The sequence below is a fragment of the Parambassis ranga genome, chromosome 19 (assembly GCF_900634625.1).
Source record: "Parambassis ranga chromosome 19, fParRan2.1, whole genome shotgun sequence".
In the NCBI taxonomy this organism is placed as follows: Eukaryota; Metazoa; Chordata; class Actinopteri; family Ambassidae; genus Parambassis; species Parambassis ranga.
Genome location: NC_041039.1, coordinates 145,697 through 289,875, shown reverse-complemented (window position 1 = coordinate 289,875; position 144,179 = coordinate 145,697). Strand labels below are relative to the sequence as shown.

General features: G+C 42.1%; 1 protein-coding gene across 5 annotated transcripts; it reads left to right on the top strand.

The window, feature by feature from the left end:
* Positions 1-48,668: 48,668 nt before the first annotated feature.
* ano1b (anoctamin 1, calcium activated chloride channel b) lies at positions 48,669-135,925 on the top strand. Of its 5 annotated transcripts, XM_028430656.1 has the most exons (25): positions 48,669-48,959; positions 57,881-58,273; positions 58,954-59,052; positions 59,446-59,597; positions 60,158-60,212; positions 60,713-60,761; positions 61,616-61,671; positions 64,755-64,796; positions 79,740-79,804; positions 82,296-82,430; positions 84,007-84,167; positions 85,824-85,906; positions 87,456-87,467; positions 88,993-89,067; positions 89,627-89,695; positions 89,791-89,992; positions 90,063-90,174; positions 90,256-90,313; positions 95,507-95,607; positions 96,150-96,292; positions 110,006-110,158; positions 110,251-110,303; positions 131,746-131,930; positions 134,499-134,604; positions 135,333-135,925. In XM_028430656.1, exons 1-25 carry the CDS (start codon positions 48,855-48,857, stop codon positions 135,603-135,605), a joined length of 2,937 nt encoding a protein of 978 aa, XP_028286457.1. In that variant the 5' UTR covers positions 48,669-48,854; the 3' UTR covers positions 135,606-135,925. The 5 variants fall into 5 exon arrangements, with proteins under 5 accessions (XP_028286457.1, XP_028286458.1, XP_028286460.1 ...); XM_028430657.1 differs by lacking the exon at positions 87,456-87,467; XM_028430659.1 differs by lacking the exons at positions 134,499-134,604; positions 135,333-135,925 and adding an exon at positions 133,409-133,671.
* Positions 135,926-144,179: the final 8,254 nt, after the last annotated feature.

Below are 144,179 nucleotides of genomic sequence, written 5' to 3'. Positions count from 1 at the left end.
CTCTTGGAGTCAAATCATTATTTGTTCTTGCTTCACCATTTTTTGGAAACTGTGACATCATTTGAATACTTGTATGTACTGTGTTTTTTTCTAAAACTAATTACTAATTTAGTAATAAGTAATCATTAGTGATCATTATAAGAAAAAAAGAAAAGATATAAGAAGAATAGGACCTGCCAGTATGCCACTTCTAAACATTACCACCGGATTGTCACATGACAAGTAGAAAAGGCAGCATCACTGTCACAAGAGAGCAGATCAGTAGCCCTGCAATTACTGCTGCTGTCAGGGGTCTGCTACATCTCTGCAAATGAGGGGGAGATTAATTCACCAGTAGTGTCTGATGGACAGTATATGAAAGAAGAGACAGTAAATGCTTGACCCTGCATGACAGAAACACATGTCAACACTCAGCTCCTCCTCCACCACATCTACTTTTTCTCCCCCATTTCCTTTTACCACTATCCCCTCCTCTTTTTTAATCACTTGCTCTTCTTTGTCCTCCTACTTCTGTCACCTTCATTTCTACCACCTCTGCTCCTTTCAACTTTTTCTCCAATTCTGTCCTCCTTTTTCTGCATGTCCTCCCCCTTCTACTCTTCATGTCTCAGAAGCTGAGTTTCTGTCTGATGCTGACAGCTAACAAGTAATTATAGGTAATCATCTAAATGGACAGTAATTATTTAAAGGAGGGGGGATTGGAGTTTGTCTTTACAATATTGTGAGTTAGTGCTTAGCCTTTGACTCGTTTTTCTGTAAGAGCTTAATCCAGCAGCAGCATACATATAGTCCTACCCACCCACTGATTTGGTTATTTCACTCTTGGCAGTCCTTTGGCACTCAGTCAATCATTCAAAGAATGTTAAAAAAGCCAGAAGTTCTCCTCTCTTCTTTTTCTAGCACTGTGTCTGGAAACAGGTTCCTGCCATATTTAGCAAGAAATGGTCTTCCTCTGATATTAGGAATAGTTTAAAAATTGAGACATACAAACCTTTCAAAGTATGAGCAGAGTATGATATGTCCTGTTCCATACTGGAGAATGCATCACTGCCTCACTGAGTGTCATGTCACTACAGTGTTCAGAGAAGGCTTGTAATATCAGTTTACATTCCATGAGCAATGCAAAATTGTAGACATTGATTGCAGAAACAGATTGCAGTTTGAGCATTGCAACTTGCCAGATTTCTTTTTAGCACTGCTTAAACTGGAAAGTGCATCACATTTACAAATTAGAGGGCTTAAACATTAAGGCAATGACACTGAAATGTTTCCATAGATGTATGTACGTCTTGACATCCTCACTATGAAGCCACTCTGGCTCTGATTTGTATGTAATATAAGTATTCAGACCCTTTGCTCAGTATTTAGTAGAAGCACCCTTTTGATCTAATACAGCCATGAGTCTTTTTTTGGGAAAGATGCACAAGTTTTTTACACCTGGATTTGGTAACAGCCATTTTTAGGTCTCTCCAGAGATGCTCAATTGGGTTTAAGTCAGGGCTCTGGCTGGGCCATTCAAGAACAGTCACAGAGTTGTTGTGAGGCCACTCCTTTGTTATGTTAGCTCGTGCTTAGGGTCATTGCCTTGTTGAAAGGTAAACCTTTATTCCAGTCTGAGGTCCTGAGCACTCTGGTGAAGGTTTTCGTCCAGGATATCCCTACTTGGCCGCTTTCATCTTTCCTTAGATTGCAACCAGTCGTCCTGTCCCTGCAGCTGAAAAACACCCCCACAGCATGATGCTGCCACCACCATGCTTCACTGTTGGGACTGTACTGGACAGGTGATCAGCAGTGCCTGGTTTTCTCCACACATACACACACATACCCTTCACAATAAAGCTGCCAACTGCTTAGCAGCAGGAGCAAGTCCCTTCAGCTGTGGTTCTGGCTCGTCACAGGGAAAATACCTATTCCACAAATTAATGTGACACACATTACTATTGCATTTTCTTTCAGGAAGGTCAATCACATGAGTGTCACTAAGACACAAATATTGTAAGGGCCAGAAAAGTTAGTGGTGAGTGTAGAATTTGAAGCAGGCAGCAAACTGTCACATTTTTGAAAGCTGCGAAGGACAGCAGTGCGATCATAGTGATGCTTTATTACAGATTGACTGGCTCTCCTGTGAAATGGCATTGGCCTAATGCAAGTGCTCACAGAACTGACTGACAAAGATTAGTACTTTCCCTCTTGGAGTGGGACCTGACAACAAAAATCTGTCCTGCAAGGATTGTAATAGACCGCAGGGCATATGGCTGAAAATAAGCTCAGCTGGACTGAAACCTAAAGATTCCTGAATGGCTTCTCTGGCTGCAAACAGCATGAAAGGAATACCTTCATCCCAGCTTTTCCCTGTTTTAAGACAATATTTGTGTAGCATGGACTTGTTCGCTACCTTTAAGTACACCTTGAGACTCTGGATGATAGGTGCTGGACACAACATGGTGCATGTCTAACATCTTAGGGACATCTCTGAAAACTTTGGATTAAAAGTTTGTCCCCTGGTCTGTTTGGATCTCACATGGGAGTCCAAATGTGGAAAAGAACTTTGTCACACCTTTTACTATGGGTTTAGCTGTGATTTTACGCATTGGAATAGCCTCGGGAAAATGAGTGGCAGAACACATGATGGTGAGTATAGATACTTATTTCAATGTTTCGTTCGGGGCAGAGGCCCTCAAGTGGTTCTTCAAATGAGGAATAGGCTGATGTGGTTTGTCAACTACTTGACACACATGACAGTACCAACAATACTTAGTGACATCACTTTTCATTCCTGGCCAGAGCCAATTGAGAGCATAAACGGTGCATCAGAGCTGCTGGAATGCACTGGCTTTTTAGTGCCTTCAGACACACAGCATGAACAGACATAGACAAAGGGGAGCACAAGACTTAAATACACAAGGGTAACAAGACATAGATGAAGACAATCAGGCAGGCAGGTAGCTAATTAAAATGGAAGGAAAACATGAGGCAGTAAAACATACAGAGATTCACAAGGAAAGCAGATTTATCATGGTGTTTTCACACTTGGTCTTTTTTTAAAAGAACCAAAATCAGTCCTCTTGGAGCAAAAAAAGGACCAACAGAAAAAGAACTATTTTGTTTTAAAGGTGTCCCAGACATAGTTGGAGTATTTACATATGCGCAAAAAATGCCGAGTCATCTACCATTATATTTGTAATAGACATCAGGTGTGTGTTACACTAACAGGGAAAAACTGATGTAGATAGGGTAATAAGAAAATACATGTGACTGAAGTGTGCTGTTACTGTTACAAGGTTGTGATCCTGTCATCATCTTTACTAGTTTATGCTTACGTCATTATGAGGATTTTGGGGGCTTTGTGTTTCTAATCTGTTTAATCTGATCTGTTTTGTGTAGTCTTTTCTCTGTCATTTGAAAGTCCAGATGATGGTGTAATTGGAAATACAGTCAAATGTAATTTGTGTGTGGTTAAAATTATGATGAGACAGATAGTAATAGATATAAATTATTTTGTTATAATGGGTGTTAGGTGTTTAACAACCTGTTAAAAAAAACGCCACAATGCAGGAAGTGGCATCTACTTTTTAAATACTTTTAAAATTTTTCCCCAGGGGGTCCCCCCCAACATTTTTGACACTTCTACTGCCCCTGAGGGACAGAATAATCACCACTGTTCAAGGGGCCCATACAAGACCAATGCACTGTTTGTCATTTGTGATTTTTGTAGAAATAAAACAATATAAGTGATATAGCATAATACATACTGTATGTACGTATGTATGTATGAGTGAGTACCTATGTATATGTCTGAAACAAGATGTATGTGCAACTGAGGTACTCAGGTATAGCCTAAACAACCTGTTATAGCTGCTGGACATGTAGTGCATGTGTATGATTGTATAGGTAGCCATATACTGTAGGAATGCAGCCACTATTTGCTGTGGGGAAAAAGGTACTAAAATGTATAAAAGTACGTGTCATAAATTTTGCACATTGAACATATGACAAATGTAACAAAAAAACAAAAAACCATGCTATGAAAACCTTACAAGGCAGTGCCATACTGCTTGGAGATAAAGACATATGAGCCAAAGACTGGCAGTTCAAGGGCCTGAGCCACTACAACAAGGCATGCTATTTAAAGACTGGTATGTACCACTGCAACAAATGAATAACACATACCACTTTTTGATTTTGACACTGCTGGGACAAGCTGGAGATTCTTTTCTCTGTTATTAGGGCCCGAGCACGAAATGTGCGAGAGCCCTATTGAAATGCAAGCGTTTCTTATTATTATGATACGTCATTCTTGTTCCGCCCACAGTATCGCGAATTTGACCCCCTGAACATGCTCAAAAACTCACTAAATTTGGCACAAAATTGTCCTCCGACAAAAAACGCGACTTGACGCTGTCGCCATTGGCGGGTGTGGCCGCATGGCTCTGCAGCGCCCCCTAAAGTGTGAAAATATTCACCGCAAGTACTACAGACTTCAGACTTGGTACACTGATGTATTGCCTTGTGACAAGAAAAAAGGCCTCTTGGATGAAAATTCCACAACGTACAGGAAGTCCGCCATTTTAAAAAAAAACAATTTACTCACCCCGCACTTTTGCGCACTCCTCCTAGGGGAATTGCTTGATATGGCAGAAAATTGGTGTCAGGGACCAAAAGTTATCAAAAACACAGCACTTCATCACACGGTCTGGCCGTGGGGCCGCCACAAAGTTGACCCTTCGCCAACGCACAGGAAATAGATGTATATTTGGATGTGTCTCCCACATACTTCATCCTATGTGGATTAAACTTTACAGTCATGCTGAACATCGGACGTTGCACAGATTGACATGCTGATATGCTACAGTCACTGCGCCACCTACTGGCCGGAGAACCTGTCTTTTGTACATGTATGTTTTGCTGTACTCTTCTGCTCTGCAGAACACAGCTCATGCCGGTACAGCTGGGAGAGAAGTCGTGGGACGATAGGAGAGACGGCGGCTGCTGGTCCCGCGGACCGCAAGGGCTGCGAGGGCCCGTCATCGCTGCTTGCAGCTTTAATTAGGGCCCGGTGGTGTGAAGGCCCTGTTGTAATTGCTGTGTTTATTAGGGCCCCAGCACCGAGTGGTGCGAAGGCCCTATTGTAATTGTAATGTTTATTATTATTTAGGGCCCGAGCACCGAGTGGTGCGAAGGCCCTATTGTAATTGCTGTGTTTATTAGGGCCCGAGCACCGAGTGGTGCGAAGGCCCTATTGTAATTGCTGTGTTTATTATTAGGGCCCGAGCACCGAATGGTGCAAGAGCCCTATTGAAATGCAAGCGTTTATTATTCTCTTTTTTTCTTCCGCGTCATTCGACGCAAATTTGACCCCCTGAACGTGCTCAAAAACTCACCAAATTTGGCACACAGGTCTGGTTCGCGAAAAATGGCAATCTGAAACTGTCGCCACGACAGTGACTTGCAAAATGGCTCTTCAGCGCCCCCTGGAATTTGAAAATATTCAGCGTAACAGCTACAACCATGAAAATTGGTACGCTGATGTATCGCCTCATGCCAGGAAACATGCCTTTGGAAATAAAATTCCACCCCCTACATGGCGTCGGCCATCTTGGAAAAACCACGCCATGTTCCAATTTGCACACCCCGCATTTTCGCGAACTCCTCCTAGGGGAATTGCTTGATACGGCTGAAAATTGGTGTGCTTGCCGTTAAGGGGTCAGGGACCAAAAGTTATCAAAAACGCAGCACTTCCTCACACGGTCTGACCGTGGCGCCACCAGGAAGTTGACCCTTCGCCAACGCACACGAAATGGATGTGTTTGTGGCTGTATCTCCCACATACTTCATCCAATGTGGATGAGAAAAATCAGGCATGCTGAGCCTGTCAATCTGAACAGATTGATATGCTAATGACCAGAAACTCTCATAGCGCCACCTACTGGCGGTATGAATTGTGTTCAGTCTGATTTCCATTTTCCACACCTCGTATTTGAACGAACTCCTCCTAGGGAAATACTCTGACAGACCTGAGATTTTGTCACCTGGTTTTAAAGACATGGCTGAACAAAAGTTATCAAAAACGCAGCTCGATGTTACACCGTGTGGGCGGGGCCTTGCCACAAAGGTGACCCTTCACCACCATAGAGAAAGCTGCTGTGTTTCTTGATTTGTTCATCCTTCCTGCCTCTTACTCTATCATGACATCAGCCCCTGTAAACCTTTTCATATCACCTCATCGTCATATTTGGGCGTGGCCACATGGCTCAGTAGCGCCCCCTTGAATGAGATCTACTTCCCCATTTGACCTACAGACATGAAAATTGGTACGCATATGTATCACCTCTAGACAAGAAAAAAAAGTCTCTTGGAGGTATCCTCTAAAACGCACAGGAAGTCTGGCATTTTACAATACCTGCACCATTTTGCATTTTTCACTCCCCGCACTTTTACGAACTCCTCCTAGAGGATTTCTCCAATCCGCCTGAAACTTGGTCTGCTTACTCTTAAGGCATTAGGGACCAAAAGTTATCAAAAACGCAGCACTTCCTCACACGGTCTGACCGTGGCGAAACCAGGAAGTTGACCCTTCGCCAACACACACGAAATGGATGTGTTTGTGGCTGTATCTACCACATACTTCATCCAATGTGGATGAGAAAACTCAGGCATGCTGAGCCTGTCATTCTGAACAGATTGATATGCTAATGACCAGAAACTCTCATAGCGCCACCTACTGGCGGTATGAATTGTGTTCAGTCTGATTTCCATTTTCCACACCTCGTATTTGAACGAACTCCTCCTAGGGAAATACTCTGACAGACCTGAGATTTTGTCACCTGGTTTTGAAGACATGGCTGAGCAAAAGTTATCAAAAACGCAGCTCGATGTTACACTGTGTGGGCGGGGCCTCGCCACAAAGGTGACCCTTCGCCACCATAGAGAAAGCTGCTGTGTTTCTTGATTTGTTCATCCTACCTGCCTCTTACTCTATCATGACATCAGCCCCTGTACACCTTTTCATATCACCTCATCGTCATATTTGGGCGTGGCCACATGGCTCAGTAGCGCCCCCTTGAATGAGATCTGCTTTCCCGTTTGACCTACAGACATGAAAATTGGTACGCATATGTATCACCTCTAGACAAGAAAAAAAGTTTCTTGGAGGTATCCTCTAAAACGCACAGGAAGTCCGCCATTTTACAATTCCTGCGCCATTTTGCATTTTCACTTTCACTTCACGCACTTTTACGAACTCCTCCTAGAGGATTTCTCCAATCCGCCTGAAACTTGGTCTGCTTACTCTTAAGGCATTAGGGACCAAAAGTTATCAAAAACGCAGCGCTTCGTCACACGGTCTGGCCGTGGTGCCGCCACAAAGTTGACCCTTCGCCAACGCACAGGAAATACATGTATTTTTGGCTGTATCTCCCTCATACTTCATCCTATGTGGATGAAACTTTACAGTCATGCTTAACATCGGACGCTGCACAGATTGACATGCTGACATGCTACGGTCACCTACTGACCGGAGGACCTGTCTTTTGTACATGTGTGTTTTGCTGTACTCTTCTGCTCTGCAGACCACAGCTCGTGCCGGTACAGCTGGGAGAGAGGTCGTGGGATGATAGGGGAGGCGACAGCTGCTGGTCCCGCAGTTTGCAAGGGCTGCGAGGGCCCGTCAACGCTGCTTGCAGCTTTAATTAGGGCCCGAGCACCGAGTGGTGCGAAGGCCCTATTGTAATTGCTGTGTTTATTATTATTATTTGCCTGCCTGTTTAACTGCATTTTTCACCCCTTTGCCATGCACGAAAACTCACGAAACTTTGCACACTCATCAGGGGTGGCGAAAAATTTGATATTTTGTGGTCGCTGCAAAGGGGCGGGGCAAAATGGCTCTACAGCGCCCCCTTGAAATTTTCAAAACACCCCTCGCATTTGGCTTAGTTTGGAGTAGGTGCACAAAAATCGGTACACATGTTTATCATACCAAGACGCACCAAAAAGTCTCTTGACACCATGACCTTAACCCAACAGGAAGTCCGCCATCTTGGATGGAATATGGCGATTTTGGCGATTTACACCATTGGTATGTGAGCGAACTCCTCCTAGAGCTGTAGCCCGATTGACCTGAAATTTGCTGGAGGTCACCTAAAGGACCTGCTGATCAAAAGTTATCAAAAGCTTTTCTCTAACTTAAAGGGCGTGGCCTCTGTGGCTCGCCAAAGTCTGGCGACGATTCATGATTTCACCATGTAACTCTGAACGGCTCTCACGCCTGCATACTTTATCCAAACGTCTTCAAACTTTATGAGCATGACGAGGGCTCCGCCCTGAACACCTCCATATGTTGAAATGCTTACTTACTCGTGGCGCCCCCTGCTGGTAACAGGAAATGGCCTCTTTTTACTCTGACGTGTACTGCTCCTACATAGTTGACAGCATCAACTTCATTTCACCTCTAGAACCTTCCCAACTAGTTGGTGAAGCTACTCTATGAAGGCCGTGAAGCTGCGTGCAATGGTGTCCGTGTGGCGGGGCGCCAACTGTCGATCCTTCGCCGTGAGATTACGTTTGAGTATTTAATGACCTTAATGACCTTCTATGATCATGAAAATTCATACACACATTCTCGGGGGCATGTACTAGCAACTGATGGGGGTCTCGTAAGTGGGCGGGGCAAAATGGCTCAATGGCGCCCCCTTGAATTTTTAAAATACCCCTCTCCATAGGGGTTTTTTTGGAGTAGGAAGACAAAAATCGGCACACACACAGAACACGTCCAGGCGCACATAAAAGTCTCTTGCACCATTGATCTAGACCACACAGGACGTCAGCCATTTTGATTTAGGCGGTCAAATTTCAGCGATATCCACCTTTGGTATGCGGACGAACTCCTCCTAGGGATTTCGACCGATTGACTTCATATTCGGTCGCTGTCACCTAGAGACCATGCTGATCAAAAGTTATCAAAAGCTTTTCTCTAAGTTAAAGGGCGTGGCCGCTGTGGCGTCACTTCGCCATTCATACACGAACAGCTCTCTCTCCTACATACTTGCTCCAAACGGCTTCAAACTTTCTGCACGTGGTCAGAGCCCCTCCCTGAACGTCTCTATGTCATCATGATCTATGGCGCTCCCTTGTGGTGGAGACAGGAAGTGCCATGTTCTTCACTGACATGCACTCTGTTTAATCCTTCTCTGTCATTACACAGCGAAATGAGGATCACAGATTTGACGTCCCACAGAGACACCTGTGTGGTTTTCTGTATCATGCTGCCCGTGGCGGTGGCGACTGTTGAACATTCGCCATGAAACATCAACTGCTTATAACTTCGCCGTGCATCGTCCTAGCGTCCTCAAATTTTTTTCATGTCCTAACGGTCCGTCCCCCCACACGTCTGCATGCTCATGAGTCACCTGCACGGCGCCACCTACAGGAAACCGGAAGTAACTGCTTCTGGACATTTTTCATGTATGAATCAAATGTTTTTTGAGGTTTGATGCACAGACGGGTCTCCACTATTCTCATGGTGTCTGGCTCCACCCAGTGGACACATAGGGTACTGCAGCTGGTATAACTCTACCGCAAAATCGCCGCAGTTCGTGGGGGGAGCGGGGGAGAGAAGGAACGGCGTGACGATCATCGCTGCTTGCAGCTTTAATTATTCTTATCCTGATTATTAATTGTGCCACTTTACGCTGCATTTTCTCCCCTTTGCCAAAATGGCGATTTTGGCAATTTACACCATTGGTATGCGGACGAACTCCTCCTAGAAATTTCGCCCGATTGACTTGAAATTTACTGGAGGTCACCTAAAGGACCTGCTGATCAAAAGTTATCAAAAGCTTTTCTCTAACTTAAAGGGCGTGGCCTCTGTGGCTCGCCAAAATCTGGCGATGATCTATGATTTCGCCATGATGACGGCTCCACCCTGAACGCCTCCATATGTTGAAACCCTGACTTACTCATGGCGCCCCCTGCTGGTAACAGGAAATGACCTGTTTTTACTTTGATGTGTACTGCTCCTACATATTTCACAACATTACAATTACAATAGGGCCTTCACACCACTCGGTGCTCGGGCCCTAAAAAAACACTACAATTACAGTAATAGATATCTATCTATAGATATCTATATATCGCCAGTCCATAAGTAGTAATAGTAATTTGATATCAAAGATGAGCAGCAGGGGCTAGTGAAGTCGATAAGCACAGGAGAGATCAGGGGCCAGACTGCAGGTCAGTATGCAGGTCTTGAGACCTGCAAAGAGAGAGAGCGAGAGCGAGGCACAGAACTACGAGGAACACAGTAAACACAGATTATGAGACGATATTACCAGTATGAGCCAGACTAAGGAGAGTAGAGGAGAGGTCAGAGGGTGAGTTGGAAACTGCTCAATGGGTCATGTTTGTGCCCCCCGACAACGTAGGCCTAGAGAGAGGTCAGGGGCCGGACTGCAGGTCAGCATGGTCAGCATGGGTGTTGAGACCTGTAAAGAGACAGAGAGAGAGCGAGAGCGAGGCATAGAACTACGAGGAAGACAGTAAACACAGATTATGAGATGATATTACCCAGTGTAACCCGCGTAACATAGAGCATCTCACTTCCGGTCACCACTTTATTGTGGCAGGGTGTGTTTCCTATAAGTTCTGGGGCACAACCCTGCACTTCCGCATTTCCTCTTGCTCCATGGCTGCTGCTGTCTCTGTGGTTGGCGTGCTCCGGTTAGCATTCTGGAAAAATTAATGATTAAACTGCTTCATAACCCAAACAAACCCCGCCGATTGAACCTACCTCATCTCCGTGAATATCCACTCAGCGGTGAGTCAGTTACGACTTACGACTGCAAACTTTGTTTTATTATTGAATACAGTGCCGCGGTCGCCCGTTTAAAAGCCTTTAGGCTAACCGCTAAGCCAGCGTAGCTGACGCTGTTTATACCGGTCTTTATTTTAATAGACCGTGCTATTTTTGTTACTTTTATGGCCGAACGTTAGGCATAGTATTGAAGTATTGACTGAATACTTTATTACTGGTTGTTTTGTTCGTTTTGTATTGTTTTTGTTACTTTTCTGGTTAAAGCCAAACCGGCATATGGTAATTCTGTATTGACCAATCGACATGCACAAACAAATTGTTTGCCTAGACATTTAAATGTTATGAACCTGTGATTAGCTTATTGCTAATTTAATTTGATTTATTATAAAGTGCACTACTATTAGCTTGAAACTTGAATGATTGATTCATATATGTGTTCAATGTTATCATCAAGATAACTTAAGTACATGCTGTATGACCAATAGCATTAATGGTATTATTTATTTAGCATTATTTATTGTTATTTATGAATGTATTTATTTACTTTCTTGATGAAAAATTATTTAATTCATACTGAATTTTAATTTGTGTGTTTGACCTTGTTTAGGTCAGGTTTTTTCTTCCTTTAGTTGAAATCGAGTTCAAGATGGCGAGCTGCCCGATCACCGCTGCGACGCGGTAGGATTACTACGGACCTATTTGAGTTTTCCCCATTTTTTTTTGTTCTTGAACTCAACTTTTTTTTTTCCCCTTTGGAACATTGAATGACCTATTCTCTCCGGAATGAACTGCCTTCTGTCATCACAGTGTTGACTACTTATTGTGAATATCATTATTGAATACCTGTTTATATATATTACATAGTAATATATACATTTATTATAATTCATAACTTGCTATTACATAATAATAATATATTTATTTGAGCTCTATTTTGTTGTTTGGTGTCTTATTCACACACTTAGGCTCCATAGCCGAACCTACTTCTGTCGCTTAATTACATCTATGGCCGCAGTCAGGCCCCTAGCCCCATAGTGCGTTACATGTGGCGAGCTAGCCAGGAGCCTTTTTGTGTGAATATTTTGGGTTATTTTTGATCATTTATTACCTTTTTGGTTTAAAAGGGAAAAAAATGGATTTTGTTGCGGAATCTGGGGTGATCGTATCGCAGTCTGTCATGGTATCCGGTGTGACTAACACTAAATCCGATGAAGAAATAATAGACTGTTTGCGTAGTTATGGCAAGATAAAACGCACATTATATGTAAATGATTCCGCCAGTATTTTTTTCTTCAAAAACCTGATTGTTGAGTTCGTTGAAGCAACTACATTTGCCGCATTAGAACCACTTCTGCCTTACACTTATCCTTCTCGAACTGTTGCTGACCTTGTGTTCCGCGTTACTGCTTTGGCTCTCAAGTACGCCGCCACAGAGGACAGCAGCAGTCACCCCCCTGACTACCTCACTGAGCTCAGACAAATCGCTGACCGTAGCAGCCACCGCTTTAAAGACGTCCTCAAGACAGTAATGAGCCAGATCGGCCAACATTTATATGCAGCAGGAGCAGAGGATGATGACAATGATGATGATGACGATGATGATGATGAAAGAGAGGAAAAGAAAGTGGATAAACTTGTCACAGCACAGCCAGTGCCGGAACAACGAGGGCCACTGTCTTTACCTCCCCCCCAGTCAGTCTTACACTGACCAGCAGGGGCCAAGACCCCGTCAAAGCCAACCTGGACCACCTCCAAGAGTCTCACTGTCAACAGATGACCTCAATCCATCACAAGTACAGAGGGTTGTTGTTGAACGTGTGGTCCGAAACACTGATTTGAGTGCTTCAACTTTGCTTCGTCTTCGTGCCTTTTCTGGAAGGACTCCAAAGCCAAGTAATGAAGCAGATTTTGAGTCTTGGCGTTCCCAAATTGATCTACTGCTTGCCGATCCCAGCCTTTCAGCATTGCATGTCACCAGACGAATTATAGAGAGCCTGTTATCACCCGCTGCTGATTTGGTTAAGGGTTTCAGCCCAAGCACATTGCCTTCAGTTCTTTTAAGTGTGCTTGACTCAGCCTTTGGAACTGTACAGGATGGCGAAGAATTGTATGCACAATACTTAAATATTCTTCAAAATCCAGGAGAGAGACCGTCTGCTTATCTCCAAAGACTGCAGCTCACTCTCGGCACTGTTGTAAAGCAAGGAGGAATTTCACCTGATGACACCGATAAACATCTCCTGAAACAGTTTTGTCGTGGATGTTGGGACAACACTGTAATAACCAAGTTACAACTGGAACAACATAAAAATAATCCACCCCCATTCTCTGAACTGTTGCTGAAACTTAGGACAGAGGAAGACAGACAACTCGCTAAGGAGTCGCTCATGAAGAAACACATTGGTACGTCAAAACCGAAAGTTAACATCCAGTCCCAGAGCGCTTGTTTCTGTGGGCATGGTACGTCCAATGATGAGCTGAAAGAAATGAAAAAACAACTTCAAAAACTCCAGCAGCAAATGTCTCAGCTTCTGTCCAGGAAAAATCCAGCCGAATTCAAGTCCATACCACGACCAAACAAACCAAATCGCCCTTCACCTCAGTCAGCTACCAAGCCCAAACCATGGTACTGCTTCAACTGTGGAGAAGATGGCCACCTTTCCTCCACCTGCACCAATAATGCCAACCCCAGTCTTGTCGAGCAGAAAAAGAAACTTTTACGCCAAAAACAGCAAGAATGGGATGCCAAGAACACAAAGTCGTTAAACTAGAACCAGCTTCTGCAATGGGACACTCAGGAGCTGCACTTACCAGAAGTCCCAAAGAACAATGCAAACTTCCATTGTTGCCAAGAGGTCTTGTGGGTACTAAAAGTACAGGTCAAATTCAAATCCAAGGAAATCACTTCAGTTGTCTTCTTGATTCTGGTTCTCAGGTCACCACTGTTCCTCACTCCTTCTACAATACTTACCTCTTGGATCATGAAATCAAATCAATTGATAATCTGTTGGAAATAGAAGGAGCAAACGGACAAGCAGTACCTTACCTGGGTTTCATAGAGCTCAACATGACCTTTCCGCCAGATTTCCTCGGTTCACCTGTAGAAATCGACACACTTGCACTTGTTGTACCCGACATGAAACAGTTTCACCCTCAGATACTCATTGGTACTAACACTCTGGATGTCGCATACAGCAAACATTTTGAAACTCACCCTGATCAGTCATTCCAACCCACCTCCTCCGGTTACATCGCTGTGTACAAGATCCTCCAGCACCGTCATGCCCAGTATTCCACTGTCACCTTACAGTCAAACCAGCCACTTACCATCTCAGCAGGCCAAACTACCGTCCTCGAGGGATGCCTGGTCGCAAGGCTGTTGCAAGGAGAAAAGGCAGTCATCCTTGAGCACCCAAGTTCCAGCCCTTTGCCTGGTGGACTCATGTTAAAGACCTCCCTCATTGACTTACCTCAGCACCGTCCATGCCATCTGCCTGTTGTGGTAAGCAATGAGTCTGACCATGAGATCCACATTCCAGCCCGAGCAGTCATTGCAGAAATCAGCACCTTCCAGACTATTGTCTCAAGAGAGCAAAGTGTCCATAATCCAGTCCAGTCTACAGAGTCGTCACAATCGCCTTCACCGCAATACAATTTCGGAGACTCACCTCTAACTCCAGAGTGGAAACAACGCATCATCCACAAGCTCAACAGTATTCCCGAGGTGTTTGCAAAGCACGATCTGGATTTTGGCCGGACAGACAAAGTTAAACATCAAATCAAGCTGTCTGATCCAACCCCTTTCAAACAAAGGCCAAGACCGATCCACCCTCAGGATGTTGACGCTGTAAGGAAGCACTTGCAAGAACTTTTCAGTTCAGGAGTCATCCGTGAGTCAGATTCACCTTTCGCCTCTCCAATTGTGGTTGTGCACAAAAAGAATGGAAGTGTACGTCTCTGTATCGATTACCGGAAACTAAATCTTCAGACAATAAAAGATGCTTATGCATTACCCAAGCTGGAAGACACATTTTCTGCCCTTTCCGGATCCAAATGGTTTACGGTGCTAGACCTCAAGTCGGGCTACTATCAAATTGAGATGGAGGAAACTGACAAATCAAAAACAGCATTCGTCTGCCCATTAGGGTTTTGGGAATTTAACCGGATGCCGCAGGGGGTTACCAATGCACCAAGCACATTCCAACGGCTGATGGAAAAATGCATGGGAGAGTTAAATCTAAAAGAAGTATTGGTTTTTATTGATGACCTGATCATTTTTGCACCAACCCTGGAGGAACACGAAGAACGCCTGATGAAAGTACTCAACAGACTTAAAGATTTCGGCTTGAAATTGTCAGTCGAGAAATGTGTGTTCTTCCAGACATCTGTGAAATATCTGGGTCATGTTGTGTCCCAGAATGGTGTCGAAACAGACCCTGACAAGATTGCAACTCTCACGTCCTGGCCTGAGCCCAAGAACCTGAAGGAGTTAAGATCGTTCCTTGGTTTCGCTGGGTATTATCGACGCTTCGTCCAGGGATATTCAGCCATTGTCAAGCCATTGCATGATCTTACAGCAGGTTATCCACCTTCCCAGAAGAAACTGAAACCAACCTTAAAACAAGAAAACTACCACAATCCCAAAGAGCCCTTCGGAGGACGTTGGACGCCAGTGTGCCAACAAGCATTCAAAACCATCATCGACAAACTCACCTCCTCTCCTGTCCTGGCATTTGCAGATCCACGGAAGCCCTACACATTACACACCGACGCAAGTTCTATTGGACTTGGTGCTGTGTTGTATCAGGAGCATGACGGAAAGAACAGAGTCGTTGCATATGCCAGCAGAGGCCTCTCCAGGAGTGAATCAAAGTACCCCGCTCACAAGTTGGAATTTCTCGCTCTGAAGTGGGCGGTGACAGAGAAATTCAATGATTACCTCTATGGTGCCCATTTTACAGTAGTCACAGACAGCAATCCGTTAACTTACCTGTTGTCCTCAGCAAAACTCGACACTACCAGCTACAGATGGCTTTCAGCCTTGTCCACCTTCACATTTAAGATCATCTATAGAGCTGGCAAGCAGAACTCAGATGCTGATGGTTTGTCTCGTAGACCTCATGGTGAGCTGTCTGATGATCCTGTTTCCCGCAAAGAACAGGAACGAATCCTGAGATTTGCCCAGCAACATCTCAATGAACCGGATTATGCCTCCATCGACCAGCACACCATAAAAGCAGTTTGTGAACGTCACCTGGTGTACAGCTCAAATCATGATTCTGACCATGCCTTGGTGCTATCCATGTCCATCCATGTTGACAGCCTGCCTGACAGTTTCATGGATGATGCTCAATTTGCCTCCTCTGTACTCCCTCAATTCTCCACAGCTGACATCGCAGCCAAGCAGCGTGACGACCCTGTCATCCGACACGTCATAGCCCAGCTTGAGCGTGGAGAATCGCCACCATCACAGTTGAGGGAAGAACTTCCTGATTTGCCCCTGTTACTGCGAGAAGTAAATAAATTGGAGCTCCATAACACCCTTCTCGTCAGGCGGAGACAAGTGGGAAGTAAACCTTCATACCAACTAGTACTGCTGGAGGAGTATCGAGCTGTTGTTCTGCACCAACTTCACAACCAGATGGGCCATATGGGAATTGACAGAACTCTGGACCTGGTCCGCTCCCGATTCTATTGGCCCAAAATGTCTATGGATGTGATCAACAAAATCAGAACCTGTGAAAGATGTGTAAGACGCAAATCCTTACCTGAACGAGCTGCACCCCTGGTCAATATCAAAACTACTCATCCCTTAGAGCTGGTGTGTATGGATTTTTTGTCTGTGGAACCGGATCGGCGAGTCAAAGACATCCTCGTCATAACAGACCACTTCACAAAGTACGCCGTTGCTGTGCCCACGCCAAACCAGAAAGCCAGGACTGTCGCCAAGTGTCTGTGGGACAATTTCTTGGTGCATTATGGCATTCCAGAGAGGCTGCACAGTGACCAAGGCACTGACTTTGAATCCAGAACCATCCGAGAGCTTTGTGACATGGCCGGTATTCACAAAATAAGAACCTCTCCATATCATCCAAGAGGAAACCCTGTGGAACGGTTCAACCGAACATTGCTGAACATGCTAGGAACACTAACTGAACAAGAAAAAACCCATTGGAAAGACTTTGTAAAACCTCTAGTGCTTGCCTACAATTGCACCAAGAACGATGTTACAGGATTCTCACCGTATGAGCTCATGTTTGGCCGACAACCTCGTCTACCAGTGGATTTAGCTTTCGGACTGCCCATGAACAAGGACAGATCCACCTCACACACACAATATGTGCAGAAATTAAAGTCCCACCTGGAGGAAAGTTACAAACTAGCCATCGAAAACTCAGCCAAGGTGATGGAGCGTAACAAGACCCTATTCGACCGAAATGTCAACGCCGAGTTCTCGTGAGGAACGTGCGATTGAGAGGGAAACACAAGCTTGCAGATCAATGGGAGGCATCTGTGTATATCGTGGTAAATCACGGCAATCTTCCCGTGTACACAGTCCGACCAGAAGGCCAAGACAAGCCATTAAGAACCCTGCATCGAGACCTCTTACTGCCTTGTGGGTACTTACCTGCTCCTGAAAAGGAAATGCTTACCAAGCAGAAGAGGAAATCACCCGTGTCTTCTCCTATACCTTTGCTTGCTAATGGTGAAGAAGATCCATTGGAGGATCTCTGCACGTCCCATCATCCCTTGAACCTGTCACATTCACAACCATTATTGACCTACCCACTGCCCAGCCGCCTGTTCCAGTCCTTGACCAGCCTTCCGTCCCTGAACAATCTCCAGTATCTGTTTCAGAAGAGGACAATGAGATGGAAGTAGAGCAACCTCAAGCTGTTGAAGAGGAACAAATAGCTGTGGACAGTGATGAACCTGCAATTTTGTCTGAAACAATTGATCCTGCTGAAGTCTCTAGAGCTGAAGAAAATCCCGCTTCAGAACCTGACACTCCAGAGCCTTCTGAGTTAGAGCCACACTCACCTGCTGAATCAGAAACCATGAGTCCTGACGGCGAACCACCATTAAGGCGCTCACACCGCTCCAGAAATCCACCTGATCGGCTGCAGTACACTAAGCCCGGCAAGCCACTATTAAAGAGCATTTAAGCCTTGTTTCATGGCTTAACCTCTGCTTTTTCCTTTGCCCTTGAGGAAGAAGAGGAAGATGAGATGCTTTCACGTCCCAGCCAGCCAGCTATTCGCTGCCAGCCTGGTTCATGTCCGAGGACGTACATGAGATCGGGGGGGACCCTGTAACCCGCGTAACATAGAGCATCTCACTTCCGGTCACCACTTTATTGTGGCAGGGTGTGTTCCCTATAAGTTCTGGGGCACAACCCCGCACTTCCGCATTTCCTCTTGCTCCATGGCTGCTGCTGTCTCTGTGGTTGGCGTGCTCCGGTTAGCATTCTGGAAAAATTATGATAATGATTAAACTGCTTCATAACCCAAACAAACCCCGCCGATTGAACCTACCTCATCTCCGTGAATATCCACTCAGCGGCGAGTCAGTTATTACGACTGCAAACTTTGTTTTATTATTGAATACAGTGCCGCGGTTGCCCATTTAAAAGCCTTTAGGCTAACCGCTAAGCCAGCGTAGCTAACACTGTTTATACCGGTCTTTATTTTAATAGACCGTGCTATTTTTGTTACTTTTATGGCCGAACGTTAGGCATAGTATTGAAGTATTGACTGAATACTTTATTACTGGTTGTTTTGTTCGTTTTGTATTGTTTTTGTTACTTTTCTGGTTAAAGCCAAACCGGCATATGGTAATTCTGTATTGACCAATCGACATGCACAAACAAATTGTTTGTTTGCCTAGACATTTAAATGTTATGAACCTGTGATTAGCTTATTGCTAATTTAATTTGATTTATTATAAAGTGCACTACTATTAGCTTGAAACTTGAATGATTGATTCATATATGTGTTAAATGTTATCATCAAGATAACTTAAGTACATGCTGTATGACCAATAGCATTAATGGTATTATTTATTTAGCATTATTTATTGTTATTTATGAATGTATTTATTTACTTTCTTGATGAAAAATTATTTAATTCATACTGAATTTTAATTTGTGTGTTTGACCTTGTTTAGGTCAGGTTTTTTCTTCCTTTAGCTGAAATCGAGTTCAAGATGGCGAGCTGCCCGATCACCGCTGCGACGCGGTAGGATTACTACGGACCTATTTGAGTTTTCCCCATTTTTTTTTGTTCTTGAACTCAACTTTTTTTTTTCCCCTTTGGAACATTGAATGACCTATTCTCTCCGGAATGAACTGCCTTCTGTCATCACAGTGTTGACTAATTATTGTGAATATCATTATTGAATACCTGTTTATATATATTACATAGTAATATATACATTTATTATAATTCATAACTTGCTATTACTGCTATTACATAATAATAATATATTTATTTGAGCTCTATTTTGTTGTTTGGTGTCTTATTCACACACTTAGGCTCCATAGCCGAACCTACTTCTGTCGCTTAATTACATCTATGGCCGCAGTCAGGCCCCTAGCCCCATAGTGCGTTACACCAGTATGAGCCAGACTAAGGAGAGTAGAGGAGAGGTCAGAGGGTGAGGGGGAAACTGCTCAGAGGATCATCTTTGTGCCCCCCGACAACGTAGGCCTAGAGCAGCATAGCTGTGCTACACACTCGGTCTAAGGCTAACTGTACGCCTTACTAAACAGAAAAGTTTTAAGTCTAGTCTTAAAGGTGGAGGCAGTGTCTGCCTCTCGGACCCAGATTGGTAACTGGTTCCACAATAGTGGTGCCTGATAGCTGAAAGCTCGTCCTCCCATTCTACTTTTATGAATCCTTACAAGTAAACTTGCACTCAGAGATCTGAGTGTCCTACTAGGAACATATGGTACAATCAGGTCCTGCAGATACAATGGAGCAAGTCCATGAAGAGCCTTGTAGGTTAGAAGAAGGACCTTGAAGTGTATTCTTGAGTCCACTGGGAGCCAGTGAAGAGACGCTAGAACAGGAGAGATGTGATCCCTTTGGCTGCTTCCTGTCAGAACTCTAGCTGCTGCGTTCTGGATCAGCTGCAGACTGTTGATGGAGTAATGTGGACATCCAGACAATAAAGAGTTGCAGTAGTCCAGTGTTGAAGTGAAGGCGTGAGAGCCGTTCAAAGTTGCATGGCGAAATCATGAATCATCGCCAGACGTTGGCGAGCCACAGAGGCCACGCCCTTTAAGTTAGAGAAAAGCTTTTGATAACTTTTGATCAGCAGGTCCTTTAGGTGACCTCCAGCAAATTTCAGGTCAATCGGGTGACAGCTCTAGGAGCAGTTCGCTCACATAACAATGGTGTAAATCGCCACAATCGCCAACTTCCACCCAAGATGGCGGACTTCCTGTTGAGTTGAGGTCATGGTGTCAAGAGACTTTTTGGTGCGTCTCGGTATAATAAACGTGTACCGATTTTCGTGCAGCTATGTGAAACTAAAGTTTTGAAAATTTCAAGGGGGTGCTTTAGAGCCATTTTGCCCCACCCATTTGCAGCGACCACAAAATATTAAATTTTTCGCCACCCCTGATGAGTGTGCAAAGTTTGGTGACTTTTGGGGCATCGCAAAGGGGCGAAAATGTGCATTGAATTGTCCAAATAATAATAATAATAATAACACAATTACAATAGGGCCTTCGCACCACTCGGTGCTCGGGCCCTAATAACACTTACAATTACAATAGGGCCCGAGCACCACTCGGTGCTCGGGCCCTAATAACACTTACAATTACAATAGGTCCTTCGCACCACTCGGTGCTCGGGCCCTAATAATAAACGCTTGCATTTCAATAGGGCTCTTGCACCTTTCGGTGCTCGGGCCCTAATAATAATAATAAACACTACAATTACAATAGGGCCTTCACACCACTCGGTGCTCGGGCCCTAATAAACACAGCAATTACAATAGGGCCTTCACACCACTCGGTGCTCGGGCCCTAGTAATAATAAACACAGCAATTACAATAGGGCCTTCGCACCACTCGGTGCTCGGGCCCTAATAATAAACACTACAATTACAATAGGGCCTTCGCACAATTACAATAGGGCCTTCGCACCACTCGGTGCTCGGGGCCTAATAATAATAATAATAATAATAATACCTACAATTACAATAGGGCCTTCGCACCACTTGGTGCTCGGCCCCTAATAATACCAACAATTACAATAGGGCCTTCGCACCACACGGTGCTCGGGCCCTAATAAACACAGCAATTACAATAGGGCCTTCGCACCGCTCGGTGCTCGGGCCCTAATAATAAACACAGCAACAATTACAATAGGGCCTTCGCACCACTCGGTGCTCGGGTGTATTTCTCTAAACACCTAAATCAGTTTAGATACAAATTATGGTGCATTTTTAGGATGCAAAGCCTCCACATGTAATCACATGTTGTACTCCACCAAAGAGTACAACAGTTTAAATTCCTTGCTGAGAGAGCTGCAGAAACTGTCATGATCCTGAGTTCTTTTGTTATTGTTTTCCTAGCTTTTGTCATGGTCCATGTGTTTGTTCTGTAAATTAATCCTGTGTTTTCTGGTTATTTTTCATGGTGTGTTTTTGATTGTCCCCATGTGTCAGTCTTTCTGGCTGTCTGTAGTAGTGTGTTATGCTTCCTGTGGTTTAGTCTTGTCTTCCCCTTGTTTGTACCACAGTGTCTGTTCGCTACCCTGTGTGTTCCACTGTGAGTTCCTTCTTTGTATTCAGGTTTGAGTTTTACTTTGACATTTTCCATCCATCCATCATCCATTAATCTGCTTTGTCATGCAGTGCAGGGTCACGCGGGGCTGGAGCCTATCCTAGCTAACTACCGGTGCGAAGCTCTTTGAGTTTTTGCTTGAGTTTATTTGATCTCAGACATTGGTCTGTTTGGATTTGTGACTGCCTGGTTTTGATCTCCTCTGTAAATAAACCTGCCTGTGAACATTATGTTTTGTGCCTGTGCCTGCATCCTCACCTCACAGTCCCGACAGAAACAAAATCATCCTCATTTCTCTCTCTCTCTGTCTCTGTGTGTCCATTGAATTAAAGAAAGCTTTTAATTGCATTGTTCTTTGATCAAGGCATGGTTATTAGTGGGTGAACATTACATTAACCTTCCCAGCAGCCCTGACATTTCCTCTTCTCCTAAATGGAGAATTAAATACCATTGGAAAGTCATTAGTGAAATTTACCGCTTATGCTAGCTGGTCAGTCATTAGAAAAGCTGCAGGACCACAGAACACTGTTCACAGTCCTCTGCCAAGTAACTTTTTATTGTTTAAAGGAGAAAATACAAAAGCCTTCGACCATGTTAAATAAATGTTTACCTAGCTACTGATCTATTTATTCGTCATCCCTCCCCCGCTTCACTTCTGTCTCAGACACTCAACTTGACTGATTCTTTGCTCAGATGTGACTCAAGTCTGATCTTTTTTCAGGTTTGTAAAAATGTGATTTTTAATCAGTCTTGAGTCACTTAAAGGTGTCAACCTAAATCTGATATATTGTGATTTGCAGCTCCTGAACTTTCTGAACCTTTTCTCATTTCTGTACCCACAGCCAGAGAGGAAAAGACAACTACTAACTAGGGGTGGGCGATACTAAAAATTTAATGTATCGATCTGATACCAAGTAAATACAGGGGCCGTATCGCCAATACCGATACCAATACTTTTACTTTGAACTGTATAAGTTTAAAATTATAACTTCACAATCATGTCAGTGATGCTCCTTGTGATAACCATGGCTCTTTGTCAATCATGTAGGTGAAACAGCATAACTAAGATAATTTTATAAGTTTAGGTTTAAGTCTAACACCTATCTGCATGGAGCCTAAATATGAAGAATAAAGATCCTTCAATAGTTAGCATATTTATATTATTAACCATACTGAAATACACATCGTTATATAAACTTATATAATTATTTTATTAGATATATTTTGGAATTTGAGAAAATCAAGATTTATTTCAGCTGGTGATTTATGAGGACATTTCAGTCATTCTGCTAAAATTGCATGTCTTATCACTGCACTTAGAAAGACACCAAAATTAATGCTACAGATTGCTCAGTCTGAACTTTCACTTCTTTAAATCATCTACTGGATATTCATGAGTGTTTTTGCAGTAAAGTCTCTGTCAGTGACCACTGTCTGTGGTTCGTGTTTAGGGATCTGCCTCTTCCTCCTCCCTCTGTTCACTCAGCAGCTCGAGGCCTTTGGGCTCTGCTACTTTATGTTTGTGTAAATTAGTTGAGTTGCCATGTCGCTTTCCTGCACACCTCACAAGTAGCAGTTTCTTCTTCTACGTCTGTCACTGTGAAATAACTCCAAACAGAGCTCCTCTTCCTCTCTCCAAGACGCTATAGCTGCACTTTACAGCCAATAAGGAGCTCTGTTTGCACGAGTCTCTGTTGTTCATAATATGTTTTAATGATGATATATACATCCACTATAATATAAACACAATAGTTTCAGCTTGACAACATCAACAACTGTCATATTTGTTCCTTTTCTTCCTTGTTGCTTAAGGGGGTTCAGGCTCTGGGTCTCTGTAAAGTGCTTTAAGACAATTCTGCACTATATATATATGCACTATATAAATAAAATTGAAATGAATTTAAATTGTGTCTCATTGTCTTCCTTTTTGTCTTTGTCAGTTTGTCTGTTTAACTCTTTGTAATTTTTAATTAAAGCTCACTTTAAGTTGGACATTTTGGCTTTTGTAGTCTGCATTTGGGTCCTCTCTGAACAACACCTGACCTGACGGCTGTCCATGTTGATAATGTTCCCTTTTCCTACTCAAAGGTATGTCATAGAGTTCCACAGAATTCTGTCCTTGGACCACTTCTGTTCATTTGCATCCTCTGGCAAAGCAAAAGAAACATGGCATAAATGTTATTCATCAAACCCAGATATACGTATATACAGTGGTTCAGGAAGTACTGATTCCTTGTACTGAAGTACAATTACCCAGCAAAATATATACTTAAGTTAAAGTAGAAGTGCTACATCAACAATCCTACTTAAGTAAAAGTCTTAAGTACTTACTTTTAAATGTACTTAAAGTATTAAAAGTAAAAGTTATCATGCACTGAATATATAATATTGATTTCCCTTGCAAAGGATATCTGAACAGGTTAAAATAATCAAAGAAATCATCTTAAAATTAAAATGGACAATGTGTAGTTAATTTACATTTTCTGTACAGACATCTTTGAAACCCAGAACCAGCTATGGACAGGTCTGTGTGTCATGAGGCAGGCTGTGGGCATCAAGTGAACAGAGAGGCTGGTAATAAAAAACAGGCATTCACCATTTTACTGTGTAAGTATTCCTACTTTAGATTAATGTTATGATTCATGGTAATCAGACATTAATGGATGGATTCGTGTTAGCAGACAGTAGCTAACTAGTCAGCTAACTGAGCCAGAGCACCGGCATCATGATGGAGGCTCATTATAGAAACACAGCTTGCAGCAAGACACCATCTTCATGTCTGAACTCCAATCAGTCCAGCAGTACAGTCCAGCACAGCTGTATGAACACAATTGTATTCATAAATGTACTTGTGACTACAGACATTTTAGAAATGTAGTGGAGTAGAAAGTACAGATAATAGCTGCAAAATGTAATGGAGTAAAAGTATAAAGTATGCACTATTACACACAGGATCACAGCTGACCCTTCTTACCCTGGATACGGACTCTTTGAGCCACTCCCCTCAAGCAGGAGGTTACGGTCCATTCGGACCAGAATCTTACGCCACAAGAACAGCTTCTTCCCCTCTGCTGTTGGACTGTTAAACTGTAATTAATGCACTGCTCTGCACTGTCACTTCACAAGGACACTTTAGTATAGTCACTGCACAATGATGACTATTTGCACTGTTTACTCCATCTTGCACTACTTGCACACTAGTACCACCTCACCGACCCATGTGGTACCTGTTACATTACTACATTATTACACTGTTCCATTCGTTCATATAAGGGTCTATGTTTACCATTACATCTGCCAAGTATTTTATGTTCTGTTCATTGTATGTCTGTTATGCCATGTCTGTTATGTCATGTAAATTTAGCCATACTTTAGTTTATTTACTTAATTTTATCTTAGTTTTTATCTTATTGCATGTTAATTATTATATGTTCTTTGTATGCACCAGTCACTAAGGCAAATTCCTAGTAATGTGAACCCCCTTCACTTACATGGCAATAAACACGATTCTGATTCTGATTATTTTTACTTAAGTAAAGTATAAATACATAAAAATTTACTTAAGTACAGTAACTAAGTACAAATACTTAATTACATTCCACCACTGCTTATATATGAATCCTGAGGAAGTAGAACCTTTAGTCAAACCAAGCATGTCTTAACGACATAACAGCCTGGGCAATTTGAAACATTCTGTTACTAAACTCAGACAAAATTATTATTGTTTTTGGTCCCAAACATCCCATGAACAGACTAACTAACCATATTGTTACTCTGGATGGCATTATCTTGGACTCCAGTACAGCTGGAACTTTGGAAGTGATTTTTGACCAGGATATTAAGCACATCACTTAACGACCTTCTTCTGCCTGCGTGATATTGCCAAGATAAGTAGCATAATAATGTTGAAAATTGGTCCCTGCATTTTGTTATTAACAGGTTTGACTACCGTAATTCATTAATAGTGGGTTTACCAAGAACTTGTAGAGATGCTATTTCTCCCTTCTTTGATTTTCTCCAGTGGCAAAATAAAACCTTGAGAGGAACCAGTGATGGTTCAGGAGTCAGTAGTGTATCTTCCCAGTGTCCGACAAAAAGTCTGTAATCTGATAACAGATAAAGTCAGCTAAGGCATTTCTAGTGTATCCTAGACTTCTGTTTTACTACACACTAAGGGATTTGTTTGTATTTCACCAAAAATCACAAAATATACAAAAACCAATGAACAAATTTAATAATTCATTAATATTTATATTATTAATAAAAAAAGTTAAAAGTTAAAATCAGAGAAAGAAAATGGTGTCAGTAAATCTATAGAGTAAATCTATATAGTCTGGCCAGTACCTAACAGATTTGTGCCACTGCACTGCCCTCTACTGGTCCATCAATACACGTGCAGAATATTATTGGTGGCCAAGCAGTGGGAAAGTTGTGAAATTTGGCACACTGATTCAAAAAAGTACTATGATTATTTATTTATTTTTTTACAGAGTTTCATGTCAGCACCTGGTGGCACTATAATTACAAAAAAAATGTGTTTTGGCTCATTTCTTATGATGTGAGAAACTGAATTCCAAGAATCAGAATCAGAAATTACTTTATTTATCCAAGAGGGGAAATTCTTGTTCGTTACAGACACATAGAAGAAAGGATAATTGAAATGAAATAGAACTATATAATAAATATCTAAATACCTAGACAGCATTTAAATCCCTGAGTTGTTACCTAAAGAACATACTACTGTATAAACCTTTGCATAGTAAAGAGCATCATCATAAAAGATCTCATCATACTGTTCATAGTCCTATTTATGATTCTTGCCAACTCGTTATGTCAGCATAATAATTTGGCCGCCATGTTGCATTTTGTCGAAATCAAATCAAAACTTTTCACAGGCCACATATTTTACCTGATTGTCATGAAACTATGCACAGATGATCTTCAGACCATCCATGATAAAACATAACACTTATTTATAAGTACATAACACACTATTTTTTTCTCTGCCAAAGCATTCAGCCATTACAGCTAATCAAATTGTATGGAGAAGCTGCCTAAAGGAAGTGAGCTCTTTTCTGGGCAGCGCTTTGATGTATGATCCCCAAACTTGTGTCACATGACCCTTCACCCCTTAACAAGGGGTCACAACAAATTTGGTGCAGTTTGGCCATTAGAGGGCGAAGAAGTGCCATCACATCTCAGCCAAGCGTCTATTGACACAAAACTTAAGACTGTGACTTAATTACACTGTGTTACTTCAACCTCCTTTACTGCTTGGCCACCTCGTTGCTGCTTGCAGCTATATTTACTGTTTAATTTGACATTTTAGTTTTAGCAATTTTAGTTTTGGTGTTTCTTAGTAGAGAAAGGAAGAACACTACATCATTAAATCTTACTGAAAGATGACCGTGACATGATCTGCTCTGCTAAAAGCAGTTTGTACAGTAAATACTATTTAGAGATATAATTATTTATTAATCATAACTTCATATTAATCTTCCTCATCCACTTCAAGACTGGACTACTGCAACTCTTATCAGGATGTCCACATTACTCCATCAACAGTCTGCAGCTGATCCAGAACGCAGCAGCTAGAGTTCTGACAGGAAGCAGCCAAAGGGATCATATCTCTCCTGTTCTAGCGTCTCTTCACTGGCTCCCAGTGGACTCAAGAATACACTTCAAGATCCTTCTTCTAACCTACAAGGCTCTTCATGGACTTGCTCTATTGTATCTGCAGGACCTGATTGTACCATATGTTCCTAATAGGACACTCAGATCTCTGAGTGCAGGTTTACTAGTAGTTCCTAGGATTCATAGAAGCAGAATGGGAGGACGAGCTTTCAGCTATCAGGCACCGCTATTATGGAACCAGTTACCAATCTGGGTCCGAGAGGCAGACACTGCCTCCACCTTTAAGACTAGACTTAAAACTTTTCTGTTTAGTAAGGCGTACAGTTAGCCTTAGACCTAGTGTGTAGCACAGCTATGCTGCTCTAGGCCTACGTTGTCGGGGGGCACAAACATGATCCACTGAGCAATTTCCCTCTCACCCTCTAACCTCTCCTTTTCTCTCCTTAGTCTGGCTCACACTGGTCTCAAGACCTGGATGATGACCTGCAGTCCGGCCCGTGAAGTCTCTCCTGCTCTACGTTGTCACGCACAAACACGATCCTCTGAGCACCCTCTGACCTCTCCTCCACTCTCCTTAGTCTGGATCATACTGGGTAATATCGTCTCATAATCTGTGTTTACTGTCTTCCTTGTAGTTCTGTGCCTCGCTCTCGCTCTCTCTCTTTGCAGGTCTCAAGACCTGCATGCTGACCTGCAGTCTGGTCCCTGATCTCTCCTGTGCTCATCGACTTCACTAGCCCCTGCTGCTCATCCTTGCTATCAAATTACAATTCCTACTTATGGACTGACGATATATATAGATATCTATTACAATATAATCACTGTTTCATCTTGCTGTCATGTTTGCTCTGTACTGTATCATGTTTGCTCCTCTCTCTCTCTCTCTCTCTCTCTCTCTCCTTCATCCTCTCTCTCTCTCTCCTCTCTCTCCTTCATCCTCTCTCTCTCTCCCTCATCCTCTCTGACTAGCAGCAGGACTGGTTCCCCCTTAAGTTGACGGGTCCTGCTCAAGGTTTCTTCCTCTTAAAGGGAGTTTTTCCTTGCCACAGTGCCCACAGGGGGGTTCCTGTGAAGCGCTTTGAGACAATGTCTGATTGTAATATGCGCTATATAAATAAAACTGAATTGAATTGAATATACAATATGTTCAAACAACACAACAACACTACCATAAACTACTGCTGTTCAAAGCAAACCATAAATACCCTTTCTAATATAAAAGCTCTTGCAGGAGGAGGTCTCTCAGACACGGGTTCTAGTTCTAGATATACTAAATGTTTTAAAACAGATTGATAGAAACCCACTCAGTTATATTAAGTAATTTTAGACTTAGGGTAGCCACTGTGGCCACAAATGGAAGTTGTTTGCCTTTTTTGTGTGTGTGTGTGTGTTTTTGAAAAAATTTACAGTGCGTGACATCATCCCACTCTGCTTGAAAGAGAAAAAAAGTGTTCAAAAATTTGATATCTCTCTCTATAGAGATATCAAATTTTCTCTATCTATGCAAAAGCTATGCTATAAATTTGGGGTCAAACTCCAAATGTCTGTGGGTGACAGTATGGCTGACCTAGAGGGCCACAAAAAGACCCAACTTTTGTGATTTTTTTTTTCTCTCTCTCCCCCTATTCACCGTCTATGTCATTCGCTCGCAGGTTTTTTTTTGCGATTTATGCAAAAACTGTATGTCTGATTGGAAGGAAAAGTCATAGCACACCATTATGTATAACCGGACGTCATTGTAAAAGTTTCAGGTTGCTCACCTCAAAGCTGCGGGACTAGTTATGTGCTGAAATTTTGTCCGGCAGAAGGAGAATAATAGGAAGCGGAAGAAGTATGAGCGATAACAATAGTGGAACAATTGGCCTACTAATAATGAGTCAGACAACACCACCATCCTGCTACTGAGGTCCTTTGGAGTCTGCAGGATACAGGATAGCATCTTTTATGCTGTGGCCTTTTGGAGTGGCCAAGCAGTTTTATGTTAGATTTTATTTGATTTGTTATCAGGAATATCAGCAATTACCTTGGATGTGTTGAAGTCACAATCACCTTCCCAAGACAGTTAAGTTTAAGCTGAATATGAAGTCCCAACAATGGTTTTGGTTGTCCCAGACAGCAGAGGTTCAGGTTACCAGGTACTGATTGACAGATTGGTACTACACTTGATGTAGTGTATGATATATACAGAGAAAAGCCCATCAAGCTATAACCCTGTTCCAAATGGCTACAGGACAGTACTAAAGGTGCTTCAACTGCAACGGATACAAAGCTATGACGGTAAGAACAGACTAGTGAGAATCCAAGGCAGGGACAAAAAATCATTCCAGTTGGAGAACAAGTTGTTCTGGAGGGAGTGGCTTCAGACCTCAATGCTGAGAAGTCTGCTATCATAGAGTATCTTTCATTGTCCTCTCTTCTAGGAGGGTTGCTAGTGAAGGCCTGCCATGCAGACAGCCAGGCATAACATTAACATCCAAGCCAAAACTGTACTTGCAGAACTGCAGAAGTGCAATCCAGACTATGATGTCTCACAAACAAAGTGTGACCAAGCCATCTAAATCAGAACATTGCAAGGCAGCTGATTGAGCCTTTGACTTTGGTGACTCCCCAATCCATCCAGAATGGAAAGACAGAATCACTCAAAAGCTGAACAGCATGCCTGAGGTCTTTGTGTCCTCTATCTAAAGTCTGGCTATTATCAGATAAAAGTTGATGAGGCTGACAAGCAAGAGAAGAAAGTTAAGAAGTGCAACAGGTGTGTGTGAAGGAAACCTTACCTTCTTGTCCATTATGGCATTCCAAAGAAACTGCACAGCAATCAAGGTCCTGATTTTGAGTCATGGCTAATCAAAGAAGTGTGTTTTGCGCACACATTTTTAATGTATAATAACTATAAATATAATCATTATTATATTTCACATAATTATTGTTTATTGCCATTTCCCAAACACTATTGCTGCTATGTTTTGGCCGTTTGTTTTCTCTACCGCTGCATTTCTACTGTGGCTACAGTCACTACGGCAAGTGAAGAAGGTAATAATACAGTGAAAAAAGGCAAGTTGAACCTGCTGTGCTTTGTGTTCACAATGCGCTGATTAGGCGAACCATACCACCCACTTTTAGCAAACCGTACTGAGACCACCTCGCTAAAGGTTCAGTATGGTTTTCTAAAGGTTTGTTTTAACAGGCTCTGGTTACAGTTGGAGTGTAGACATATTCGCAAAAAATGCTGAGTTAATTTAGAGGGCTGAAAGGGCCTAAGGGTGTTTTCACAACAGAAGCTGAATCACTGAACTTAAGCTAAATCTGTCATAAAATCAGCTGAATCACTCATAAAAGCAACTGAATTAATCTGAACATAAGCTGAATAAGAATTAAAAACAGCTCAATTTGTCAGGATCTGGTCAGTGGGTAACGTATTGCATCACTTCCTGTTTCGACACTGTCCTGTTTGTTCACTTGGTGTACGCTGTTGGTGCTACGGACTTTCTGCATTAAACATATTGTGTTTGCTTTTATTGTGGTAATACACAAGCACCTTAGTGTTAGAGTTAAGTGCACCAGTCTCTGGGTTCGCTTCTCGTTTACCACTGTAGCGAAGCTTACCGTAACTTAGCGGTTAGCATTAGCGCTTAGCATGGCTTCTTCCACTCGCTCTCACTCTGCATCTCCCTCTCCTGCTCACTGCACAGTGTGTGACATGTTTAGCTATTCCTCTGCCTCCTTTAGTGAGCGTGAGGTGTGCACAAAGTGTAGCTTATTCACAGTCTTGGAGGCGAGGCTAAGCAAGTTAAAGGGTCGGCTCCGCATGTTAGATAATAGACCTGTAGCCGCAGCAGCTAGCCAGCAGCAGTTAGTCTGTCCAGCCTGCCTTAGCTGATGTTAGCCGCCCCCCGGCAGCCCCTGAGCAGCCGGGAAGACAGAGAGGTTGGGTGGCGGTTCGAAGGAAGCGTAGCCCGAAACAAAGGCCTGTGGTTCACCACCAGCCGCTTGATATATCAAACCGTTTTTCCCCACTCGGCGACACACCCGCTGAGAAGCCGACCCTGGTTATTGGCGACTCTGTTTTGTGGCATGTAAAGCCGACACCAGCGGCTATAGTTAAGTGCATCCCGGGGGCCAGAGCGGGTGACATAGAGGGTAGCCTGAAGCTGCTGGCGAGAGATAAGCATAAATACAGTAGGATTATAATTCACGTCGGTGTTAATGACACCCGGCTTCGCCAGTCAGAGGTCACTAAAGTTAATATTGAGTCGGTGTGTAATTTAGCTAAAACCATGTCGGACTCCGTAGCGTTCTCTGGTCCCCTCCCAAATCTGACCAGTGATGACATGTTTAGCCACATGTGGCCGTTATAGATAATTGGGAAACTTTCTGGGGGAAACCTGGCCTTATTAGGAGAGACGGCATCCATCCCACCCAGGGTGGTGCAGCTCTGATTTCTAGCAACATAGCCAAGTTTATTAGACCATCCTGACAACCCAGGGTCGAGGCCAGGAGGCAGAGTCGCTGTCCTACACACCTCTCTTCTGCTTCTGGAGGACTGCCGCCCTCAGTTAGAAACACATTAAATACAACTACACATAGAAACACTAAGCTTAATAATGTTATTGAAGTGGTGACGGTCACACGTCCTCCCACAGTTCATCAAGCACACAAGTTAAGATATATTAATCATAATAACCTCATAAAAATACACACTAACACACACAAACACATAGAACAAGGTAACAGAACTGTCCAGATTTACTCTTCAATAGTCTCCCCTCTGGATGGGTTGTCGGAACAAGCACGGCGGATACAACTCGTAGTTTCCACACTCTTTATTTCACACGCACACACACTACATAAACTGTGAGCTGGACGAACTTCCAACTGAACATTTAGTGACTCTTAGGACCATTAGGAACTTTCTGTGGCCTATTATGAACTTCCAGGAACTTTTAGTAACCTTTAGCTGAACTATTAGTTACTGGTAGAAACGTTTAGCACAAACCGTTGCTATAGTTGCACTTTAAAGCAACAAACGTTGCTATGGCTACACTACAAACATTGTTGCCATAGCTGCACTACAACTGCATTTACTCCGCAGTAGCGTCATTCATGTATACGTCTAACAGTCATGAACATCTATTAAAGTCAAATACAGTATCTTTAACTTCCCACACTTACATCAGGAAATAAAGTTTCTACTGGAAAATCCTACACCTCCCACTTGGCCTACTACCTACACAACCTGGTGGGGAAGTCTTTTCTTGCTCCTCCACTGGTAGCAAAACCACCAGCCTCCTAACATCCCTGTGAAGGATGGTGGAGGGGCAACTCTCAACGTCCTGGCTTCTCCTGGATTGTCCACTGGAAACCGGACAGCTTTGGCATGTCCTCACCTTCACATCTCGTACCACCCCTTTTATATCGGGGAAGGCTTCCACCACTCGACCCAGCCTGAACTGACCCCTCCGTGCGTTCTGGTCAGCTAACCATACTAGGTCCCCCGCTCAAGGACCTCCTTATTGCACGCCGCAGTTCTGCGAACCTCCACTGAGTTTCCTTGCTCCTTGTGGTTTCCCATTTTTCTCACACAGTGTTCCTCTACTTTGACAGCGACTGCCCTCATGGAGTGTGCGAAGTGCGTCTTCGAGCGCTGTGTGGTCACCTCCACTCCTTCAAAGAGGTCTGGATGCGCACCACTCACCGTCTTGCCTAGAGGACCATCCCACAGCACCAGGTCACCGGTTCTTTGCATGCTTTGTGGAGCTAGGCGGCCTTCTCTTGCACTGATTAGTAGATCAATCTTCTCTGGGCGAGCTAGTTCTCCTGGCTTAACTTAAGGGAAAAACTGCTCCAGTTGTCCAGAGGTCACCACATGATCCACTTTAGCAATGTCTTCCAACCCGTAGCAGATCATCTCGTGGAACTTTAAGGTTCTTCGTGGGGTCCACACCTTTATCGTCACAAGATATCTTTTTGTTTTAACCCGCACCTTCATTTTGCCCACACCATACATGACAAGTGCAATTGTCTCGCCAACCAGTCCGAGCCTTTCTGCAGCATGATGTGTAATATAATTGGTATCAGAGGCTAGATCAACCAAAGCTCCAAGGCTGTCCCCTCTCTTTGTCGTGACAGGTACGAGCATCATAAGGACTGGATGCTCCCTTAAACCACTCCGTTCTATCCGGCCTTTGCCAGAACATGCTTTTGACATTGCCTTGTTTGTGCAGGCTCTTCGGACAGCTTCCAACTGGTGGGGAGTCAATCCTAACTCGGCAAACACAGCCTCTTATTCCTTTGTTGGACCACGAGGTCCTCCGTTTTCCTCTATTTTGGTTTCCCTCTCAGTGGTCTCCTTCCTTTTCGATGCTTTAGGACAGAGGAAATAGTGGTGATCTGCCAGCGTGTCACCTATGTTGCACTCCTCCTTCCGGCAGAGAAACTTAGGAGTGCAGATGTTGTCACTCTTGTGAACGTCCAGGCATTTTACACAAGCTTTTGCCCTTTCCACATGTGACCTTTTCTCTGACAGATTGGCCTTCCTGAAGGTTTTGCAACGAAACAGTTTTCCTCCATGTTTCTTATCACCACACACAGAACATGACACCTGCTTAGGGTTTCTTTTGGTTTCACATGCTGTTGTCTTAGTGAACGACTTCTTGACTTTCTTTCGTTCATCTAGCTTCTCCCGGTAACTTGGTCTCTCAGGAGCATTGGTAGACCATGGCTTGCTGGGTAGTAACTGCTCCAGCCTCACAAGTAACGACTTTTGGTCCCTTAAGAACTGCAAGAGTCAGTTGAAATGGTTCCCTGGGTGAACCTGGTTAACAGGGTTACCTGCATACATGAGTCAGGAAGCTTGCTTTCCAAAGAACGAATCACTAACTGGTTATGTATGACGTCTTCACACCCCAGATCTGTGAGGTCCAGTACTGCCTGCTCCACTGCTAGGATTAACTCTAGCGTCTCTCGTGGCTGGTGATTCTTTACAGCCGGGCGGGACTGTAGCTCCAACATGATCTCTTCAGCCGTTTGCGCTCTGTCACCATAACGGTCTTCCAGCTCTCTGAATATCACATTTGCATCTCTACAACGCAACAGTCTAAGTTCGCGTTTTACTTCGTCACCCACACTGTCTAGCAAATGAAGCTTCTTACATTCCAGTGACCCTGTAGGTTCTGCTTGTGCCTGGATACTCTCCCACTCAGCTTTCCAACGCCAATAGTCCCTCCTATCCCCGGAGAACTTTGGTAAACTTAAAGGTGTCAACCTTACTTTAGGCCGAGCCCACTGATAGCTGTTGTCTACCCCAGTGTGTCCCTCCGAGCCACTATGAGGAAAGCTACTCCCTTGTCCCATAGTAATATCGACAGGTGGAGCTGTGTGAACACTCGGGAGTTGTGGCGTGCTAGTGCGGGCTGGAGACTGGGCTAAACCATTGTTAGGCCCACGGCCAGGCTGCTGCGTCTGTGCGGTGGGTTGTGGGGTCTGTTGTGGGAGACTGAACACGGCAGCTGCAAACCCACCTGGAGGTTGACCGCCAAGGGGCAGGGTTGCAACAGTAGGACAGGTCCACCTGTCCTACTGTTGCAACTGGGTGGCGTAGTAATAGGGTGGCGTAGTAGTAGCAGGGGCTACTGGTTGGGTGAAGGCGGTGTTACCAGCAACTGTGATACTGTCGTTAGCTGGCGCGGCATGCCCACTGGCTACACTGGCACTACTGTTGTCTTCTTCATCCCACCGGCCTAACCACTTATCCGCCAGTAGCTCCTTTTCCTCTTCCAAAGATAAGATTGGCATCTCTCTTCGCCAGGGCATCCTTTGACTCACTGTTGTCATCTGCTGGGTCTATTTGCCCCTGTGCTTCAATGTACTCATTACTAGCATCAAGGAGTTTCTCGTATTCGTCTCTCAGTTTTGTTAATTCACCTGACAAATCAGCTTCACTTAAGCGGCCAGCACTGACGCTGAGGCGGTTTATTCGTCTTGTAAAGCTCCACTGTGTGTTAGCAAGCTCTTGCTTTAAGCTCCCTAAATCAGGTGCGTTATCCATCATTTTTCCTCCAGACTACTGACTTAAAGATTAAGATTAAGAAACCTTTTATAGTCCCACAATGGGGAAATTGCATTTTTGCAACGGTATACAGACCGTTGATATATAGACAAATAGACAGTTAAATAGACAGATAAATTGACAGTTTACATATTAACAGTTGTTGCACAGGTGAGTGGAGGTAGAAGTTGTTTATAAACTGTACATAGTGCAACTAAATAAATAACAGTAAATAAAAGCACACTGTGGTGTGTGAGTATTGCACCTATCAGAAGTGTTTATTATACAGTCTGACAGCGGCAGGAAGGAAAGACCTTCTGTATCTCTCCTTCACACACCGAGGGTGGAGCAGTCTGCCACTGAAGCTGCTCTGCAGGGCTGACAGGGTGTCCTGCAGGGGGTGGGACTCATTGTCTAGCATGGATGTCAGTTTTGCCAGGACCCTCCTGTCACCCACCTCCTGCACTGAGTCCAGAGAGCAGCCCAGGACAGAGCTGGTCATCTCGCAGTGTCATCAGAGAACTTCTGCAGCACACAGCCGTCAGTGTTGTGTCTGAAGTCCGATGTGTAGAGGGTGAAAAGGAAGGGGGCCAGGACAGTCCCCTGAGGGGCACCCGTGCTACAGGTAAGCAGGTCAGACACACAGTTCTGGGCTCTCACAAACTGTGGTCGGTTTGTGAGGTAGTCCCTGATCCACTCTGACAGCAGGTGGTCCACCCCTGTCTGCTCCAGTTTGTCCTTCAGGATCGCCGGCTGGATGGTGTTGAAAGCACTGGAAAAATCAAAGAAGGTGATTCTCACAGTGCTGCCAGATCACTCATTACTCACTTGATCATTAATCACTTTCAGCTGGACCGCTTTGTCAACAACACTGCAGACACACTACACTCAGTCTTAGGATTGCTCCACTGAAGAAGAAGAAAACTACAAACCAGAAGAGGCTAGCTCCGTGGTACAACTCAAATATCCGATCACTGAAACGGATTACACGAAGGATGGAGAGGATGTGGCAGTCCTCTAAATCAGATGACTCCCAGAGGGCCTGGAGAGACAGTCTGCTGACGTATAAGAAGGCCCTTCGCAAAGCCAGGATAGCCTACTATCCATCAACAGTCTGCAGCTGATCCAGAACGCAGCAGCTAGAGTTCTGACAGGAAGCAGCCAAAGGGATCATATCTCTCCTGTTCTAGCGTCTCTTCACTGGCTCCCAGTGGACTCAAGAATACACTTCAAGATCCTTCTTCTAACCTACAAGGCTCTTCATGGACTTGCTCCATTGTATCTGCAGGACCTGATTGTACCATATGTTCCTAATAGGACACTCAGATCTCTGAGTGCAGGTTTACTTGTAGTTCCTAGGATTCATAAAAGTAGAATGGGAGGACGAGCTTTCAGCTATCAGGCACCGCTATTATGGAACCAGTTACCAATCTGCTACCCCTTAAGCTGACGGGTCCTGCTCAAGGTTTCTTCCTCTTAAAGGGAGTTTTTCCTTGCCACAGTGCTCTTAGGGGGGTTCCTGTGAAGCGCTTTGAGACAATGTCTGATTGTAATATGCGCTATATAAATAAAACTGAATTGAATTGAATTGGTCAATTATTGTTTGAGTTAATTCTTCTTCTAGTGTTCCCTGTGTTGTCTTGTTTCTGGCAGTCTTTGTGAAGTTACTTTGGTTCTGTCCTGTTTCCTCTCCCTGTCTCCCTTGTGTTTGTCATTGTGTTTTACTTCCCCTGTGTCCTTTGTTCCCCTTTGTCTGTGCCAGATTTTGTTGATGAAGATTCTCAGTCATCCAGGTCATCATACGTAGAGAAGATTGAAGCAAGGCGTCTGGACTTGTAGAGCAGCTTCATCAGTTCTAACTGTTTGGTGGGGAAACATGGTTTATATGTGGTTACAGACCTCAGTGGGTGGGTAAAACTTAAATAAACAATAGCACTAAATGTTTCCATACTTACCTGTGATGTTCTGGCTGACTGGGCCAGGTGTGTCTAACGACTGGCTAACGACTATGAAACTGCCGGAGGGGGACTGGTTGACAGCCCTTTGTTCTTACTGTGAGTATGTGTAAACTTCCTGGGAATGGATGGAATCACTGCATTGTATGTGGTAGAAAGATGATGTCTGAGGCCACCACCTCTGTTAAGGGAAGGTTTTTCCAGCTTAACATAGATGGCTTCCTTGACTCCTCTTCCATACCACCTTTCCTCCCTGTCTAAAATGTGAACATTGTTGTCCTCAAAGGAGTGTCCTTTGTCTTTGAGGTGGAGGTGAACAGCTGAGTCTTGTCCTGAGGAGGTGGCTCTCCTGTGCTGAGCCATTCTTCTGTGGAGTGGTTGTTTAGTTTCTCCAATGTACAGATCAGAGCATTCCTCACTGCACTGGACTGCATATATCACATTGCTGTGTTTCTCCCTGGGAATCTTGTCCTTCGGGTGAACCAGTCTCTGTCTCAGTGTTGTCATAGGTTTGAAATGGACCGGGATGTCATAGTTGTTGAAGATCCTGCGGAGTTTCTCTGATACTCCTGATACATATGGAATGGAGATGTTCTTTCTCCGCCGGTTGTTGTCCTTCTTCTTTTTGTTGGGGGGTCTTGTTTTTGTGGCTTTGATGAGTGCCCACTTTGGGTAGCCAAAGGTTTGCAGGGCCTTCCTGATGTGGTGTTGCTCCTTCTTCTTCCCCTCTGAGCTGGTTGGTACAGTTTGTGCTCTGTGCTGCAGGGTCCTGATGACTCCCAGTTTGTGTTCCAGTGGGTGGTGTGAATCAAACAACAGGTACTGGTCCATGTGTGTGGGTTTCCTGTACACTTCCACATTGAGGCTCATGTCCTCCTCAATATGTACTGTGCAGTCCAAGAAGGCCAGATAGTTATCCTTGCTGTCCTCCCGAGTGAACTTGATGTTGTTATCCACTGCGTTGATGTGTTCTGTGAACCGTTCCACAACCCAGGTGTCATCCACATATCTAAACCAGTGGGTGGGGTGGTTCCAGGAAAGGAACTCAGGGCTCTTTTCTCCACTTCTTCCATGTAGAGGTTGGCCACAATAGGAGAGACGGGTGATCCCATCGCACAGCCGTGCTTCTGTCTGTAAAAGTTCCCAGGAGCACAGGAGAGCCACCTCCTCAGGACAAGACTCAGCTGTTCACCTCCACCTCAAAGACAAAGGACACTCCTTTGAGGACAACAATGTTCACATTTTAGACAGGGAGGAAAGGTGGTATGAAAGAGGAGTCAAGGAAGCCATCTATGTTAAGCTGGAAAAAACCTTCCCTTAACAGAGGTGGTGGCCTCAGACATCATCTTTCTACCACATACAATGCAGTGATTCCATCCATTCCCAGGAAGTTTACACATACTCACAGTAAGAACAAAGGGCTGTCAACCAGTCCCCCTCCGGCAGTTTCATAGTCGTTAGCCAGTCGTTAGACACACCTGGCCCAGTCAGCCAGAACATCACAGGTAAGTATGGAAACATTTAGTGCTATTGTTTATTTAAGTTTTACCCAGACCCACCCAGTGAGGTCTGTAACCACATATAAACCATGTTTCCCCACCAAACAGTTAGAACTGATGAAGCTGCTTGGATGAGCAGTGAAACGTCTTCAAGAAAACTCTACAAGTCCAGACGCCTTGCTCTGTGCCAGATCATCTTGTCACCATCCTTTCGTCGTTCATCGTTTTCTTCCCTGTTGCCCTTCATTTCTCCTGAGGTTTAGTTGCTTGCTTGAGTTTCTTAGTTTGGGTTTGTATTTTTTGGAGTTTGTGTTCTGTTATAGTTCTTTTGTAATAACACTTCACCTTGGCATGCTTATTATGCAGCCATGGAGGACCCAGTGGAGCTAATTTTTGTTTGGGAGGACATAAATGAGCAAAGGGCCCAGGTTCAAGATGTGGTGGACTGGGTAGACCACATGTCCTCACCTCCTCTGGAGGAAAGGGGGGTTCGGTGGTGGTGTCCCTGCTGCAACAGTTAAGATTACAGTTTTTTTCAATTGCTTACACACTAAAATTAAAACTTTCCCACAATTAACAAAACCTTACACTCAAGGAGCAAAACACTGGCTTAGATCTGCATAACTGTAAGCACATTGTCAGCTTCACACTTTTTGCAAAACATTACACACAGTGATTTGCAAAACTCTAAACACACTTGTGTGCATTTGACACCCCACAAACCAATTGGTGAACCACATCCACCAGGTGTGCACACACAATGGTGCTTATTTTAGACACACCAATCAGGTTTACAGTTTTTTTTCTGATTGCTTAAACACTAACAATGATTCTTATAGCACAATTTCTAAAACTATAATAGTTTTAACAAAATCACTCACTGAGTTTGCAAAACTAAAAGCAAAAAAAACTGCTTTACACTCTAATTTGCACTTTTGTAACACACAATTTGCAATTGTATAAATTAATAAACTTCACAGCACTCTTGTTGCTGAACTGTAAACACAACTCACTGCTTTACACACAATTTCCAAATGATCAACACACTCCTAGTAAAACTACACACATTTATGGCTGGTATTTACACTATTTTGCCAACTGTCTGGCTACACTGTCACATGTGAGAACTGTTTTACATCATTAGTTCACTTTGCAATCAGCATGAGCACTGTGAATAAGCCACAGGTAAGCTTCAGTGTGGAGAACAATGGAGGGAGAAGGAAACTGAGAAGAGTGAGAATTAGAGGAGGAACATGAGGAAGAGGAGGAGGACAAAGACTAGGACGTGAATTTAGAGGAAGAGGACCGAGGAGGTGAAGAGGAAGGAGGAAGGGTAAGAAGAAATAGAATTACTGATGTCATCGGAGCTACAATAGTGGATCATGTGATCAACCATGGAATGACCCTGAGGGAAGCTGGACAACGGGTTTAGCCTGAGCCGCTACACTGTAGCAAGCATCATAAGGACATATTGATGAGAATGGGTTAGTACAGTTCCCTCACATTAAGTTTTGTAGTAGTACCATACTCTAATGAGAAAAACAACAATACTGTACATGTAAAACTGAAACTGCTACTCCACAGAATTACTAGACATCCAGCATCTGGAAGGAGGCATGCGAGGATATGGACCAGGCATCATGTCAGGCCTGGATACCGCACTCCAGCAGACATGTTCCCGGTGACTTGGACTAGAAGACATTGCATGAGACGATGAAATTCTGTGGACCCAGAGAGACAATGAGACTGATTTTCTCTCTCTCTCTTTCAGTGAAATTGTATGTTTCTTGTGTTTGTTTGATGTGTGTGAATAAACATTCATACTTGAAATTTGAATCACTGTGTGTTTATAGAACTATTTATGACAAAAGTTTGACCTCACATGGACCATACCTTGTGCACAGAGAAAGCAAAAGCCAGATGTGTTTTCAGTTGATACCATCAGTGTGTAGTTGGCACATTGTGTGCTTAGTAATATGATGGTTTGTGTTAACTGTGTGGTACAAAAATACCATTTTTACAAAGGTTTGAAGAGTTAAGCAAGATGTATTAGCTTTTGCAAGAGATCTACAATGGTTTTGCTGATTTGGTGTAAGGTTTTTTTTATTGTGTGTAGAGTTTGCACAAATAGCCAATAGTTACAGAAATGTGCTTACAGTTTTCTGATTGCTTAAACACTAACAATGATTCTTATAGCACAATTTCTAAAACCTATTAATAGTTTTAGCAAAATCACTCACTGAGTTTGCAAAACTAAAAGCAAAAAAACTGCTTTACACTCAATTTGCACTTTTTGTAACACACAATTTGCAAATGTATAAATATAATAAACTTCACAGCACTGTTTTTGCTGAACTGTAAACACAACTCACTGCTTTACACACAACTTCCAAATGATCAACACACTCCTAGTAAAACTACACACATTTATGGCTGGTATTTACACTATTTTGCCAACTGTCTGGCTACACTGTCACATGTGAGAACTGTTTTACATCATTAGTTCACTTGCAATCAGCATGAGCTCTGTAATAAGACACAGGTAAGCTTCAGTTGTGGAGAACAATGGAGGGAGAAGGAGACTGAGAAGAGTGAGAATTAGAGGAGGATGAGGACATGAGGAAGCAGGAGGAAGAGGAAGAGGACGAGGAGGTGAAGAGGAAGGAGGAAGGGTAAGAAGAAATAGAATTACTGATGTCATCGGAGCTACAATAGTGGATCATGTGATCAACCATGGAATGACCCTGAGGGAAGCTGGACAACAGGTTCAGCCTGAGCCGCTACAATATAGCAAGCATCATGAGGACATATTGATGAGAATGGGTTAGTACAGTTCCTTCACTCTAAGTTTTTCTCTAATGAGAAAAACATCAATACTGTACATGTAAACTGAAACTGTTACTCCATAGAATTGCTAGACATCCAGCATCTGGAAGGAGGCATGCGAGGATATGGACCAGGCATCATGTCAGGCCTGGATACGGCACTCCAGGAGACATGTTCCCCGGGGCCTTGGACTAGAAGACATTGCATGTGATGTTGATAAAATTCTGTGGCCGGACCCCAGAGAGACAATGAGACTGATTTTCTCTCTCTCTCTCTCTCTTTCAGTGAAATTGTATGTTTTCTAGTGTTGTTTTGATGTGTGTGAATAAACATTCATACTTGAAATTTGAATCCCTGTGTTTCTATAGAACTATTTATGACAAAAGTTTGACCTCACATGGACAGACCTTGTGCACAGAGAAAGCAAAGCCAGATGTGTTTTCAGTTAATACCATCAGTGTGTAGTTGGCACATTGTGTGCTTAGTAATATGGTGGTTTGTGTTAACTGTGTGGTACAAAAATACCATTTTTACAAAGGTTTGAAGAGTTTTAAGCAAGATGTATTAGCTTTTTGCAAAAGATCTACAATGTTTTGCTGATTTTGGTGTAAGGTTTTTTTTATTGTGTGTAGAGTTTTGCACAAATAGCCAATAGTTACAGAAATGTGCTTAAGCAATCAGAAAAAATCTGTAAGCAATCAGAAAAAACTGTAAACACTAACAATGATTCTTATAACACAATTTCTAAAACTATAATAGTAATAGCAAATCACTCACTGAGTTTGCAAAACTACAAGCAAAAACACTGCTTTACACTCAATTTGCACTTTTGTAACATACCAGTTTGCAAATGTATAAATATAATCCACTCCACAGCACTCTTTTTGCTGAACTGTAAACACAAACTCACTGCTTTACACACAATTTTCCAAACGATCAAACACCTCCTAGTAAAACTATGGCTAGTATTTACACTATTTTGCCGACTGTCTGGCCACACTGTCACATGTGAAAACTGTTTTAGATCATTAGTTCACTTTGCAATCAGCATGAGCACTATAAGCCACAGGTAAGCTCAGTGTGGAGAACAATGGAGAGAGAAAAACACTGAGAAGAGTGAGAATTAGTGGAGGATGAGGACATGAGAGAAAGCAAGAGGAAGAGGAGGAGGACGAAGACTAGGAGGTGAATTTAGAGGAAGAGGACGAGGAGGTGAAGGGAAGGAGGAATGGTTAAGAAGAAATAGAATTACTGATGTCATCAGAGCTACAATAGTGGATCATGTGATCAACCATGGAATGACCCTGAGGGAAGCTGGCCAACGGGTTCAGCCTGAGCCCACTACACTGTAGCAAGCATTGTAAGGACATATCGAAATTAGAATGGGTTAGTACAGTTCCTTCACACTAAGTTTTGTAGTAGTACCATACTCCTAATGAGAAAAACAACAATAATGTACATGTAAAACTAAAACTGTTTACTCAAACAGATTTGCTAGACATCCAGCATCTGGAAGGAGGCATGCGAGGGAAATGGACCAGGCATCATGTCAGGCCTGGATATGGCACTCCAGGAGTGAACTAATGATGTAAAACAGTTTTTCACATGTGACAGTGTAGCCAGGACAGTTGGCAAAATAGTGTAAATACTAGCCATAAATGTGTGTAGTTTTACTAGGAGTGTGGTTGATCATTTGGAGTAGTGTTTACAGGTCAGCAAAAAGAGTGCTGCTGTAGTGGATTATATTTATACATTCGCAATTGTGTTACAAAAGTGCAAATTGAGTGTAAAGCAGTGTTTTTGCTTTTAGTTTTGTAAACTCAATGAATGATTTTGCTATAACTATTAATAGTTTTAGAAATTGTGCTATAAGAATCATTGTTAGTGTTTGAGCATTCAGAAGAAACTGTAATACCATCAGTGTGTAGTTTGGCACATTGTGTGCTTAGTAATATGATGGTTTGTGTAAACTGTTTGGTACAAAATACAATTTTTACAACGGTTTGAAGAGGTTAAGCAAGCTGTATTAGCTTTTGCAAGGGGCTACAATGTTTTGCTGATTTGGTGTAAGGTTTTTATTGTGTGTAGAGTTTTGCACAAATAGCCAATAGTAAAATGTGCTTAAGCAATCAGAAAAACTGTAGGCACTATAAAAAGGCAACAAGGAAGTTCAATGCCAAATGCAACAGGACTCTCGAGAAATTCAAGCCCATATTGTCAATGATCACCAAATTTTCAATGTCCAACAGGTCTCTTCTGTCAACAATAGGCCATATTCCTTAAAAAAACATCAAGTTGTGATGAAACAACTGTGTGCCATTTGAAAGAAATTCAGACAGAGTGAAAGTCTGTGGCTCGTGAATATGTGTTGGTACGTTTCGTTCACTGACTGTAGCATTGTGTACTGCACACATAACCTTTTTACAGTACATGTAATTTTACTGTATAGCAGACCTACAGTATATTGATTACGCAATGTGATATTTTGCTGTATTTCAGAGAGTTTTGCAAATGAAGTAGTACAGTAGTACAGTTTTTTTCAATTGTTTACACACAAATTCTGGTACTTGAGACTCAATGACATCAACATGTAACTGATTTACCAACCCCCTGAACCAATTCTGCTAAACTACAAGCACAATTCCTGCTTTACACTCAAATTGCAGTTCTAAAACACACTTTTTTACAAAACAGTACACACAATTAGCTGCTTGTTATTCTGCCAGCGTCAGCACATAGCCTCAGAATCCAGCCTGACACCTTTTTGGTCCTGGCTTTATTGGTGTTGATCACCTCAGGTGGTTGCTGCTCTTGTCAATTTTGTTGTCTGTGTAGCGCTTTCTGTTCCTGCTCCGCAAGCTGGATGCCCTTCTTTAGTTCTTTCCATGCCCTCCTGTATTCCAGCCTGTCACCTGACCTGTAGGCGCAACATCCTGGGCTTTGATCACAGGCCACATAATACTGTCCAACTACGGTTTCTGGTTTGGAAAAACCCTGATGGACTTTGTGGGTAGAGCAGAGTCCAGAGCAGCTCATGTATAAGCCTCCAGGTCCGAGCCCTCTTTAAAAACTCCCCAGGTGCTGTACTCATAACACTCTTGTAATGCTGAAGAAGCCTCAGTCCATACTGTAACTGTTTTAATGATTGGTTTTGCATATAAACCCCTGCAGATCAGGGACACTGACAACTGACAACAAAAACACGCACAAAACAACAAACAGCCAAGAGCCCCGAGCTACTGCATGTGTATGTGGACCCATCTTGGTTTTATATATCCAATATATATATGAAGTCCATCCTCACCTGTCTTGGTGGTACCATGTATGAACAAATCTTTAAACAGACCTAAGAGCCAGGCAGTAACAGTATGCATCTAAGTCTGTAAACTAAAGACATGTGCTGAATGAGTGAGACAGCTGCTCGTTTCAAGCTTATTTGATGTTGGGCTGTGTTAAGAAGCTGTCTACTTCTCAGTTATGTTTGTAAGCCAAGTATTTCAAGTTATGGAGCTGTTAATTTGTGGACATTGTTGTTTTCAAGATGCTGGTTCCTCTTCAATCACTGTGTCAATACACATTTATTAGGCCATTCATGGGGGAGGGCCTGCCACAACAATTATTTATGACAGTTGCGTTGCACTTCTCAAACATGGGGAAGCCCAAGAACTATTTTCTATTTAAACTCGGTTGCATTGCTTTAACCTTACAGTTAGACAGTAAATGTATAAGAAAGGCTGACAGAGACATTCTCCAGGATTAAGATGATAAACTGTCCACACTGGCTATAGTTAATAAAATTCTGGACCACAGAAGTACATTTACTTCTAATCAGTGTTAGCGTTAACTATAAAAGTGAGGCCCAGGAAATGTGTGACATCTTTCCTCAGCTATGTCAAAAGTGACCAAAACATGAAACTTAAGTTTAATCCTGTGTGAATATTCTTTTGTGAAGCTGGTCCAGAAAAGTGTCCTTTCTACCATAATTGTTTACTTTGCAGGACGCAAGTGCCAAAAACTTTCTGTCCAACCTCTTATTCCTGACACTTTGATCCTAAAAGCTTATGTAACACAGCCAGAACATCCGCACTCAAGTGTTTTTAGACTTTAAGAGTTAAAAAATATACAGAGAATTATACAGGCAAAGGAAAGCAGAGGCCCTGAAGAGCACAGGCTGTCAGGCTCCCGTGAGACACCATGTGTCTGACTTCATACTGGGAGCAAGATGCAGGGGGTCAAAGGTCAGTTCTCACAGGAAACAGAAGGAAGTGGTGTTTGTGTTCACATACTTTAGCTTAGCCTTTCTAAAAACAATGGCCACATCTATCTGCACTTCAGTCAAATTATATCTGGACTCAACTGGATGACACAGGTCAACTGTAACACCATCAAAAGATTGTAAACTGTAAACCTTCACAATAGAGGACAAAAACTTCTTGTTTGTCATATTAGGAACTTTAAAAAATGTATAACAAATATAGCTAAAGGAGTCATTGGACAATCATTAGTAAAAGTATTGACCAAGAAGGCTTTGTCATTATTACAGTTTTTTTGATTGCTTAAGCACATTTCTGTAACTATTGGCTATTTGTGCAAAACTCACACTAACACACAAAAAAAAAACCTTACACCAAATCAGCAAAACATTGTAGATCTTTTGCAAAAGCTAATACATCTTGCTTAACTCTTCAAACCTTTGTAAAAATGGTATTTTTGTACCACACAGTTAACACAAACCATCATATTACTAAGCACACAATGTGCCAACTACACACTGATGGTATTAACTGAAAACACATCTAGCTTTTGCTTTCTCTGTGCATAAGGTCTTTCCATGTGAGGTCAAACTTTTGTCATACATAGTTCTATAAACACACAGGGATTCAAATTTCAAGTATGAATGTTTATTCACACACATCAAAACACACACAAGAAAACATACAAGAGAGAGAGAGAGAAAATCAGTCTCATTGTCTCTCTGGGTCCGGCCACAGAATTTCATCAACATCACATGCAATGTCTTCTAGTCCAAGGCACCGGGGAAAATATCTCCTAGAGTGCCGTATCCAGCCTGGTCCATATCCTTGCATGCCTCCTTCCAGATGCTGGATGTCTAGCAATTCTATGGAGTAACAGTTTCAGTTTTACATGTACAGTATTGATGTTTTTCTCATTAGAGTATGGTACACCTACAAAACTTAGAGTGAAGGAACTGTACTAACCCATTCTCATCAATATGTCCTCATGATGCTTGCTACAGTGTAGCGGCTCAGGCTGAACCCGTTCAGGGTCATTCCATGGTTGATCACATGCAAATTGAGTGTAAAGCAGTTTTTTTGCTTTTAGTTTTGCAAACTCAGTGAGTGATTTTGTTAAAACTATTAATAGTTTTAGAAATTGTGCTATAAGAATCATTGTTAGTGTTTAAGCAATCAGAAAAAACTGTAAGTTCCGATATCTACATACCGCATTTCCAGCAGAAGAATCTAAACAACAGCCTGATATTTTCAGGCCTTTAATATAGCCAGTGTGTAGGGATGTTTGAATGGTGGTCATCAACCTAACCAACAAGTAGTTTTGGTATTTATTTGTTTTTTAGCTGATATGTTGTTCAAGTAAATTATACTAGCACTACATATAAAAGAACAAGGAAACAACAGTAGACACTGGGTTTTCCAGAGGGCTGAATGCAGTTCAGCATGTTGATCTGGAGAGACCTGCAGAAAGATACAGAGAGAGAGAGAGAGAAAGAGAGAGATGAAGAGAGACAAAACTCTGAGGAAGACTGGACACAGTTAGTGGCATAAAATAATGCATCATGGGTCAGCCTCATGTTTGTGTCCCCCAGCACCGTAGGCCTATAGCAACATAGCTATGATAAAGTTTAAAGACTAAGAGTATTCTATTCTACCTGTGGCTGGATGTCAAGAAGTGCCAGTTTTAAGTCTGGTCTTAAAGGTGGAGGCAGTGTCTGCCTCTGGAACCCAGATTGGTAACTGGTTCCATAGTAGAGGTGCCTGATAGCTAAAGGCTCGGATCAGCTGCGGATCAGTCTGTAACCACAAATACACAGTATATACTGTATAAAGTAGACTACCATCCCGATTCTCTCTCTCTCCACCTCTGCTCTTCTCCCCTCTCCTCTCTTCTCCTTGCCTTGTCTCTCTTCTCATCCGGCCGATACGTATCTGTGATCTACCATTTCATGTCAATAACTGTGTGTCCTGTCTTTTATGTAGGTCTACTAAACATCACTTTTTCCCACTGTTTTCCCACATGCCTTATACATAACAACAACCTGCCATGTTTGTCCTCTGTAATGCACGATGTTTGTTGCATAAGTGCTTGTTCAGGGGTCAGGCTCTGGGTTTCTGTAAAGCGTCTAGAGACAATTTTGGTTGAGACACTATACAAATTGAATTGAATTGAAAATATGAAGTTATAGAACTATAGTAATGTGATAACAAATCATGACAATAGAAGTTTTAATACCTCAGAGCTACTTAAAAGAAAGAACAGCAAAACCAATCTAGAGATAATAAAAAATACTTAATCATTACATTAACCCAACTTCCAAGGGACACAGACTAAAGAGGAGCTACATTGCATGAGTTGCTGGGATATAGTTTTAACAGGGGCCATGAGGCTCCAGTGTATACATGTAGTTGGCTTCGGCACTAGAAGTAAAGTAGGGAGCGTGTAATGTGTTCTAAATTGTCGGTGTAAGGAAGAAGTTAGTAGTAGTAATGTCACTGATACTGTTTCGCTGGCACCAATCTACAACATAATTTTTTAATAATGTTAAACACATAGTGTAGACACACAACATTTTAGTCACAAATAATATTGGCTGTAATTGTTTCCTTTTTCTTGTGCTATGCATCATGTGTAGGATCACCAACAGACAATGGCAGAGAGACAGGAAAGAAAGTATGTTTTCTCTGTATTAAGGTATTTGATCTTCTTGTGATCAGTTGGGCAAACACAGAGAAAGTGAGGGAGGGCATCCTGTGTTCATCAGATTTTTATCATTGTCTAAGTTTAGATCTTGGCTCTCTGGCAACTTCTCAAGTAACAAGGCTGCAGGCTCACTTTAGCAACTCCACACTCTGAAACAGACAGCTTAAAGAGAAACAAGCACAGGAAAGTAGGGGAAGTCACTGAAATATAAGAGGTGGTAGCAGGGCCTGGCTGTTTTAACATTTGAAACTTAAGACACAGGCATAGAGGGGGGAATTAAGGACTAAACTGGATTATTCTTTGGAAACAGCTCCTCACAACATTTACTTGGACAATGACAGATGAAACCAAAGTGAGAGTCAACCACTCCACAGCCTCTGGCTCTGAGCAACAGTCTCCGCATTTTCTACAAGATGTCATTTTTCATGGCAAGTTTAAGGTAAGTGTCTCAGAACACACACTGGCTAACAGTAAGAAATTAACAGTTAAAGGAAGTTGATGTCTTATATTTTCTTTCCAAAAAATTAGAGTGTCTGATTTTTTTGTATTTCAAGAGCCACAAAAAACATCTTATTATCTTATTACCTACACACACACCATTGAAGTAGCAAAATACTTGTCTGAGGTACCTTTGTGTCATGATCATGTGGACATTCTCCAGTTAATGGATTTGTACTGGCAACTATTGTGTGCCAAAAAGAATAGAATATATAGAATTGAGTAGCAAAATGTGGGAGGTATGATATGATGCAGAATTCAGGTTTTGATTATTTTTGCATCAACTCTGGGAAAAGTCAGCAGTGCAGAGCAGAGCAGTGATGACTAATATATATTATTTCAATAGAGCTGTTAGAGACTCAGTTTAACTTTTATCATTCACCTTGCTTCAGTCTGCAGCTGCTATTGTTGCAGTGTGTTGTACAGTTGTTTTACAGTGTAACATTTACCCTTGTTTTGACTGTGTCAAATGTACATAAGAGAAACATGCTTTTCCAGTATTAAATACCCATGGGTATTTGGGTATTCACATTAATAAACAACTACAACTGCTAAGATGCATCTTGAATTTCATCATTTTGTCCCAGACTTCCATCTACATGTCAGTAGACCAGGAGCAGTATTGTACCAGCAATAAACCTAAAAAATGCAACAACTACCCCATTTTTCTGCTAATCAAGAAATGAAAACAGGTTGGAATAAAGCAGGGAAGTAGTAGTGGCACATACCTAGGAAGAAAACAGTGTAAAAGATGTCCTAATGTCCTGATTTGGGTCAAGATCTAAAAATAATGGATCCTATATTTCCCATTAAAGCACGAAGAGTCAGATTCTGAAACAGGATCCAACATGGAATCAGCTATCAGAGCCAATGTGAAATAGTTGTGGCAGCAATTTCCCTCAGATCTATAGTCAGACTTTATAAGCAGAAACACTGTAATAATCATATGGTATGTATGTCGCGAATTTACTTGGAAACACTAGAGTAAGCATAGCAGGTCCCCCACAAGTTATGGCATGCACCTACCCCTTCAAGAAATGCAGAGCCATTGTAAACATTTTTGTTCCATCTGCACACTTGCAAATGTAAAATGTTGAGTATTCAGAACATGCATAGTGCAGTCAGAACATTTCAATAATGGAGTTATCCCATAGTCTAATTTACTGTCCATAGGCATCCTCTTAAGATGTGAATAAGATTCAGAGATTTAAATACTTTTTAGTAGCAATTTTACCATATGTACAAAGAAATCCAATTACTGTTTCTCTCTCACCTTCATGTATAAAATATACACTACCATTTGAAATATACACACAAACGCTTTTGAACACCACTATATTTCAAGTTTGTATTGAAAATTATGCAGTTTTTGTCATATTCAATTCAGTTTCAATTCAGTTTTATTTATATAGCGCATATTACAACAGACATTGTCTCAAAGCGCTTCACAGGAACCCCCTAAGAGCACTGTGGCAAGGAAAAACTCCCTTTAAGAGGAAGAAACCTTGAGCAGGACCCGTCAACTTAAGGGGGAACCAGTCCTGCTGCTAGTCAGAGAGGATGAGGGAGAGAGAGAGAGGGAGAGAGAGGATGAAGGAGAAAGAGAGAGAGAGAGAGAGGAGCAAACATGATACAAACATGGTACAGTACAGAGCAAATATGACAGCAAGATGAAACAGTGATATTGCAATAGATATCTATATATATCGTCGGTCCATAAGTAGGAATAGTAATTTGATAGTAAAGATGAGCAGCAGGGGCTAGCGAGTCGATGAGCACAGGAGAGACTGCAGGTCAGTATGCAGGTCTTGAGACCTGCAAAGAGAGAGAGCGAGAGCGAGGCACAGAACTACAAGGAAGACAGTTAACACAAGATTATGAGACGATATTACCCAGTATGATCCAGACTAAGGAGAGTGGAGGAGAGGTCAGAGGGTGTTCAGAGGATCGTGTTTGTGCCCCCCGACAACGTAGAGCAAGAGAGACTTCACGGGCCGGACTGCAGGTCATCATCCAGGTCTTGAGACCAGTGTGAGCCAGACTAAGGAGAGAAAAGGAGAGGTAGAGGGTGAGAGGGAAACTGCTCAGTGGATCATGTTTGTGCCCCTGACAGCGTAGGCTTAGAACAGCATAGCTGTGCTACACACTAGGTCTAAGGCTAACTGTACGCCTTACTAAACAGAAAAGTTTTAAGTCTAGTCTTAAAGGTGGAGGCAGTGTCTGCCTCTCGGACCCAGATTGGTAACTGGTTCCATAATAGCGGTGCCTGATAGCTGAAGCTCGTCCTCCCATTCTACTTCTATGAATCCTAGGAACTACAAGTAAACCTGCACTCAGAGATCTGAGTGTCCTATTAGGAACATATGGTACAATCAGGTCCTGCAGATACAATGGAGCAAGTCCATGAAGAGCCTGTAGGTTAGAAGAAGGATCTTGAAGTGTATTCTTGAGTCCACTGGGAGCCAGTGAAGAGAACGCTAGGACAGGAGAGATATGATCCTTTGGCTGCTTCCTGTCAGAACTCTAGCTGCTGCGTTCTGGATCAGCTGCAGACTGTTGATGGAGTAATGTGGACATCCTGACAATAAAGAGTTGCAGGATGTCCAGTCTTGAAGTGACAAAAGCATGGATGAGCTTTTCAGCATCACTCTGAGAGAGGATGCTCCTGATCTTAGTAATATTACGCAGGTGAAAGAAAGCGGTCCTGGAGACCTGCTTAATATGAGAGACAAACGACATGTCTTGATCAAAGATACTCCAAGGTTCCTCACAGTCGTACTGGAGGCCAGAGTAATTCCATCCAGAGAGAAAGTATTATCTGATAAACTAGTTCTGAGATGTTCGGTCCAAAAACAATGACCTCAGTCTTGTCGAGTTTAATAGTAAAAAGTTGGAGGACATCCAGTCCTTTATTGTCCTTTAGACACGCCTGTAGTCTGACTAGCGGCTCCGTTTCTTCAGGCTTCATGGATAAATACAGCTGGGTATCATCAGCATAACAATTGAAAGTTTATGCCGTGCTTCTGGATGATGTTTCCTAGAGGGAGCATGTAGAGGGTGAACAGGATCGGTCCGAGCACAGAACCCTGTGGAACACCGTGGTTAACCCTGTACCTGTGGAAGACACATCGTTAGTGTGACAAAATGAAATCTGTCAGATAAATATGATTTAACCAGCGCAGTGCTGTTCCTGTAATCCTGATCTCGTGTTCCAATCTGTGTAGCAGGATGCGATGGTCTACGGTGTCGAAGGCAGCACTGAGATCCAGTAGGAACGAGTACAGAGACGAGACCCCGGTCCGATGCCATGAGGAGGTCATTGGTGACTTTAAGCAGTGCTGTTTCTGTGCTGTGATGGGCTCTGAAACCAGACTGGGAAAGCATCAAACAGGACTGTTACTACACAGGTGGTCGTTTAGCTGACTTACAACAGCTCTTTCGAGTAGTTTGGAGATAAAGGTGAGGTTTGGAGATCGGTCTGTAGTTTCCTAGGACGTCCGGGTCCAGTGAAGGTTTTTAAGTATCGGAATGATCACAGCAGTTTTAAAAGCCTGTGGTACATATCCTGTTCCCAGAGACAAGTTGATCTGTCCTAATATAGAGTCTCCGATCAGAGGAATAGCATCCTTGAGGAGCTGTGAAGGGATCGGATCCAGAAGACAGGTAGTAGGTTAGACTCTGAATTTTGCACTCTGAAATGAACGCAAAGATTCTTAAAAAGTTCTACTGACACTGTTCCAGAGCTTCTATAAATGTGTGGTACTTGTTGGTTGCTTTGCTTTCCCTCTTCTGTCCAGTTTATCCCAAGCCAGCGCCATTGGGTTTAAGTCTTGAGACTGTGTTAGCCACTGGTTAACCGTTTTCCCTCTTTATTCCAAAGATAGTTCTGGTTATAGCCTTGACTTATGCTTTAGGTAATTATCATGCTGTAGGATGAACCCTTGACAAACTAGACACATACCAGCGAGTACTGCATGGTGCTGCAAAATGATATGGCAGCTGCTCTGACCCAGGGGTGCCTCTTACTTTGTACAAGTCTATGGCCCTGGATCCAGCAAAACAAGCCCAGACCATCACACTTTCTTCTCCATGTTTGACAGTTTATGTCAACCCTCCTTTAGCCTACTTGATGGTGTACAAAAATCTGGCGTGATGAAATTAAGATTTCCAAATTTGATTCATCAGTCCATAACACCTTGTTCCAGTTTTCAGTAATCTATTGGTGCGTCATGGCCCAGGCCAGCCTCTTATTGTGGCAATGGCATTCTTGTTGCACCTCAACCTGTCAGATATGTAACTCAAAACAATGGCGTAAGTTTGCATACGGACCATAGTAGTAATGTGTTGGCTCTTAGAAAGGGCTCTTTGAAGTGAATGATTGGAACAGTTTTTTCCCCTCTGCTAATGTTTAAGCTGAACATGATTGATCAACTGCACGATGTGCAGTCATGTCTGTGTGTTCACTGAGGGGGCATGAGGGGGAGCCACGGGTGGTAGGTTAACAACACATGTACACATACTCAGAAAGAAACAGGAGGGAAGTTGTCTCCACTCCTGAAGGCTGCCTTTTTCCTGTTCAGTGATGTTTTGACATTTTTGTTACCCATGGTATATTGTTTGGAAAGCAGCATATTGTCCTGGTATGGATTAAAGTGTATATTAAAGTGTATGTTTACCTGTCATTTTATCAACAGCAGACAGGAAGGATGAAACAATTTTATTCACTTTTTAGATAATAAACCATTGGACAGAGATCACAGCAGTAGCCATAAACTTCACCTTTATGGCCAAATTTACACCAAAAGTTTAAGTTTGTTTTTTTAATTTATTTGACAGGGACAATGCTTTTAATTCATTAACATTTCTGAAAATGCACCAGAAGCCACCACCAGCCTTCAAAGCACATCCTGATTGTGGCACGACATCATAACTTTTCCCCCCAAGCCCGGGAAAAAACAAAAGCAGCGACACAACACGGACTACACAACAAACGAGACAACAGACAAACGGTACAACAGTGTGGATTTAGAAATTTGGATTTATTAATATATTTATTTGTTGTTGGAGGAAGAGGAGAGGCGGCTCCAGCGGCAGCAAACCGGTGACGGCTCATTTTCTTCAGGCTGGGAGAGCGCAGTGGGGAGGTAACGTTAAGATGCTATTTTAACCCATATTATTAATCATAATTAATATACCAGTTACTGAGCAAACACTAGCCATATAACCAGTAGATTCACAAATATGATTAAATGTAATTTATATTTTATTCAATTGTAAGACTGATACAGGGTTGTTTGTAATTTTAATACTTTAAATAGCTAAATGTGTAAGAACCCTGCAAATAACCCTGACTTAAATCACTGCTTTAATGTTATATGTCATTAAGCATCAGCGCTTGCACCTTACCTTTGTGCCTCAGGTATGTCACTACACCAGAGAATTATTGCTGGTTGGAGAGGCCAGTGGGGCTCCCTGGCAGGATCAGCTGTCTGTCCTGGAGGAGGTTGTACTGACCATCATTACCTTTGGAGGGTGAGTATACATATTTTAAGCTGCTTTGGAAACCGCTCTGTTAAAGTAATTATTATTATTTTTGCCGTTTTTAAAAACATTTTTAGTAACATGGCAGCCGCCGGTCGTCAGCCCTGCAACCCTGATGGACGATGTGGTGGACAGAGGAGACAGGCACCCCCCACCCCCAGATGATTGTCCCACTCATAGCCAGAGGGACAACGTGGCATCCCATCCAGTCCAGCAGCACCACCAAGGACTCCTGCTCAGCCCAAACATTTATATATATGTTCTTTGTAAATAGTATTTTCTGCTGATCTTTTATAAATAATAAATTGTACATTTTCATAATGCCCACTGATAAATAGTTAGAAATGTTCAAACTGTATCTTTGTAAATATTGTACATAATAAAAAAATAGATTAACTGTTGTCACTGAGAAGTTGTTCAAAGTTTACTAAATTATGAATAGGTAATGTAACAAGGTTAGAAGAGTTTAAGAACACAAAGACAATAACAATTTAATATACAATTTAATAAGTAACCATTTAAATAACACAGAACATCAAAAGAAATCACAGCCTGTCCACCATCCTCTCCAATGAGCTGAAAGTCTGTCTCTCTCTCTCTCTCTCTCTCTCTCTCTCTCTCTCTCTCTCTCTCTCCTTCTGCAACCTCATGTCCTCTGTTATCAATTGTAAGATTTCATCTGTTTCGCTCTGCTCCTCCTACAACAAAATGACAACAGGCAAAATGACCGTTTGATATAATGATAATATTGCTCCTCAAGTGAACTATACTTTATACTATTTTTTAAAAATCCCCCGAACTACTTTACTTACATTTCAATGTGATTTCGGCACTACTGTCGCTGCCGCTCGATTGGTCTGTCACTGTTGAAAAAAATAGGCCTGCAAAGCATCTTGGGATATGTAAGGCCACGAAGGATGGTAGCGATGCATCCTCCGAATTCAGGCAAAAGGAGGCCGCATTTGGAGGCTGCATTTGAAGGACCCTTCGAATTTTGGCGACAGCCTTTGCGCAGCGTTGTGACGTAAGCCTTAAAATGCGCACTCCGAAGGATGCAGACCCTGAATTGGAACACAGCTTGTGTCTCCCCTTCCCTCGATGCTAGTCGTCGTGTTATGTCCTTGTGTAACGTCACTTTGCCTTGCCATCCTGGCCAGCGGACCTGTCTCTCCAGCAGAGAACTTAGTGAATTACTGTTATCTTGTTGTTCTGGGACCTTTGTGTCTCGTGAGTTTATTTTCCTGATACTGAGTTTTGCCTTAGGTTGTTTTCCTGTCCATTATTATTTATTATATTTAAAGCATAACATAAGTTACTCACACTGGATATTTTCAAGTGGTATGGTAGATCTGGGCCTCCATTGCTCTGGTGTTCAGGGCCTGTTCCTGTGCTGCCTTGATGAGTGCCCCAGTATTATCTTTCAGTCCAGTCTTTGCTAGCCATTGGTCAGATTTCTCTAAGTCTGTCACTTCTGATATCAGTTCATCTTGATGTCATCCATGTAGAGAAGGCTTATTTTTGTCTACCAGTCGTTGGTGTTGGCTCCTCTGGTAATTTCAACCAATGCCTTTCTGTGCTCCAATTATGTATTGCACCATGTGCCCAGCTATCTTGGTAGCTAAAATGCTTCAGGAGTTTACATGTTGTGGAGAGGCAGGTTATTGGCTGGATGGGACTGTTCCCTTCTGGGGGTCCTTCAGGATCAGGATTGTCCAGCCATTCAGGGTGAGTCCCTTTCCTGTAGCAGCTGGTTCATTCGTGCAGCCATGCAGTAAGCTTTTTTAGCCAGTAGGTGAGTCAGGGCCTAGTAGTGTCCAGTTTTTCATACTTAAGACCCTTACTTTGTTGTCTGCCACTGTGACTGTCATTGGTTCCTGTTCTGAGAGGTGGCCGTGATCCGTTCTGAGATCACCGGTCTCCAGAATTGGAGGTTCAGCTCTTGTATTGTTATCCTGCCATTGGGAGTACTCTTAAACGAGTTAATTGAGAACAGCCAGTTTATTTCCCTTACCTCTTGTGTATTGCTTTATGCTAAATTCTGACTACTGGAAAATGGAAATCACAATTGAAAATACTTGTAATTGGTATCATCGTTTCTTGACAGAGATCTTTTGTTTAGTTCACATCTGAGCTGATATAACTTGTGTATCTGTATTTCTCATCATGGTTGAGTTTGTAAAGGGCTTTTCGCAAGGACCCTTACTAGATATTGATGCTCCACTGGGAATCCCTCCACCCGAGAAGCCAGGCCTTCTGTGTTGTAAAAGGCTCATATCCAAATCTTTCCATATTTTGAATATTTTAATCAGGGTCTCTAGGATGTCAAGCAAGAAATAACAGCAACTATCCTTACAAATATATTGACAGTGTATAAAAAAAATCAACAATATCGCATTGCTAATTACCAGTTGCTAATATACAGTGCTAAACCATATAGCTAAACAGCTCATTTGGTTTTCATAATTATATTGGTTAAATTGTTTGTATACACGTAAAACGTTCAGGAATTTTCATTACCTAAAACAGCACCGGTCGCATTTCATGATTGGGAGGGCAGGACATCTGCGTAAACCCTCTTCCTCTTCCTCTTCATCGAAGACAACCAATTAGTAACTGAGAAATCAAATTTGTTTCTGTTTCAGACTCTCTCACACCAACTCTCCCATAGTTAGCTTAAAAAAGAAGATAAGAAATGTTTCACTTGTCTGATTGTCAGTCCAAACTTTCCCAAACTTTATATTTGTTAAAAGTCACACACTAAAGACAATAGTTGCCATTGTACTTTTACAGTCATGTTTGTCCAATCTTCCTCAAACTTGTCTGCCATTCCCCACTGACCACGAGGGTACAAGGGCTCAGTCACTGTTGCTTGCAGCATTCATTCGTGTTTTTTAATGTCTGAAAGATGCTAATTTAAATGTCTAAATGTATTAAAAACCTACCAAACTAGGCAACTTGAGTTGGTATTTTGAAGATTTTTACTGCTCATCCAAGCAGCTTCATCAGTTTTGATCAAAAACTGACAAAGACAATTGATTAGGCTTGCCGCAGCAGCAAGACATCTACAACATCTATAACTAACAAAATCATGTCTTGCCTTGGTTTAGAATCACCTATAGGGTGGACTGATTTAGCCTTAATTCACCCAGGACATGTAGGAAACTGCAGTTTCTTCCTCTGTGATGTTGGCCTTATTTCTCTATGTATATTTCTCTGTGCACTAGAGTTTTGTCAATGTCTACAACATTAACATAAAGAGATGTCTAATATTACCTTAACACCTTTTTTTAATCTCTCCTGTCCATATGTGCATTCTGTCAGCTGCTGAAGGCTTTAACCCCAGGTGAAAACACCCAGTGCTACCACGGCCTGTTCTTCCAGGACGGTCAGCGGCATGTGGACTACATTCTCACCTATTCTCTAAAAAAAACAGGTGGGGGCCGCTCCAGTCGACAGTCAATGCACCTGCTCACAGATAATGCTGTTGCCCGCAGCATACGCCGTGGCACCCACAGTCGGGCTACACATCTCCAGCATCATGAAGTACAAAAAGCAAGACACTCATCTCACCAGCAGTCAGTGCAGGCAGCTGACGTGGAGTTGGGCTGTCTGGGAGAGAACTTTAATGGACATGAAGACCACAAGGCATTCAGGAGGGAGGAGTTTGAGGCAAAACTGAGAGACATGGGTCTAGAACTGGAGAAAGATGAAGATGTGAGTGTCTATTCCTATTTTACAGAAACAAAATTACAATGATACCATCTGTCAGCTACTTTTCGACTTCAGATTTCTTGGGACATGTGTTTGCAAAAAACCCAATAATAATATAATAAGTAATGCTGATAACAATGTGGCAGAGTAAGCTAAGCTAGGAGTGATTCTGCTCTTATTCTGATTCAGTGTTAACAGCCCATGCTCATTTGACGTGTATTTCTATTAATTAAGGTCGGTCTAGTTCTGGAGGGGATTTAGGCAAATCACACTAATTCACACACATTATTTTACACAAACACATTCTTGTCTTCCTTGTTGAACTGGTTAAGTGTAGTCGGTCTATAGGCCTATTTGTGTCTTTGTGTTGTTGACAACACAAAATGCAATGCTTATTTGAGTTGAGGCTTTGTTTATATTTAACTACACTGCTGCATATCCTAAACAATTAGTAGTAGAATCATATCAAATGATTTGCAGAGTTGCAGTTTAGCGTATCTGTATGTCATGTAAAAGTGTAAAATGATATTCTCCCCATCTATGAGATGCCCCAATGCTAGTATATAAATAGAAAAACATGAGCCTCCTCACAGCTCTTATATAATAGGGCTGACCCCAGATTGCCACACAGACAAGAAACTGGAAAGTAAGCATAACTGTACTTGTCTTGTCATGTCTTTTAGGTGAAGATTCCAGGGTTGGGCTTTGTAAAGATTCATGCTCCCTGGAACATTCTCTGTAGAGAGGCTGAACTAATGAAGCTAAAGATGCCCACCAAGAAAGTGAGTCATACTGCATCTTTGACTGAGCCCCAGAACCCCAAACTGTTCCTGGGTGTTGGTGGAAAAAAAAATATCTTTGATTATTTGCTGATGTTAATTCTAAATTATAGTAGACAAAGCAGGTGCATTTAAGCAGCATTTGCTCTTGTAGAGCAGGTGCCAGCAACCAGCAAGCCCCAGACTGCTACATCACTTGGAGCAGTGCAGGTCTGAATCTAAACTGATTGAAGCAGAAGTCAATAAAACCAGGGCTTGTGTAATACTTTGCCTCCATGTTTTCAAAATATGTGAAACAAAATTATTGACAAACATAAATAGTAGCTGAAATCACTTTTTTTTGGTTGTGTTGTTCTAAAAGTGCAACAGAAAAATAGACTGTTGTGGATTTTTTAGGTTTATGAAGTCAAGCAGTCAAGTGTTGTTATGGAGAAGATCAGTTCTCTGGTCAGTAAAGTTTTGGAGCCCCTCCACCCTCATGTTGACGAACATCAATCCAAGAACATCAAGCATCTGTCACATACTTTCTCCAGGGAAAAACAACACCTGTAAGTATGCATTTTACACAAGGCGGAGAGAGTAGAGCCTCTTACAATATAAACCAACACTATAACCCTAACACCCTAACCCTTGGCTGTGGATGTTGCATTTTAGACCTAGGATGTTTTTGAGCAAAAACTGTACCAAACAATGACCTGATGAAGCGTTAATATAGGAGGGCACAAAATATGGATTTCCTGTCACTCGTCGCACCCCTTCTGCATTGATTTTGTTCCCATTTAGATTTAGTCCAAAAAAAGAAAGAGGGTGTTTCAGGCTTGGAAACATCTTTAACAGTTACTAACAGTTAATTAATATGCTTCACAAACACATATTGTGTGTATGTATATGTATGAACAAATCCACTATGTTTTCAAATGTTTGATGTGCTGTAGCACTGAATGTAATATTAATTCTGAATATATATGTTTGACAGCTTGTCTGCTGGAGGCAAATATTTGAGGGTAAAAAATGCAAATGTAGTCTATAGGACAACAAAAAGACTAAATTTAAACAAAACATTAAACAAGACAAGTGTATGTGCTTTTATGTGTCTGTGTGTTAACAGGTTTGACCTCTCAGACAAGGACTACTTTTTTGACAGCAAAACCAGGAGTTCAATAGTAAGACCAATTTTGTATCTATATATGACTAAGCTTTGTAGCAGGCACACTTATTTATCAGTATGAATGCCAACAGCACAAACAACATTAGTTTAATCTAAGGTGGGATTCATTTAATCATCAAGCAATGTTGTCAAGCAATGTTGTAAGCCAAATATATTGTTTAAGCAAACACATTGTAGCCTGTGGTTATGATTTTATTTAGCATTCAATATATATACATTCAAGTATTTTGTTTTAAAAATGTTAAATTTTTATCTAAGTCACAAACCATAATTACACACAACTGCACACACATTATTGTCTATTTTCTATATTGCATGCATCATTTAAATATTTAACATTACATTACAGTTAGGCACAATTATGAATTTAGAAAAAATGATCAATATCAAAGTAGATCGAGACCCATAATTTATATTGATAACTAAAAGTGATTTATTTTCTATATGGATCTTTAGTAGTGATGTACAATATGTTTTGGTTTTACTTCATTTCAGGTATTTGAAATATTAAAAAGAACAAAATGCAATGCCAAGTACAGCATGGGTAAGTCATATTATTTGCAGTTTTCTTTAAAATGATGAATGTTAATAGCTTACATATTTGAAGGTATTTTCCCTTATCACTGTGAATATTATGATTCCTCACAATAACAATTGAAATTAAACAAAACCATAGACTTTTAACAGAATCTAAAGGACTTTGCAACACACTTTGCTGGCTATCACTGAGGCTCTGTCTGACATCGATCACCAGCTTTTCCACCTTTTCTCAATGAAATATCCTTTAACTGTATTGTAGGTCAGCCACTTTGTTTTTGTTTTAATGGGCAGCAAAGACACGAGTTTCTCTGTCCAAACACTACCAGCTGTAGTGTACTGGTGTTGTCTATGCACTCATCACACTCGATGTCACAATTATTTTTGCTGATGACACGTAAACTAACTGCTGCTGACCATTGAACCAAAAACCTAATAGATCCAATAACAGTAACAACAATAGCTGAAGAACCAGAAAAATATAAGTAACATAGCCTCCAGTCAACCAGGGAGAACATATTTCTCCCTTTGTGGCTCATCTTCATTGGCTGCCAGTAAAATCTGGAAGACCTTAAAATTCTTTTCCTTGAATAAAAGTCCTTCAGACAAGTTCCATCATACCTGCAGGACCGAACAGTACTGTAAAATTCCAATAGAACATTCTATCTGCTTTGCTTGGGCTTGATAACATAACACAAGGAAAAATGCAGAACAGAGCCTTAAGTTGCTTCAGCACTTTTTCTCTATGGAGCCAGTTTTCAGTTTGGGTCAATGGTATAGTACTGGGCAGTTTCTCCTCTCCTCTCCTCTTCTTCCCTACCCCCCTTCCATTTCCCCTCCTCTCCTGTGTTTTCTTTGCAGGTATCACCAGTCTCCTGGGTAGTGGTGTATATACAGCAGCTTACCCTCTCCACGATGTAAGTAGCGAAAGTGTCAACATGGATTATTATTCCTGATGGGTCTAGCTCTAAGTCAGGGTCCAACACATGTAACTGGGGTATGAGATTTAATTCTGATAACATTTTTGTTAAAATACCTTAACTTTACACTCCAATAGCAACCAATTAGTTAGACAGTTTTGCATTAAACGAAGAATAGTAAAGGTGGAGTGAGAAACCCAGTAAGAAACAGCCAGATTTTAAAAATACACACACACCTTCTTATCTCAGAGCTCGTGTTCACTGAGGATGAGTGTTGGGTGTCGCACCACACGTCCAGCATAGCAATCTGCATCAGTTGCGGCTCATTCACAACTGAAAAAACAACATCATAACAAATAAATAACAAATGTTGCAATTATTAAAAAAAAAAATATATATATATATATATATATATATTTGTATATATATATATATATATATATATATATATATATATATAATATTTGTATATATATATATATATATATATATATATATATATACAATTATTATTAAGTTAGATTTCCCAAGCAAAAAATATATCAAAACATTACATAATATGGTTTATATAATAATTTGTCTGGTGTTGCAGGCCAAAGTCACCCATGTTAGCCATGATGCTACACAGTCTTTGCTTTGAATGTTGTGAATCCTCATCATATTATTTTGTTCAGCAGGTGTTTCTACATAGACAGCTAGCTGCCAGTTTGCCAGTTAGTTTATATTATTGATGGACTCCTGTAAAGCTGCTACACAGCCAGGTAGCATCGAAGCATTATTATGAATCTTCAGTGCATTTCTTCTGCAGATATTTAGCTACCTCACATCACCACAGACAACTACCTGCTCTACTTTAGTCTGAACACCTATAATATGCATTAACCTGTTCAAGGCAACCTGATCTCACAGAAATACGTGACATCTGCACAAATTGTTAACACTGCATTACGTGGTACCGACACGAAATGTAGTAAAGTTATGTGCGGGCACCATGAAAAACAATCTCCATAGAAAGTCAATGCGGGGCATTTTCATAGAGACACCACAGATATTTAATACGTGTGGACACCACAGACATAAGCACCAATAGAAATGAATGAGGGATGGTTCGTATTGTTATTAGACGAGCTATCTGCTGCTGAAGGCCGCTTCCTCAGCCGGACTATAAGGAAAACATAATTCTTTTCGATCCTATATGCAGTTAGCTAAACAGTACACATTATCTGTTTTGAAATGAAAGAAAATGACGGTCTATACCGGGCATTCGCAATGATGTAATGGTCCGTGAATCTGAGCTATGATAATTCTTTAATAATTCTTTAATAATTCTCCTCGTTATGTGATCATAAATCAAACGTGCCGATTTGACTGCAGTCATGTCACTTAATTGACGTAAATTGTCTGCGACAATACAGTGGTCCCTCATTAGTTATGTTCTAAAAATAACCCACAATAGAAATCCACAAAGTAGTCAGCTTTATTTTTTACAATTATTATAGATGTTTTAAGGCTGTAAAACCCCTCACTACACACATTATACACTCTCAAAGTTCAAACCTTTGTAGAAAAATACGTCCAGTATTATAGAATGAAACCAAAGATCACAACCTGTTTTCAGGATGCATTCTGTATAACATATTAATATTATGATGAATATTACGTGGCCTCCATCTCAGCAGTATGCCTGATTTAACTCCAAGGCATCTACTCTGCAACCTAGATCTACAGCCATGTCAAAATACTTCGGATGATCTAATAAAATACAACATACAAGAAATGCAACCAGTGTCATGTGATTATGGTTTTCATCTAAGCATGTTAAAAGCCAGGTTAGGCCTTAAGCTACTGTGTGTGCTAGCAGCAGTTCAGACTAATCAGTTCCTTTTGAAGAACTAGCTGCTATGGGCCTTTTTTTAGGTGTGACAGGACACCTATAGGATAATGAAGATAATACACCAATATGCTATACATGCAGGCTTAAGTTTTATGCAAGCAGTCATAATGATATGCTTTCCTTACTAATTCCATATAGCCCCCCTTCACATCACATTTTATGTTTTACTAACACTGATTGTGGTCTGGGTTTATGTTCAAAAACTGTCATATGTGATCTGTAATTGAGTCTGAGCTTTCTTCCATGTGATGAAAAACACATCAAAGTTCTTCAAGAACCCTTGGAACCAGGCCTGTGTGTGTCAGCATGGACATGCACTAGTCACCAGGTTGTCCACTACATTATCCTTCTACATCTGAGCCTACAGTTCCCACAGAAACAACAGCTGGCTGCACCTGCTGCAGCAGGATCATGTTGAGGAGATCAGATGTAACACTTGGTTCAGATGGAGCTCCAGCAGCTGATGGGACTGCTCCAGACTCAAAATTTGAATTCTGACTCAGGGCTCTCAGGTCTCATGAGACACACGTGTTTTTACAAGTTCATATGCCATACATTGCATTTCTTGCACAAAGAAATGATTAACTCCATCGCACAGAAATTCCTATAGCCTAATCCTATAAACTGACAGACAGCTAGCTGTCTATGAGGATTCACAACATTCCAGGCAAAGACTGTGTAGCATCATGGCTAACATGGGTGACTTAAGCATTACTTGACTGCTGTAGCCCGCAACACCGCACAAATTATTATATAAACCATATTAAGCAATGTTTTCATGTCCTAACTTTTTGCGCATGGCAAATCAATAATTGCCACATTTGTTGTTTATATTTGTTATGATGATGTTGTTTTTTTCAGCTGTGAATGAGCCGCAACTGGTTGCTATGCTGGACTAGCTCTCTAGTCCAGCACCCATCCCATGGGTGTCCAGTGGGGCGACACCCATTGCTCATCTTCAGTGAACCCATCATATATGTGAGGCGTGGCTTCAGTTTTTACTGGGTTTTTGAAGATCTCCCACCCCGCCTATAACTGGTACACTATTTTCCACAGATGAATAGTTATGTCAGCCCAGTGAGTGAGAGCTGATACATCCACTATTAGACAGATGTTTTCAACTTCTGTTTCCAACATTAAAACAATGTGCACAGTAACCAGTTTGTTTTGTTTTGTTTCTTTTCAGGGAGAAATTTATGAGGAAGGTGCAGAGCCCAATGACAGAAAGGTAAGAGAGTCGTTTCAAAATTTGACGAAGCTAGATAATGGCTAATTTACACACAGGGAGACAAAGGAGGACAAACGGAACTTACTGAAAGGCTTATTAACAGGAACTCTAGAGTGGCACACAATAAGACTGCACAAGATTTTTTTTTTAACAATCCACAACCATAACTGGCCTGCGAACACCAAGCTATAGCCTACTGCATTGTTTTTTAGCGATGAACAGGCATTTCATTAGTTTTGTCTTTAGTATTTTGCATATTGCATATTTCAATTTTTTCTAAAAGATTCAATGCATAGCTTGTTGGCAAACCTACATCAGAATAAAATCCATGCTACATGTTAGGATGTTAAGATGCTTTAGCTTTGTGCCTTTGTTGTTAGTTTGACACAGCAGCAACAAAATTGGCACACGTATCACCTCCAGACGCACAAAAAAGTCTCTTGGACCCCCCCTCTAAACCCAACAGGAAGTCCGCCATTTTGACTTTTGTGGCCATTTTTGGCAATTTGTGGCCCTCCTACAAAACTTTTCATGCCTCACATACTTCATCCAACTGAGCTGAAATTCACTGTGTCTGCTCAGGACACCATAGGGAATAGACACATTCCAAAACTCTTTCAAAAGTGTTACGGTGTGGTGGGGGCGTGGCCTCAAAATTGATCATTCACCTTTACAAAGGAACTCGCTGTATTTTCTGCAGTACCACCAATACTTCAATGTGGACAAAATCGTACAGTACTGCTATGGACGCAGGTCTGAACAGATAAATATGCTAACAGGATGATACGGTCATAGTGCCAACTACTGGCAACAGGAACTTTGTCTTGTAAACGTGTGTTTTCTTTAAATCTGAAAATGAGAGGAGAGGAGAGCAAAGGAGAGGAGAGCATAGGAGACGAGAGCATAGGAGAGGGGACAGAGACGGCCCCTCGGATTGCAAGGTGTGCGAGGGCCTGCAATGCTGCTTGCAGCTTTAATTAGGGCCCGAGCACCGAACGGTGCAACATCCCTATTGAAACCCTGCGAGGGCCCTATTGAAACCCTAGGAATTATTAGGGCCCGAGCACCGAACGGTACAAGAGCCCTATTGAAACCCTTAGGATTATTAGGGCCCGAGCACCAAATGGTGCAAGAGGCCAATTAAAAACCTTAGGAATTATTAGGGTCCGAGCACTAAATAATTATTAGGGTAGAGCCCGAGCAACGAGTGGTGCGAAGGCCCTATTGTAATTGCTAGTATTGTTAGGGCCCGAGCACCAAGTGGTGCAAAGGCCCTATTGTAATTGTAGTGTTTTTTATTATTAGGGCCCGAACACCGAGTGGTGCGAAGGCCCTATTGTAATTGTAGGTATTATTCGGGCCCGAGCACCGAGTGGTGCGAAGGCCCTATTGTAATTGCTGTGTTTATTAGGGCCCGAGCACAGAGTGGTGCAAAGGCCCTATTGTAATTGTAGGTATTATTATTATTATTATTAGGGCCCGAACACCGAGTGGTGCGAAGGCCCTATTGTAATTGTAGGTATTATTAGGGCCCGAGCACCGAGTGGTGCGAAGGCCCTATTGTAATTGCTGTGTTTATTAGGGCCCGAGCACCGAGTGGTGCGAAGGCCCTATTGTAATTGTAGGTATTATTATTATTATTATTAGGGCCCGGGCCCTAATAATCGGGCTCTGACCACAAACTCTCATAGCGCCACCTACTGGCGGTCTGAATTGTGTTCAGGCTGATTATCCATGTTCCACACCTCGTATTTGAACGAACTCCTCCTAGGGAAATACTCTGACAGACCTGAGATTTTGTCACATGGTTCTGAAGACATGGGTGAGCAAAAGTTATCAAAAATGCAGCTCCATGTTACACCATGTGGGTGGGGCATCGCCACAAAGGTGACCCTTCGCCACCATAGAAAAAGCTGCTGTGTTTCTTGATTTATTGATCCTACCTGCCTCTTACTCTATCATGACATCAGCCCCTGTGCACCTTTTCATATCACCTCATCGTCATATGTGGGCGTGGCCACATAGGCTCAGCAGCGCCCCCTGGAATGAGATCTGCTCCCCCTTTTGACCTACAGACACGAAAATTGGTATGCATATGTATCACCTCTAGACAAGAAAACAAGGCTCTTGGGGGTATCCTCCAAAACGAACAGGAAGTCCGCCATTTTGAAAATACTGCGCCATTTTGCATTTTTTACTCCCCGCACTTTTACGAACTCCTCCTAGAGGAATTCTCCAATCCACCTGAAACTTGGTCTGCTTACTCTTAAGGCATTACGGACCAAAAGTTATGTCGATGAAGATTCTCAGTCATCCAGGTCATCATACGGAGAGAAGATTGAAGCAAGGCATCTGGACTTGTAGAGTTTTCTTGAAGACGTTTCGCTGCTCATCCAAGCAGCTTCATCAGTTCTAACTGTTTGGTGGGGAAACATGGTTTATATGTGGTTACAGACCTATGTGGGTGGGTCTGGGAAAAACTTAAAAAACTTAAAAACAATAGCACTAAATGTTTCCATACTTACCTGTGATATTCTGGCTGACTGGGCCAGGTGTGTCAAACGACTGGCTAACGACTATGAAACTGCCGGAGGGGGACTGGTTGACAGCCCTTTGTTCTTACTGTGAGTATGTGCAAACTTCCTGGGAATGGATGGAATCACTGCATTGTATGTGGTAGAAAGATGATGTCTGAGGCCACCACCTCTGTTAAGGGAAGGTTTTTCCAGCTTAACATAGATGGCTTCCTTGACTCCTCTTTCATACCACCTTTCCTCTCTGTCTAAAATGTGAACATTGTTGTCCTTTGTCTTTGAGGTGGAGGTGAACAGCTGAGTCTTGTCCTGAGGAGGTGGCTCTTCTGTGCTGAGCCATTCTTCTGTGGAGTGGTTGTTTAGTTTCTCCAATGTACAGATCACAGCATTCCTCACTGCACTGGACTGCATATATCACATTGCTGTGTTTCTCCCTGGGAATCTTATCCTTCGGGTGAACCAGTCTCTGTCTTAGTGTTGTCATGGGTTTGAAATGGACCGGGATGTCATGGTTGTTGAAGATCCTGCGGAGTTTCTCTGATACTCCTGACACATATGGAATGGAGATGTTCTTTCGCCGCCGGTTGTTGTCCTTCTTCTTGTTGTTGGGGGGTCTTGTTTTTGTGGCTTTGATGAGTGCCCACTTCGGGTAGCCACATGTTTGCAGGGCCTTCCTGATGTGGTGTTGCTCCTTCTTCTCTGAGCTGGTTGGTACAGTTTGTGCTCTGTGCTGCACGGTCCTGATGACTCCCAGTTTGTGTTCCAGTGGGTGGTGTGAATCAAACAACAGGTACTGGTCCGTGTGTGTGGGTTTCCTTTACACTTCCACATTGAGGCTCCTGTCCTCCTCAATATGTACTGTGCAGTCCAAGAAGGCCAGATTGTTGTCCTTGGTGTCCTCCCGAGTGAACTTGATGTTGTTATCCACTGCGTTGATGTGTTCTGTGAACCGTTCCACTTTGTTGGTCTTGATTTTGACCCAGGTGTCATCCACATATCTAAACCAGTGGGTGGGGGTGGTTCCAGGATAGGAACTCAGGGCTCTTCTCTCCACTTCTTCCATGTAGAGGTTGGCCACAATAGGAGACACAGGTGATCCCACCGTACAGCCGTGCTTCTGTCTGTAAAAGTTCCCATTGTACTGGAAATACGTGGTGGTCAGGCAGAGGTCCAGCAGGTCACAGATGTGGTCTGGCGTTAGGTTGGTTCTCTCCTTGAGTGTGCTGTCTTGTGTGAGGCACGTCCTTACCATCTCTGTGGCTTCTGATGTAGGGATGCAGGTGAACAAGGAGGTGACATCAAATGAGACCATGGTGTCATCTGGGTCCATTTGGATCTTCTCCACCTTGTTCACAAAGTCCTGAGAGTTGTGGATGTGATGTGGTGTGTCACCTACCAGTGGTGTCAGGAGTTCAGCCAAGTGCTTAGCCACGTTGTATGTGACTGAGTTTGTGCTGCTGACGATGGGTCTGAGGGGGACTCCTTCCTTGTGTATCTTGGGGAGTCCATACAGGTGTGGAGTGGCTTCCCCAGGATACAGTCGAAAGTAGAGCTTGCGGTTGATGATTTGGTCCTTCTCCAGTTTTTGTAGGTAGCTGACTAGTTTCTTCTTGTAGTTTCCGGTGGGGTCCCTCTTCAGTGGCTCATATGTGGCTGTGTCACTGAGGACATCTGTCACTTTGGAGTGGTAGTCCTGTGTGTTGAGCACCACTGTGCATCTTCCTTTGTCTGCTGATAGGATGGTGATGTCCCGGTCCTTTTGTAGTGCAATCAGGGCCTTCCTTTCATCACTGGAGAGGTTGAATGGCGGTGCTTTAGCAGTGGAGAGTGTGGCTGTGACCTTCAAGCGGAGTTGCTCAGCTTCTGTGTCTGTCAGGTTGTTGTTCTTGATGGCTGACTCTGTGGCTGTGATGAGGTCCACCACTGGAATCTGCTCTGGCGAGATGGCAAAGTTGAGTCCTTTGGCCAACACATCTTTTTCCGGCTGGCTCAGTTGTCTGTCTGAAAGGTTCTTAACCATTTGTCCTGGGTGTCCTGCTGTGGTGGTGAGTGGTGTTCCCTCCTCCATGTGTGAGGGTTGGCTGCATTTTTAACAGAGAAAACGTTTTCAATTTATGGAATTTGCGTTTTTGTCGTTCCTTACCCCTGGTGTGCTGTGCCGTCTGGACATTTTCAGTCAGTTTGATGACTTCACCATTGACTTTGCTGGGTAGGAGGGTGGCAAGCTGTGATCTTGTCTGCTCCGTGGTGACCATGAGAGCGTCTATGGTGAAGTTGATCTGTCTGATCCTTTCGTTGAGGAGTTGGTTCTGGGCTTTCTGCAGGATGGTGTCTGCTCTGTGGCCCTTGACAGTGGATCCGAGACGTAGGCTGTTCGGGGTTAACTTTTCCTGTCTGCATCTCAGGCTGAAGCGTAGGTGGTTCCTGTAGTCTGCCAGTTTCCTAGAGGTCTTTTCATGTTCCCTCACCAATCGTAGGGTGTCCTTCCCAAAGTGATTGGCAACATGTCGATGAAGATTCTCAGTCATCCAGGTCATCATACGTAGAGAAGATTGAAGCAAGGCATCTGGACTTGTAGAGTTTTCTTGGAGACGTTTCGCTGCTCATCCAAGCAGCTTCATCAGTTCTAACTGTTTGGTGGGGAAACATGGTTTATATGTGGTTACAGACCTATGTGGGTGGGTCTGGGAAAAACTTAAAAAACTTAAAAACAATAGCACTAAATGTTTCCAAAAGTTATCAAAAACGCAGCACTTCGTCACACAGTCTGGCCGTGGCGCCGCCACAAAGTTGCCCCTTCATGTATTTTTGGCTGTTTCTCCCACATACTTCATCCTATGTGGATGAAACTTTACAGTCATGCTGAACATCGGACACTGCACAGATTGACATGCTGATATGCTACAGTCACTGCGCCACCTACTGGCCGGAGGACCTGTCTTTTGTACATGTGTGTTTTGCTGTACTCTTCTGCCCTGCAGACCACAGCTCATGCCGGTACAGCTGGGAGAGAGGTGGTGGGCCAATAGGAGAGGCGGCAGCTGATGGTGCCATGGACCGCAAGGGCTGCGAGGGCCTGTCATCGCTGCTTGCAGCTTTATTATTATTAGGGCCCGAGCACTGAATGGTGCAAGAGCCCTATTGAAATGCAAGCATTTATTAGGGCCCGAGCACCGAGTGGTGCGAAGGCCCTATTGTAATTGCTGTGTTTATTATTAGGGCCCGAGCACCGAGTGGTGCGAAGGCCCTATTGTAATTGCTGTGTTTATTAGGGCCCGAGCACCGAGTGGTGCGAAGGCCCTATTGTAATTGCTGTGTTTATTATTATTATTATTATTATTAGGGCCCGAGCACCGTGTGGTGCGAAGGCCCTATTGTAATTGCTGTGTTTATTATTATTCTTATTATTTGCCTGCCTGCCTGCATTTTTCACCCCTTTGCCATGCACGAAAACTCACGAAACTTTGCACACTCATCAGGGGTGGCGAAAAATTTGATATTTTGTGGTCGCTGCAAAGGGGCGGGGCAAAATGGCTCTACAGCGCCCCCTTGAAATTTTCAAAACACCCCTCGCATTTGGCTTAGTTTGGAGTAGGTGCACGAAAATCGGTACACATGTTTATCATACCAAGACGCACCAAAAAGTCTCTTGACACCATGACCTTAACCCAACAGGAAGTCCGCCATCTTGGATGGAAAATGGCGATTTTGGCGATTTACACCATTGGTATGTGAGCGAACTCCTCCTAGAGCTGTTGCCCGATTGACCTGAAATTTGCTGGAGGTCACCTAAAGGACCTGCTGATCAAAAGTTATCAAAAGCTTTTCTCTAAGTTAAAGGGCGTGGCCGCTGTGGCGTCACTTCGCCATTCATACACGAACAGCTCTCTCTCCTACATACTTGCTCCAAACGGCTTCAAACTTTCTGCACGTGGTCAGAGCCCCTCCCTGAACGTCTCTATGTCATCATGATCTATGGCGCTCCCTTGTGGTGGAAACAGGAAGTGCCATGTTCTTCACTAACATGCACTCTGTTTAATCCTTCCCTGTCATTACACAGCGAAATGAGGATCACAGATTTGACGTCCCACAGAGACACCTGTGTGGTTTTCTGTATCATGCTGCCCGTGGCGGTGGCGACTGTTGAACATTCGCCATGAAACATCAATTGCTTATAACTTCGCCGTGCATCATCCTAGCGTCCTCAAATTTTTTTCATGTCCTAACGGTCCGTCCCCCCACACGTCTGCATGCTCATGAGTCACCTGCACAGCGCCACCTACAGGAAACCGGAAGTAACTGCTTCTGGACATTTTTCATGTATGAATCAAATGTTTTTTGAGGTTTGATGCACAGACGGGTCTCCACTATTCTCATGGTGTCTGGCTCCACCCAGTGGACACATACGGTACTGCAACTGATATAACTCCACCACGGATGCTCCTAAAATCCTCAAATTTTTTACATGTGATACAGACCCGACCCCGACCACGTGTGGACATCTGTGGACAGCGCCACCTACTGTAAAGAGGAGGTTACTGCACACTAACAATTTTTACATATATTGAGAGATTTGTTGTACTGACACATCTCTGCTTCTGTCTGCCGGCTTTTTCCCACCGCTGGCAAAATCGCCGCAGCTCGTGGGGGGAGCAGAGGAGGGAAGGGACGGCGTGACGGGGAGGGGGCGGTCGCGTGGAGTGCGAGGGCCCGATCATCGCTGCTTGCAGCTTTAATTATTCTTATTATTTGCCTGCCTGTTTAACTGCATTTTTCACCCCTTTGCCATGCACGAAAACTCACGAAACTTTGCACACTCATCAGGGGTGGCGAAAAATTTGATATTTTGTGGTCGCTGCAAAGGGGCGGGGCAAAATGGCTCTACAGCGCCCCCTTGAAATTTTCAAAACACCCCTTGCATTTGGCTTAGTTTGGAGTAGGTGCACGAAAATCGGTACACATGTTTATCATACCAAGACGCACCAAAAAGTCTCTTGACACCATGACCTTAACCCAACAGGAAGTCCGCCATCTTGGATGGAAAATGGCGAGTTTGGTGATTTACACCATTGGTATGTGAGCGAACTCCTCCTAGAGCTGTAACCCGATTGAACTGAAATTTGCTGGAGGTCACCTAAAGGACCTGCTGATCAAAAGTTATCAAAAGCTTTTCTCTAACTTAAAGGGCGTGGCCTCTGTGGCTCGCCAAAGTCTGGCGACGATTCATGATTTCGCCATGTAACTCTGAACGGCTCTCACGCCTGCATACTTTATCCAAACGTCTTCAAACTTTATGAGCATGACGAGGGCTCCGCCCTGAACGCCTCCATATGTTGAAACCCTTACTTACTCGTGGCGCCCCCTGCTGGTAACAGGAAATGGCCTCTTTTTACTCTGACGTGTACTGCTCCTACATAGTTGACAGCATCAACTTCATTTCACCTCTAGAACCTTCCCAACTAGTTGGTGAAGCTACACTATGAAGGCCGTGAAGCTGCGTGCAATGGTGTCCGTGTGGCGGGGCGCCAACTGTCGATCCTTCGCCGTGAGATTACGTTTGAGTATTTAATGACCTTAACGACCTTCTATGATCATGAAAATTCATACACACATTCTCGGGGGCATGTACTAGCAACTGATGGGGGTCTCGTAAGTGGGCGGGGCAAAATGGCTCAATGGCGCCCCCTTGAATTTTTAAAATACTCCTCTCCATATTGGTTTTTTTGGAGTAGGAAGACAAAAATCGGCACACACACAGAACACGTCCAGGCGCACATAAAAGTCTCTTGCACCATTGATCTAGACCACACAGGAAGTCAGCCATTTTGATTTAGGCGGTCAAATTTCAGCGATTTCCACCTTTGGTATGCGGACGAACTCCTCCTAGGGATTTCGACCGATTGACTTCATATTCGGTCGCTGTCACCTAGAGACCATGCTGATCAAAAGTTATCAAAAGCTTTTCTCTAAGTTAAAGGGCGTGGCCGCTGTGGCGTCACTTCGCCATTCATACACGAACAGCTCTCTCTCCTACATACTGCTCCAAACGGCTTCAAACTTTCTGCACGTGGTCAGAGCCCCTCCCTGAACGTCTCTATGTCATCATGATCTATGGCGCTCCCTTGTGGTGGAGACAGGAAGTGCCATGTTCTTCACTGATATGCACTCTGTTAAATCCTTCCCTGTCATTACACAGCCAAATGAGGATCACAGATTTGACGTCCCACAGAGACACCGGTGTGGATTCCTGTATCATGATGCCCGTGGCGGTGGCGACTGTTGAACCTTCGCCATGAAACATCAACTGCTTATAACTTCGCCGTGTATCGTCCTAACGTCATCAAATTTTTTTCATGTCCTAACGGTCTGTCCCCCCACACGTCTGCATGCTCATGAGTCACCTGCACAGCGCCGCCTACAGGAAACGGGAAGTAACTGCTTCTGGACATTTTTCATGTATGAATCAAATGTTTTTTGAGGTTTGATGCACAGACAGGTCTCCGCTACTGTCATGGTGTCTGGCTCCATCCAGTGGACACATAGGGTACTGCAGATGGTATAACTCCACAACAGATGCTTTTAAAATCCTCAAATTTTTTACATGTGATACAGACCCGACCCCGACCATGTGCGGACATCTGTGGACAGCGCCACCTACTGTAAACAGGAGGTTACTGCACACTAACAATTTTTACATATTTTGACACATTTGTTGCTCTGACACATCTCTGCTTCTATCTGCCGCTTTTTTCCCACCGCTGGCAAAATCGCCGCAGCTCGTGGGGGGAGCGGGGAAGGGAAGGGACGGCGTGACGGGCAGGGGGCGGTCGCGCGGAGTGCGAGGGCCCGGTCATCGCTGCTTGCAGCTTTAATTAGGGCCCGAGCACCGAGTGGTGCGAATGCCCTATTGTAATTGCTGTGTTTATTATTAGGGCCCGAGCACCGAGTGGTGCGAAGGCCCTATTGTAATTGCTGTGTTTATTAGGGCCCGAGCACCGAGTGGTGCGAAGGACCTATTGTAATTGCTGTGTTTATTATTATTATTATTCTTATTATTTGCCTGCCTGTTTAACTGCATTTTTCACCCCTTTGCCATGCACGAAAACTCACGAAACTTTGCACACTCATCAGGGGTGGCGAAAAATTTGATATTTTGTGGTCGCTGCAAAGGGGCGGGGCAAAATGGCTCTACAGCGCCCCCTTGAAATTTTCAAAACACCCCTCGCATTTGGCTTAGTTTGGAGTAGGTGCACGAAAATCGGTACACATGTTTATCATACCAAGACGCACCAAAAAGTCTCTTGACACCATGACCTTAACCCAACAGGAAGTCCGCCATCTTGGATGGAAAATGGCGATTTTGGCGATTTACACCATTGGTATGTGAGCGAACTCCTCCTAGAGCTGTTGCCCGATTGACCTGAAATTTGCTGGAGGTCACCTAAAGGACCTGCTGATCAAAAGTTATCAAAAGCTTTTCTCTAACTTACAGGGCGTGGCCTCTGTGGCTCGCCAAAGTCTGGCGACGATTCATGATTTCGCCATGTAACTTTGAACGGCTCTCACGCCTGCATACTTTATCCAAACGTCTTCAAACTTTATGAGCATGACGAGGGCTCCGCCCTGAACACCTCCATATGTTGAAACCCTTACTTACTCGTGGCGCCCCCTGCTGGTAACAGGAAATGGCCTCTTTTTACTCTGACGTGTACTGCTCCTACATAGTTGACAGCATCAATTTCATTTCACCTCTAGAACCTTCCCAACTAGTTGGTGAAGCTACACTATGAAGGCCATGAAGCTGTGTGCAATGGTGTCCGTGTGGCGGGGCGCCAACTGTCGATCCTTCGCCGTGAGATTACGTTTGAGTATTTAATGACCTTAACGACCTTCTATGATCATGAAAATTCATACACACATTCTCGGGGGCATGTACTAGCAACTGATGGGGGTCTCATAAGCGGGGCAAAATGGCTCAATGGCGCCCCCTTGAACTTTTAAAATACTCCTCTCCATAGGGGTTTTTTTGGAGTAGGAAGACAAAAATCGACACACACACAGAACACGTCCAGGCTCACATAAAAGTCTCTTGCACCATTGATCTAGACCACACAGGAAGTCAGCCATTTTGATTTAGGCGGTCAAATTTCAGTGATTTCCACCTTTGGTATGCGGACGAACTCCTCCTAGGGATTTCGACCGATTGACTTCATATTCGGTCGCTGTCACCTAGAGACCATGCTGATCAAAAGTTATCAAAAGCTTTTCTCTAAGTTAAAGGGCGTGGCCGCTGTGGCGTCACTTCGCCATTCATACACGAACAGCTCTCTCTCCTACATACTTGCTCCAAACGGCTTCAAACTTTCTGCACGTGGTCAGAGCCCCTCCCTGAACGTCTCTATGTCATCATGATCTATGGTGCTCCCTTGTGGTGGAGACAGGAAGTGCCATGTTCTTCACTGACATGCACTCTGTTTAATCCTTCTCTGTCATTACACAGCGAAATGAGGATCACAGATTTAACGTCCCACAGAGACACCTGTGTGGTTTTCTGTATCATGCTGCCCGTGGCGGTGGCGACTGTTGAACATTCGCCATGAAACATCAACTGCTTATAACTTCGCCGTGCATCGTCCTAGCGTCCTCAAATTTTTTTCATGTCCTAACGGTCCGTCCCCCCACACGTCTGCATGCTCATGAGTCACCTGCACAGCTCCACCTAGAGGAAACCGGAAGTAACTGCTTCTGGACATTTTTCATGTATGAATCAAATGTTTTTTGAGGTTTGATGCACAGACGGGTCTCCACTATTCTCATGGTGTCTGGCTCCACCCAGTGGACACATACGGCACTGCAACTGATATAACTCCACCACGGATGCTCCTAAAATCCTCAAATTTTTTACATGTGATACAGACCCGACCCCGACCACGTGTGGACATCTGTGGACAGCGCCACCTACTGTAAAGAGGAGGTTACTGCACACTAACAATTTTTACATATATTGAGAGATTTGTTGTACTGACACATCTCTGCTTCTGTCTGCCGGCTTTTTCCCACCGCTGGCAAAATCGCCGCAGCTCGTGGGGGGAGCAGAGGAGGGAAGGGACGGCGTGACGGGGAGGGGGCGGTCGCGCGGAGTGCGAGGGCCCGATCATCGCTGCTTGCAGCTTTAATTATTATTATTATTATTATTATTATTATTATTATTATTATTATTTGCCTGCCTGTTCAACTGCATTTTTCACCCCTTTGCCATGCACGAAAACTCACGAAACTTTGCACACTTATCAGGGGTGGCGAAAAATTTGATATTTTGTGGTCGCTGCAAAGGGGCGGGGCAAAATGGCTCTACAGCGCCCCCTTGAAATTTTCAAAACACCCCTTGCATTTGGCTTAGTTTGGAGTAGGTGCACGGAAATTGGTACACATGTTTATCATACCAAGACGCACCAAAAAGTCTCTTGACACCATGACCTTAACCCAACAGGAAGTCCGCCATCTTGGATGGAAAATGGCGATTTTGGCGATTTACACCATTGGTATGTGAGCGAACTCCTCCTAGAGCTGTAGCCCAATTGACCTGAAATTTGCTGGAGGTCACCTAAAGGACCTGCTGATCAAAAGTTATCAAAAGCTTTTCTCTAACTTAAAGGGCGTTTCCTCTGTGGCTCGCCAAAGTCTGGCGACGATTCATGATTTCGCCATGTAACTTTGAACGGCTCTCACGCCTGCATACTTTATCCAAACGTCTTCAAACTTTATGAGCATGACGAGGGCTCCGCCCTGAACACCTCCATATGTTGAAACCCTTACTTACTCGTGGCGCCCACTGTTGGTAACAGGAAATGGCCTCTTTTTACTCTGACGTGTACTGCTCCTACATAGTTGACAGCATCAATTTCATTTCACCTCTAGAACCTTCCCAACTAGTTGGTGAAGCTACACTATGAAGGCCGTGAAGCTGCGTGCAATGGTGTCCGTGTGGCGGGGCGCCAACTGTCGATCCTTCGCCGTGAGATTACGTTTGAGTTTTTAATGACCTTAACGACCTTCTATGATCATGAAAATTCATACACACGTTCACGGGGGCGTGTCCTAGCAACTGATGGGGGTTGCGTAAGTGGGTGGGGCAACATCGCTCCCTTGATTTTCTAAACACCCCTCTCCATAGGGGTTTTTTTGGAGTAGGAAGACAAAAGTCGGCACACACAGAACACATCAGGACACACATAAAAGTCTCTTGCACCATTGATCTAGACCACACACGAAGTCAGCCATTTTGATTTTGGCGGTCAAATCTAGCGATTTCCACCTTTGGTATGCGGACGAACTCCTCCTAGGGATTTCGACCAATTGACTTCATATTCGGTCGCTGTCACCTAAAGATGAGCAAAAGTTTTTGTCTAAGTTAAAGGGCGTGGCCACTGCGCCCTCACTTTGCCATTCATACACGAACAGCTGACATGCACTTATTTTAAACTTTTTAAACTTATTCTAAAAGTTTTTAACCCTGTCATTGCACAGCCAAATGAGGATTGCAGATTTGAAGTCCCACAGAGACACCTATGTGGTTTCCTGTATCAGGCTGCCCGAGGCGCAGGTGACTGTCAAACCTTCGCCATGAAACATCAACAGCATATAACTTCACCATGCATCGTCCTAACATCATCAAATTTTTTTCATGTCATAATGGTCCATACCTGGACACATCTGCATGCCTATGAGTCACCTGCAAAGCGCCACCTACAGGAAACCCGAAGTAACTGCGTTTTGACAATTTTTATGTATGAATCAAATGTTTTTGGATGTTTGATACACGGACAGGTCTCCACTATTCTCATGGGGTCTGGCTCCACCCAGTGGACACATAGGGTACTGCAGCTGGTGTAACCTCAAATTTTTTACATGTAATACAGACCCGACCCCGACCACGTGCAGACATCTGTGGACAGCGCCACCTACTGTAAACAGGAGGTTACTGCATACTAACATTTTTTACATATATTGACAGATTTGTTGCACTGATATGACTCTGCTTCTGTCTGCTGCTTTTTTCCCCACTGCTGGCAAAATCGCCGCAGCTTGTGGGGGGAGCAGAGGAGGAGGCGGTGACGCGGAGTGCGAGGGCCCTATCATCGCTGCTCACAGCTTAAATTTTATTTTATTTTTTTTCCCCCCTGTGATCACATTTTTGGGGGCTTTAACATGCCCCAAACCTCACCAAACCTGGTAGAAAAATTCATTCGCCCGAAACATACAAAACTTTTCACGCCTTGCATACTTCATCCAATTGAGCTGAAATTCACTGTGTCCACTCAGGACACTCTAGGGAAAAGACGCATTCCAAAACTCTTGCAAGTCTTATGGTGTGGCCGGGGCGTGGCCTCAATTTCCCAGGAAAAAGGAAGTCACTATATCTTCTGTACCAAACATCACATGTATGATCAGAGTCTGACCATAAACACATCTATACAACAATATTGAGGATTTGACAGAGCTGGCTACTACTACTGGATATACAAAATGTTGTGTTTTCATAGGATTTTCTGCCTGCCCCTCTGGCCTGTCTTGAGTAGGATCATGAAAATTGGCACACATATGTATCAACCCAAGACTCACAAAAAAGTCTCTTGGACCCCCCCTCCAAACCCAACAGGAAGTCCGCCATTTTGATCATTTTGGTCATTTTTGGCAATTTGTGACCCTCCTACAAACCTTTCACACCTCGCATCCTTCATCCAATTGAGCTGAAAATCACTGTGTGCACTCAGAACACCATAGGGAATAGACGCATTCCAAAACTCTTTCAAAAGTGTTACGGTGTGGCGGGGGCGTGGCCTCAAAATTGACCATTCGTCATTACAAAGGAACTCGCTCTATTTTCTTCAGTACCACCAACATATTTCATGCAATGTGGACAAAATCTTACAGTACGGCTATGGACCCAAGTCTGAACAGATATATATGCTAATAGGATGATACGGTCACAGCGTCACCTACTGGCAGCACGAAATTTCAGTTGTAAACATGTGTTTGTTGTATGTCTCTGGACATCAGAGGAGCGGAGAGCATAGGACAGGAGAGTATAGGACAGGAAACTGCGATAGCCCTGCAGATCACAAGGGGTGTGAGGGCCCGCAATGCTGCTTGCAGCTTTGATTTTTATTTTAGTTTGTTCTGTTTTGCATACTTTGTAATTAATGACTTTTATCTTATCTTTTATCTTTCTATCTTTTATCTGTTTTTGTTTTGTATGTATACAGATTGGAGACACCAGTGTATTTCTGTGCTGTGTTAAATTGAAATTACTTTTTAGTAATTACACTTTCAAATTCAACTTTTACATTTAAAAAAAATGGCTGCCTGAAAAATGTGACAACTAACTACTGTTGATTGTCATTTACAGCTTTTATATGAGGAGTGGGCAAACTACAGTGTCTTCTATAAATACCAGCCCATTGGACTCATACGGTAAGGACACTAATAAGCATACCAGGTGCATAAGTTTAACTTAGAAAAATTGTTCACACCACGGAGAAAAACTCCTAGTGCAGCAAACTGAATACACTAGATAAAACAACCACTCAACCAAATGCATGGTACAGCATAGAAGAGACAGCTCCTCAGACAATGACTCAGCAGTCCAACTTCGCCTTAAGGGTGTGGGACACACATTTGAAGACAATAAAGTACAACAACACAGATAGTTTGACAGAGAAGTCAAGGAACGTATTAATGTCACCCATCTGAATAATACTTCACTCATCAACGAGTTCTCAGTCACAAACTGAGCAGAGTTAATATCTCCCCAACCTAACCAAAGAAAGAAAAATAGATCTTTAACCAGTTTCCCCTGTCAGGATTTCCCAACAGTCAAAGTTGTTAAACAGCCAGATTAAAACTAAGACAGACAGTTATCCGCATGGATCAGGCATTTCAGGAGAGCGCTAACTTTTTAAAATGGGTCCCTAAGTGGATATGTTTGAAGATGTTATTTCCATGTTTCCGTGTGTACGGCTAATACACAACTGTTTCTGGAACAATGATACCACAGCTCCACCTCTCCCTTAACCCACATGTGCTCACTCTGGCAACAACAAACTACTGAAGTTATTATTGCTTTTACAGCAAAATCTTCTACCCCTCTGCTCCTCAGAGAGGTCTAGGGGCAGGAAGCAGTTTAACAATGAATTAGGACTAAAAGAGTTTTCTGAAAGTGACAATAAATTGGCTATCGCAGGGAGATCTTGGTTATTTTTTGTCTAATAGTGATTTTATTGGTGAAGAAACTCATAAAGTCTTCACTACTAAGAGCTGCAGGAATACAAGGCTCAACAGAGCTGTGGCTCTGTCAGCCATGCTATAGTTCTTTCTCCCGCCTCTCTGGGATTCCTTCATTACATAGTGAAATACCCTGAGAACAAAATAACATAAAAATGATCAATGTAAATCAAAATTATTAACCCATGGAGGTCTGGATTTTGAACCCTACTCAAAATAAAAGTGGAAAATCATCAGACGTTGGTGGATGGAACGAGACATGATGTCCCAGATGTGCTGGATTTGATTCAGGTCTGGTTTCTGACAGTTTGAGCAGAAACATGCATGTTCGTGGCCTGCTACAGGTCATGTTGCAGAGCTCTGGCAGTGCTCCTCCTGCTCCTTCTTGCACAAAGAAGGAGGTAGCGGTCCTGCTGCTGGGTTGTTGCCCTCCTACGGCCCCCTCCATGTCCCCTGGTGTACTGGCCTGTCTCCTGGTATCTCCTCTATGCTCTGGACACTGTGCTGACACAGCAAACCTTCTTGCCAAAGCTTACATTGATGTGCCATCCTGGATGAGCTGGACTACCTGAGCAACTTCTATTTGATTCAATTAAATCTTATTTATATAGCACATTTTACAATCAGAATTGTCTCAAATCATTTTACAGAGACCCGGAGCCTGAACCCTCTTAAGAGCAACAGTGTCAGGAAAAATACCCTTTTAACAGGAAGAAACCTTGAACAGGACCCGACTCATAAGGAAAACCTTCCTGTAGACAGTCGGCCGAGTAGAGGAGGAGAAAAAGAGGTTAACAGGACAGAGAGGATGAAGGAGAGAGAGAAAGAGAGACAGGAACATATATGCAGCAAACATCATACATTACAGATAACAAACATTACAGGTTGTTGATGTTGACAAGCAAGACGAAACAGTTGTAATTATATTATAGTAGATATATATATATATATATATCGTCAGTTAATAAATAGTAATAGTAATGTAATAATAATTAAAACAAAGATAAGAAACAAACAACAGAGACCGGTGTAGTCAATAAACATAGGAATGATCAGGGCCCAGACTGCAGGTCAGTGTGCAGGTTTGGAAGCAGAGAGACCTGCAAAGAGAGAGAGAGAGAGAGAGAGAGAGGCACAAAACTACGAGAATGATGGCAAACACAGTTTATGACATGAATCATTAGTATGAACCAGACTAATGAGAATAGGAGAGGTGGATCATGTTTGTGTCTCCTGGCAGCGTAGGACTATAGCAACATAGCTATGATAAAAGTTGTAGATACTGCCTCATGCTACCTCTAGGGGTGAGAACACTGACAGAATGCAAAAGTGAGCAAAACATCAGGAAGAAAGGATGAGAACAGAGAAATGGTTTGTGGTCAGCACCTGCAGAACCTCTCCTTTATAGGGGTTGTCTTGATAATTGGCTCTCATTTCCACCTGTTGTCTGTTCTATTTGCACAACAGCAGCTGAAATTGATTCACAATCAGTGTTGCTTCCTAACTGGACAGTCTGATTTTACAGAAGTGTAACTGACTTGGAGTTACATTGTGTACTATTGTCTGATCTGTTTATCTCCAATTTACATGTTGGGTCACATTTATTTCTAGCCTGCTAGACTGCAATGTCAACTCCAGGGTGGTAGTTGTGTTTAATTGTCACCACTTTTCTGTTGTTCAGGAAGTATTTTGGAGAGAAGATTGGTTTGTACTTTGCCTGGTTGGGTCTGTATACCCAGATGCTGATTCCTGCTTCTCTTGTGGGGGTCATTGTATTTCTTTACGGATGTGCAACAGTTGATGACAACATACCAAGGTAAACACACACTATCATAAGCACACACATTTAACTAGTACAAAAATTAATTTGACAACTTAAGCCTGTGATCGTTCTACTGTTTAGTCAAAAAAGGCTCATGGTATGTGGCTTTGTTTCTGTGACAACCTTGTCATGAAAACATATCTGGATGAACTGCTCTTTTACATGACTTTTTACCATGTTTTACCATGTCATGGTAATTGTTATTTGATATCACAAAGTCACACATCCAGACCAACACACATCCAGTTACAGTTGCCATTGTCTGAAATATAAAATGCATACATACAAAAACTCAGAAAGCTCAGAAACATTACTGCTGACTTGTGTTCAAACAGCCCACTTGGCACATTGTTATTGCTAGCTCTCTGATATTTCAAGCCACACAAACAAAGAAGGGGTCATATGAAAGCTGAGACTTTCACAATTCACACTGTTACATTTTCTCTGCTATATTATGAATATTAAGTAAAGTTTCCCTGAGTAACAAAAAATCTGTCTTTCCTTTGTAATTTTGTGAAAAGTCATATTTGAGAGCAATAAATGCTTGGTTCAGATAGACCAACATGTCCGTGTTTATTCAAGACTAAAAATATTAGGATTGGACATTTATTTTGTTTGTGGAGGACTTTGGAGGACTTTTTGGAGGACTTTTTGTACCAGCCTTGTTTGTCAGTTGCAAGACTGACAAACAAGGCAAAATCCCTCCTCTATAAAGCCGTCCTGCCCCTCTCTGACCGCTACTCATCTTTTTATCTTCTGCCCGGTGTCTGCCACACTTGACACCTGTTTGTTTTCCCTTACGTTGCATTTTTTCACCACTCTCACCCAGTGCCTTAGCCCCCTCTTCTTGCCAGGGCCCACATGTTTGCTGCCCTGCCCCACCAGAGCAGCCCCTCCTTCTTCCTTATAAATGCCCTCAGTGTATTCAACAGCAGGTCAGGCTGGCATGATAATATTCGGCTATGTTCAACCCTTACACTTGCTTCAGACACATGCTTCATCCAATTCACTTGAAATGTAGTGTGTCTGCTCTTAAGATAATAAGGAACACACAACAAATGTAATTGCTTCAGAATCTCAAACCAGGTATGTAGGCCTAGTATAAATGAGACGAAGGGATTCAAATGATCCTGATAAGCTGTCATTAATGCCCCTTCCATTTTGCCTCATATTTACTGTCACACCAGAGAATCACGGTTTTTGACCCGTCGCTATAACAAATGAAGTTCCTTTATGTTTGCAGTACTACCTCCAATGTGGAAGACCTCTTACACTACTACTGTGCATCGGAATCTAAACAGAAAGATATGCTTATATTATAATACAGTCATAGCTCCACCTACTGACCTTCCACTACCTGCTTTTCATCATCCACATGATGAAAAGCAGGTAGTGGAAGGACACAAGGTCTTAAATTCACAACTCATTCATCAGTCGTTTTTCTTTGTCCCCAGTTTTATGTTAGTGTGGAGCACTTTGGTTTAAGTCTATTGTCACATACAGTCCTAAAACAAGGACAAGAGTTTAAGTAAGAAATTAATAATCCATGTCGATATTCTCTGAATTCCAGCATGGAGATCTGCCACCCAAGGAACAACATTACCATGTGTCCTCTGTGTGACAGAGTGTGCAGCTACTGGAAACTCAGCACCGCCTGTGGAACTGCCCGGGCCAGTCACCTGTTCGACAATCCTGCAACTGTCTTCTTTTCCATATTCATGGCTCTTTGGGGTGAGTGGAAGCCTGACAGCTCTTTTAGTGTACACAAATACATGGCGATTTACATTTATGTATTTAGCAGATGCTTTTAACCAGGGCAAAAATTATGATTGAATTCAAGCTACACTGAAAAGAAGAACCTTAGAAAACACTATTTATCATCTATCCATTCTCTTAACCTGCCCCCCCCGAGTGAGAGGCAGGGTACACCCTGGACAGGTTCCCACACTGTGACAGGGAATGGTCCAGAACACTGCTTTTCAATGTTCACATAAAACTGTTCCTTCAAGTAACATTGGACCTCTTGCACAAACTATATAAAAATGAATTTGTATTTTAGTTTTTTTAGATACTGTATTAATCCCCAGAGGGAAATTCATTACAGCTGCTGCACAAGCAGTGTCATACAATGACTAGCAAGGCGCGCCACAGGCTAGGGTGAAGTGTCTTGCCCAAGAACACACAACAGTGACTAGGGAGGAGTTGGGATCAAACCACCAACCTTCCGGTTATTGGACAACCCTGCTATCCCACTGCGCCACTGTTTGCCCCTACATACCCTTTGAAGCTGGCAGCAAGTCAGACAGCAAGTCAGACCTCTTCCCGGTGCATGTTGGACTCTGGCAGGGCTGCCCTTTGTCACCGGTTCTGTTCATAATGTTTATGGACAGAATTCCTAGGCACAGCAAGGAGGGCAGGATTTCATCTTTGCTTTTTGCAAATGATGTTTCCCTATTGGCTTATCAGACCAGGACCTTCAGTGTGCACTGGGACAGTTTGCACCTGAATGGACGCCTCCCCGAGGAGGTGCTCCGGGCATGTCCCACTGGGAGGAGACCCTGTGGGAACGCCTCGGGATTCCCTCAGAAGAGCTGGATACGACCGTGTCCCTTTGCTCGCCTGCATGCAAGACCAGCAGTTTGGTCTTAGAAAGGCTTAGTTGGAGGTGAAGTTCCTTTATTCATGTGTCTCTGAAAAAACTCCTATGAGAGAAGTGGTGTAAACACACACAATAGTACCAGCAACTACTTTCCCTACAACAGCGGTCCCCAACCTTTTTTGCACCACGGACCGGTATCATGTAAAACAATACTTTCACGGAAAGACGTTTGTTTTTTATTCATTTTTGCTGCTTGTGGGCTTAATTTTGGGGGGCCGTATCCCGTGACCGAGACAAGCGTCTGGGCAGGTGCTTAAAGGCACAGGCGGATGAATCTGATCGATTTATAAATGAAACAGCTTTCAGACTCAGATAATGAAAAATATATGTTTTGCTCAGTCTTTCTGTGCGGCCCGGTACCAAATGACCCACGGACCGGTACCGGTCCCCGGCCCGGTGGTTGGGGACCACTGCCCTACAACAAGCAGGTTGAACCATCTGTCTTGGGAACCATAAAATCCGGATTTCCCTAATGTTTAGATTGCTCTTTGTTGGAAGAATATGATTTGTCTGTAGTTGGAAGTGGGGAACACAATCATGGTTAAAAACGACTGCTGAAACCTTTCAGGATTGGTCTTAAAAATGGCAGATTATTCTATGACAAGTTGTGTTGAATCTTCCAGTGTTGAGTCTGATTTATTTAGTTGCCAGTTTTTTTGTTGTTAATTTAGTTTAGCTGTCACTCTCAGGTTCCATGTTTGTCTAATGAACTTCTCTGTGGTTTAAAGCTGCCATGTTCATGGAACATTGGAAGAGGAGGCAGATGAGACTCAACTATGAATGGGACCTTACAGGGTTTGAAGATGAGGAGGTGAGATAACATTTGACAACCCATTTCACAAATTGAATAGAGTAAAGCTTTGCTGTGTCTCTTTTTGTATATTTCAAATAATTAATTATGATACACTATGTATTGACATGTAGCATGTAACATCTAGCTGCAGCATTTCATAGTTTTGAATCATAAAAGACAGCTAAAGAAATACACTAATGGCTTCAATCAACAGTATAAAAATTAGTCAGTGGTCCCTCCTGTAGCCTAGATGGTCACCGATCAGTGAAAGAGTGTCTCTAGTTTCACTGCAAGTACTAAGAGTCTATTGACAGTTCTTACTGTCAGTGTAAATGTGCCTTGGTACTCAAAACAGTGTAGTGTAGTGAGATACACCTATTATTAAATCTGCTCCGCAGTTGTAGTTGAACAGACACATTTCTCATTACAGCACATAATAATGTAGTTTGTGGCTTCATGTGTCGCTTAACCGCATATTAGTACCTATAGAATACAAGAGCTCAGCTTTAATTAGTTTGGTTGCCCAGCAACCAAACTCTTGTTCTTCTTTGTCTTTATTATTAAGTTTGGTTGCTGGGCAACCAAACTAATTAAAGCTGAGCTCTTGAATTCTATAGGTACTAATATGCGGGCAACCAAACGTAATAATAATACGTTTGGTTGCCCAGCAACCAAACTCTTGTTCTATGTCTTTATTATTATTATTATTCTGTATGTTTTTTGGCACAGCATATCTTCAGAATGCATGGGCCGATTCAAACCATTCAAACATCAAAAGATTCAGCTCATTCAGGACATGTGTGGAAACCGTCAAAAATAACTGCAAACATTATAATATTAAAGATATTAAACATTTTCCATGTCTTCGGTTGGCTCAGCATATCTTCAGAATGCATGGGCCGATTCAAACCATTCAAACATCAAAAGATTCAGCTCATTCAGGACATGCGTGAAAACCGTCAATAATGATTGCAAATATTATAATTATTATTATTATTCTGTACGTTTTTTGGCTCAGCATATCTTCAGAATGCATGGGCCGATTCAAACCATTCAAACATCAAAAGATTCAGCTCATTCAGGACATTCTGACAGACTGATGCTACTTTCAGCTCCATCTTCAAATGGCAGGGGATTTTTGAGGTCTCCTCTGCTGTTACCATGGTGACAGCAGAGTTTGTTTTTTGGTAAAAACAAACTTGCTGTGGCAACCAAACTTGCATTTTCTTCAGGAAATGCAAGTAATTCTTTATGCATTTGACCAGGTTGGTTTACAGTCTGCAATCTCACCACTAGTTTTATCTGATATTTTTACCTTTAGTTAACCAAAGTTAAATATCAAAGAAGAGCAAGACTAAACTAGACACATTTTTAAAGCCTTAGGGCTTAAGTCACTTGGATACAGTGAATGATGAGCAGTTACAAGAAATGCTCCCAGGTTAGCAGTATGTCATGTCTGATGCAAAAAGTATGACTACAAAATGTATAACATGAAGACTAGTGAAAATAATGTGGTAATAAGAGTTAAGTTGTTTTTCCCTTTCTTATCCTTCTCTGGGTTTTACAGGAAGCTCTCAAGGTTTGGATAAATTCTTATTACTAGATAAACTCTCTTTCCTCTGCTGCTGCTGCTACTGCTGCCAACTTCTGTTCATAAGAAATTACACACAGTTGTGCCACTGTAAACTTTATTTGTACATGCAGTCAATGTTTTCCTTTCACTGTGCATGCAGTCATCAATGTTTCAGTTCAAAAATGCAGAGGAGATCGTATTGATATAATGTAAACAATGGAGATGAGATATAAAAAGCGGAAATATAAAGCACATGCTGTACTGTTAGTAGCACAGACACTGCACATAGGTCTTTCATAAACAACAGTTGTGTCTATGCATTATTTAAACACCTAGCTCCAAAATCTTCAGTAACACTGTAGCAGGAGAAAGTCCTAAAATCTGGAAATGCGTTGCCATCTTAGTTATCTGGAATATGTAATGGAGTAAAAGTATAAAGTATGCACTATTATTTTTACTTAAGTAAACTATAAATACATAAACATTTACACAAGTACAGTAACAAAGTCCAAATACTTAGTTAATTTCCACCACTGCTTGAGAGTAATTATGCAATATGTTACAAGTACATGGGGTGTAACTTTTTTACACATGTACACACACTGCATCATTGCTCACTTTGTCTCTTACCTTTAAACCAGATGGAGCCTTGGATGGCTGGTGAAAGAAAAACAACAAAAACACATACTATAGAAGGACAAGTTAGAGCGAATAATCTCACCAAAATGGCAAAGATTGGCTTTATTCAATCAAAACCAATGCCAACAATTTTATATCTGATATTAAAGGTAGGGTAGAAGATTTTGAAAACTCAGTGAGATTTCGAAAGTAAACACACTCCCCTTTCTCCCGGAGCTTACCCCGAAGCCACGCCTGCAATCACATGGCATTACCTGACGAGTCTGTGACTTCGGCCATCATGCACGTTCCTCTCTGGTGCGCGCAGAGCAGGAAGAGAGTGACAACCAGCCAACACTCGTTTGGGTGATGGCATTTTATAGCTTCCACAAATGATTAATATTCTCCATTTTAATGCGAAACTGCCTAACTAATTGGTTGCTATCGGATTGTAAAGAGAAGTTACACTAATTTAACAAAAAGTGCATCAGAATGAAATCTCCTACCCTCTCCTACCTTTAATATAGTTTTCCTGTAAATAAAAAAAAATCCAGTAATATTACAAAAAAAAATCAATTACAAAATTCTTTACACAGAAACTCCACTCCCAGGTTCCATATACAGTACTTGGTTACAATTACTGCCACCAGTCTGTGAACATTATTATATTGGTTTGCGTTCACCTCACACCTGCACCCTCAGATTGTGACTGTTACGTTTAGTTGCTGTGGTAAGTTCTCTTAGCCACTAAAACTCAGATACATGTACTTGTACAAGTCTGAACTTATTTCTTTCACTTTTGCCATCACTCTTTGCATTGACATGTTTTTAATTCCACAAGTTACGCTGCTGACTTTGATGTTGTGTGTTTTGCTAATGATTTCTGACCTTTCTGATTCAACTATCATTGTAGGATCATCCCAGGGCTGAATATGAATTTAGAGTAATGCAGAAGTCTCTACGGAAAGATCAAAAGTCACAGCAAAAGGTAATTGTTGTGTTGGTTGTACTGTCTTTCATACATTACATGTATGCTTACACAGCATACATGTATGTTTACACAGCATGCATGTGATTTGAAGATCAGAGCTGTTTAGATCCTGAGACTGGGCAAGTAAACAATAGGCTTGGTCAAGCAGTCCCATGTTCATATGAATAAATCAGAACCTAATTCAAGCTATGTCATCTTTATTTGTTTAGCACATTTAAGGTAGGGGTAGAATCACTGTAAATTTAAAGCAAGAGATTGAAAAAAAATGCTGTGTAAGAATGATGTGCAGAGAAAATCACAAACTATTGGGAGCATTTTTTTTTGGAAACATAATAATTATTTGGGCGGACCTTTTGCTTTTTGCTTGCAGTATACTGTGGCCAAATGTACTTTTTTCCTTTTCTGTGTAATGTTTGGAGCTTCAGCTGTTTCAAGTTTTCTGCTCAATAAATTAAAGATGTTCTCTTTTGTGACTCCACATATAGTGAACTCTTTCAGGTAAAGATGCCATAATGAAATACTAGTGCTGTGTATGCTGTTACTATATTTATTTTAGATGGAAAAGCTTACATTTCAGGACCGCCTCCCTGCCTACATGACCAACGTAGTCATGATGCTGTTGATGGTAAGGAAATTCTAATTTTCTGCATGTAGTATACATCACTGATACTTTATGGAATTGTAATTTGTATTGCCCTGTTACACTCTTGTTCCTGGCAGATTGGTGTTACGTTTGCCATTGTGTTTGGTGTGATCCTCTACCGCATCTCCACCAAAGCTGCTCTTCATATGAGCTCCAGTCCTATTACGAGAAACCATGTGCAGCTGACAGTTAAAACCACTGCAGCTATCATCAACCTGGTGGTCATTCTCATACTAGATGAGGTGTACGGAGCTGTTGCACAATGGCTTACTATGTTAGGTAACAAAAGTACAATGTTAGTAGTGTCTTGCTTTTGTTTGCAAATTAAAAAAAAACTGTTTATTTTTAGAGGCTCCTAAAACAGACAAGAGTTTTGAGGAACGACTCATCTTTAAGACCTTCATTCTCAAGTTTTTCAATGCTTTTACCCCAATCATCTACATTGCTTTTTTCCGGGGAAGGTTAGTGACCTTCCATCACATTTCCTCATAATTCTAATAATACAGTATATACTTATTATCATTGTTTTTTTCATTTTCTAGATTGGTGGGCAGACCAGGTAGCTATCTGTATGTGTTTGAATCTTACAGAATGGAAGAGGTAAGGCTTACAGTTATTTTTACTAACTGAAAACAAACTCTTAGTGTGGGGACATTTAATTGATTAATTTATTTATAGCGCAGGACAGTGCATATTAAAAACAGAACATCCGTAACATGCCAGAATTAGCCAAGGGCTAGTTTTCATCTGTTGTCCTGTAGGCCTGTTATACAGTGGCACCCTAAAAATAGCATAAAATGTTATAAAGTGAGGTAAACAACAGTAAGAAATGGCATGATTAGCACAGTGTTAGTCAATTGCAGTAGAGGCAGCAGTAGCGTAAGGTGACAGTCTGTAAAAAGCACAAGGAGCAGCAGCAAAGGGTTGGTAAAAACATAAAAGCAGCAGTATAATTAGCAAGCATTAATAAAGCAGGTTAAAACATTTGCAGGTGTGTATTAAAATGACAAGCATTGTTAATATCAAGATCATAAAATAATTTAAAAAGGTCAGAAAGGAATCACACATTCACAAGTGAAACACAAGATGGCAGCAGCAGCGTTTCAGTGTTGACAGGTCTGGTTACTAATCAGCCAATGTTTTAGATGAGAGCGAAATAAGTTGTATGTGTCGATGTCTCTGATTGTTTGATTGTTGTTGGGATATTGTTCCATTCTTGAGAGGCTTTGACAGTGAAAGCTGACTGACTAAAAGCACTATTTCTAAGTGGGATAATACAGTCACCTCTAGACACTCCTCGAGTGATTCTGTGTGTGGATGTTCTGACACTGACAAATAGAGGACATGGGGCCATCCCATGTAGGATTTTTGTATGTCTGGCAGGCATTTGTGTACTTAATAAGAATGTCCCAACTTAATAGACTGTGTTTTGATAGAATGGAGCAGTTATGAAATTGTTTTGGTTTCTTGTCAAGTACTTTGATTGTCGGCTTGTATGACTGTAATGGTATCAAGGTGGTGGAGTTAGTCTGGGACCAGCTTGTTAGACAAGAAGTGAAATGAGAGAAAATGTGCATGAGTGCATGAATGTTTTGGCGGCTTGGATGGACATAGAATTTCTAATAAATCGGAAATTAGCTAGGTTAAATTTTACTTTTTTACAGGTTTGCTTTACTTGCCCAAGTATTTAAATTCTTTGACAATTTGCACTTGTTCCCCTGACACTATAATGTCTGCATCTTTGGTTACTTTACGTGATTTAGTCAAAAATATACCTACAGTTCTGGAGACATTAAGTTGTAGACAGCATTGATTTAACCAGTTTGTAACTTTAACCTCGTTTTTTGAAGACCCGTGTACATACAAAACCATGTCGTCCGCATACATCTGAATATTAACAGTCGGACATATCAATGGCTGGTCATTAACATACATGCAAAAAAGGACAGGGGCTAATATGGAGCCCTGCGGCAGGCCAGTCGACACAGAGAGAGGCTCAGACTGACTATTTGTAATGTGGACCGTTTGTGAGCGCTGGGAAAGATAAGAGGGATCCATTTTAATGCATTGTCTGAGAGATTAATTAGTAAAAGTAAGTGGATAATTTGGCCAGTAGGATCTGGTGGTTTACTGTTTAAAATGCCTTTCTGAGGTCAAGAAAGACTGCCCCTACAGTGTTATTGCTATCAAGTAGTGACTTGATTTTTTCAATGCGATGACAATTAGCTGACTCGGTTGAATGGTTGGAACAGAATCCAAATTGAAGTGGATGAAGATTAAAGGAGCTATTGGTTAAGTGGTCTTTGATTTGTTCACATATGCATTTCAATCATGAGAGACTCAGCGAACTAAATGAGAAAGATTTATTAAGTACAAAGTTTGAATTTGCATTGGCGTCCTAGACCCCGTCGTGAAGACCACATCCGGAAAGGGGGAAAACCCAAGAGGAGAGGCCGCTGGATCAGAAGATCCCCCCCCCCCCCCCGGGGTCTAGACCTGGTGGTGGTGGAGAGCTGGAGGGCAGGAGATAGGAGGCCTTACTGGCGTGGATCTGGTGGTGCTTGGGGTGGAGGAGGGTTGCCAGGTTCGATCAGAAGACAGCTGGAGAAGAGACAAAGACTTTTAAATTTCATGCTAAGCTGTGATTGGTCAGGAGAGGGATGGAAAGCAACAGCTGATTGGCTACTTACGCTAAGAGCTACATTTCTTGAACCCTAACCCTAATCTTAGACATTACAGGCAAAATACTAATAGGTCTGTAATTATAGATAGATTGTGGGTTTCCTGATTTGAAAATAGGTGATACAATGGTTTTCTATGTGGTTGGGAACTCTTGGTGCTGCTTGGCATATGGATTGATTCATGATTTTTGCGATCAGACTGATTAGTGCTGAACTGACATTTTTAAGCATAGTTGTATCCACCCCATACACATCTTTAGATTTGGATGGTTTACGTTTTCTTATAATTGATTCAGTGTTTGTTTCAGTTGCATGATTAAAAACAAGACTAGGTTCTGTTGATGGAACTTTACACATCTCAACATTTATAGGAGGGAAGTCTTTGGCAATGGCTGCAACCATGTTGCGCTTTGTAGCATCACCAGCGTTGAACTCGGGTAATAACCTGACAGAGACCATGACTTTCTTTAGCCGTCTTTGGCATATTTATTGGAGACTAAAAGAACGTGTCTCATTCTTAATGGCGGAACACAAAAACTCTTCAGGCTCTTTCTTCTAAAAGCTTTTTCCCAGTGACAGACAAAATGGGCGTGTCACTTACACTTGCGCCTCACCGTGGTTATAACAAAAAAAAAAACGCAGCAAAAACAACATCACATACACATCACAACTGAGTACACATATATTAAAGAATGTCTCTTAACAAACCAAGTCAACAAAATACTGATTAAATGTTGCGGCTACTGCAGCTGGATCCGTAATGCGATTTCTATCCAGTTAGTTCAACAGATTTTCGCCCCATTAATATTTTCAGCTGGTCCCAGACTATCTTCGGGTTACCTCTTGCCTCACTGATTATGGTCAGAAAAAAGTTGGCCCTAGATTTTCTTAACATAGTTGTTACAGTATTCCTTAACATGGCAAAATGCTGTTTGTCATGAGATAGTTTTGTCTTAATGGCCCTCTTTAGTGCAAGGTCATGCTCTTTCGTTGTTTTCAGGACATCTGTTGTTATCCATGGAAGGCTACTTCTTTTTTTCCTGTGTGTGAACCTACAGGTAAATTCTTTAATGATGCACTGTAGTTTGCTCGAAAGTATTTTGCTTCCCACATTTACTGTCAGGGTCAGTGCGGGAGGTGGACACAAGTGCGAGACACAGGGCAGTTACTAATCAAAATAAAGTGTTTTATTAAAGAAAGTTTAGGCAAGCGCACTAGCGCAACAGACTGCAGTAACTAAAAACAGGACTAACAGTCACTGGGAAATCCTCAGGTAAAAAATACTCACAAGGAAAATAAATAAGCTCAGTAACTAAACTCAGGAAAACTAATCACAGAAACAAAGGTCACTGGGCAAAACAGGCCTCAGAAACAAAGGACTAAGGCAAGGAACACAGGAACACTAAGACAGTACACAGGTAAGTTACAACTACGGCAAGGAACTCAGGAATACTATGGGAGGTTACAGGTAAGAATCTATGGCTAGGAACTCTGGAAACAAAACCCAAAACAAGGAAACAAATCCCAAAGAAAACAGGGTCATGACATTTACATCCGTTCCAGTTAACAAAGAGTCCCAGTTAAAACTATTTACTATGTTTTGAAGATTTCCTGGTCTTTATTAGGTATTCTGAACGATTCCTGTTCTTTAACTGTACAAGCAATGAATCTCTTTTTCTGGCAACAAGTACTAAATTGTGGTCAGGGTTGTGACCTACATTCATATCCCCCGTTATCATTACTTCCTTGTCAAAATTGCAGTTTGTCAGCATAGTTTGTAAGTTTTTATAAAAATCAATATTGGAGTTCAGAGGGCGATAGATTACAATAAGGCTAAATGACATTTGAGGTTATAAAATTTTTTTTAGAGCAATATATTCTAAATCACAGTTTGCCAAGGTTATCGCTTCACACAGGATGCATTCCTTTATATATATATCATGACTCCGCCTCCTTTAGATCTCACTCTGTCTCGTCTATAGATTTGATAGCCTAGTACCATAACTGCTGCAGATGGTGAATTTGCATGCAACCAGGTTTCCGACTAGGCTAAGATAATCAAGATTGGATTCTGTTTAAATATGCTGAATTTGGTCTGATTTAGGTACAAGGCTTCTTAAGGTGTTCCCCAAATAATCCCCTAGGTTTCCTTTTGGAGTCCCATATTATTTTGGAATGGTTGTCTGGTAGCTTTTCCACTTCTTGTTTTTGACAACAGCTGGGTTTGTGTACCATTTCTGGTGTTGGCACTTCTCTCTTTCGGGTATAATTGAGCTATTGTTTTGATTAGCTTTATGTTCCTTTGGGGTGAGAGTAGGTGAGGTGTCACCTGTAGTCTTTGACAATGAGGGTGGTTTATGGTGGTTCAAGGCGTCCTGGGCGCTTAACACGCTGGCGTCCTTCTCTGTCGGCTCCGAAGTCACTCTTGGTCGAGGCAGCACATGCTGCTCCCCGCAGGTAGACAAGTCATGCCTGGTCCTGTAACGTCTGTGTCGGGCACCGCCGATACCCCCACAGCGGTTGTCAGACATGCAAGATCATTCAGGTAAGATTGTTGCCCGTTTGGATAGTACATATTACATAATGAGCGTACCTGAAAGTTATTGGTGGTACTCCTGCTGTGCATGAACGTGTTGGATCGGTCCTGTTGTTGGTTGTTGAGCGAGCCAGGACACTGGTGGATGTCTCCAGACAGCAAAAGGAACATTGTTATAAGGAACGCAAGGCTTTGTGGTGGCATTAGTGTGGTCTTGTAGTGCGTTGCTCGACTGGAGAGGTGCAGTTGTAGGAAGGTTGCAGTCACGGATTTCCCCAGTCCAAAATGTTTGTTTACGTGGTGTGTCAATAGATAAATCGCAGACGACTGTTTTGTATTGTAGTTTTGATCATCCAAAAGTTGACCGGTGTCGGTGTAGCTAAAAGTATTTACGAGCAGCACATAAATGAAAAGAGCTGCAGCTACACCTGTCGCACCTGGTGCCGCCATCTTGGATCCTGTGTTGTTTGGTAGGCGGTATATAGAGGGAATGGTGGCCAGTGTGTACAAATAAATACAAAAGAAAATCAATTTTATACACTATATTGATTTTGATCTCTCTTTTTGTTTGGACAGTGTGCTCATGGTGGTTGCCTGATGGAGCTCTGTATCCAGCTTAGTATCACCATGCTTGGGAAGCAACTCATCCAGAACAACCTTTTTGAGATTGGAATACCGTGAGTACAGATATTTGCACTAATTACAATGCAAATGAATGTTTACAGTGACTATGTTTACATGTACACCATATTCCAATTAAGATCCTTATTCTGAATAAGGTATTCGTGTTTACAGATATCACTACCAGCACACTGGTAGTGATATCTACAGTCATAGATGATAGTCTATCATTATAATTTAATATTTACATGCATACTTTTTTCCTTCAGAGATTGAAGCAAGGCTTCTGACTTGTAGAGTTCAAGAAAACTCTGCAAGGCTTCTGACTTGTAGAGTTCAAGAAAACTCTACAAGACTCGTGTCCTAATTTGATTAAGGCTTACTCCAAATATGACCCTAACCACACTATGATAATCAGAAAATGGTGTTTATCTGGCAAGGTTGGAATATGACCTTATTTGGGTAAATTCAGATTATTGCTGTGCATGTAAATGTAGTCAGTGTCATACAGAAGCCTTTGTGTTTAGGGTAATATAAATTAATATAAACCTATAGTACATGTACCTGCCCAATACATTCTTGTGTGTCTGTTGCTCAGCAAACTGAAGAAGCTGATTCGTTACATTCGGACAAAGCAAGGAAGTTTTCAAGAAGAAGAGAGACAGAAGAAGTTGCAGAGATATGAGGCTGACCATTTCCTGGAACCATTTTCCGGATTGACTCCTGAATACATGGAAATGAGTCAGTATCATATACACACACAACTCTAAAACACTAAATCAATACAAGGTGCCAATCTGTTATATAATAAATCAGCTAAAAAGAGAGAAATTACCTAGTTTTCTCCATTAATTGGTCAAAAATTGTGGTCCAATCTACATCTAAGTCATAATAGCAGGCAAACACAATGTGTTTTACCTAATATCACACAAATAACTTCTAATATTTCAAGTGTTTATTGAACACATCCAGTCAACATTTACAGGGCTCATGGAAAAAGTAAGTGAACCCTTGGATTTAATGTAGAGAAGATTGAAGCAAGGCGTCTGGACTTGTAGAGTTTTCTAGAAGACGTTTCGCTGCTCATCCAAGCAGCTTCATCAGTTCTAACTGTTTGGTGGGGAAACATGGTTTATATGTGGTTACAGACCTATGTGGGTGGGTCTGGGTAAAACTTAAAAAAAACTTAAAAACAATAGCACTAAATGTTTCCATACTACAACCAACCTAACGCCAGACCACATCTGTGACCTGCTGGACCTCTGCCTGACCACCACTTATTTCCAGTACAATGGGAACTTTTACAGACAGAAGCACGGCTGTGCGATGGGATCACCTGTGTCTCCGATTGTGGCCAACCTCTACATGGAAGAAGTGGAGAGAAGAGCCCTGAGTTCCTATCCTGGAACCACCCCCACCCACTGGTTTAGATATGTGGATGACACCTGGGTCAAAATCAAGACCAACGAAGTGGAACGGTTCACAGAACACATCAACGCAGTGGATAACAACATCAAGTTCACTCGTGAGGACACCAAGGACAACAATCTGGCCTTCTTGGACTGCACAGTACATATTGAGGAGGACAGGAGCCTCAATGTGGAAGTGTACAGGAAACCCACACACACGGACCAGTACCTGTTGTTTGATTCACACCACCCACTGGAGCACAAACTGGGAGTCATCAGGACCCTGCAGCACAGAGCACAAACTGTACCCACCAGCTCAGAGGGGAAGAAGAAGGAGCAACACCACATCAGGAAGGCCCTGCAAACATGTGGCTACCCGAAGTGGGCACTCATCAAAGCCACAAAAACAAGACCCCCCAACAACAAGAAGAAGGACAACACCAGGCGGAGAAAGAACATCTCCATTCCATATGTGTCAGGAGTATCAGAGAAACTCCGCAGGATCTTCAACAACCATGACATCCCGGTCCATTTCAAACCTATGACAACACTGAGACAGAGACTGGTTCACCCGAAGGACAAGATTCCCAGGGAGAAACACAGCAATGTGATATATGCAGTCCAGTGCAGTGAGGAATGCTCTGATCTGTACATTGGAGAAACTAAACAACCACTCCACAGAAGAATGGCTCAGCACAGGAGAGCCACCTCCTCAGGACAAGACTCAGCTGTTCACCTCCACCTCAAAGACAAAGGACACTCCTTTGAGGACAACAATGTTCACATTTTAGACAGGGAGGAAAGGTGGTATGAAAGAGGAGTCTATGTTAAGCTGGAAAAACCTTCCCTTAACAGAGGTGGTGGCCTCAGACATCATCTTTCTACCACATACAATGCAGTGATTCCATCCATTCCCAGGAAGTTTGCACATACTCACAGCAAGAACAAAGGGCTGTCAACCAGTCCCCCTCCGGCAGTTTCATAGTCGTTAGCCAGTCGTTAGACACACCTGGCCCAGTCAGCCAGAACATCACAGGTAAGTATGGAAACATTTAGTGCTATTGTTTTTAAGTTTTTTAAGTTTTACCCAGACCCACCCACATAGGTCTGTAACCACATATAAACCATGTTTCCCCACCAAACAGTTAGAACTGATGAAGCTGCTTGGATGAGCAGCGAAACGTCTTCTAGAAAACTCTACAAGTCCAGACGCCTTGCTTCAATCTTCTCTACGTATGATGACCTGGATGACTGAGAATCTTCATCAACACCTTGGATTTAATAACTACTCAAACCCCCTTTGGCAGAAGGAGTTTCTTCCTTACAGAATATCTTCAGCTCAGCCATATTCTTAGGATGTCTGGTGTGTATGGCTCTCTTGAGGTCATCCCACAGCATCTGGATTCAGATCTGGGTATGACAATTCATGCGGAAAACTAGGTAATTCCAAAGGGTACTTTTTTGCTACTGTACACTGACCTGGTCTGTGTACAGGAGTTTCCATAACGTTGAGTTTGTAGCAAATAATCATATTTTAAGATTAAGAAACCTTTATTAGTCCCACAATGGGGAAATTGCATTTTTGCAACGGCATACAGACAGCAAGGGATAAGTTAAGAAAAATTTGATTATGTTTAGCGTTTTTTTTTTTTTCCCACGTTTCTTTCAAGTTTGTTTCGTTAAAGATTTTAGATTGTAATACTCGACCATCATTTACAGTCAACGTTACCACAAAAAAACAAACTAGGGACGTTACCAATTTCAATTGTTTAATAAAAAGAAAAGACCAACTTGGATAACTTAAATTTCACTGTCAACCACAGTGTCCTGTTAAAGGGCTTGCCCCGCAAAACAATACACTCCCAATAAGGAAACAAAGGTTTTTTAAGTATTTCTCACCCAGCAAAAAACGAATTAGAAGCTTCTCCCTCACTCATCCTGGACACCAGGGGTTTCCATCCAGGCTTTGTGGTGAGGTGATTCTCTTCCCAGTCTTTATTCTCACTTCAGGCTAAGAGTCCCTTCTTCTGTAGTTTCGCTGGGGTCCACTTTTCACAGAAAAACCCCCGTGGGCCCTGAAGAAACACAGACTCCCTTCCTTCCTGGTCCTCAGTCTATCTCTCCCCCTCCCAAACTTTTCTCACTCGCCCTTTTTCAAATCTAAGCCCCACCCAGCTAACCTGCATGACACAGGAAACACTTCTCCCCAAACAGGAAGGAAACATACATATACTCATGCACATGCATTTTCTCATTTTTGTGGTGGTGCAACAGATAACTACAATCCTTCCAGTTTTTAATAATGGAGGACAGGACATGTTTATTGTTTATCAATGATAAACACTCAAGATGTGAGCAAAAACAAGACTTGGGGTTTGACAGACATGACATGCTTTGCAGGTCTTTACTTGTTTGTGGGTCTTGTCTTCAGTAAGTGAATGGCATGCTCTATTGGGTTGAGATCAGGCAGCTGACTTGGCCAAACTATGCTTTTGTTTTGCCTCAAGAAACTCAGGTAGCTGTTGCTGTATGTATTGTACGTCATTGTCTTTTTGCAGCATTTGTCTGATTCTGAGCAGAGAGTACAGCAGAGAGTATATACAGAATTTGTTCTGCTGCTTCTATCAGCAGTCACACCATCAATAAACAGCAGTGACTGTGTTCTATTGGCAGACATGTCCACATCTTAACACTGCTTCCATCATGTTTGAATGAAGATGTGGTTGGTATGGATCATGGCCTGTACCTTTGTTTTACCATGCTTTCTCTTGCTGTCATTCTGGTACTAGTTTGGGCCCGAGCACGAACTGCGAGAGCCCTATTGAAATGCAAGGGGTTATTATACTTGACAATTGTTCTGGCCACGTTATCGCAAATTTGACCAAAAACTCACCAAATTGACTTAAAATTGTCCCCCAAGGAAAATCGCGACTTGACACTGTCGCTATTGGCACTGATGTATCGCCTTGTGACAAGAAAAAAAGGCCTCTTGGGTGAAAATTCCACGACGTACAGGAAAAACCCACGGCATCTTCCATTTTGCACTCCCCACACTTTTGCAAACTCCTCCTAGTGGAATTGCCCAATCTGGTTGAAAATTGGTGAGCCTGCTCTTAAGATGTTAGGGACCAAAAGTTATCAAAGACACAGTACTTTGTCATACGGTCTAGCTGTGTTGCCGCTACGATGTAGACCCTTTGCCAGGAAATGGATGTATTTGTGGCTGTATCTCCCACGTACTTCATCGTATGTGGATAAAAAACATTAGGCATGTTGAGCCTGTTAATCTGAACAGTCAATCTGAATCTTTGTTGAGGATTACAAATACCTGGGAGTGGTGTTGGACAATAAACTTGACTGGACTAAAACACTGAAGCCCTCTACAAGAAGGGCCAGAGCCGCCTCTATTTTCTGAGGAGGCTCCGGTCCTTTAACATCTGTCGGACTATGCTGAGGATTTTTTATGAGTCTGTGGTTGCCAGTGCATTTTGTTTGCTGTTGTGTGCTGGGGCAGCAGACTGAAAGCACCGGACACAAACAGACTCAATAAACTGATCAGAAGGCCGGTGATGTTGTGGGGGTGGAGCTGGACTCCCCGACAGCAGTGTCAGACAGAAGGATGCTGTCTAAGCTGCAGGGAATCCCGGAGAACAGCTTCCATCCTCTCCACAATGTGCTGCTGAGGTGCAGGAGTACTTTCGGTGCCAGACTGATCTCTCCTAAATGCACAACTGAGCCCCACTCTATTCTATTCTACTCTTACTACTTTACCGTATTTTATATTTCTTTTTTTTTAACACTTTATTTATAGAACTTTTCACAGTATACATAATACAGAACATAAAATTCTACACCATTAGAAAATATTCTAGTCAGGCAGAAGTCCAACAGTACATAATAATAGTTGAAACCAAAGCTTTTTTGATATAATTGTATAGTATTACTTACTGTTATACTGTTATACAATACCAAAATAAAGTCATCCATTTGCAGTCAAATGCCTATATTCATACACCATACACATAAAAGCAGGCAATTCAAACATTTACAGACAAATAGGTAGTAAATAAAATAGGATACAAATAAATATAAATATTTCAATCCACATACACACACACCAACAAAAAGAAAAAAAGAGGGGGGGGTCATTTTATCATCATATCTATAAAGGGACGCCAAGTTTTATTAAATTTATGTTCCTGGCCTTTTAGTGTGAACCTGATTTTTTCAAGCTGTGCATATTTCAAAACATCATTGATGAGATGTGAGTGGCACGGAGCTGCCTTCTGCTTCCAGTTGAGCAGGATCAACCTTTGAGTTAAGAGACAGATAAAGAGCACAAGGGACTTCTCTGCTGTGTGCCCTATTGTAGTAGAGTCTATAATTCCCAAAACAGCGGTCTGTGGTTCCAGTCATATTGGTCTCTTCAAAACTTTAGTCAGAATATCAGAAATATTGCTCCAGTAGCTTGATAGTCTAGGGCATTTCCAAAACATATGTCCCAATGACGCTGGCACCTGCCCACATCTGTCACATGCCGGATCTAGTTCAGGATATATTTTGTGTAATTTCTGTTTTGACCAATGTAGTCTATGTATTACTTTAAACTGAAGAAGGCCATGTCTGGCACATATTGACATTTTGTGTGTCTGTTATAAAGCAGTCTCCCATTGATACTCTGTTATTTCTACTCCTAGATCTTCTCTCCAAGCCAACTTTAAATGTTCTTTAGTTGTTGTATCACTCAAAACTGATAATATTACATACAATTTGGAAACGGCCCCCTTCACATTTGGATCCAATTTTCCATAGATGTTTGACAGGGTGTTATGTGATGTGTAGGATTTTAAACAGGACCCAGGCGCAGACAAAAATAAAGTTTAACAAAAGGGTAGCTTTATTCAAAAGCTAGACTACAACACAATGACCAGGGGAGCGTAGGAACAAAAGGAGGGCTACTGAAAACAGTGCCAGTAAAATGCAAAAATTAAAGTACCAAAAAACTAAAGAAAAGATCAAAACACAAACCAAACCTGAGGAGGACAGAAAAACACGGAGGAAAAAGGAGGACGATGAGACGGTGGAAGGCAGGTAATCACAAGGGGAGACGAGCAGGACTCACACGGGGTTCACATGGGATCACAAGGGGTTTACACGGGGATCACAAGGGGAAGAACTGACCAAGACAAAGGGAAAGCACAGGGTTTAAAAAGAGGAGAGACGACACCGGTGAACACAATTAGGGAGGAGCAGGTAATCAGAGAGGAGGAACAGAAGGAGAGAGGGAAGGACTAAGGAGGAGCAGAGAAAGAGGAGGGAGGAACAGAAGGAGAGAGGGAAGGACAGAGGAGGAGCAGAAAAAGAGGACAAACACTGAAAACTAAATAACAAACAATATAAAACAGACAAGGAGCCAAAACCCTGGCTCATGACACAGGGACTGTTTTGAAAAGATGGAATCTGTTTTCTCACAAAGGCTCTCACCTGCAGATATTTAAAAAAATGTGTTTTTGGTATTTTGTATTTCTCTTGTAGTTGTCGGATTTTTCAGGAATCTCAGATTATAACCAGACAGGGGGTATAGCAGTAGTGCTGGCGGAGATGAGTGGAAACATGCTGCTCTCTCCATTTTTAGCCAAGTTGGAGTCTGATGTTGCAACCAATATAACAAAAACTTTATATTACATGCCCAATAATATGATTTAAAGTCTGGGAGCCCCATCCCTCCAGCTGCTTTTGGCTTCTGTAAAAACACTTTCTTAGTTCTTGGCAATTTGTTATTCCAAATAAAGTTGGAAATAATACCATCAACAGAATGGAAATAACTATTTTTTATTAGAAATGGGATGCATTGGAATAGGAAATTAAATATTGGCAAAACAGTCATTTTAATTATATTAAGGAATGCAGTGGAATGCAGGACCATTTTTGCAAATCCTGTGTAGTTTTCTCCATTAATTTTTCAAAGTTTTCATTAAAAAGGTTGCTATAATTATTTGTAACATTGATCCCTAAATATTTGAATTGAGATACCACCTTGAAAGGCAGTCGCTCCCATCCTTGACATTGTGCCAATTCATTAATTGGAAACATGATACTTTTAGATATATTAAGCTTGTATCCTGATATTTTACCAAATGTATTTAGCACTGACATTATCTCTGGTATTGATTTAACTGGATTGGATATATACAACAATAAATCATCGGCATACAATGAAACCTTCTGTGAAATGCCCACTCTGACAATGCCGCTAAAGCCTGTACAATCTCTTAAACAAATAGCCAAAGGTTCAGTTGATACTGCAAAAAGCAATGGAGAGAGTGGACATCCCTGTCTAGTAGATCTTGTCATGTCAAAATATTCTGATCTATGTTGATTAGTTTGCACTGAGGCCTTTGGAGACATATAAAGGAGCTTGATCCAAGCTATAAAAGTAGGACCAAAACCAAATTTAGATAAAGCATAAAATAGATAGGTCCATTCTACTCTGTCAAACGCCTTTTCTGCATCTAAGGACACTAAAATCTCTGGCTGAGAGTCAGAACATGGCAATTAAATAATATTAAAAAGTCTACGAATGTTATGAGCCATTAATCGGTTTTTAATAAATCCTGTTTGGTCTTCATGAATTATTGTCGGCAGGATATTCTCTAAACGGGTCGATAAGATTTTAGCTAAAATTTTTACATCAACGTTCAGCAGGCTAATTGGTCTATAGGATGATGGATCTAATGGGTCCTTGCCCTGTTTATGAATTAATGAAATTGAGGCCTGGAATAAAGTATTTGGAAGGGACCCAATTTGGAGTGTTTCGTTAAATACTTCTAAGAGAAGAGGAGCTATTTCAGCAGCAAAAGTTTTTTAAAATTCAGATGTATATCCATCTGGTCCACCAGCCTTTGAATTTAGCAGATTTTGAATTGCCCGTAAAACCTCCTCTAACAATAATGGGGTTTGCAACCAAGCGGCAACCTTCGGGGCTCAAAGTGGAAGCCCATGCGGAAGTGTCAAAACTTGTAATTCACGCTGCAACAGCTGGGGGTTGGCTCCAAAAGCGAGTAATTTCCCATAGACTCCCATGTTAAAATGGCCGACTTCACAGCAGAAAAGAACATGTTTACAGCCTGGTACAAAAAATCGCTGTGGTCTCAGATGATAGGTTCTCTTCTAGTGTCAATTGTAGGGGGGGTGAATTTTTTTACAACTCACTCGTTTCAATTGTATTCGGACTTAAAATTACGCCTAATTATGGGCGTTGCCGCTTGAGTGACAGACAGTTGACGTATCACAGCGTGAGTTTCCTGCTTCCACGATCGCCCGCCCCCCTAAACCCCGCTCGTGCCCCCCCCTTTGTCCATATTCGGAGTTTTAGTTGACGTGACGCTGCCAACATGGCGGCGGTCATCACGTCCCGGAACCTCCCACTGAGACTCAAAACCGCTCTTCAGAAACAAACGGGTGACGTCACGGAGGCTCTGTCCATAGTTTTTACTGTCAATGTTTGCAACGCATCTTTGTGTTCCCTGCTTATAACGGGAATGGCTAATTTTTCAAAATAATGATCAATTTCCTTAATATCTTCTGTCATTTCGGATGTATATAGCTTTGAATAGAAGTCTTCGAATTTGTTATTAATTTCCAATTGATCCTTTGTTACTTCTCCTAAGCTTGCGTATTTCAGCTATTAATCTAGATGATTCATTTACTTTTATATAACAAGACAACTGTTTACCAATTTTTTCTCCATATTCATAGTACCTATGTTTAGATCGGTTTATTAAGTTTATCAGACATGAAAAGCAGGCTAAACTCAGTTTGCAGGGATATTCTTTTCCTAAATTGTTCTGGATTTGAGGAGAGAGCATTCTCCCGATCTAACTGTGCTATTTCTTCAGTTAATGTCCGCAGTTTATCTGTTGTTGTCTCTCTTACACTTTATTCAGATATGCCTTGTATAAGATTATTTCACCACGCACATAGGCCTTCAAAGCCTCCCATATTGTGTTTTTAGAAATGTTAGGCATGTCATTAATTTCCATGTAGAGTTTTATTTTGTCTCTTATGAATTCAACGTGGGTTTTATTAAGTAGTAAATTATTATCCAGTCGCCATGTCTTGGACACTCGTCTGATAGAAAATGTTAACTGTATTGTTACTGGTGTGTGATCAGAGAGCACCATGGCCTCATAGTCCAGGTGTTTCACCATATTAAGTAGTTTAGAGTCTATAAAAAAATAATCTATCCTGGAGTAAGAGTTATGCGGTTGAGAAAAAAAGGAATATTTCCGCAGATCAGGATTTAGGTGTCTCCAGAGGTCTACAGTAGTATTAGTTTTCAAAAAATGTTGATCTGGACAAAGGTTGATGTTTTTTAGATGATCGATCCATTACTGGGTCCATTACAAAGTTAAAGTCTCCGGCCAGTATCAGGCTATGAGTGTGAATACTTGGCAAAATACTAAGCACTGACCTAATAAATGACTCATCGTCATAATTTGGGGCATATATATTTGCTAATACAATTGGAATATCATAAAGTTTCCCCACTACCACAACATATCTCCCGTTTTTATCTGCATCTATGTTAGTCATGCTGAATGGAATAGCCTTATTTATTAACTGTAGAGTAGGTGTAAGCATCCTTTATAGTGAAAGGTGGGGGAGGGGAATTTATATATAAAAAAAAACAAAACACACACACAAAACGCAAAACAAATACAAAAAAGCACAGATAGACGCAATACAAACATTTCACTGCTGCTAACTTGGAACAGTTCTCCACTAAACCTAACTGCCCCACCCCCCACTGACCTCTGAACCCGCCGTGAGGGCAAAAGCTAAAAAGAAACAGCTCCCTTGTCTTTCTCGTATACGACAACACCAACCTATATCTATATAATCTATATAAAAAAACTTGTTGACATATTGCGCTCCTACGCGATTTGGATATTATTGTATATTGCTTTAGAACCAAAAATAAAATAAAAACACATTATAAATACCATCTCAGTCCAAAACTGCACAACATAAGTGGGGTGTAACAGGTAAAGGCAGGATACTGTACTCAGTTTATACTCTAGAACTCACATATTGTAACAAACATACAAACTAAGCATCCTAGTAAACAAAAATTATTTGCCTGCATCTATGTTGCTTTTTTGTAATTACCCTTTACTCCGTGCTTAAACTCACCAGAAATCCTCTAACCTGAGATGTCCTGAGATTCTAAACCAGACAGCTTTCACTGTTAGGTCTCTTTGGTAACAGTTTGCTTGTAAAAGGCCTCAGCAGCCTGTGGAGAATTGGAGTGTCTGCTCCTGTCCACAGTAATGAAGAGCCTGGCTGGGTAGTACAGGCTGTAACTGATGCCGGCCTCTCGTAGTTTCTTCTTCAGTGGGGTGTATGCAGCTCTCAGACGGCTCACCTCTGGGCTCATGTCCGGGAAGATGTGCACTGGAACTCCTTGAAATATGAGTTTGCTCTTCGTTTTGCTAGTGTCCAATGTTTGTCTTTGTAGTAATGCAGACGAACTATTACGGTTCTTGGTCGTTGGCTGTCACTGGTCGGCCTCGGAGCTAGCGAGTGGTGGGCTCGATCAATCATCACGGGGGAGCTGAAATGCTCAGCCCTTAGCACAGCAGGAAAAAAAGTTTTCGAGAAACTTGAACAGATTTTCTCCCTCCGCTCCTTCCTTTAATCCCACTATACGCAAGTTCTGTGTTCGGCTCCTATTCTCAAGGTCCATATATTTATCCATTAGTCTCCTGTGCTCCTTTAATGTTTGCTGTTGTGCATCTTCCAGCTTAGCCAGTCTCTCCAACGCTCCATCCAGGCTCTCTCCCATCTCAGTGGTTTTAGCTTCAGCTTCAGAGTGTGCTGAGCATAGCCATGCTAGCTCGCCAGCTACCTCGTCATGCATGGCTCGAATGTCTGCTTTCACTTCCTCTCGGAGCGAAGTAATAGTAGTCATCATATCTTTGTACGTTGCCCCAATGTCTGTTTTTATCTGGGCCAGCATCACTTCCCTAAACAATTGCAATTCTTCTCTTAAAATTGGCAAGGAAACAATGGGACACTCTGTTGTAGCTATCTCTCTACCATCTGGGCTCTCAGCCATTCTTTTGTTGTTCTGCGTCGCGAAAGCAATCGTTGTCTGAGTTTGTGGCACTTCTCTTTTTTGGAAGTTTTCTACATGTCATTATCTTCTTTCCGTCTGGTTTTATTCTATGAAACGGTTCATGCAGCAATGTTAGTAACAGATATTATCGGAGCAACTTCACCACACGTCTACTCCATGTGGCGTCAAACCGGAAGTCCCTACCGTATTTTATATTTCTAACCTGTTTTTTTGAGTATACATGGAGCATCTGAACAGATTGATATGCTAATGTGAGGATACACTCATAGCACCACCTACTGGCAGTATGAATTGTGTTCAGGCTGATTTTGCATGTTCCACACCTCACACCCTGTCCCCGTTTGACCTACAGACATGTAACTCATTACATATATGTATCACTTAGACAAGGAAAAAAGTCTCTTGGAGGTATCCTCTAAAACGCACAGGAAGTCCGCCATTTTGAAAAAAACCATGCCATTTTGCATTTTTCACTCCCTGCACTTTTGCAAACTCCTCCTAGGGGAATTCCCCGATTGGGCTGAAATTCTGTGTGCTTGCCCTCAAGGGGTTGGGGACCAAAAGTTATAAAAAACGCAGCACTTCGTCATACGGTCTGGCTGTGGCGCCACCACGAATTTCACCCTTCGCCAACGCACAGGAAATTGATGTTTTATGGCTGTATCTCCCTCATACTTCATCCTATGTGGATGAAACTTTACAGTCATGCTGAACCTGTCTTTTGTATATGTGTGAATTGGTGTACTCTTCTGCCCTGCAGCAAACAAAATGGCACTGGCAACCACAGACTCATAAAAAATCCTCAGCATAGTCCAACAGATGTTAAAGGACTGGAGCCTCCTCAGAAAATAGAGGCGGCTCTGGCCCTTCTTGTAGAGGGCTTCAGTGTGGATGGAAACTGGAGCCACGTGTGTCTTGGTACTCCTCAGGTCCAAGACACACGCGGCTCCAGTTTTCTGACCCTACTACAAAACTTTTCACGCCTCGCATACTTCATCCAATTGAACTGAAATTCTCTGTGTCCACTCAGGACACCATAGGGAATAGACGCATTCCAAAACTCTTTCAAAAGTATTACGGTGTGGCCTCAAAGTTGACTATTTGCCATTACAAAGGAACTCGCTGTATTTTTTGCCCTAATGCATAGCCCCTCTGGCACTATTAAAATTATACACATATGTTTAGACACATATGTGTCACCTCCAGATGCACAAAACAGTCTCTTAGACCCCTTGCCTTGCCTTTTGAGGCCATTTTTTGGTGATTTTTGACCCTGCTACAAAACTTTTCATGCCTCACATACTTCATCCAATTGAGCTGAAATTCACTGTGTTTACTCAGGACACCATAGGGAATAGATGCATTCCAAAAGTCTTTCATATGTGTTACGGTGTGGCGGGGGCATGGCCTCAAAGTTGACCATTCACCATTACAAAGGAACTCACTCTATTTTCTGCAGTACCACCAACATACTTCATGCAATGTGGACAAAATCTTACAGTACTGCTATGGACCCGAGTCTGAACAAATATATATGCTAATAGGATAATACGGTCATAGCACCACCTACTGGCAACAGGAACTGTCTCTTGTAAACATGTGTTTGTTGTACTTCTCTGGAAATGAGAGGAAAGGAGAGCATCGGGTGTTTGCTGGTTCTGCAGAAGACCAGGAAAAGCCTCGGCAGGGTCAAGGCGGAGCACGCAGCAGGAACAGGAACAGACAGGCCAAGCTGGCAGAGACAAAGACATCAGGCCACTAGCCAGCACAGGAACACATGTGGAAGAGAGTCCAGATGGCTCCGCAGAACACGAGGGGATAAGGAGGTGGAGACTGCAGCTGAAACAGGAACTGGCAACAAGTTTAGCTGGTGATGGCGAAGGCGGCGAACCACCAGCTGACACTGGAAAAAACAGGGAAGGCTCTACAGGCGAGAGAAGCTCAGGACCCCCAGCTGGCATGATGAGGAGAGACCAGCTGGCATTTAAAATCAATTCTGTACTTCACAAGGAGTCAGTACACCCTAGGACAACTACAGCTAGAGAATATGACTTTAGACAGATATTGACATTTGGCTTCTTTGACAGCATTATGGTAATCAGAGAGACTGTCCCTCAGAATACCCAGTGAAATGTGTAGCTTGTCTTTCTTCCACCTGCCTGCTTGTCTGCAGCATTACTTAAGGGCACTGCTGGTGTCATTAAACAGGGGGTCTAGTTTGGGTTTGGTGGATATGCTCCTAAAAACGGGACAATGGAGTCCAGAATCCCTGAGCAGGTACAGTGAAAGTTGAAGATGAAGTCCTCTGGGCACAGGGGAGAAGCCAGTTAATTCTGAGATCCCTCAGGACAACATTTGCCGCCTCATCAGGAGCATGCCCATATGGAGGTCATACAGGCATGTGGAGTCCACACACACTACTGAGCCTCATTTTGACTTGTCTTGAGGAATTTCCACTCAAGTTGGGTCAGCCTGTAATGTGATTTTCCACTTTCATTTTGAGTATAGTTCCAAATCCAGACCTCCATGGGATAATAATTTTGATTTACATTAATCATTTTTTTTTCCACTAGATCTAGGATGTGTTATTTTAGTGTTACCTTCACGTTTGAGATATTATACTTGAGACACATTATATGACATATTATATTGATTTAACATGTTGGTGTACAGAGGAATATAATAAAGTGATGGTCATGATTTTAACCTTAGATGTTCCTCAGATATTCTGACATTAAAATACCATTGGGAGATCAAAGCCATTTATGGATTTAAAGATGCCTCTAGGATTTATATATATATATATATATATATATATATATATATATATATATATATATATATATATATATATATATATATATATATATAATTTTCTGTTACCTTCTGTTCCTCTGTGTCCAGTCATCCAGTTTGGGTTTGTCACACTGTTCGTGGCATCCTTCCCCTTGGCTCCACTCTTTGCTCTCTTAAACAACATCATTGAAATACGACTCGATGCCAAAAAGTTTGTGACAGAGCTAAGAAGACCTGTAGCAGCAAGAGCAAAAGACATTGGTAAGTTCTATCTCTTCTTCGCAGTCAATAAGTTGCAACAGGAAAACAATAGAAAAAACAAATGTGTCTTAAACCCCATTCTATGTTTACAGGTATTTGGTACAACATACTAAGAGGGGTAGCAAAGGTGGCTGTCATCATTAATGTAAGTACATACTGTAACACAGTGGTGAAGGAAGTACTGAAGCTTGGTACTTAAGTAAAAGTACAAATAACCAGCAAAATATATACTTAATATATTATAAGCTATAATATATATAGCTTATAATATATATATAATATATTATAATATATATAATATATAATATATTATACTTATATAATTATAAGCTGCTATAACTTAAACTATTCCTGGACTGTTTACATTATGCCAACCGCACTGTCTTGCACCATTGCATCTTTTGCACTCTCATACCAGTCTCAATAAGCTGTTATAAGTTAAACCATTCCTGTTTATATTATGCCAACTGCACTGTCTTGCACTATACATCTTTTGCACTCTTACTGCTTTGTGCCTTCATTATGTGCCTTGTATTTTGTGTGTGCCTCATTGTAGGTACATTTTTTACACTTTATATTTAACTTTAGTTTTTAGTTACATGTTATATGTTGCGGAGTGAAGAGTAACGCAATTTCGATTCTCTGTATGTCCAGCACATATAGCAGAGTTGACAATAAAGCTGACTTTGACTTTGACTTAAGTAAAAGTAGAAGTGCTACATCAACAATCCTACTTAAGTAAAAGTCTTAAGTACTTACTTTAAAATGTACTTAAAGTATTAAAAGTAAAAGTACTCATGCACACATTTACATTTTCAGTACAGACATGTGAAATGTACCCAGAACCAGCTATGGACAAGTCTGTGTGCCATGAGGCAGGCTGTGGGCATCAAGTGAACAGAGAGGCTAGTAATAAAACAGGCAGTCACCATTTTTACTGTGCAAGTATTCCTGCTTTAGCTTAATGTTCTGATTAATCTTAATCAGAAGATTAATCAGACATTAATGGATGGATTTGTGTCACTCCAGCAGCACAGTCCAGCACAGTTGTATGAACACAACTCTATTCATAAATGTACTTGTAACTACAGACATTATAACAATTTGTAGTCAGAGCCGTCGCAACACGGTAGGCAAACCAGGCAATTGCCTAGGGCCCCGAGCATGAGAGGGGCCCTAAGACGGTCGGTCAGTTAGCCGCACCATTCAACTACAGCTGTTTTGGCCCAGCGCATTGACACATTCAGACCCCCCCCCCACGGGGCCTTGTGACAGCACTGCTGGAAGCAGAGAGGAGCGGCACGTTCAAAATAAAGGAGGAAGCACACACACTGCAGGCTGCAAGGAAAGACGGCAAAAGAAAGAAAGAAAGAAGAAGAAAGAAGACGCAAAACGGCAGAGAGGTAAGAGTCTATGACACAACTGAGCCTCATCTTACTCCACCACTCTTTGTCTTTTTTCACATTGTATCACAAAACACTTTTAGAGACGCAGCGCTTCATGTCACTACAGCCTCCTTCATACTGCAGCCTGAATGTTCACTGTGAGTCGCTCTGCGTACAAACGTCTGCTAAAGGAGTTACAAATGTCAATATAATGACATGATATAAAACGTAAATGTATATAAAAACGTAAATGAAGCTGTAAAGTAGCATGTGTGTAGCTGCTATGCTAATGCTACTTTAGCTTGTTTTGTCTCGTTCGCAGGTGCTGCTGTTACAACTTACTGTTAGAGTTAATGACCTCTAAACCACAGCAGGAAAAACTAATGTATATATTTAGTCTATTTAGTGTTTATTAATGCTCAGGTGTTTCTCTGTAAATGACAAGCTAGTTAATTATTGTCATATAGTTGTGTTATTTTATGGCTTTTTTAAATTATGTTTTTCATCAGGTGCTGTGCTTAAACACCTCTCTGTCTCCTCATGAAGATGCCACAACCTCCACAGATGAAGGTATGTGCATTATGAATAATCTGGATTATTTACAGTGTTAATTGTCAGGCTGATCATTATGGTCGTATACCACAGAGGTCATGTGGAGCCCTGTGAGGAAACTCCAGAGGACGTCCCAGCAGCAGTCCAACACCTGAGAGCCTCCACTCCTTCCTCTACTCCTCCAGCACCTGACTTGGTAACAAAGGAAGGTTCCAAGGTGTCCAGTTCTCACTGATGATCCTGTAATGTGGACAAACTTAATAATACAATACTAGTCATCATATCTTGTGCTGTTAGTGGTGGCAAAATATATACTCAAGTAAAAGTAGATGTGCTACATCAATGATCCTACTTAACCAAAGTCTTAAGTACTTATTTTTATTTTCCAAGAGTTTAAATTGAGGCAACTGAACTCAAGGATAGTTTTTTTTTAACTTGGGGGATACATAAAAAATACATGAAAAGTACAGTAACAAAGTACAACTACTTAGTTACTTTCCACCACTGTGGACAGTCTTCAGAGAGTACATATTTCTATGATATATTTTGATTGTGTTGTACAGGTTTTTTATGTTTCCTTAAGATAATATTTTCATATGTGTGTTCACACATTATTTAAATAAAAAGGTTGCTTATATAATCATCACTGTAAATGTCTTTGTGTTTGGGGCGGCATTTCTATAGAATCTTGTAGCCCGTAGGGCCCCAGTGTTACCTTCTTGCCTAGGGCCCCTATAGTGTCAAGCAACGGCTCTGTTTGTAGTGGAGTAGAAAGTACAGATAATAGCTGCAAAATGTAATGAAGTAACAGTATGCACTATTATTTATTTATGTATTTATACTTAAGTGAAGTATAAATACATAAAAATTTACTTAAGTACAGTAACAAAGTAAAAATGCTTAGCTACATTCCACCACTGACTGTACATGAATACATCATTTGTGCTAAGCTTACCGTCTTTTTCTTTTTTCCTGAGATAGTTCTGTCATAGCTACACTTGTGTTTTGTGTGCTGTATAATGAACCCCTGACTAAATAGATGCATACCAGATACTCTGCATAGTGCAGAATGCTGTGGTAGCTGTTCTGACTCAGGGTGCCTCTTAAGGCTGTTCCATACTCCGCGAGAACAGAGAACTCGCTCCACGGGTGGTAAGAGATAAATAAAAAGTTATTTTCGGCACGGACTTACCATACATACTAGACGTGTGTGTGCAGAACTCCTCATACGGCCCGCCCACTGCAGCGCACGTCACACACCAAATTGGAACATCACATCACATCACATCACCCACCTCCAGTGTTTGCGAACAGAGGAAGGTACAGCCGCTGACGTTATGGATTTTGCAGATTTGTTAAGGGAGATGGACGAGGAGGCGAACATGCCTAAAGAGGAAGAAGAAGAAGAGGAGTTGTTGCTGCTATTCACGGAGATTGCGAGAAAAAGGCAACGTAGATGGCACGTCCGGCCACTCAATGCAACGAGAATCGAGCAGGGAGAGTACAGAGTCCTGGTGCAACAGATGCGGGAGATGGATGACGAGAGGCACTTTAGCTATTTCAGGATGTCGGCCGGACATTTTGACAACCTTGTCCGTCGGATCACGCCGTTCATCCAGCATGCACCCACACACAGCATGCCCATCTCTATCCAGGAGAGACTGGCAGTCACACTGCGCATATTAGCTTCTGGGAGCTCACAGGCCAGCGTCGCCGCCAGCTACAAATTGGGACTGACAATAGTTTGTAATATTGTTTCCGAAGTGACCAAGGTCATCTGGCTTGCCCTGCAGAACGAGTTTGTGGCTTTTCCATCACCGGCACAGATGGCCGACATAGCTGTGGACTTTTGGAGGCTGTGGAATTTTCCTAATTGTGTTGGGGCTATAGAGGGAAACGCGTGAAAATCTAAGCACCACCAAGAGCAGGAAGTGACTACTTTAATTACAAAGGTCAGCACTCCATTGTTTTGTTGGCTGTGTGTGATGCGCGATATAGATTTACCATGGTCGACGTGGGTGCCTATGGCAAAGAGAGCGATGGAGGAGTTTTTGATCAGAGCAACTTTGGGTCCGCTCTCAAGAATGGCCAGCTTCCTTTACCACCACCTGCTTGTCTTCCCGGCATGACCATCAAGACTCCACATGTGTTTGTGGGAGATGCTGCATTCCCCCTGCTGCTTGTGAACCTCTCGCGACCCTTTCCAGGTATGTGTCTCTCTATGCAGTAAATGAAACGTGATAGTAACGGTAAACAATAATCGCTGATAATAATCTTTGTGTATCTGCTTAGATCGCAACCTCACGATGAAGGAGCACATCTACAATTACCGCCACTGCTGTTCCTGGTGAGTTATTGAAAACGCATTTGGCATCCTGGCAGCAAGATGGAGAATACTTGGTCGGCCAATGGAGTGCCAGCCTGATAAGTCCGGGGATATTGTCAAGGCCAACTACCTTGCCTGTACAGACACAGCAAATGCTCCAGCAGTGAGATACCTCCCGGCAAACATTGCCGACTCGACTTCTGCTAATGGGGAGATGCTGCGGGGAGAGTGGAGGAGACAGGTGGAAGCAGACTGCAATCTCCAGGACACAGGGAGACTGTCAGGAGCCAGAGCATCCCGGGCAGCCCAAACTATAAGGAAAGACTTTACTGAGTTTTTTAACACACCACAAGGACTTGTGCCATGGCAAGAGGGCATTATACAGAGAGGGTGCCTGCAACAGCATGAGATGTCCAGTGATCAAAAGTAACAACAGCAAAGATTCACCGTTTGTGCCTGCAATACTTCAAACTGTCCGGTGATGTTGTGAAAATGTGACATTAAAACTAACAATAGCAAAGATTCACTGTTTGTGCTAATGTTTATGACCACATTTGCACATCTACTGTGTTCCAATGTTGCTAATCATGCAAATTGTGTAGCCTACAGACGTTGTTAACGAGCCTATTATGCCCGGGTATGTAGGAGTATAAAGTGCCCATATAGACTGATAATAGACAGTCACTATCTGGTATGTGTGAATGGCTGTCTGGAGTTATTGGTGACAAATCACCCTGACTAGCCTTTCTTTCTTTAATTGCTCATCATGCAAAACCAGTATGGTCTTATAAAATGCAAAGATGCACTTTGGTTGGCAACATGAAGCACATATCTGCCACAGGGGTCCGTCAACTGCTGTGTGGTGTCACTTCTCATCTGTCCCGCCTGCAGCATCACTTCTTCCCGTTCTGCCCTTCTTTTATCCAGGATTGCAAGAGCACCTTCAAAATCCAGACACGACTGGTTGACTCGCTTCCTCCCTGTTGGCCATGGAGATGGTGGAGCTGCGGGCAGAGGAATTGTGTGTTCATGCAGTGGAGTGGATGCCACAGGCGGCGCAGCATTCAGTACTGTGTACTCCAACTCTGATATGCTGCTTGCGTCTGTGGTGCATGATCCCCCCCTTCCGAGTCCGCTACAAATTCCTGAGAAGCAAATTAATAAAACCGGTGTTACAGACTTCAGCTACCAGACAGAGTCATGTCACCTTCAGAAGTTTTCTGATGACTCTGCCATAGTGGGTTGTATCAGCAAAGGTGGAGAGTCTGAGTACAGGACTGTGGTTGACAACTTTGTTACATGGTGCGAGCAGAACCATCTGCTGCTCAATGTGGCAAAGACCAGGGAGCTGGTTGTGGACCTGAGGAGGACCAAGACACTCGCGGCTCCAGTTTCCATCGGTGGGCAGAGTGTGGACATTGTGGAGGATTACAAATACCTGGGAGTGGTGTTGGACAATAAACTGGACTGGACTAAAAATACTGAAGCCCTCTAAAAGAAGGGCTCCGGTCTTTTAACATCTGTCGGACTATGCTGAGGATTTTTTATGAGTCTGTGGTTGCCAGTGCCATTTTGTTTGCTGTTGTGTGCTGGGGCAGCAGACTGAAAGCAGCGGACACAAACAGACTCAACAAACTGATCAGAAGGGCCGGGGATGTGGTGGGGGTGGAGCTGGACTCCATGACAGCAGTGTCAGACAGAAGGATGCTGTCTAAACTGCAGGGGATCCTGGAGAACAGCTTCCATCCTCTACACCACGTGCTGCTGAAGTGCAGGAGTACGTTTAGTGCCAGACTGATCCCTCCTAAATGCACCACTGAGCGCCACAGGAGGTCCTTCCTTCCTGTGGCCATCAAACTGTACAACACCTCCCTCATCAGATCAGAACACACTGTCTTGTAATCTTATCCATATTGGATTTATTCAGACAAGATTTTACTGCACATGGTACAAGTTGTATTATATATGACTTTAGTCTTCACTTGCCAGGATTTGACTTGAATGTACATTAATGTTTAGAATTTATTAGGTTTTTATCTTATATTTTTTATTTTTTGCGCTCACTACTTTACCTTATTTGTATTTCTGTCTTTTTTGAGTATACATGGAGCACCTGGAACGAAAACAATTTCCCCCCGGGGATCAATAAAGTATTTCTGATTCTGATTCTGATTCTGACAACCCAAGACACACAACTGATGATTTTGACATCACTCACATGTTTAAAAGTACTGCTTACCTTGTGTTGTGTATCTAGGTCCATGTTGATTGTTGTTTCCCGGTGTTTTACGTGAGGGTCGAGCCACTGTATAGTGCAGGGAATTTCTTGCCGCCGGGATCACCACTTTTATTATTCTGCACACAACGTTTTGCCTTTGCAAATTTGTCACGCAGGTAGCGCCACCTTTTGCGAAACACACTCTCTTCTGTGCAAAATACCATTGATATCTCCTTCCAGGAGTTGTTGGCCATCAGCGTGTCCTTGTAAGTCCTCAGCGATGTATTGTAGAGATGTTCGTATCTCCTCACTGCCTCAGCAAGCTGCTCCTCAAAAACATCCATGGTTGAATTAATTAAGTCTGTTGAATCAGTGCTGTTTATACACCTACCTATATACCTGGAGAGGCTCTTGAGCTTCTCCACATTCATCACGCCCACAATAAATTCCGACCAGTCACAGCATGGTTGACGCACAGCCTTGAGAGAAAAAGTTCTGCCTGGGCCATGTGCACAAGAGTGCGGCACCACGGGCGGTCCGAGATAAAAAAATGACGTCATTTTGTGGGCGTAACGTCTGCAGGGGGGAGGGAGTTCTCTGTTCTTGCGGAGTCTGTATCCAGCAGAACAGCCCCAAATCATCATGCTGTCTCCCCTGTATTAGACAGTTAATGTTAGGAAGGATTCCTTAAAAATGTATCCCATCACAGAATACAGATTGCATACCCTAAAACGTAATTTGTAATATATTCCGTTACATTACTCAATCTTAGCAACTTTTTTTATTGAAACATACAAACAAAAATTGCATTGACATAATGTATTAAGCAGAAACGGTGTATCAACAAGCACATACCTACACACACACACACACACACACGTCTGTGACAAAAAAGTGGCAGGCATTAGGTGTGTGAAGCAATGTGCAACCAAGCTCAGCTCTTCCAGCCATGAAGTCTTGCAAATTCATATGTCAATTTATAGCCTTATTTAGTTTAAATTACTTTACTTTATTTTATTTTATCTTATTTGTTTTATTTTACCCAATGCATGCGTCTTATTACATGTTAATTGTTTTATGTTTAATGTATGCACTAAATCACTAAGGAAAATTCCTTGTAATGTGAAAACTCTTCACTTACACAATTCTAACACAATTCTGATTCTGAAGAAAAGGTTGTGACATATAAAACATTGAGTAAACATCATTGTATATTCACAGTAAACATCTCAGAATAATAATAAAAACATTAAAAAATAAGGCACTGCATGTAGCATAGCAATATAATCTCTAATAAATAAACATTTACACAAATCATGAATCACAAAATTCCACACCTGTGAAGGTGTGTGTAGCAATGTCCAATCAAGCTCAAAGGAGCAAGAAAAAGCTAGAAAAGCATTTCCTGAAGAAAATGCAAGTTTGATTGCTGCAGCTCTGAATGCTGATGTGAACGATTGCTTTGCTTTGCTGGAGAATCTGCATTTAAATTTTTTTTGCTCAACAATCTGAAAAGATAAAGCTTTGGCTATATGACAGATATGAATGATAATATATATATATATATATATATATATAGTACAGACCAAAAGTTTGGACACACCTTCTCATTCAAAGAGGTTTCTTTATTTTCATGACTATGAAAATTGTAGATTCACACTGAAGGCATCAAAACTATGAATTAACACATGTGGAATTGTAGACATACCAAAAAAGTGTGAAACAACTGAAAATATGTCATATTCTAGGTTCTTCAAAGTAGCCACCTTTTGCTTTGATTACTGCTTTGCACACTCTTGGCATTCTCTTGATTTTGTTATGTATACAATTCCACATGTTAATTCATAGTTTTGATGCCTTCAGTGTGAATCTACAATTTTCATCGTCATGAAAATAAAGAAACCTATTTGAATGAGAAGGTGTGTCCAAACTTTTGGTCTGTACTATATATATATATATATATATATATATATATATATATATATATTTATTGTGGAGTAGGTTGTGTTTTTTAAGTTTTTTTCCCCTTTAACCCTCACCTGATTGTTGTGTTTTATATGCAATCTAATCTTGTGGGAGTATTAGCAAGTATGCGAGAGTTCCTCAGTTGTTGTTGACATCAGAGATGTAATGGCGCTCGCAGCTCACGCATGGACATACAGTTGGTGTACTGTGCCGGAGCTAGAGGCCAGACAACACGGACATTCGTTCAGCAAGACTTACTGTATAGAGGCCAGAAAACGCAGTTGTTCAGTAAGACTCTATTGTGCTGTTTCAACAAGCGCATAACAGAAGATTTCTTCTTGTCGTGTGATCACTTTTTCCACATTTTGTCATGTTACAGCCTCATTCCAAATTGTATTAAATGAATCTTTTACCTCAAAAAAACTACACACAATACCCCATTATGACAGTGTGGAAAAAGTTATTTTTTTACATTTTTTGAATTTATTAAAAATAGAAAACTAGGGAATCACATTTACATAAGTATTCACAGCCTTTGCAGTGAAGCTCAAAATTGAGCTCAGTTGCATTTTTTTTCCCACTGATCATCCTTGAGATGTTTCTACTGTTATGTGTGGTGTAGGTTTTTAACAGGACCCTGACGCAGACAAAAGTAAAGTTCAACAAAAAGGGAGCTTTAATTAAAGCGAAACTACAACAATAATCAGAGGAGCGGGAGAACAAAAGGAGGGCTACTGAACAACAGTAACAGTCAAAATGCAAAAGACAAAAAATACAAAAAACACAAAAGAAAGGAGGTCAAACACAAAACCAAACCTGAGGATGATGGGAGGATGAAGAACACAGAGGAAAAAGGAGGACGACGAGACGGTGGAAGGCAGGAAATCAAAAAGAGAGACAAGCAGGGATTCACACGAGGTTCACAAGGGGTTCACATGGGAAAAACTGACAAAGACAAAGGGGAAGCACAGGGCTTAAATAGAGGAGAGACAGCACAGGTGATCACAATTAGGGAGGAGCTGGTAATTAGGAGGAGGGAACTAGGAGGAAGTAAAAACTGGCAGGGAGACATACAGGGAAGACAGGACTACAGAATAAGACACGGGGAGCACAGCAACACTGAGGACAAGAGGGAGGAAAGAGGGATCAGAGGAGGAGGAAGGCAAATGACAGAAAAATCATAACAAATGGTGAGGGAACAGAATAAACATCCACAACATCTACAGCTTAATTGGAGTCCACTTGCGGTAAATTCAGTTGATTGGACATTATTTGGAAAGAACCCCATGGTCACTCTGTCAGAGCTCCAGCGTTCTTCTGTGGAGAGAGGACAGCCATCTCTGCAGCAATCCATCAATCAGGCCTGTATGGTAGAGTGGCCAGATGAAAGCCACTCCTTAGTAAAACAAACATGGCATCCTGTCTGTAATTTGCCAAAAGGCAGCTGAATGACTCTCAGACCATGAGAAACAATATTCTCTTGTCTGATGAGACAAAGATTGAACTCTTTGGTGTGAATGCCAGGCGTCATGTTTGGAAGAAACCAGGCACCGCTCATCACCAGGTCAAGACCATCCCTACAGTGAAGCATGGTGGTGGCAGCATCATGCTATGGGGATGTTTTTCAGCAGGCAGGAACTGGCAGACTAGTCAGGATAGAAGGAAAAATGAATTCAGCAATATACAGAGATATCCTGGATGAAAACCTGCTCCAGAGCACTCATGACCTCAGACTAGGGAGAATTACTGCAAAGAAGAATGGGCAAAACTGCCAAAAGACAGGTGTGCTAAGCTTGTGGCATCAAAGAGACTTGAGGCTGTAATTGCTGCCAAAGGTGGATCAACAAAGTATTAAGCAAAGGCTGTGAACACTTATGTAAAAATGATTTCTTGGTTTTCTATTTTTAATAAATTCCACAATTTGGAATAAGGGCTGCCCTTATTCCAAATTGTATTAAATTAACATCTTACCTCAAAATTCTACACACAATACCCCATATATATATATATATATATATATATATATATATATATATATATATATATATACACACACACACACACACATGGACATAAATGATGGTACCCGAGAAAAGATTGAAAAGATTGAAAATAATTTGACCATAGGGACATGTTAAACTAAGGTGTGTCCTCTAATTAGTATCACAAATGTCTTCAAACTTGTAATCAGTCAGTCTGCCAATTTGAAGGGTGACAAGTAGTCACTGTGCTGTTTGGTGACATAGCGTGTACCACACTGAACATGGACCACAGAAAGCAAAGAACAGAGTTGTCTCAGGAGATAAGAAAGTAAATAAAAGAAAATCATAGACAAGCATGTTAAAGGTAAAGGATATAAGCCCATCTCCAAGCAGCTTGATGTTCCCGTGACTATATATTATTCAGTAGTTTAAGGTTATGGGACTGTAGCCAACCTCCCTGGACGTGGCCGAAAGAGGAAAATCGATGACAAATTGAAGAGACGAATAATTCAAATGGTAACTAAAGAGCCCAGAACAACTTCCAAAGACATTAATGGTAAACTCCAAGGTCAAGGTACATCAGTGTCAGATCGCACCATCCGTCGCTGTGTGGACTTCATGGGAGACGACCAAAGAGGGCACAACTGCTGAAAGCACATCATAAAAATGTGAGGCTGGAATTTGCCACAATGCATAGTGACAAACCACAAAGCTTCTAGGAGAATGTCCTTTGGACAGATGAGACAAAACTGGAACTTGTTGGCAAGGCACATCAGCTCTATGTTCACAGGCGCAAAAATGAAGCATACCAAGAAAAGAACACCGTCCCTACAATGAAACATGGAGGAGGCTTGGTTATGTTCTGGGGCTGCTTTGCTGCATCTGGCACAGGGTGTCTTGAATCTGTACAGGGTACAATGAAATCTGAAGACTATCAAGGCATTCTGGAGCGAAATGTGCTGCCTAGTGTCAGAAAGCTTGGTCTCAGTCCCAGGTCATGGGTCTTCCAACGGGATAATGACCCAAAACACACAGCTAAAAACACCCAAGAATGGCTAAGTGCATTGGACTGTTCTCAAGTGGCCTTCTATGAGCCCTGATCTAAATCCGATTGAATGTCTGTGGAAGGCCTGAAACATGCCATCTGGAGAAGGCACCCTTCAAACCTGAGACAACTGGAGCAGTTTGCTCATGAAGAATGGGCCAAAATACCTGTTGCCAGGTGCAGAAGTCTCATTGACAGTTACAGAAATCTTTTGATTGCAGTGATTGCCTCAAAAGGTTGTGCAACAAAATATAAACAAAATATTAAGTTAAGGGTACCATCATTTTTGTCCAATTCAAAAGCAATGTCTGATTTACATTCAGTATATTTTTAATTATTATTACTTTTGTCAGTTTCAAGTTATTTTTGTGACCATTGTGGGTTTTTCTTTCCTTAAAAGAGGGGTACAAACAATTTTGTCCACATGTGTATATTTCAATCATGAGAGACTCAGCGAACTCAATGAGAAATGAATTTATTAATACAATAATTTCATGCACCCAGAAGCTGAATCTAGACCCCGTCATGAGGACTACGTCCGAAAGGGGTGAAAGCTCTAGCGGAGAGGCCGCTTATCAGAAGACCCCCCTGGGTCTAGACCTGGTGGTGGTGTAGAAGCAGGAGAGAGGAGGCCTTGAACTGCATGGATCGGGAGGTGCTTGGGGTAGAGGAGGGTTGCCGGATTCGATCAGGAGACAGCTGAAGAAGAGACAGAGGCTTTTAAATTTCTTGCTATGCTATGATTGGGCAGGAGAGGGACGGGTCGACAGCTGATTGGTGAGGGAAGTGCCATCTATTAAACACCTGACTATGTGGGAGGTCACGGGGAGTGCAGTGCACTGACAGAGACCCAAATGATTGCTTTGAACTGAGAATATTAAATCTGAATGTAATTTATAAAAACACATCAGAATTACTCTGAAAAGAAGCTGAATCACTTTGAACATAGGCTAGTTACTCATAAAAGGAGCTGAATTAGTCTGAACATAAGCTGAATCACTAACATTGGCTAAATTACTTATAAAGGAGCTGAATTAAATATAGATAAATAAAAATAGCCTAAAATAAACTATATTAATTATCTGTAATTATTGGAATAATGCCTGAGCCTTAGAGAGACTATGACTGTAAATGATTTTGATGTGGATATGTGGCAAACATCTCTATAAAGATGAATATGGCAGATGCCATGTGTAATGATGGATAAAAAAGTAGGTGACTGGTCCTCTGCATGCAACGCTGTGTCAGCCTGTCTCCATGGTGACAGCTGCCTGTGTAAGTGAAAGCAGGAGGACAAAGGTGTAAAAATGTCAAAATGTTTAACCCTATCCACCCCATGGCCCCCAATTTTGGGGGCTTTTTCATGCACCCAAAAATAAAAGCCATATAACACTGTACTAACCATGTAAAAAAATAATCATATTGCATATCAAATTAAACAGGAGAAACTTTACTACAAGCACATATAAGCCATATTTACACACATCAAACATAACTTCAACAACATGCAAATCAATTATCACTCATCAAAATAAAATTCTCATATCAAAGTCGACCCACTTGCCACATGGTTATTGCTAGCTCTGTGATACTTCAAGTCACACAAACAAACAAGGGGTCATATGAAAGCTGAGACTTTACCAATTGACACTGTTACAGTTGTTTTGCTATATTTTAAACATTTGGTAAATTAGAATATAAAGAATATAAAAGTAAAAAATAGAGCGAGTAACAAAAAAATTCAGTTTTTCTTCTGTACATTTGCAATAATCAGTCATATGTGAAGGCAATAAATGCTTAGTTCAGATAGACCAACATGTCTGTGTTTATTCAAGACTAAAAATATTAGACATTTATTATGTTTGTGGAGGACTTTTTTGGGGGGAGAATGTGGCAACGGTCGTTTAGCATAAAATGCATTTTCTTCTATGTGGCTGGTCATTGGTGAGTCTAGCACTAATAGTACTACTACCTGTCAAATCTATTGGTTCTGACCTTTTGATAGAGGTGTCAATCACCCTAATCAACCCGTCCATTGCAAAGTTATGAGCCTGCATATTTGTCAAGGTATTAGCTTAGCATTAGGTGGGCATGGCCTATCTGCTTTATACATCTGTTATAACCTATAGATGTGTGTATCTATAACGTATGTATACAAGTAAAAACTGATGTAAATAGAAGTGATGAACACCAACAGTGACTTAAAAGTGAAATATATAGTTTGGTTCATTAAATTTTAAGACTGAATGAAATAAAAACTCTGCAGAGATAGTGTCCACAAGCTTAGCTACAGATTGAGATAACTCGATTGCTTCATCTACATCATTTGTAAGGAGAGAGAGGTGATTTATACTTACACAACTGTGCAAATCTCCCAGGTGTCCCCTTTATTATGACACCAAAACTATTCAAATACACCTAGTGGTTGCTGAGATATACTCAATTCATTTTGGGCATGCCATTTTCAAGCTGTTGCCTTAAAAATGGGCTTGGGGTGGAAGGGGTTTTAAATCTTGAAATTAAGTAACTTAAAACTTGAATTATGAGCAATATAAACAGGGAGCAAAATCAAATATGAGGTTAAATTTTTCACTCATTGTTATATTGCAACCATTAGCTAGTGCAGTGCAAGACACATGAAAGCCTGCATGGAGTTTGCTAAAAAACACCTGAAGGACTCCAAGATGGTGAGAAATAAGATTCTCTGGTCTGATGAGACCAAGATAGAACTTTTTGGCCTTAATTCTGAATGGTATGTGTGGAGAAAACCAGGCACTGCTCATCACCTGTCCAATACAGTCCCAACAGTGAAGCATGGTGGTGGCAGCATCATGCTGTTGGGTTGTTTTTCAGCTGCAGGGACAGTATGACTGGTTCCAATCGAGGGAAGGATGAATGCGGCCAAGTAGAGGGATATCCTGGAAGAAAACCTTCTCCAGAGTGCTCAGGACCTCAGACTGGGCCGGAGTGGTTTGACAACAAACAAAAACATGAACTTAAATGAATTAACAAGAATAAAATAGAATATATAATAGAATAGAATAGAATGCCTTTTATTGTCACTATACGACTTAAAGCCGTCAACCAGTTTCAGTGCAAAAAAGCAATGTATAAAAAGAGATGTATGAAAGATATTTAAGAAGAGATCTCCCGCTCCATTTTTCCCTCACTCGTGAACGAGACCCCGAGATACACAAACTCCTCCACTTGGGACAGGTTTTCCAGTTGAGAACCATAGCTTCAGACTTGGAGGTGCTGATTCACATCCCAGCCGCTTCACACTCAGCTGCAAACCGTCCCAGTGCACACTGGAGGTCCTGGCTCGATGAAGCCAACAGGACAACATCATCTGCAAAAAGCAGAGATGAAATCCTGTGGTTCCCCAACCAGATCCCCTCCGGTCCCTCACTGTGCCTAGAAATTCTGTCCATAAAAATAATGAACAGAACCGGTGACAAAGGGCAGCCCTGCCACAGTCCAACATGCACCGGGAACAAGGTCTGACTTACTGCCGGCAATGCAAACCAAACTCCTGCTCCGGCCATACAGGGACCTAACAGCCCTCAGCAGAGGGCCATGGACCCCATACTCCCAGAGCACCCCCCACAAGATGCCGCGAGGGACACGGTCGAACACCTTCTCCAGATCCACAATACACATGTGGACTGATTGGGCGAACTCCCACGAACCCTCCAGCACCCTGCGGAGGGTATAGAGCTGGTCCAGCGTTCCGTGGCCAGGACGAAAAACACATTGCTCCTCCTGAATCCGAGGTTCGACTATAAGCCTAATTTTCCTCTCCAGTACCCTGGCATAGACTTTCCCAGGGAGGCTGAGGAGTGTGATGGAGTTGGAGCACACCCTCCGGTCCCTCTTTTTAAAAAGAGGGACCACCACCCCGGTCTGCCAGTCGATGTTGCAGAGGCGTGTCAGCCAAGACAGCCCCACAACATCCAGAGACTTAAGGTACCCAGGGCGGATCTCATAAACCCCCGGTGCCTTGCCGCCGGGGAGCTTTTTGACTACCTCGGCAACTTCAGCACAGGTGATAAACGAGTCCACCACTGAGTCCTCAACCTCGGCTTCCATAATGGAAGGCATGTTGGTGGGATTGAGGAGACCCTCAAAGTACTCTTTCCACCGTCCAACCACCCCCTCAGTCGAGGTCAACAGCTCCCTACCTCCACTGAATACAGTGTTGGCGGAATACTGCTTCCCCCTCCTGAGGCGCCGGACGGTTTGCCAGAATCTCTTTGAGGCCGACCTCCTCCATGGCCTCCCGAACTCCTCCCAGGCCCGAGTTTTTGCCTCTACAACTGCCCTCGCTGCAGCGCGCTTGGCCTGCCGATACCTATCAGCTAGGTAGGACTCCTTCTTCAGATTGACTGCATCCCTGACCTCCGGTGTCCACCACCGGGTCCGGGGATTGCCGCCACAGCTTCAGACAGCCACATCGACAATGGAGGTGGAAAACATGGTCCACTCCGACTCAATGTCTCCAACCTCCCTCGGAATCTGGGTGAAGCTCTCCCGGAGGTGGAAGTTGAAGATCTCCCTAGCAGAGGGTTTGGCCAAAGGCTCCCAACAGACCCGCACAGTAACTTTGGGCCTGCCGGGCCTGTCCAGCCTCTTCCCCCGCCAACGGATCCAACTTACCACCAGGTAGTGATCAGTTGACAGCTCAGCCCCTCTGTTCAAATATTATTACACTATTCTGTGTCCAAAACACACGGTCGAAGATCAGATGACACGATTACAAAATCGATCATTGGCCTAGGGTGTCCTGGTGCCAGGTGCACCGATGGACAACCTTGTGCTCGAACATGGTGTTCGTTATGGACAAACCATGCCCAGCACAGAAGTCCAATAACAAGACACCACTCGGGTTCAGATCAGGGAGGCCGTTCCTCCCAGTCACGCCTCTCCAGGTGTTACTGTCACTGCCCACATGGGCGTTGAAGTCTCCCAGCAAGAAAGCTCAAGCGGAAAGGCCGCTGATCAGAAGACCCCCCCTGGTCTAGAACAGGTGGTGGTGTAGAAGCAGGAGAGCAGGAGAGGGGAGGCCTTGAACTGCATGGATCGGGAGGTGCTTGGGGTGGAGGAGGGTTGCATCTACAAGATGTCATCATCAGAGTCAGAATCTGAACTGGGGTACTGGTTGGGATCAGGAACATGAAATGGAGCAAGCTTTTGAGACTGGCGCTGTCAACATTTACATGGACATATGTGGAGGATTGGATTATCTTATTAGTGAGCACATTAGTCAGTCATTTCAATATGCATGGAATTAGGATGCTATGTGAAAAAGAAAATAACAACTGGGATAGTCACTGTGGACTATCCTAAGACTTTAGCCAGGAGAACCACGAATTTGCTGCAAGCAGAGTTCAAACAGCATCTTGCATATGTTTGATGATGTCAGTGACATTATCACTATCATCAGGGATGTAAAAACAACAAGCGTAGGGGTTATTCCTTGTGTTGTCCTCAATCGTCCTCGTCTCATCTGTCCTTGCATCTGAGTTCCTCTGTTGACTTAGTGGTGACATGAATCCACGTAGTTCTCTCTGCGACCTGCAGGAGTGCATCTGGAATGGACCTTGCCAGAGTGCCAGTGGTTTCCTTCTCAGGCCCCTTATCATCTCGCCAGGTTGGAAATCATAGGGTGATTTGTAAGCAGTGGTGGAGGGGCTGGCTTCATCTGTTTCTGTCTGAGATTTGAGAGAGAGTGGAAGATAAGTTTTGCAATTTGTAACGTGTCATCCTCACATAGGCCAGTGGAGGGGAGTTGCCTGGTTACAGGCTCCACTCAAAGGGATGGCCATTTGTCGTTTGCCATTTTAGGTTACTTCAAGGCAGCTGGTTATAACATCAGTTCCTCTGATTTTCATCTCGCTAATCTTAAACAACTACAATATTATATTTGCCAAAGTTGCCTTAACTAATGTAACTGTATGTCATTGGTCATGGTGCTTGTGTTCTTTGCTTCATGCAACTGTTGCTGGTGGCATTTTATCTTTCGACAGCACTTCCACTGGCAGAGTGATATGCAGAATGTCATCCGAGGTTAATATTAAAATGGTCTGTCCTGGTAGTGTCTGGTGGTGAGTGAGCGGTGTGTGTGACTGTTTTGGTATTACCTGCATTGTGTTGCATAAACAAACCATACAAGATTCATAAAAACTTCCACACATGAACTGAAAGCCTTTTGGATTCCTCCCTTTTTGACACATGGTCCACCAACCCATGTGTCAATTTAGCGAAGTGGGGAACATTTGTTATCAGGTCCCTGCCATGCTGCTTCTCAGGTGTGGCATCACAGCATCTCCGCAGCGTCTTCTGTTGTGGTGTGGCAAGGGACTGTATAGCTGTAACATGCTGGGAATAGAGACTGGAGGTGAAACAAACATGGATTAAGGATGAAGGGTTGCACTTGCGTTTCGTAAAGACCTTGCTTCTAGCTTCAGTTTGCAGGTCTCAATGCTATTAGTTCTGCTGCTTGTGCAGAATGAGAGGGGAGTGAATCTGAGACAAAAGGTTCATGATTAGTGACAAAATCAAATCTAACATTTTTGTGACCCATTTGTGGGAGGCGGAGCCATCTACAAAAGAACCAAAATCAGGGTTAGTTAATGGGGCTTCTTGTATATCCAGTGTTGGGGAGTAAACCTGTTGAAGGACAGCAACACAGTTATGTTCTTGTCTGTCATCTAGTGTGGGAAAGAAGGTAGCAGAGTTTAAAATCCTTGCATCATTTGACAGTTATGTTAGATGATGTTAGTTAGTGTTAGTGATGTTAAACATTTCTAAAAGTGGGATGTTGCATTTCAGTCACTGTGCTGTGGAGAGGTAAGAAGATTTTCATTCAAGTGAAAGCATGGATCCAGCACATGGAATCATCTGAGCCCACAATGTTTCTGGAGGTCATAACTGCTTTTCCAGCAGCACCCACAGCTCTGAGACATCGTTTCCCATAAGCCTGCAACACAAAACAGAAGTCATACACGCATTCTTTTCATCTGTAATCTGAGTGTAAGGCCTGGTAGGGTCAGGTAGGCCCAAGATTGGAGCAGTCTGTAAGGCAAGCTTTTAGTGCAGTGAAGCAGTGTTCTGCTTCAGGAGTCCATGTGGTCTTTTGTGTGTTTGTAGACCCTTGCCATGAATGAAGGAGGCGAGTGGAGCCTCAAGAATGGCATAGTGGGAGATGAATTGTCTACAAGAAAAGCACATTTCAAGAAAGGACATCATCTGTTTTTTGTGGATGGTTTTGGGAGATTCTGAATTGCAGCTACTCTTTGTGGTGAAAGAGTCTTTCCTTCAGAAGTAAATGACATGACCCAGGAAAACAATCTTTTCCTGGGCAAAGTGAAGTTTGGAAAAGATGGCTTTGTGACCACCATGAGCCAGATGTTGCAAGAGTTTGACTGTTGACTTCGCACTGCTCCCTGGCCGGGCTGCAGGTCATAATGTCATCAACATGCTGCAACAAAGGTGTGCTGGGAGCCAGAACAAGAGATGATTCAAGACCTTATCTGAGAGACTTATTGTAAATGGTGGAACTCTTACAGTGTCCTTGGCACTGGAAGAAAAGAAAAAAAGGAAAGCAAAGGAAAGGAAAGGAGTTGGCTCTCTGAACGAACTGGAGGACAAAAAAAAACAAAGATTTAGAAGTGCTTTGAGGTACCAGCTGGTTTTGTCTTTGAGTGTGCACAACAGATGTTAAGCATCTAGAATAGCACTGCAGTGTTTGTAGAAATAGAATTGATCAATCGGGTGTTTCTTGCCAATTTGTTGCGCGCTGACATGATTTCATAAATGGGCCCAAATCTTCCCAATTATGTGATGTGTGTTTGGTGAGTGCGATGTGTGGGACTGAATGGTTTATGGTGTACATGTTACATTGAGCTGGTGTGAGAGAGACTGATATGGCACATATGTGTTGTGACTATGTGTGTCAATGTAAGCCTATCAGCCAACCTTCCTCATATGGCGCATCAGGTCCTATTGACACATGAGAGGTACAATGCAGATCCTCTGGTGCCATAAAATCTGTTGCAGCTGTTAAAATTAATTTTCTAGCTGCTGTGATAAACTCAGATTGGGCTGTTGATGATTGCAATTTCCATTGATATGTATACCTCAGGTCATGAGGTGTGATGGATAAAGGAGTGTGGAAAATTGGTCCCTAGTAGTCAGCTTTGATGCCTTCTGGGTTTGAGTTCAAACAAAGGCCTAATTTGCACATCAAGTCCCTGCCCAGGGTCAATGGGGCAGACTTTGAAGAGCAAGAGTTTTTATTGTTTGACCTAATGCACCAACAGAGTACACATAATCTTTACTTAGTTCAGGCTTTTGTGAATTCTAAAACTTCTATCACAGAATGTGTGACTCCTGAGTCTACAAGATTTGTTCTGTAATGGTCAAAACTTGTGAATGATCAGATGTGTATTGAACATATATCTATTGTCTGAGCTCTCAAAGGGTTGTGTATTAATCTGCTCAGTGTGTGTGTGTGTGTGAGATGTAGTACCTTCTTCTGGCCTCACAAAATGGTTTGGCTTGTCAGCAGGAGTCCATCCCTCTCCAACAACCCCCTGAAGCTCCTTCTGTATTGTCTCGTCTCTTTCCTCTCTCTCTCTCTTTATTTTTTTGAAGAGAGCATTTGGTCAAGTTTGGTCAAAGTCCAGTTTCAGTCCATTCTGTCAGGGAAATTAGATATTCATCAGGATTTCCATCCTTCTTTGTCCTCCGGCGGTGATTTTCCCCATGTTAACTGATGTTGTGAGCGGATGTTGTGAGCTGCTGTGATGTCAACTGTTCATGGAAGTTGTATTTTCCAGTCCTGGTGAAGGTTCTGGTTCTTCAAGCATAGGCATGCTGAAGGCTGCATTTTGCTGGGAGTGACATAGTCTATGTGCAAGTGGAGAAGATAAAAGCTGCAGAGTTTTGTGATGGAACCCGCACTTCAGGATCAGCTGCTTCTGAATGTGTTCCTTGTGTCCACTCAAGGTGGAGTCTGTTTTTCTCCTCATTGGCTATTGTAGAGTTGCATGGTGGTGGAGCTTAAGGATGGAGAGGTGGGTTGCCTTTGAGGTCTGGATCCAGCTTCAAAGCCACCAACTGTGGAAACAAAAGAAGAGGAGATGTGCGAGTCTGGTGTTCTTTGTGTGTGAATCATGTTTCTCATTGGTTTCAGTTCTTCTTTCCACATCTGAAAACATTCTTTCTTCCATAATTTTTCTACTTTTTTAACAACCTTTTGCTGTTTTTTTTTCTTCTAATCTTGAGGAATCCCCCTAATAGGAAACCTAACTCAGCTGTCCAGACATTTAAATATGTTAAACTTTTGTCCCCATATCTCATGCTCATAATATCCACAATTAACTCTCTCTTGTATATTGGGAAGGTCCCAGACATCAATGTTGAATGGCAAAAGACAACACGATTTGTTACTTTGCTGAAAAACAGGAGGTCGGGTGTCCCAGGGAAGTAACAACAAGGGTTAAAGGAGAGGCTGCATATACAGATATAAAATTTCCATCACATCTACACAACTCTCTAACCTCTCCCTATCTGCTAACAAATGGCTGCAATATAATAAAGAGTGAAAAATTTAAGGGGGTCTGAATACTTTCTGTACCCACTGTATACAAATTCAAAACCCAAAAGCAGATGAACACAAATTTATCATTATTTATAAGAAAAAAAAAGCTTTAAACGACAACATCTAAAAAAAATAAAATAAAGCTTTTTTAACCATTTGAAAACTATAAATAGAACTCTGATATGAATTCCCATAGCTGAAAAGACCTGAAAAAGCTGAACATTTTGATATATGAATGGTTTCTGTAGCTGAAAGTATGCAGATGAACTTTTAAGGTTGAAAACTCTGTTTCTGAACAAAAATCTTTAACTCTGTCATCGCCAACATGGGAAACGGGCCAACAAGGGCACCCCAATGAATAATTACTTGGAGTATATCAGTACTAGTTTGTACTTAGTTTGTGCCAATGACTTTATGTTTCACAAATATCTGTGTGTTAATGTTTAGTAATTGTTCACAGACACACACACACACAACCATACCTCTTTTTTTCTTTTTCTCTTTCTCTAGGCATTTGTCATCTCCTTCACTTCAGACTTCATCCCTCGAATGGTCTACCAGTACATGTACAGCCCTGACGGCTCAATGCATGGTTTTGTCAACCACACACTGTCCTATTTTAATGTCAGCCACTTTCAGGAAGGCAAAGAAACCATGGATCCATCACATCTCGGCTACTCCGTTGAGATTTGCAGGTGGGAAATCAAGCTTAGAAGCCCAGTATGACTTTCAAAGGGGACCTTCTTTGGGAATGTGTGTTATTCTTCTTTGTTGCATGAAATGAAATAAATCTGTATTGATGAGTTTCTAGCTGGTGTACTTTCCAATGTGGGGCTGTTGTAACTGTGTGTTACCAAAAACAGCAAGACTTGGGCCACACGTCAAACTCAAGGCCAATTGAGCTGAAATTCACTGTGTCCACTCAGGACACCATAGGAAACACGCATTCCAAAACTCTTTCGAAGGTATTACAGTGTGGCTGGGGTGTGGCCTCAAAGTTGACCATTCGTCATTACGCAGGAAGTTACTGAATTTTTTGCAGTACAACCCACATACTTCATGCAAGTATGTGGGCCTGTCATTGATGAGCCTGTCATTCTGAGAAGATTGATAATGTTGTGACAATACAAGATCATCCTTTATTAGTTCCCTGCAGGGGGAATTCAGTGTTACAGCAGCAACAACAAAATGCTTAATTAAATAACAGAATAAAGTGACAGAATATAACAGAATAAAGTGCCTTCAGTTTATATACGTAAGCGCTGTAAAAAGAAAGTTATTGCACTGTATGACCAAGTTATTATACAGAAGGTAGTGTGGCTTTAGCTAGGAGTGGATATATATATATATATATATATATATATATATATATATATATATATATATATATATATATATACACATACATACCTACACATACATATACACATAAGCTACTATGAGCAGGCCTGATTGTAAACTCTGGCAGCAGGTAGAAAGGACCTGCGATAGCGCTCCTTCACACAGCGTGGATGGAGCAGCCTGTCACATACTCTCAAAGCACCACCTACTGGCAGTATAAACTGTGTTCAGGCAGATTTGCAGAGCTTCACACCCCGTATTTGAGCGAACTCCTCCTAGTGAAATACTCTGATAGACCTCAGATTTTGTCACATGGTTTTGAAGACATGGTTGAGTAAAAGTTATCAAATGCGCAAATCGAGGTTACACCATCTGGGTGTGGCAGCGCCACGAAAGTTGACCCTTCGCCACCATAGAGAAAACTGCTGTATTTCTTGATTTATTAATCCTGCCTCGTACTTGCTCATGACATCAGCCCCTGTGCACCTTTTCATATCACCTTATCATCATGTAGCGTGGCCACATGGCTCAGCAGCGCCACCTAGAATGAGATCTGGGTCCCTGTTTGACCTACAGTCAGGAAAATAGGTACACATATGTATCACCTCTAGACGAGAAAAAAGACTCTTGCAGGTATCTAAAATAAATTTGAGCTGGTAAAGAACATTCCTGTCTAACCTGATCAAATGACATGAAGATGCCGTCAACTTTTATGTAACTCCATTTTTAAGGCAACTAAGTGAATGTACTATCTGAGAAATGTAGCGGCGCTCACTGCTGTGGCGCAGGCTGTTCTGGCTTACCCAATTAAAGGTTATCTGTTATCTGTTAGCTCCTCTTCAATGGTTGTAGCTGACTTCCTCACTCCTTGGGATCGGTAGCGGTGTTCTTCGCACTGATGCGGACAGGAGCCATGATACGTGTGGGAACACTGCTGCTTCGCTGACATGAACACCTTGCTTCGCTGACGGTGAAAGCCCTGCTTCGATGACTGTGTGTGTGTGTATGGTGACTGATCGTTTGGGTGGTTAGCCACACAGCCGGACCCGCCCTATGTGAATAGACTGCTGTTGCTCGCTGCTCTGAACGGCCACTGTCCACTCCCTCGTTAGTGGCAGCAATCGCTCGCCTCCTGGTCCTTCCGGGGAGAAGTATTCATTGCCTTGGAACTTCGTGTCTTGCCTCCCTGGGTACTGAAACAAAGTGCCTTCTCTTTGAGATTGTGACATCATTACCGAAATACTGGTGTGTCCTTGGGCAATCTCCCGAGGTGGCGTTGTTGCTATTGTTAGGTTTAATTAAGCTGGTCATCTCACCAGCGTGTTGCCACAGAAAGAAACTAGAAATAAGTGGTTAGCAACAATAGGGGAGTAGTCCATGTTTCCTTAACTGAGACCAAATTTTTAAGAAGAGCAGGTCAGGTGAAGGTGGTTTTGAACACTTCCCTATAAACTTCCATATAATTATGCAAAAAGTGCTTAGTATTTTGAATATTATAACAAGGTTTATAGTTTTCCGGCAATTACCTCAATGAACTAATTTTTTTGATGTTTGAATTGGTTGAATCGGTCAATGCATACGCTGCATCAAATAATGTATGGAAGAAAAATAATAATTAAGAAGAATAAACTAAAACTACAGTAATAATGTTCGTAGGCTCCACCAACACTGGATATACTTTTAATTGCACACATCAATGAACATATCCATCTTCATCCAGATTCAAACCAGGAACCTTCTTTCACACATTAATATATTAGTTTTAAAAAAAGGAGAGCTCCTCGGTGGAAAGCTACCAAAAAGACCAAGTCTGCTGTGATCAAACTGCATTCATGCAAGAATTGAATAAAGAAGACAATATCATCTGCATACATACAACATTCATTTTCCAACTGTGAATTCTGCTTTTATTTTCCTTAAAGGTACAAAGACTACAGAGAACCTCCTTGGTCATCTACACCATATGAGATTTCCAAGGAGTTCTGGACCGTCCTGGCTGTCCGACTGGCCTTTGTAATTGTTTTCCAGGTACTGCTGTTAACATAATTATAAATGTGTCTGTTTATATTTTAAGCTGAATCTGTATTGTCTTTGATGTTATTACATTAGCGTAAGCAGTTGTAACCTAAAAGTGACAAAATGCTAGTGACAGTCACTGTAATATGGATCAATATTAAGTGTATAGTCATAATTGACTGTTTTAACATGGCAGTTTAAAGCAAAATTTCATTATACAAATAATGTTTGTGTAACAAACCATATCCAGAAATTACCAAGACTAAATGTTAATGATGTCATCTTGCTGCCTGGTATCAGCAAAAGGAGTATTAATAATGTGCCACATTTCATGTGTTATGACTACACATTTTTAGTCTTTCTGAAATGTGTTCAATGTAATGAATAAACCATAATCTTAATCTGCCTCCTAACTATTTAATGTTAAACCTGAACCACAAGCAAAAAATAAAAAGTACGGTAACTGCAAATAAGAAACGGTCATCAGTGTTTTTCATATCACAAAACAATTATGTTTTGTGATATCAGCTGAATGAATAGATGAATTACTGTGCAAGACTTTGTGCAGGTTACCGGCTATGTCCTAGAGCAAGGTAAATTTGATTAAAACTGACAATAAATGATTGCACATTACAAACAATCCATGCTGTCATCCACATCCATGGTAATATTTTTGTGATGAAAGTAAGAAAAATGACTTATCACTAATGTAACGATTGCCATTCTTTTATTTCTGCCAGAATGTTGTAATGCTGATGAGCGACATTGTGGACTGGCTGATTCCAGACATCCCGAAAGACATTAGCCTGCAGATCCACAAGGAGAAGATTCTGCTTGTGGATCTCTTCATGAAAGAAGAGCAAGACAAGAGCCATATCCTTGTAAGCTCGCCCTCAGCAGGCACCAAGGGGAGCTGCAGCAGAAGAAACAACGACAGCAGCACAACTCACCCAGGCTCCCGACTGCACACAACAGTACCAACAGTTTCTAGTAATGGCCACCAAGTCAAATAATGCTAGCAGCACGTTTGCTGGGAAACTGTGTGTTTTCATATTCAGAACATTCCAAAACTGGGAGACCAGCTGGCCAATGTGGTGTGAGGACTTGTGATCAGGTGTGTTGTGATGTGTGTTAAGAGAGGTATTTTACAAAGTGCATTTCACTAAGGACTACAGAATAGGCCTTAAATGTAATATGTATTGTAATTTGGTTGATTATTAACCTATTTTAAATTACTAGATTAGTTTCATTGTGTCCACATTATTATTGCATGTAAGACTGAGAGTTCAAATAGCATCCAGGAACGGCAAATAAAAAATAAATAAAAAACGTTTTTTTTCTTTACCTTTGATTTTTCACATGATCACATGGCCAAAAGTGCCATTAAAATCAAACTAAAACTGAATACTGTTCAAAAGTTTGGGGTCAACAGCAGTTTTCTGATCAGCATAACGGTTCTGCTGTGCAACCTCAGATGATTAACATATAATTTTATCATTATTTAAAAAAATAACAAAATGTTGGCAAAGTATTTAATTATTTAATTCTAAATTACAGTATTTAATTATATATATATATATATATATATATATATATATATATATATATATATATATATATATATATATATATATATATATATATATATATATACACTCAACAAAAATATAAACGCAACACTTTGTTTTTGCTCCCATGTTTCATGAGATGGACTTGAAGATCTAAACTTCATTCCAGATACACAATATTACCATTCCTCTCAAACATTGTTCACAAATCTGTCTAAATGTGTGATAGTGAGCACTTCTGCTTTGCTGAGATAATCCATCCCACCTCACAGGTGTGCCACATCAAGATGCTGATCTGACATCATGATTAGTGCACAGGTGTACCTCAAACTGCCCACAATAAAAGGCCACCCTGAAATGTGCATTTTGTTTCTGCTTTATTGGCGGTCTGGGGACTCAGAACCAGTCAGTATCTGGTGTGACCACCATTGCCTCATGCAGTGCAACACATCTTCTTCGCATAGAGTTTATCAGATTGTCTATTGTGGCCTGTGGAATGTTGGTCCACTCCTCTTCAATGGCTGTGCGAAGTTGCTGGATATTAGTGGGAACTGGTGCACGCTGTCGTATACGCCGGTCAAGCACATCCCAAACATGTTCAATGGGTGACATGTCCGGTGAGTATGCTGGCCATGCAAGAACTGGGACATTTTCAGCTTCCAAGAATTGTGTACAGATCCTTGCAACATGGGGCCGTGCATTATCTTGCTGAAACATGAGGTGATGTTCATGGATGTATGGCACAACAATGGGCCTCAGGATCTCATCACGGTATCTCTGTGCATTCAAAATGCCATCAATAAAATGCACCTGTGTTCTTCGTCCATAACAGATGCCTGCCCATACCATGACCCCACCACCACCATGGGCCACTCGATCCACAACATTGACATCAGCAAAGTGCTCACCCACACGACGCCACACACGCTGTCTGCCATCTGCCCTGAACAATGTAAACCGAGATTCATCCGTGAAGAGAACACCTCTCCAACGTGCTAGACGCCATCGAATGTGAGCATTTGCCCACTCAAGTCTGTTACGGCCACGATCTGGAGTCAGGTTAAGACCCCGATGAGGACGACGAGCATGCAGTTGAGCTTCCCTGAGACAGTTTCTGACAGTTTGTGCAGAAATTGTTTGGTTATGCAAACCAATTGTTTCAGCAGCTGTCTGAGTGGCTGGTCTCAGACGATCTCGGAGGTGAACCTGCTGGATGTGGAGGTCCTGGGCTGGTGTGGTTACTCGTGGTCTGCGGTTGTGAGGCCGGTTGGATGTACTGCCATATTCTCTGAAACGCCTTTGGAGACGGCTTATGGTGGAGAAATGAGCATTCAATGCATGAGCAACAGATCTGGTTGACATTCCTGCTGTCAGCATGCCAATTGCACGCTCCCTCAATGCTTGTGGCATCTGTGGCATTTTGCTGTGAGACAAAACCGCACATTTCAGGGTGGCCTTTTATTGTGGGCAGTTTGAGGTACACCTGTGCACTAATCATGATGTCAGATCAGCATCTTGATGTGGCACACCTGTGAGGTGGGATGGATTATCTCAGCAAAGCAGAAGTGCTCACTATCACACATTTAGACAGATTTGTGAACAATGTTTGAGAGGAATGGTAATATTGTGTATCTGGAATGAAGTTTAGATCTTCAAGTCCATCTCATGAAACATGGGAGCAAAAACAAAAGTGTTGCGTTTATATTTTTGTTGAGTGTATATTGTGCTCATACTGTACTCTTATTTGGATTATAGTGATACTTATACTCTTATACTCTGTACTGAACTGCATTTAATGTAACTTGATACCTCTGGCACAAGAATTTCCTTCGGGATTAATAAAGTTTTATCTTATCTTATCTTATCTTATCATTTCACATCATGTGACCAGCTACCTATGTTCTCTTAAAGGGGCCACTACATATTACAAGAACAGTCATCATCTAGAACTAATATACCAACTGTGGTGACAGAACATCCAAGCAGCTTCATCTGTTATATTAGATGTAAATGCTGTTTTAGACTAAAGTATCTTTTCAATGATGCATCTGTCTCCTATTAGGAGGATCCCCCCAGTAAATGTCCGCATAACATATGCACTTTGCATTACAACTTTGTTCCCCAACTTGAAGGACCCAGATTCAAAGAATGGTTACAAGTATTCACATTAACATTTCTTTCTGAACATGCTATGTCTTTCCACAGTGCTATTGTGGAGAGTCACAATTATGATAGAGTGAGTGTAGTCAACATATCATATGTCTGTTCAAGATCAGTGCTCATATTCTAAAAAACAGAGATTTTATATGTATTCATATTATCAGTATATAAAAGATCGTATTTTTTTTGATTGACAGGAACATTTTTATGAGCACCATAGTGGTTCTGGCTACCTAGCATGGAGGCTGAAAACCATCCAGCGCAACTCTGCACAGATAAAGAAATCCAAGTCCTCTTTTCAAAATGGTCCCCCCCCCAAGAGCCTATGTTGATGTTTAAGTGTACATTTAAGGTAAAAATCTTTGTCTCTTAGGCGGGACAAAGCATGGATGCCTTCCTGAGAGACACTGGGCCTTTCCAACCGTTTCTTCTCTGTGTTGGAGAAAGGAAGAACAGCATTCAAAATTTCTACATTGTTCTGGACCAAAAAGCCATTCTCTGTTCAACGCAGACCGGAGTTGCTGCCTTTGATGAGCTCTTTAAAGGTAGGGTAGAAGATTTTGAAAACTCAGTGAGAGTCAGCCAGATTTTGAAAGTAAACACACGCCCCTTTCTCTCGGAACTCATCCTGAAGCCATGCCTCCCAACCAGTCTGTGACTTCGGCCATCATGCACGTACCTCTCTGATGCGCGCAGAGCAGGAAGAGAGCAGCCAACCAGCCAACTATACGCACAGGTGCGCTCGTAGGATTGGCTGATTTTTTAGCGTTTTATAGCTTCCACAGATGATTAACATTCTTCGTTTTAAAGCGAAACTGCCGAACTACTTGGTTGCTATCAGATTGTAAAGAGAAGTTACACTAATTTAACAAAAAGTGCATCAGAATGAAATCTCCTACCCTACCTTTAAGGCCTATTTTGCTTTTGCTGTGTCCTATGATGAGGCATGTTGGAGCCTCAGTATCCCAACCAGTAAATGTGGATCCTCCTGTGACTGTCACGCCTACCATTCCAATTGAAAAAACCTGGTTCAATGGAGGAACTGGTCAATGACATCCATGCACAAGCAAAAGAAGCTGTTTTTGAATCTTTGTCATCTGATGCATCCAGAGAAACTTTAGAGAAAGTCCAGGATTGTTTTAATCAACTTCAGAATCCATTCTCATGTCTTAACACAGAATCTAAAAGAATGAGACATTTTGAGAAAAAATAGAAAATAGTTGAACCCGTAGAGCATATTCTTGGCGTCCGCTTTGACATGCGCAGAGACAAAACAACTGGCACATACAGGCAAATCCCTGTCAATGATAAGTTTATGTATGTACCCATCATGGGGTCTCTTTCATGTATGTTTAGGAACTGTGAACTGTGCAACAGTTTTAAAATACAAAAACCACACCAAGAGGAGGTCTAAGGAGGTAAATGATGGTTCTTATTTTAGGAATCATAATTTATATTCAGAGCAAGAATATGCTCTTCAGATCCAGCTTTATTATTATGATTTTGAAACCGCTAACTTGAAACCGCAAGTTAGAGGTTTCAAAATACACAAACTTGGTTGTATTTATTTTGTTTTGAGAAATCTGCCACCAAAGCTAAATTCTGTGTTGATGAACAGTCATCTTGTTGCCCTCTTTCACTCAGATGTCTTAAAAATATGGATTTGATCCTATTTTGAAGCCACTTGTTGATGGTCTAAAGATAGAGACAAAGGGGATGCAGCTGTAATTTTCAGATTCACCTGTGAAAGGTTCAGTTTTTCAGGTTACTGGTGACAACTTAGCTTTACATGGCCTCTTTGGGTTCGTTCAATTCAATTAAATTCAATTCAGTTTTATTTATATAGCCCATATTACAATCAGAAATTGTCTCAAAGTGCTTCACAGGAACCCCCCTAAGAGCACTGTGGCAAGGAAAAACTCCCTTTAAGAGGAAGAAACCTTGAGCACGACCCGTCAGCTTAAGGGGGAACCAGTCCTGCTGCTAGTCAGAGAAGATGAAGGAGAGAGAGAGAGAGAGAGGAGAGAGAGAGAGGATGAAGGAGAGAGAGAGAGAGAGAGAGAGAGAGAGGATAAAGGAGAGAGAGAGAGAGAGAGAGAGAGGAGCAAACATGATACAAGCATGATACAGTACAGAGCAAACATGACAGCAAGATGAAACAGTGATTATATTGTAATAGATATCTGTATATATCATCAGTCCATAAGTAGTAATAGTAATTTGATAGCAAAGATGAGCAGCAGGGGCTAGTGAAGTCAATGAGCACAGGAGAGATCAGGGGCCGGACTGCAGGCACAAAACTACGAGGAAGACAGTAAACACAGATTATGAGACGATATTACCGGTATGAGCCAGACTAAGGAGAGTAGAGGAGAGGTCAAGAGGGTGAGGGGGAAACTGCTCAATGGGTCCTGTTTGTACCCCCTGACAAGGTAGGCCTAGAGAGAGGTCAGGGGGCGGACTGCAGGTCAGCATGGCCAGCATGGGTGTTGAGACCTGTAAAGAGACAGAGAGAGAGCGAGGCAAAGAACTACAAGGAAGACAGTAAACACAGATTATGAGACAATATTACCCAGTATGAGCCAGACTAAGGAGAGTAGAGGAGAGGTCAGAGGGTGAGGGGGAAACTGCTCAGAGGATCATGTTTGTGCCCCCCGACAACGTAGGGCAAGAGAGACTTCACGGGCTTCTCGTTGAATCATTTAGTGCTAATTATTGTTGTCGCTTTTGTTTAACTGATAAAATAGGGTTGCAGTCTTTTAGTGAAGATCATCCAGGTTTAACTTTACATTCAAAAGACCTTCACTCACAACACTGCAGTGCCATTGAACAATATCTGCTCTGACCTCAGCATTTGGTGTCAAACGAACCCATTTGCTCAATTCCCTTCAGCTGTTCCATACTTCAGACAACTTTGCTGTTGATGTTACGCATGATCTGCTGGAAGGAGTAGTACAGTAGGAGTGAAGAACTCCATATCCTCAAATTCATTATTGGAGACAGTTTAAGTTTGAATTATGGATACACCCAGAGAAAAAACAGACCAAGTGTGTTAAAATTAGATGACAATAGCAAGGATCTTGGGCTTAATGCCTTTCAATCTTGGTGCCTTTTATGAAATACCCCATTAATGTTTGGAGATTTAGTTTGCAGGGATGATAGCTGCTGGAACTTGCTACTTCTCTTAATACAAATTGTAAACATTGTGTTTTCACCAATTGTAACCCATGGTATGACTTGCTATTTAAAACATCTGATTTTGGATCATCAGTCTTTTTAAATTTCTTTTTCCAGAGCGAAATTTGATTCCAAAGCATCATCTAATGATCCATTACCCAAGTTGTATTAGGAAAATCGGGCCACTTATCCACATGTAGTGCGTGAGGTTTGAAGGAAAGCATAACTTTTTCAAAAAGTCTGTGAAGAACTTTAAAAACATTACAAAAACTCTTGTAAAGAAACACCAGAATCAGTTGGCTTTCCATTTTGAAAACTTCTACTTCAAAAGATTACAGTTTGGTTATATCCGTGAAGTCTTGGCCAGCAGTTTAGAGGGCAGTGAGGCACTGAATGAAAGCTTTGATGTGTCTTGTTTTGTTTCCACAATTCCTGGGTCAAAGGCTATGGCACAGAGTACCAGATTGGGATGTATGTATGCACTGGTGTTGACAATGAGATGCCTTTGTTCAACAGGATCATCAGTATAATTGTTAAAGATGACAATGCTTATCTTCTAACTTGTAAGGTCACTACATTGTATTTTGATGACCACCTAAATGCATTTAGTGTTGAGGAAAAAGCAAATGGTTTCACCCTGGTCTGTATAGATGATCTTGTGTACTACAAACCTTATGATCAGCAGTTTGCATATGACTCGCAACAAATCTACATTGTGCCATACAGTGTTATAGTGCCATGCTGAAGTATATACAGGTTTTATTGGTGTACCTTCTGTTTTAATAAAAAATATCTTGGTATAACTTATCTTGTTGTTTACAGGTTTGTGGGATAAGATGGTTGTGGTGGGTATAGTGGCAGAAGGGGATAGTCCATAGAATTCTACACTATGAGAGTTAAGACAAAGTGCCGTACACAGCCTATCAAGAGTAGATTAAATTACTAATAAAATAAAATACAATAAATATACATTTGATAAAACACAAGGAATATAAAACAGTACAATAAAAACACCAGTCAGGAGTAAGACCAATAAAACAAATAAAAGTCAACAACTCAAACTGAGTTAAAAGCGGAAGTAAAAAGTGTTTTAAGTGATGACTTAAAAACCATAAAAGAATCAATCTGTCCTAGGTGCAAAGGCAATTCGTTCCACAGTTTAGGACCTGCGACAGAGAAGGAGTGGTCCCCCCTGAGTTTTCTCTGTGTTCAGCTGACCTGAGAGAGCGAGCGGGGAAGTAGAGCTGAAGCATGTCAGACATGTACTGAGGGGCGAACCCATGAAGGGATTTAAAAATCAATACGAAAGCGAATTGGAAGCCAGTGCAATGACTTGTGCTCTCGTTTTTAGTACCAGAAAAGCTGTGCAGCAGAATTCTGTACAAGCTGCAGTCGTGCAAGTGACGCCTGGCTGAGCCCAAAATAAAGTGCATTGCAATAGTCTAAACGATTCGTAATAAAAGACTTTTGATTTTGTGTCAGGACACCCAAATCTACATAGGATACAGAGCCAACACTGGGCCCAAACAGTATGACCTCTGTCTTAGAGTCATTAAAATGTAGCAGATTTGCTGACAGCCAGGATTTAATTTCCTCAACACAGTCTAAAAGCTGTTGAACAGAATGAGTTTGGTTTCGTTTTAAGGGCATGTAAATTTGTGAGTCATTCGCCTAAAGATGGAAGGAGACACCATGTTTGTGGAGAATGGACCCGAGAGGAAGGAGGTATAGGAAGAAGAGGAGTGGGGCCAAAATACAGCCTTGGGCCACTCCACAAGTGAGAGGGGCAGCAGAGGTCTCAGCAGACCCTACACGGACATTAAAGCTTCTCCCCATCAAGTATGACCTAAACCACTCTAACACACTGCCCTGGATTCCCACACAGTCTTTTAGTCGAGACAGGAGGATGTCGTGGTCCACTCTGTCGAAGGCCGCAGTGAGGTCGAGCAGAACCAGGATGACACAGTGGCCAGAGTCTGTAGCTAAAGGAATATCATTAAAAACTTTCAGAAGTGCAGTTTCTGTGCTGTGCTGGGTTTTAAAACCTGACTGGAACGCCTCAAAGATTTTATGTTCATCTAAAAACACATTCAAATGACTAAAAACAACTTTTTCTAAAGTCTTCTAAAGTTTAGAAATTGGCCTACAATTTGAGAGGACAGTAATGTCAAGACCACGTGTGCTTAAAACCATCAGGGACTGTACCATTTGTCAGTGTAGGATTTTCCAGTAGAAAACTTTATTTCCTGATGAGGGTGTGGGAAGTTTAAGGTACTGTGTTATGTGTTTGACTGTAATAGTTGTTCATGACTGTTAGATGTATACATGAATTACGCAACTGCGGAGCATGCGCAGTTGTAGTGCAGCTATAGCAACTATTGTGTTTGTAGTGTAGCAATAGCAAAGCTTGTTGCTTTGAAGTGCAGCTATAGCGACAGTTTGTTTATTATTTCTGATTGCCTGTCGGGACCCGCACGCCGTGTCGGTGAGTGGGCATTATTAGTTTTGAAATGTATTGTTACAGTCAAAATGTTAGCCGTTAATAACGGTTTGTTCATGTGTTTATTGCAGGTTTACAACCTAATAGTTCACCTGAAAGTTCCTAATGGTTTCTAATAGTTCAGCTGAAAGTTAGTTCAGCTGGTAGTTCACGTAGAATGTGTGTCTGTGTGAAATAAAGAG

Bases quoted from the DNA above. Each gene is read 5' to 3' on its own strand.
- ano1b (XM_028430656.1), top strand. From the start codon at position 48,855: ATGACAGATGAAACCAAAGTGAGAGTCAACCACTCCACAGCCTCTGGC. The intron at 48,960-57,880 runs GTAAGTGTCTCA...GCATTCTGTCAG, and splicing joins TTTTTCATGGCAAGTTTAAG to CTGCTGAAGGCTTTAACCCC. The intron at 89,068-89,626 runs GTAATTGTTGTG...TATTTATTTTAG, and splicing joins ATCAAAAGTCACAGCAAAAG to ATGGAAAAGCTTACATTTCA.